Source organism: Acomys russatus, chromosome 26 (genome assembly GCF_903995435.1).
Source record: "Acomys russatus chromosome 26, mAcoRus1.1, whole genome shotgun sequence".
Lineage (NCBI taxonomy): Eukaryota > Metazoa > Chordata > Mammalia > Rodentia > Muridae > Acomys > Acomys russatus.
The window spans coordinates 42,062,238-42,173,001 of NC_067162.1; the positions used below are offsets into that span (position 1 = coordinate 42,062,238).

At 46.1% G+C, this 110,764-nt stretch overlaps 2 protein-coding genes across 2 annotated transcripts; one reads left to right on the top strand and one right to left on the bottom strand.

Annotated features, from left to right (window-relative positions):
• Positions 1 to 467: 467 nt before the first annotated feature.
• On the bottom strand, positions 468 to 2,532 carry Sdr42e1 (short chain dehydrogenase/reductase family 42E, member 1). The gene is made up of 2 exons (XM_051168866.1): positions 2,435 to 2,532; positions 468 to 1,581 (listed from the first exon to the last, which is right to left on the bottom strand). The coding sequence occupies exons 1-2, from the start codon at positions 2,500 to 2,502 to the stop codon at positions 468 to 470; spliced, it is 1,182 nt and encodes a 393-aa protein (XP_051024823.1). The 5' UTR covers positions 2,503 to 2,532.
• A 34,508-nt stretch (positions 2,533 to 37,040) lies between these two features.
• Positions 37,041 to 93,661, top strand: Hsd17b2 (hydroxysteroid 17-beta dehydrogenase 2). The gene is made up of 5 exons (XM_051168745.1): positions 37,041 to 37,506; positions 71,275 to 71,487; positions 76,574 to 76,759; positions 88,149 to 88,286; positions 93,122 to 93,661. Exons 1-5 carry the CDS (start codon positions 37,239 to 37,241, stop codon positions 93,460 to 93,462), a joined length of 1,146 nt encoding a protein of 381 aa, XP_051024702.1. The 5' UTR covers positions 37,041 to 37,238; the 3' UTR covers positions 93,463 to 93,661.
• The last annotated feature ends 17,103 nt before the right edge of the window (positions 93,662 to 110,764 follow it).

The window sequence follows — 110,764 nt, forward strand, 5'->3', positions numbered from 1 at the left end:
ATTCCTCTAACAGGCATGCCGCTATTGCGTCAGCCTTGCCTGGCGTTGGTAGTGCAGTTTTCAGGGTCTGCAGCTGGGTAAGACTATTCTCCATTAGCAGCCTGCATAGAGCCTTCTGGCACTATGAAATCTAGCAAGCATGGTGGAACTTCCAGTTCAGTCCCAGCTTGATTTCTTTGTGTGCTACAGTTAAAGTGTGTGGGACTTTCTGAGATAGGGTCTTACTTTCTCATTCTGTTGGGCAGCTAAGAGCATTGGCCAATATTGTTTTGGAGGCCTCAGGAGCTCCTTGACCAGCAACTCATAAGAAGGTAGCCCATCCTTGGCCATGGGGTTTAAAGACTCATCGTTAAGTGGTAATTTGAAGACCCATGAGTGGTACCAGATAACATGACACAGCTTTAAAAACCCACGTTCTTGAAAACCATGCCAGGTACCAGGCTCAGATCCTATATGTAGTTTTCTCTTCATTTGGACAGAACCGAGGAAGGAGGGAACCAAGCAAGAAGGGACAGTGCCAAGAGTATGACCAGAATTCCATCCCATAGAATGAACTGTGAGTCTTGACCTTCAGGTTTCCTGCCATGACCACGGGCCTTAAACCACTCTACCACCTCCTGTAGGTCACATGACTGAGGCTCATAGCCTAGCTCTTTCTTGGCTTTCTCTAAGCTGAAGTAATGTGTGACACCGGTTTTATAAACCTCGGTGCGGGTGAGGAAGGGCTGGAAGTTGTAGAATCTGCCCAGAAGGAAGTGGGTCATCTCTACAAGGAAAGCAAAGCAGTAGATGAGGGTGAGAGGCAGGCGGATGGATGGGAACCTGTAGTCTAGGCCCTCAACCAGTGGCCGAAGGAACTCAAAGTTGTTCACGGGTCTACCATCTGAAATGAAGTAGGGCTGCCCAGAGGCAACGTGGCTCTTATCAGCTTTCAGAGCCTCGGAGGCCAGAATGTGAGCCTTTGCCAGGTTATCCACGTGGACAAACTCAACCAGGCTCTCAGGATCCCCATACACAAATCTGAACAGGCCCTTCTCAATGTAACTCACGATCCTGGGAAGATGCCTTTGCTCTCCCACCCCATAGATGCCCGCGGGCCTTAGTGCGCAGGTTCTAAGGACACCATTGCCTTGCGTGAAGGCCAAGCCATTGGCTTCCAGCACCTTCTTCTCTGCGATGGATTTGGTCCGGGAGTAGTGATCTGGGTGCAGGTGAAGAGGTAGGTAAGGCAGGGACTCATCCCCATTTCTGATGACTTGACCTCCAAAGACGACATTGAATGTGCTGGTGTAAACTAACCTGGGCACTCCTCTAGCCAGGCAGACCTGGAGGATGTTGTCTGTGCCGCCCACATTGACCTCTTCAATCAGGGTTTTGTTCAGTTGCTCCCGCCCAGACATACCATAAGAGGCGATATGGAACACGCATGCAATGTCAGTGCCCTGGAAGGCCGACTCGACGTCAGAGAGGCAGCGGACATCGCCACGGATGAACGTGACTCCCGCTGGAAGGTTCTGGGAGGGTTGGCTGACGTCAAACAGAATCACGTGGACCCCTTTCTGGCTCAGAGCACAGCCGAGGCTGAGGTAAGAAAGATCAGAGTTAGATCTGGTTACCCCTTCAACTGTGCCTGGGGAAACTGTATGAAATAACTTGCCAATAAGGTATGGTTAACCCAAGTCACGTTAACTCATCCTGAGTCACTTCCCTCATGTATTCATCGGTACAGGTCCTGTTTAAATTTTGAAAAAACAGGAATCCTGTCCACAACGTGAATCAAACACCGTCTCTGTGACAGAATGCCTACTGTGGTTTAAAACTGAAGCCCCTCCCACGGGCTCAGGTCATTGAGGGCTTGCCTACCTTCCCCATGCCCCCACCCTCGCTAATGGTGCTGCTTTGGAAGTTTATAGAACCTGAATGACTGGAGCCTTGTGGGGGGCAGTGAGCTACCAGAGGTGGGCCCTGAGCTTTAGTAGACAGACCCAACTTCCTATTGGTTCTATACTTTCTGATTTCGGGTGCTGACACTGTGAGCAGCTGTCTCATATTTCTGCTACTATGTCCTTCCCTCAAGAGGATCTGTATCCCTTTAAACCTTGAGTCCTGGTACTTTCCTCCCTTAAATTGCTTCTTGTTTAAGTATTTGGTCACAGCAATGAGAAAAGAGACAAATAAAAAGCTATGTTTTAGAAAATTATCTTTGGTGATGTGAATAGTCACCAGATCCCGCTTTATAGGTTTTTTTTTTTGTTTGTTTGTTTTCATTTTTTTTCTTGAAGTGGGATAAATCTGTGCTTTTCAATTTTCAAGTCTGAGCAGAGAACACTGGTGTCCACTTTTGTTTTAGGACTATACAAACATATAAAAGACATGAGAATAGAAAACTATCCGGTAGAATAATTCCATGAGGGTATTTTGAAGATGAACTGACCGGAAGCCAAAGTATCCGCCGCCTCCTGTAATGAGGACGGTTTCCTCTGGGAACCTTGGGGAGTCCATGTGGGACAGCGAAGGGACAACTGGACCTGCAAGAGGATGGTGGCAACATTATAATGCTGTATAAACACGCTTCGTTTTCATAATGAGTGAAGAAGGAAAAGGTGGCTGGCCAGCTGCTCAGTGGTACTGTATGCACCCAATATGTGAATCTCTGGTTACGTGGCCAGCACCGAAAAGCCCAAACGTAGACATGTCTGTCTTCTTTGCACCGAAAAACCCAAACCAAACAGCAGACTAGGTTAGTGCAGGAGACACTTGCAGGTCCAGTCACAGCTCTGCTACCTTAGCCACATCCCCTAACTGCTTAGTTTCCAATTTTGTCCTAGACAAGTCTTCCTTGCCTACCTACAAAGCTAATATGAAGGTTAAATAAATAACTAAATGAACAGTGTGAGGTGCTTTCGAAACCATGCAGCACTTTTTGGATATAAGGCATTACTGTTGATTTGGGGGAACAGATCCGGGCCTTTGGGAAGAATTCCTTTAAAACAAGTCAAGAGAAGGGCTTCCTCCTGGATACCAGAAAATGTGCTTTGCTTGAGATTGTTTTATTAACTCCATACTTTAAAACAGACAGAAAGATTCCTTCCTGTAGCAAACCATGCCCTTCACCCTAGACACCTTTCAAGTGCTTCAAGGGGGAGTGCCTCTGGTGGGGGTGGGGTAGTTGTGGGGGATGGGTGGGGGTGTCTTGCTTCTGCCTCCCTCCTCATCTGTCTACTCTCCTGCAGATTCACCTTAAGGCCCCAGGACTATACTTTCTCTCATGAACATGACAAACAAAAAAACAGGCTAGAGAATTCATTCCACATAGCAGAGAAGTGGAGGCTACCTTTGCTGGTTTACAGCAGGGTATCCATGCTTCCTGATAAACAGTGGGCTTCTGCCAGGGAAGGGAGAGGCTTGGAGCAGAGTCCAGGCCAGAGTTGATGAGGGCCTCCATTGGAGGGTTGTTGGTGAGGGCTAAGGGCCAGCATACTCAGCTGAGCCCAAGGAGAGGGGGTGGAAAGACACTGAGGGAGCGCATAGGAGAAGTTGGAGGAAGGTGATGATTTTGCCGGAAGGATGCTGGAAATTACCCACCTTGGACAAAGAGCCATGACTCTGGGGGCTGGGGAGATGCTCAGTTGACAAAGTGCTGGCCTTGTAAGCATAAGGATCTGAGTTTATACCTAGATTTCATGTAAAAGAAAAATAGCTGGGCATCATATCATGTATGTACTTGCAATGTCAGGGCTGGGGAGGTGGAGAAAAACAGACCTAATGGGGGCTCTCTTGTCAGCCAGCCTAGCCTAACCATGAGCTCCAGATGCTGGTAAGAGAGCCTGCTTTAACAAACAATGTGAATGGTAATGGAAGAATGACACCCAATGACAGGCAGGCAGGCAGATGTGCATGTGACACACACAGACGCACGCACGCACGCACACTGGCTCAAAAGATGCCAGATAACAGTTCGAATTATTTTAAATATTCCCAACAGAATACCATGGTAAGGAACCCCAAGCATGGGTAAGACCTCTGAGCGCCTATTAAAAACGCGTGACAGAACTATTTGGAATTGTTCTTTGTTTTTAAAACCACATGCACATTCCAGTTCAGACAGAAGGCCAGGGGTCAGGAATGTCCTGTCACAAGTGAACTCAGAAACTTGCCAGGCCTATTGAAGTTACCCTTCGTTACCTTGCAGCTAGTTCCAGAGATAGGAGGCAAGAATCTGTCCAACTAACCTGTGGGAGGGCCAACAGAGAAAAGTTTAAAGACTCCATTATGCTGGGTGGTGGTGGCGCATGCCTTTAATTCCAGCACTCGAGAGGCAGAGGCAGAGGGATCACTGTGAGTTCGAGGCCAGCCTGGTCTACAAAGCAAGTCCAGGACAGCCAAATCTACACAGAGAAACCCTGTCTTGAAAAAACAAAACAAAACAAAACAACAACAACAAAAAGAATCCATTATGTAACAAGACAAACAGCAATGGAAGAAAAGCTTGTTGCCCGGGATTAGGAAGACTTCTCAGGTCAAGAGCCACAAAGGGGGCCCCTAGGGAGCAACAATAAGCATATTAAAAAAAAAAAAAAAAAAAAAAAAAAAAAAAAAAGAGGCTGGGAAGAAGGGATTTCTTATGCAAGATCTGAGTTCTAAGTTCAGATCTCCAGCTGCCACACAAAGGCCAGGCCAGGCAGAATGTGCCTTTAAGCCCAATCATGGGAAGCAAGAAACAGGCTGATCCTGGGTGCTCAATGGCCAGCCAGTCTAGCTGAAAAAGGGAACTCCACATTCAGTAAGAGGCTCTGCCTCAAATAAAAAGAGGGAGGAGAGTAGTGATTTGTGGACCCCTTCTGGATACACACCCATACCCACACAAGCACATATGGCAAAATCAGGTGTGCATATGCCACACATACATATATACCTCTTTCTTGTTGATCTTTTGTTTGTTTGGTTTTCCAGACAGAATTTCTCTATGTAGCATTGGTTGTCCTGGACTCGATTTGTTGGGCAGGCTGGCCTCGAACTCACAGACATCAGCCGGCCTCTGCCCCCACCTCCAGTGCTGGGATTAAAGGCATGCATTAATCATGCCTGGCTCATATACACTACACTACACTACACTACACTACACTACACTACACACACACACACACACACACACACACACACACACACACGGAGAGACAGAGAGAGAGACAGAGAGAGACACAGAGACAGAGACAGAAACAAAAGCAGAGAGTGACAGAGAGACAGAGACAGAGAAGAGTGACAGAGACACAGAGAGACAGGGAGGGTGAGGTGGATAGAGACAGAGAGAATCTTAGCAGAAACGGTCCACAGAACCCTTAGGAGGTCCTCTTGAGAGATAGCCAGGGGGAGGAAAAGGGTACAGCATCTCTCCATCCGCCCCATTTCCCAGTACTCAGGATTTCTGTTTGGTTACTTAGTGTCCATCTGACTCCTCCTGGGGCACACTGTATCGCTTGGAAGCTCTTCCAAAACGTATCTTTGCTCAGTAATTGCTTTTCTGTTGGGATGGGAGAGGCAGCATCTGACCCGAGCTGTCATTTTTTTCAGAAACAGGTTAAAGTCAAGCACATGATTAAGGAAAAAGGAATCTTAATTACAAAAAAGAAAGAAAGAATGAAGTTTCAAGTCTGCCTGACCTCTTGATAATGCTAAGATAAAATGAGGGCAACAGTTGACTTCTCACAGGGGAGTTCGAGGTGGAAAGTGATGAAATATGACCGGGAGTGGTCTAGATTTACAAAGACCTAATTAAATCTAAGGATCAGTAACAAAAACCGTAGATTATGCAAACGGTAGTTCAAAGCCACGATGCCGCTCGCCCTTTGGCATCACAGCTCAGTGAAGGCACCGGAGGCACAATTAGCATTTGGCCATCAGCATCTAAAACAGAAAGAGTTTAAGATGTCTTCATGCTAGATATATGGCCTTTTGTTTTGTAGTGCTGGGGCGGGGGTGGGGGGGACCCAGGGCCTGTATGCTAGGCAAGTACTCTACCACTGAGCTAAGGTGCCTTGCATGTGAAACAAAACAAAACAGCAGCAACAACAACAACAACAAAAAAAAAAACTGACTACAAAAGCAACTGGGCTGGAGAGGCAGCTCAGTAGATAGAGGATTACCTAGTAGGGAGCCCTGGGTTCCCTCTCCTAGCACTGCATAAACTGGGTTTAGCAGAGCAAGCCTGCAAATCTAGCTCTCAGGAGGTAGAGCCAGGAGATTCAGGCTAGAAAGTTCAAAATCAGCCTGTTAAAAAAACAAAAACAAACAAACAACCTCTCCCCCTTAAAACAAAAACAAACCAACAAACAAAAACCTCTGCTTTCATAGAGATAAAACATCTGCCTGTCATCCCAGCACTCCAGGGAGCCGGAGACAGGAGGATCATCACGACTGTCATCACTTTATATAGGCCAGGTGTTTTTGCCCAGCCATGCACTCACACGCAACTTGCCTACATATCTCACTTGTAATTCTTGCTGACGAAAAAAGAATGAAAAGGAAATTTTCTTTCTTCTTGTATTTATTTCAAATGGCACATACATGCCCTCTCCATTACTCTCCTGCCTCCTTCCATCTTGACGTAAGCACGCCGGCCACCCCATCCTACCACAGTGGTGTCTCCTGCCCCTTCATAAGCCCTTAACATGCCAGGCACCACTGGGCTACAACTTTTGTTTATAAATTATGTCACTGAGTGCTCATCACTGCCCTAAAGAGACAGTGCTAATTAGTGGGTCCCGTTTTGCGGGTGAATAAGCTGAGTCCCAGAGACAGAATGATTAAGTCCAAGTCCCATATGTTGTGAGAGGATGCAGGGTTCCATGTATTCCCTGGGCCAAGGGACATCTGACGCCATCACTCCTGTCCCAATCGCAGCAGCCCCACAGGGCTGGGCTGTCTGTGACCTGAAGCAATAGGTATGGAGGACATGCCGGTTTACACCGTGTATGATTTCACAACCAGCGCATTCTGCAATGGCTCGGGAGAGCCAAGGAGGAGCTGCCTCATCTACTCCCATGAGGCAGTGGGGCATGTGACACAGCATTAAAGTTCTTATGCTGGGAATCATGAAATAAGGGTCCTGGACTTAGATCTACCATTGACTACTGTGTGACCCTGAATAACGTTCCTCCTCCCAAAGTGCCAATCACAGTAACCATGGTTACGCTTGTTTATTACTGGCAGTGGGGGGTGGGGGTGGGATTTAGATGTATAACCACCAATGCTTAAGCACCATTCTGAGGTAGCAATATAGACTTACCCAGTTCTCAGAGATGAGGAAAACAGATTTGATACCTTGTTCACAGACCGTGCAGGCTGAGCTGGGTCAGAGCTTGAATCGGGTCTGAGTGATGCTTAACCTCAACGTATTAGGGACTAACATTGGTGTTGGGACCAGCCTTACTCAGTATATCATCTTAGTGGCTCCTTTTTAGTATGAATAACACACCTGGTCTAACATACACCCAATATATATACAATTAATAATAATAATAATAATAATAATAATAATAATAATAATAATAATAATAACAATAATAATAATAATTTGAATTGGAACCTCAGTTTGCCACTGGACCCAAAAAATCCAAATCATTTGTCATGAAGACAGGGTGTCACAAAGTCTGCCCTCCCCAAGGGATGTTAAAGAAAGCTTTGAATTGATTCTAGCTAGGTGCCCATGGGAAGCTCTGCATGGGGCGGGGGGCCTGCTCCCTGTAAACTTAAACTAAAAAGCCAAAGAAAAAGAGGAGAACTTGGTGATATTCTAGATGGCTCAGCTGAGCTAGCACCTTGGAAACAGAGAGGATGATGATCCTTGACATCCAGGTTGGTGCTAGTCACAACCATATCCCAGAGATGTCATTTGTTACTCTCAAGAGCCATGTGTCACCTTCACCAACTATCAGTCACCCTCAGTGCCACTTGTCACCACCAACCATCAGCTCTCATCATCAACCACTATTTGTCTCTCCTCACTCTCAAATCCCACTTGTCTCCCTCAGCTATCACCTTCACATTCTTTCACCTTCAGCCGGCTCCTGCCGCAAGCCCCGCCCGAAGCACATTTAGGACCGCCCTGCCATCCCAGAATAGGGTCCCCGTGAATGACGACAGCCCTTGCGACCCCGGTCCACTCACAGAGGCAGACGACAGCGCGGCTTGTAGCTGCAAGACGAGAGAGCCTCTGGTGTTGTACTGGCCCCACGGTTTTGCAAGAGTTGTCAGACTGGCTCCTGAAGCCACTTCCTGGTCTCTCTAGGAAGCCTGGAGGTCCCCGCATCTCTATGACAAGCAAGTGGTTTCTTTTCTTTTCTTTTCCTTTCTTTTCTTTCTTTCTTTCCTTTTCTTTTTCTTTTTTTCAGTTTTCACCTCTGCTATGCGGCTCACTCATTAAGCTCTCCCAATTTCCCAAAGAGTGTGTTCCAGAGTTTTTGTAGAGTGTCATCTAGACTCCTCATCCTACCTCCAGTTTCGGCTTCCAGGCTTCCACCTCTCTGTGCACCCCTAATGAGTGCAGAACCAGTCTGTTTCCTTGAATGGATGGGTGGGTGGATGAATGGAGAGATGGGAGGGCAGGGGAATAGTTAGATGTGTGGGTGGATAGGTGGGTGAAGGGTAGACAGATGGGTGGGTGAATGGGTATGTGGGCAGACAGAAAGGTGGGTATGAAAGATGGATGTGTAGATAACCAGATGCATGGATGAGGGGATGGCTTGGTGGAGAGGCAGGTGGGGGCATAGATGGATGAGTAAATGGATGGATGGGTGTGTGGGTGGATGGATCGATGGATACCTGGGTCTCCAGCCAATGGATGGGTGATAGGCGAATGTATGTAAGTAACTGAACATTTACTCTCCTGTGTACCACATACCTGCTTGGTGTCTGAGGAAGTCAAAAGAGGGTCTCAGATCTCCGAGAACTGGAGTTACAGGCAGTTGTAAGCCACCATGTAGGTGCTGGAAACTGAGCCTAGATCCTCCCCAAGAGTAATAGGTGCTAAGTAAGCCAGCTCTCCAGCCCCTCCACATACCCTTTAAAAGACTGCTTTATCTGAGTGTTGGTATCGATATGTGCATATGTTTTGCTGTGTCCATGATTTTATATTTTTCCAGCTGCACGCCCTATGGCCACCGACTCTGTACTGACCGAGGACCAACCTTTGTTGAAGGACGTGAAAGCCAGATGGACAGGAAGTCAGCTTTCTCCCTGCTGGGAACACCTTGTGCCCTCTCATTAGGGGTATGGGCTTATGGCCAGCAGCACAGTCTGTGTGCATATCCCACAGAGACAAGCGCCTTATATGGGACCCTGGACCAGAGGGTTTCATTGTCGTAAGTGGAAGAACTTCAGGTGCTTTCCTTGTCCATAGACCTGGCCCTGCGTTCAGACTCGGAAGGGGCTCATGCAGATTATGTCATCCACTGCTAGTTTTCCTTAGGAACACACATAAAGACACAGGGGGCAAACCCAAGACCCAGGACACAAAAAGGAATGGTGCACAGATGAAGAAAGGTGAGATGCTGGTGAGACTCTGGCTTTCCTGGCTGACCGCTCTTCAGCTGTGATCTGGCTCAGGAGAGGGAGATAGGGGTTGTACTCAGTGGTCTTTAGGGACAGCTTTTCTGTGGCTCCTTGGGATATTAAAAAAAAAAAAAAAATCAGAGAAGAAGAAGAAGATGGATGCTCAGCTGCTGGGAGCCCAGCTATACACTCTTGAGACCAGCAGGCATGGAAGAGACCCCCTCCCTGCCCCCCACCTCCCAAGAATGCAATACAGAAGATCGGTTTCCTGTGGGCGATCCCAGGATCCTCCAGGGGACGCCCACATTGCTTGTGTGGATAAACACGAAGAGTGCTATATTAAATGTTAATATTCTTTTGTCCCCGAGGACTCTTAAAGTGTAAACGTTTACATCTGAAAGGAAAATTACGGACTTTATAATTACTCTCCAAGTTCTCACTACTTGTTAGTAGGTTTTCTAAAAGCGTGAACAAAGAAATTTAAGGTGGAAATGGCCAGAGAAAGAAAAACGGGCCTTAGCATGAGCTTTACATGTCAGTACTTGTTTTGCTTCGTTGTCCCTGTTAATGCATCTAGATCATGAGATCATGGTGCATTTCAGGAAGATCCCATCTCTGGCAGGCTTCCTTGGAGCTTTGCGTCATTTTATATGTTGAGACTCGCGTTCACACCTATTAGCTCATCGAATTCTCTCGAGTCCTCACGGCAAAGTTCTAGGGTAATAAGTGGGAGAAGCTGCCCCCGGGAGCATCCTGGGTCTCCATAGGGAGAAGGCCACCCCCGGGAGCATCCTAGGTCTCCATAGGGAGAAGGCCACCCCTGGGAGCATCCTAGGTCTCAATGGGGGAGAAGCCACCCCCGGGAGCATCCTAGGTCTCCATAGGGAGAAGGCCCCCCCCGGGAGCATCCTAGGTCTCAATGGGGGAGAAGCCACCCCCGGGAGCATCCTAGGTCTCCATAGGGAGAAGCTACCCCCGGGAGCATCCTAGGTCTCCATAGGGAGAAGCCGCCCCCGGGAGCATCTTAGGTCTCCATGGGGAGAAAGTGCCCCCGGGAGCATCCTAGGTCTCAATAAGCCAAAGTTGAGGATTCCAGAAAGGGTTGATCAGCTGTATACGCTTCCAGCAAGTATTGCTAGTTTCTTCAAAATCCTCCAAACCCTAGTGGCTTAGTGTAATAAAAGCGCGCGCGCGCGCGTGTGTGTGTGTGTGTATTTCCTCCTGTCACCATCACATTCAGCCTGCAGGCATGAGAGACTGTTCTGTGTGCCACCTACTTTCTCAAGGACCCCGAGCTTTCTTCACCTGCCTCTCTATCCATTCCAACACATGACCTCCAGGTTCACCGTAGAAAAGCGTGGTTTCCCCACCCCGCCCCGGATAATGCTATTAAAAAAAAAAAAATCTCAAAAGTCTTCTTCAACTCCTACCCTGCTCTCGGCCCAGTTTTAGAATTTGTGTGAAATGAACAGACAAGTGTTATGTTTCTGGTTGTCACGGCTCACATCTCCACGAGGGTCAGATGTCCTTTTAGGGTCAGAAATACCTTCTGCTGTGACCTGCTGTGGCATGGTGGTGCTGGGCGAGGGGCCAGGATCAGTTTGTAACCCACCGCTGTCAACTGGGGCAGTTTCCAAAAAAAATCACTGTGAGGCCCGGAGAGCTGCACCGACAGGTAAAAGTACGTGGTGGGCAGGCCTGAGCACCTGGCTTTGATTCCCGGGAGAGAGAACAGGCTTCTGAAAGTTGTCTTTGAGCGGATATCCACACTTGCTTCACGATGCACGTGCACCTGCGCCCACATAACAACAACAACAAATCTTTAAAAATATAAAAGAGATCATTGTAGGCTTGATTGACACCCCAAAATCTCATTTCTCTAAGGTTTGGACTGATATTATCAGCATCCTGTAGAAGCTTGTTAGAAATGTTGGGCCTAGGCTGTGACCAACTCTGGACCTATTAGGCAAACATTTCCGCTCTTAGAAAAATCCCCCAGTAATTCCCAGACGCGATTTAAGTTAGAAAGCGCCATCCTGGAGGTGCTGTGACCCTAGTGCTACAACCGCTCTTGCAGCTGGTACTGAGGGCTGTATAATAGTCACACACACACACACACACACGGGTGGTGCAGATGGCTTAGTGGGTAAGATTGTTTCCTCTGCAAATATGAGTGTGAATGCTCAGCAGCCATGTAAAAGGCTGAGCGTGGTTGTGCGTGTTGTAACCCCAGCCTTGGGGGACAGAGACAGGTGTTCCCAGTCAAGACTCTGTTTCAAGTTAGCAAGGGCAAACATGCGTACACACGCGCGCGCGCGCACACACACACACACACACACACACACACACACACACACACACGAGGAAAAAGATAAACCTCTTTAAAAATAGTACTCCTCAAAAATAAAAAAAAAAAAAAAAAGAAAAGAAAAAAGAAAAAAAATAGTACTCCTCCCCCACACCCCTTGGAAATCAGTCAAGTTAAGTGATTTGTTCAGACCTGGAAATCATGAATGACAGGACTGGGACTGAACATCACAGTCTCAGGCTCCGTCCCTGTGCTTGTAGTCCTGTCCTCTCTGCTGCTCTGTCTCTTGGATAAATGTATTCCCACACACCAACAGGGAAAAAAATTAAAGGAGGGAAACAAATAGACAAAAGTCAAGCAACATTTACATGGTGGTTAACGATTTCAAGAATTAATTTGTTTTAGGAAAGGAAATAAGCATTTATTGCTTACAGCACGTTTGATAAAATGATTTCCCCACTACATATTAAAGAACTCTCCAAGTAACTTAATGAATGTTTATATTTCATTTATTCAGCAATTAAGCATCTTCACATTCTTTTATGAGCATTTATAGCACTTATTAAGACTTATCAAGCATCCTATTTGGGTCAATGGTTTTTCTTTTTCCCTTAAAAAAAAAAAAACTTTGCAATATCTTATTATGAGAACTATTGCCTTTCTTGGCACAAATTAAGTGACGTGTTTAAATAGTGCTGATTAAAACTTTGTGTTATAAGATTAGCTTAGCCCTCGGTACCCCACCATGGAAGTCTCTTTTGCAGTAGATGGTGTTTAATACAGTTATTCACAAATAGTCAAAGCACGGAGGAGAATAAGTACCTCTGTGGTGTTTGGCCCTAAACGGGGACATTTCTATCACCCTCCCCATGGCTCCGGGAACATCACATAAGGGGCGGGGTCAGAGGTCAGGTGTGGGGGTGGGGTGGAAGAGGTGGAATGGGGGCGGTAACTGCAGGAATACAGTGTCTTCTGACTGTGTTTCATGAACTCAATGTGGCTGTGTTAACTCGCAGAAGTCTCACAAAAGACCAGGGCCATCAGTGGTTCAGCACAGAAAGGGGAGGGGCTCATGAGGACTCACTGGTCCTGAAGGGACTAACTGATAGTTAATGGCAGCTAGGGGAAGAGATTGTCACTTTTGTCACTGGTAAATAATCACCATCTCATGCAAGCTACCCAGTGGCACACACATGCATGCACACAGTATGCACACACACACACACACACACACACATGCACACACACACGCACACACACACATGAGACTAGAAAGAGAGTGTGGTGAGAAAGTATTCACTGGGAGGAGGAGGCAGACAAAAGAGGATAATGGGGTGAGGAGGACTAAAATCCATTATATTCATGTATAAAATGTCAAAAAAAAAAAAAAAAAAAAAAAAAAGCAAACTTCATGTTATTCCAAGTTTCTTAGCCAAGAGATGCCTCATACCCTACTTGCTGTGATTGGTTGAAATTGTCACATGACTATCCAATCAGTATCTTCCCCTAGGAAATCAAGGCCACTCCAGCTTTTGGAATTTTCCGAGGACACTGCTAAAGGGCTTGCCTATTAAGCCACTCTTTGGTGCACTCAGGAATGAGGAGCAAGCGCAGACACCAGCTATGTGACTTAGTCATTTCTATGTGACAGTCATTACGAGCTCATCTTGTTACTGGCTAATCAAAGGAAGACATCGTAGACTCCTGTAACCTGAAAGTCAGAAGGTGGATTTAGCAGCCACTCAGCCCATCTTGCTAAGGTTTGGCTGGCCTCTTTACGGTGGCAAAAAATAAAATAAAATTGCTTGGCAGCCAAAAACCAGCAGTTTTCTTATTTCCTAGACTATTTAGAAGGAAAGCTTTCTGTTCTAGTAAAAGTCTAGTTAAAAAAAAAAAAAAAAAAAAAAGAGGGAAGATTCTGGTTGGATAGCCACGGGTCATGTGACTCATCTCTTAATATAGCTAGAAGGTGTCTTCTGATTACTTGGAACTGGATTATTATTACATGTGTCTGCTGTTACAAATTAGCATAAATGTGGTAGCTTAAAGCCATAACTCTACCCTTTTATAGCTCCAGAGGTATAATTGGGAGTTATTCTTGCCTGATTAAAATCAAGGTGATGGGGTGGTTATCCATGGAGGAGCTCAGGAGACTTTGCTTTCTTATCCCAGTTTTGAGAGCTGTGTTCTTTAAACTTCAAAAATTGTATTTAGCGAGTGTATGTGAGTATGTGGTGTGTGTGTGTGTGTGTGTGTGTGTGTGTGTGTATGTATGTGTGTGTGTTTAGATAAAGAGACAGCCTACAGGAGTTGCTTTCTCTTTCCACCATCACACAGGGCCTGCAGAAATAACTCAGATCGCCAGGTTTAGCGGCGAGCACCTGAGCTGTGTTGTCTTGTCAACCCTAGCGCTCATTCTTTGCATCTTCTGACTCATGCAGCGGCAAGGCTGAAATTCTTCTATTATCACATGGCATGGCCTTTTCTCCTTTCTGAGTTTAATCGCCTTTGTTTGCTCTCACATTAATATTTGTGAGTGCATTTAGTGACCATATTGACTACCTGCAGAAGTCGCTTGTTCAAAATCTAAAACTTAACCGTGTCTTCAAGACCCTCTTTGCCGTGTTAAGTTACATTCCTGGGTTCCAGGCACTAGGATATGGGTACTTCCGGGGTTATGATTCAGTCTGACACAGACAGAATTTGGCCCCACTCAATGTCAAGACAGAAAATTATTATAGAGCATGTCAGATATTATACCCAAAAGAAGGTGTTTTGGGCAGGCATCAAAAACACTGTCTCAACTAAGGTAACCATTTTTGTACTTTACAGAATATTGCTGGCTGTTGTTACCCAAAGTATGTCTTTCCTTTCTTCCATAGTGATAGTGTTTTACTGCCCTACATGGTCATTTATAATAAAAACTATACTTTTCAGTCTTCACTGTAGGTAAGCGTGCCCATGTGGCTAAGTACTTGCCAGTGGAGTATGATTGAAATGACAGTGTGTTCCATCACATCTGATGTTAAGAAGAGTTGATTGCTTTCCCTCGCCCTCGCCCTCTTTTCCTATGCATGGGCTGAAATTCAGAGGCCACTGTGCTGGTTAAAGTCTCTATTGTCAACTTGGCACTAGAGTCACTTGGGAAGAGAAACTACCTAGAACACAATAGCCTGTGTCCATGTTTGTGAGAGATGTCCTTAGTAATGACTGATGTGCGAGGGTCTGCCTCACCATGGGTGGTACCTAGGCAGGTGGGCCTGCCATGTATAAGAAAGATGGCTGGCCATTGCCCAGTGAGCAAGCTAGTAAGCAGCCTTCACTGTGGCTCCTGCCTCCAGTTTCTCTCTCTGTTTCCTGTCCTGTCTTCCCTCAGTGATGGACTATGACCTGGAATTGTAAAGTGGATTTCTCTTCAAAGTTACTTTGGTTGGTGCTTTATCACAGCAACAGAAAAGGAAACCAGAATCGTTGTCAACTTGACTTCAACTCTGTGTGTGAAGATACCAGTAAGACAGAAACCTAGACTTCGAATGGCTACACAGAGGAGCTTTGCCAACCCAGGTAGCCTGTTATGCATAAACAAACAAACAAACAAACAAACAAACATACATATATATGTATGTATGTATGTCTATATAATTTGGATTTATATGTTATTTGAATTTTTATTGAAATAATTATTAAGAAATAATACAAAGAGCTCTTGTATGTATTTCACTTAGTTTCCCTCAGCAGCAGCTCTTTATGAAACTATAGAATAGAATTACAACAGAATGTTAACATTAGTATAATCTACAGAGGTTAAAAACATATGCATGTGTGTTTCTGTGTGTCCAGAAGAAGAGTGTCAGCACCCTTGGGGCTACAGTTACAGGTGCTGGGAGCCTCTTGACATGGTTGCTGGGGGATGAACTTGAGTCCTCTGCGAGTGCAAAAAGCACTCTGGACCATGTTATCATCCCTCCAGCCCCACAAAGTGCAACTCTTACCTGGACATTCTCTTTAACTCCTATTCATTTTTCTGTGTGATTCTTCATAACAATTTTACCACAAGCGTAGGATTATTGAGCCAATATTTCCTTGTTTTTACCAGAAGTCTGACCCTTGGGCCAAGACAAGATAGTGAAACAGCAGGGTATGCCAAGGGAGAAAGAAGTGTTGGAGGCGGGAAAGTTCCTAAAATGTGTACTTTTCATTGTCCTGCAGACTGTCCCTATAAAACAGTAGCCTGTGCTGGGCACCCAGCATCATCATGAGAGCTGGGATGGCGCAGCTAGAAGGAAGACTGTTAGGGGTTGGTTTGGTGCTATGTATTCTAATGCTAATTACTGCCCCCCCCTTCCCCCAAGGTCTGGTCCCCACCTGGAGGACCCACCTGCCTTTGTTGTGTAAGCCTTGCTCTACCTAACTTAAAGTTGATTGGTCAATAACAACGCTGAAACCTGGGACTTAGGGAAGTGAGGTAGGTGGAGTTTAGGTTCCAGGGCTTGAGGTCAGGAGGCAGGGGGAGAATGTACCAGAAGGAACTGAAGATCTAGAAAGAGGACATGGCCTGATGAAGCAGATGCAGCCCAGAAAGGATGACTTATTGGCAAAGTAACTTGTGTTGTGTAGCTGTGGGACAGCTAAATAGCTGATAGGGTTGAAATCTGCCCAGCCCTAGTGCTTTAAGCTTGTAAAACAAACCATAGTCTCTCTGTGTCGGTTATTTTGGAAGCTAGCAGGGGTTAAAGAAAACTGCTGCTTTATTAATTAGTATCTTATGGAAGACAGTCCATTCTGAGTGACAGGGGTGGTGGTCTTACAGCACGGGTTCTATTGTCTACTGAAACTGCTGTGTAGCAATTCAATACAAATGATGCATCTACCTCTGGGAGCCAGCTGCTTCTGACTGGCTTGTATATGGGTACCTTCGCCCAATACACACACACACACACACACACACACACACACACACACACACACACGCATGCACACATACTCTTGAGAGGACATGTCTGCAGTGAGTTCTGGAGTGACTGGACCATGGCCATATCCCTTCCAAGCCCATGACCATGTCTGAGTTTTCATCTTTCCAGAACCAGACCTTGAGGTTAAGAGTTAGCACAAAAGGGCTGTGGTTTGGTTGTGAAATGTGCCCCATGGGCTCGTGAATCTGAAAAGCTGGTCTCAGTTGATGGTGCTGTTTTGCGAGGCTGTGGAACCTCAAGGAGGTGAGGTCTCTGTTCAGCCGTAGGCTACTGGGGTGGGCCTTTGAGGAATAGGTTCCACTTCTGGTTCTGGCTTGGCTTTCTCCCTGCTTTCTGATGGGTACCATGTGAGAGGTCAGTGCTATAAGCTCCCACCACCATGGACCCACACTACCCTTCATGTCTTCTCCACCGTTAGGAAATCTCAAATAAATTCTTTTATTTTTATTTTTATTTTAAAGATTTATTTATTATGTATACAGTATTCTGCCTGCATGTGTGCCTGCATGCCAGAAGAAGGCACAAGATCACATTATAGATGGTTGTGAGCCACCATGTGGTTGCTGGGAATTGAACTCAGGACATTTGGAAGAGCAGCCAGTGCTCTTAACCTCTGAGCCATCTCTCCAGCCCTCAAATGAACTCTTCCTTAAGTTGCCCCCTTCAGGTAGTCTGTCTCAGTGACAGAAAAGGCTGGCAAAACCCAAGAGTTTATATTACAGCTGATTCTAGTGGGAAATAAGACAAATAATCACCCCTAAGGCTAATGAGCTTGGTTCCTTGGGAGAGCTCTAGAGGCTGCAACCAATACCTTTCTCAGAGATATCCTACCTTACAGATATGACCGTTTCCTGAGCGTTCACCAGCATGCTCTGGTTGTTGCTGAGGGTGATCCTGAGGCATACTTATCATGTCATCTCCAGCATCCTGTAGAAAACAAAGCACATACATGGAGGTGCCTGACTTTGCATGTTGGGCATGCATGTGTAGGTGTGTTGAGTAGAGGCAAGGCAGTGGGACACCTGTGGCCTCTGCTATATGCAAGAATTCCATAATTCTGTGCCCTTTGAGGATATCCCTCCAGAATTGCTCTCCAGCGTCTCCCAAGTCTCCTGGTTTCTTTGGGCACAGATCCCCAAACTGTCACAGGGAAAGTGGCAGATGAGGTGAAATCCAGTTACAAGAGTTGGACTCTTCCCAAAGAGAAGGGAGATGGAGAAAGCTTGGTAGGAGCAAGAGACAAAGACACGTGTCAGAGTCTGGTTTGAGGAGGGGGTGAGGTGCCATGTTTGTGATGGAAAGAGAGAGGAAGCACTCTTTCAGGCTGTAAAAGCCATGGTGCATCTGAAGGGGAGGCCTTGTCCATGTGGTGGGGCTGTCCAGGAGGATGGAGGGAGCTGGAATCAGAGGAAGGAGAAACATAGTCCTGATTCCCACGTTCCACCCTTTCCCTCTTTCAGCTCTCTTCAGGTGACTGTGCCAATGACTAAAAACTAACAAACACAAACGTAAACAGTAAACGGAGATAGGCCCCGGTCAGAGAGCCAGCACAGCTTCCTGGCTTACAGCCAGCGTCTACGTGCTGGGTTTCACGCTGTGGGAACAGTGCTCGCAAGCCTCCTAGGCTCTGTGTCACCCAGAGGCCCTGCCTTTAATACCATATTTTGGGTGAGGATTTCGGTGTAGCGGTTCGGAAGGCAGCGTGAGTATTTAGCCCACAGTCTCTTCCTTGGAAGAAAGTATGATTGCTTCAGCACGTTCGTCAGAGCAACACCTGCCAACACTTTGCTGACAGAGTCAGAGAGGCCCCTTCCGCCTTTCCAAATGTTTTCTCCCCTGAGTTGTATGTTGTTTTCAAAAAGACTGGTATGATCAGGCATCACAACCAGTCTGACTTATACAGAGTAGCTCACTTGCATTAATAGGTGTGTGTGTGTGTGTGTGTGTGTGTGTGTGTGTGTGTGTGTGTGTGTGTGTGTGTGTGTGTGTGTGTGTGTGTGCATGTGGTGTTTACAAACACATGTGTATGCAGGTACATTACAACCTATGTACATGTGCACAGGGGCCATAGGAGGGCATCAAGTGCTCTGCTCTGTAATTCCCCACCTTATTCACTTGAGACAGCATCTTACACTGAGCTGAGAATTATGCTGGCAGCCAGCAATTCTCCTGACTCCCCCTCCTGCCCTTCATGCAGACGTGTGTGTGGCCCACCTGATCTTTTTTAGTTTTCTTTCAAGAAAGGGTTTCTCTGTGTATCCCTGGCTATCCTGGACTTGCTTTGTAGACCAGGCTGGCCTCAAACCTACAGAGATCCTCCTGCCTCTGCCTCTCCGAGTGCTGGCATTACAGGGGTGCACCATCATGCCCAGCTCCACATGGTCTTTTTACGTGGATGCTGAGGACCCGAGCTCATGTCTTCATCCTTGCACATAGCAGGCATTCCTAACCACTGAAACATCTGCTAACCTATGACTTCCTACATTGAACTTCTAAACATAGAAGAAATAAATTAAGATTTAGAAGTATAGGCTTTGTAGTCAGTGCTGAGGAGCCCTGCATCCTGGCTGAAATGAGACAGTGCCTGCCTCCCTACAGACACCCCATCCATTTAAACTTAGATGTGTAGAGCCAGGTACAGTGGCACAGGCCCATAATCCCAGCACTTGGGAAGCTGAGACAGGAGGATTATTGTGAGTTTGAGTCTAGATCCTGTCATGGAACAAAACAGAGGGTTATATGTCTAAAACTTCCACAGAAACATCTAGAACAGCATGAGTCTTTGCAGCTCCAGGATGTTTAACGACTGGTAAATGGATACATAAGTGTGTTGGGTCCAGCGTATGGGCTACAAAATACATTCCAGCCACAAAAGGTAACGAAATACCAGTACGTGCCACAGCATGGACAGACCGTAAAAACATGACAGCCGAGTCCTCATTAGCCAGCTTAAGAGGCCAGACACAAAAGACTACTGACTGCATGATTTCACCTGTAAATTTGCCAGAATAGACAAATCCACTGAGATTAAAAAGCACATTGGTACTGTCAAGGAGCCGAGGGGCTGGCGGGGCAGGGTTGAGGAGGGGGCGGGGCACGAACGACTGCTGAGGAGCGCAGTATTTCCTTCTGCGGTGATGCAATGTAATTCTGTTACATAACTTTGTGAATGCTACTCATTGAATTGAACCCGCTGGGTGGATAGATTGCACAACATGCGCATTATACATTAATAAAGCTTTCATAAAACTCTTTCACCAGTCTCATTCTCATTTCAAGGGTGATTGAGTGGAAGCAGGCAGGATGGCCTAACACCTTGACACGCCCACAGAAGTATGTCAAGGGTGTCTAAATCAGCCTGGGAAAGAAGGTAGGACTTGTCTTGTTCCACTGTCTTGAGGCCAGACCGCTGCCCCTGAGGCTTTTCCCGTTGCCCCTTCCTTCTCAGGGCAAGGAGAAAAAGCAGAGTAGGAAGCAGAAGCTGGAATGAGCTTTCAATAATAAGCGGCTTCTAACTGGCTGCACTGAAAGCCACAAGTTGGCTTGTTTGCATTTCCACAATCAAAAATGACTTCACTTTCGCCTCTCAGCTGACCACGGAATCATTTTAGGCTGCGATTACTTTAGCCGTTGTAGTTACACACGCATCAATATCTACCACGGATTTCCCTGACCCACAGCACAGCGAAAATGCTCTCCTTCCCTGGCATCCGTGGCCACAAAACACCGTGTTAACAGGCGGTGCAGCATCAGCAGGGCAGGCTTCTTTGGTTTCTGCATCCTTGTATGTGAGGAGTGTTTGCTCAGGTGGCGTTTCTTGGGAAATGGCATGGGTGCTACTTGGAGTCATCTGAAGGCGTCTCTGTGCTCATTCCCGGCTCAAGTGCAGCTTGGGCACAGATGTTTCATTAGGGATTCAGCTATGTCGGACACATTGAGACTCCCATGTATTGAGATTTCCATCTTGAGGAGGAAGAATCTTGTCTCAGTCTCCCTTCCCTCTTGAGTTTGGTTTTCTCTAATCCACACTCCTACTCACTCTCCGTTGTTGTCACCTTCTCGCTGTCTTGTCCTTAGAATTATTGTCTCCCTTCCCCTCCTTTTCCGTGTCCCTTCTTTGCCACTTCCTAGTGGGTTAAAACCCAAGACTCAGGCATCAACCTCCTCCTCGTCCTCGTCCTCTTTGTCCTCCTCCTCGTCCTCCTCGTCCTCCTCGTCCTCCTCCTCCTCGTCTTCCTTGTCCTCGTCCTCCTCGTCCTCGCCCTCGTCCTCCTCCTCCTCCAGCTCCATTATCTGCTTTCTCCTTGAGGACAGGTGCCTCTGATCGTCTTCTTTTCTCTTAACCGTGGCTCTAGGCTGATGACTCCCAATGCAGCCTAACGCTGACAAGTGTTTGTGGAAATGGTCCAGGCTATCCCAGTATCTGGATGAGGATTCTTTGCTGCCACACATCTCCACAACTTCTTGCGCCTTAACTCTCAGATGGTTTAGTCTTGTTTTGTTGTAGTCTCTTGGGCTCTTTTGAAAAAGATTTTACTTTTATTATTATTTTTTCATTAATGTGTTGTGTACACAGGTGTGTCTGTGTGAATGTATGCTGTGTGTGTGCAGGGGCCCCTCAGAGGCCAGAAGAGGGGGAGTTAGATCTGCTGGAGATGGAGTTACAGGTTGTGGTGAGCTGCCATGTGGATGTTGGGAGCTGAACTCCTATCCTCTGGAAGAGTAGCAAGCACTTTTAAGCACAGAGCCAAATCTCCATCCCTCACACTCTCTTTTACTCACCTTTATGTAGGTATGGGGACATATGCTGTCATCAGAAGATAACTTGTAGCGGTCAGCTCTGTCAGGCTTGGCAGCATGTGTCTTTTCTTACTAAGTCATGCCACAGGCCCTGTGTTCTCTATAACTTTTCTAGTTCCATGATGGCGTCCTAAATAGGGAGACACTTCAGAATCTCAGCAAGTTAGACTTGACAGAACAGAGGACTAGAGTCTTTTAGACAACCCATCTCTAGGCCAGACTCCAGCTCTGTCTTCTCATTCCTTCCTCTGCTCCCAGGTCCAGGTTACCACCCCTTGCTTTATTCCCCTCAACAATGAAATATGAGTCAGAAAATTGGATAGGAATAAGCCAAGAAATGGCGTGGTTCATGGGGACCAAGGGCAGGACACCATGGACAACGGATCCTGGGAAATGCTGAAGGAAAAGGAGAAGATGAGAAAGAATTTCCTGCCTATCAAGGAATGGTCCTATGGAGTAGAGGGCCTGGAGGTCAACAGGACCCTACAGCTGGTGCTGAGGCAGGGGAGGATGGGCAAAGGATTCTAGAATCTCTCTTCTGCTGATGCCAAGGCTTTGTATCTAGTGCCAATTCAGATTTGTTTTAAACTTGTTTAGTGTGTCTTTCTGTGCGTGCATGCGTGTATATACGTGCGTGTGTGCCTGTGTGTGTGTGTGCATACATGTGTATGCATGTGTACATTTGTATGTGTGGAGGTTAGATATTGATAGTGGTCATCTTCTTCTTTCACTGTTTTTATTTTTGAGACGGAGTCTCTCGTTGAACCTGAACTTGCCATTTCAGCCAGGTTGGTTGGCTAACAGCCCTCTGGATCTCTTATCTCCACCCTATAAGTGCTGGGGTTCCAGAGCTGACTGCCACGTGTGACTTTTATGTGTGTGCTGAGATCTGGACTTAGGTCTTCATGTTTGCATAGAAAACACTTTATCACCAGGCAGAGATTCTATAAATTGTTCTGGAGTCCATACAAATGTCCCACCCATTTACTGTCTCTTTGCTCTGATGAATTGAAGAAAGTGGTTACTTAAGGTATAACTTAGAATAAACACATAACTAGAGTTTAGAACCGCAACAGGTTATATGGGGCAGGAATTTGAACCTGTAGTTGTATACCAGAGATTCCAGGGACCGAAAGCTTGTGCTAACTAAAAAGGTCTCCTATATAGCTAGAGTGATTTATAACTTACAGCATCAGAGCTTCTTTATTTTATTTTGATTTTTGAAGACAGGGTTCCTCTGTGTAGTCTTGGCTGTCCTGGACTCGCTTTGTAGACAAGGCTGGCCTAAGACTCACAGCAATTCACCTGCTTCTGCCTCCCTGAGTGCTGGGGTTACAGGAGTGCACCACTTTGCCTGGCTTCAATCAGAGCTTCTTCTTCTTCTTTTTTTTTTTTAAAGTTCTTTATTTTATTTTATGTGCATTGGTATTTTGCCTGCATGTATGTCTGTGTGAGAGTGTTGGATCCTCTGGAACTGGATAGAGCTATAGACAGTTGTGAGCTGCCATGTGGGTGCTGGGAATTGAACCTGGGTCCTCTGGAAGAGCAGACAGAGCTCTTAACCACTGAGCCATCTTGCCAGCCCCAATGAGAGTTTCTTATAGCTTCAAGTACATAGGAATAAAACATTATTGAATGGATATAGACCAATTCCAACTGAGGACCGTGATTTGCCCCAATGTAGGAGGTAGTTACAATGAGAGTGTTAAAAAAAACAAATAAATAAAATGGGAGTGTTGGCATGCCTCTCTGCCCATGGGTGAGGACAGCACGCAATCCTCACTGGATAAGAATCTTTATGCAGTAGGTGGCAATTAATAGACTCAAAGTCAAGTGCAGAGGGCGAGTGTCTCTGAAATGTTACCAAAGAATAATATATATATATATATTCAAACTATGAGTATTGAAGAGCTCATATACTCAGCATGCATTTATTGAGTGCTTACTGTATTCCAGTAAGTGTTCTCACCGCCCATTGCCTGACCAATATATGCGGTGTCTTCAAGTTCTGGTGGGTAACCAAGAGCAATGGCGATAGTTTGTATTGTTTTTGGAGACCTCCAGGATGCCTCTGATCAACAATGTGAGGGGAGATATCCCACACCTGACATTAGGATGTTTTAGTGATAAAATACTCTGACCAAACAGCCACTTAGGAGAGAAAGGGTTAAAATTGGCTCACCTTCCATCACAGCAGGGATGTCACAGCCTTCAGGAGCTTGAAGCAGACAGTCTATAGCTACAGCCAAGAACAAAGAGAAACACAAGCATTTTAGTCTAAACCAAGGGGTTGGGGGCGGGGTCTTCACATGTCAATTAACATAGTCAAGGCAGGGCCCCAAAGACAAGCTGTCTAGCCAACCTGATCTCAGGGGCCCTCTTCCTGGCTGACAGGGTTGGGTCCAGTTGACAGGTGAAGCTGACCATCACAGGACTATAAGGAGGTAATGGTAGAATTGAGGAGTTGTGGGGAGTGGCAATTTAGGCAGGTGGTGGCTTGGGCCAGGGTGGGTGGAGGTGGGTGAACACTGTTGAAGGACTAGGTGTGTACCGAGTCACAGAGCAGAGTGAGGAGTGTCCAGAGCTGCTAGAGGGAGGCAGCTTCCCTTGCTGATTTGAGGAAGGCTGTGGGTCAAATAAATGGAGAGGCAGGTAGAGCGAGTTGTGAAATGGTGACTTCAGAATAGAGAGAGAAGGAGCTTAATCTGAGGGAGCCCAGAGACGCTCAGCGATGCATCTATGTGCTGACTGACATTCCACAGAGGGGATAGCAGAGACGGAGGACCTTGTAGGAAGGTGGAGCTGTCTTTTCTGGTATTAGTGCTAAAGTGATGTTGTGAGTTTCCAGGCATATTGTATTGCCACAAACCAGGTAGCCTGAGTATTCGGAGTGCATCCTCTTAAAGTCTGAAATCAACATGATGGCAGGGTCATGGACTCTCTGAATGTTCTAGAGGAAGCTGGTGCCCCTAGCCTTTCCCACACTTCTACTGGCTCCCGAAAAGAGACTGTGGTGTTGCATCTAACCTCGGCCTCTGCCTTTGCTCTGTGTCTATTTCTGGCTTCTCTTAATCACTGTTACCATCATCATATTTATCATCATCATTATCATTTATGTGGATAAGTGTTTTGCCTACATGTATGTATGTGTGTCATATGCATTGTCATATGCATGTGTCATTGAAAATTAGAAACCCTGAAACTGGAGTTAGAGATGCTTACGAGCCACCATGCAGGTGTTGGGAACCGAACCCCAGTCCTCTGCAAGAGCAATGGGTGTTCTTAACTGCCAAGCCATCTCTTGTGGTCCTCTTTAGACTCTTATGAAGGAACAACAACTGGCAGAGCTGTAAGAGGGCCCAGGCATCTTGGGACTTGAACCAGAAAGTCCTGGGATTGGGAATCTGAGCCAACCTTGAATCCCCCAAACAGAGGAGTTTCCCAGCTGGTAATCTGAGTTATAAAGATGTAAACCATGACCATACCGCATATTCTACTTGGTGATATGATTTCCTTGCTTTAAAGGCATTGTAAACACTTTCTCAAGTCATTAAATATTCTTCAGCAATGTGAATTTTAGTGGCCGCATAGCAGTCCATCAGATGAAAGTACTGCTGCTTAATATAACAAACTCTTTATGCCAATCCATTGGGGACGTTTCTGCATTATGCACATGACAAATACCACTGAAATGCACAACTTCTGTTATGAATTATCATGCACATCTTTGATTATTTTCAAATGGGCTCATTTTAAATAACCACGAACCATGAATTGCTGTTTTGTGATAGCAATTTCTGCTCCCTGTTTCCTTCATGAACGACAACTTCTCCTTCGGGCAGAAAAAAAATATGGATGAAAAGTTCTGGGAACATCTGGCTTATGGTTTGATACAGTTTTGGTATTCAGCTGTGCTCCCAAGTTTTAAAATGCCTTACCTCTAATCATTTCACACCAGGCTTCAGCTTCCTTCAGGAGACTCAGGCCTGGAGCCATGGCTACCAGAGAAAAACAGGATTAGAGTTTTGTTTTCCTCATTGTGGTATTATTTCTTCAGCGTTCAAGGTTCAAGAAAGAGGGAGGGAAAGTAGGGAGAAGGACGGATGGTGCAAGAGCTTTTGTTGAGATAGAAAGGACCCCTCAGACAAAAGATGCCTTTGAAAACCAAGCATCTTTTTACCTAGACTATCCTTGTGGGCAAGATAAGGCACGTGCTTATGTTGGTTGCTTTTTTTTTTTTTTTTAATCTCTGTGGGGAAAGAAAAACATCTGACAAAAGCGACTGAAGGAAGAAAGAGAGGAAGAAAGGAAGAGGCAAGGAACTGAAGGGAGGGAAGCGGGGAGGGAGGAGGGTTTATTCTGCCTCATTATTTGAGGATAAAGTCTGTTATGGTGGTGAAGCCATGGCTACGATTGCATCACACCCACAGCCAGAAGCGGAGAGAGGCCAATGTTGGTGCTCATGTCTCTTTCTCCATTTTTTATTCAGCCCTAGACTCCATCTTATGGATAATGTTGCCTACACTCAGGGTGGGTCTTCCATTCTCAGTTCACCCTTTTTGGAAACACCTTCAGAGATCCACCCAGATGTGTTTCCATGGGGATTAAAAAAAAAAAAAAAGTCAAGTTGACAGTAAAGACGAGCCAACCTGATGTTATTGTATGTCTCAATTGTTGTGGAGTAGGCTGGGGCTCATAGCGGGGAGTGAGACCTCACTGTTGAGTAAGTAGCAGACATGAAAGCTTAGCTGACTTGAACCATTGTACGTGCTGTTGAGAGCCTTGTATTTTTGAACAATGGTAACCTTTCAGACCACAGCTGAAGGAATCATGTAAGTATGCTGGCATTCAGTTTTGTCAAGTTAGGTTGTCAAAGTAGCAATGACCCTAAATAGTGATCTCCTATTCTTGTAATTCCATATAGTCAAAGGTATTTGGGGGTTGTAGAGATGGTTCAGTGGGAGATTTGTTGCTTTTCAACCACGAGGACCTTAATTCTAATCCTCAGCTCCCATGTGAAAATACAGACGTGACTACACCTGCACCTGTAACCCAAGCACTGTGGGAGGCAGGGACAGGAGGATCTGTGGGACTTGCTAGCTCCAGGTTCATGGAGAGACCCTGCCTCAAAGGAATAAGATAGAGAGTGGTAGAACAGAACCAGAGACCTAATGTCCTCTCTTAGCTACTGGGTATGCACACATATGTGCATATGCCACACTCAATGCACATGTTACACACATACACACAGAGTGAGTGAGAGAGAGAGAGAGAGAGAGAGAGAGAGAGAGAGAGAGAGTTTCATGTTAAAACAAAAAGGAAAGCTATACACTCAAAAGACAACATTGTAATAAAGTCACTTTGGTCTTATAGAAACCCAGTACAGTGCCCTCACTGATGGCCTTCATCTCCCCAGGGAAAAGTTAAAAGTGGAGTCGGCTTGTGCCCAGAGCTTCTCGGAGATGCCACAGCCCATTGCCATCCCTACCTGGACAAATGGCTGCACAAACATGCGTCTAACACAGAAGGCGCTGTGAATCTACTTCCCTGCCCCCATCACCGGAAGGAGCTAGCAAGATGTGCATCCATCTTCCCCTCTGGCCTGGGTAGAAGTCTAACTCTTTTGCCATGCTCTTGGAAGGAGGGACAGTGGCTATGAAATCCAAGAAACGTAAGGCGGAGACTCAGAAAAGAGAAACATCTGAACGTGTAGGCAGAACAATTTTTTTTTAAAAAAAATGGATGTTGCTGTCCTCCTTTACTCACGCAAAGTGGAGGTAGATAAGTGGGGGACCTTTGTTAGTCTCCACGTGGCTAAGTCAGAATAAAACTTGAGGTCTTCAAACTGGCTTTCCACTCACACTCCTGTTCTGACTCGTAACATTGGGGTAGCCTGGGTGGCGTACGCCAGTGTGCGTCTTGCTCTCTCACACACTTGAACAGGGAAGGACAGTGATTGATTGCACAAGCTTCAGCCTACCATGGGCCCTCAGTAACTGCGGATGGGAAAGACGGTGGATTTAAAGCCGACGATCTGGAGAGTGCATTGCTGTCTAGTGGCAGGGCTTGCTCCACTCCTCAGCCATTGCTTTATTTGCGGATTAACAAAGGTATTCAACTCACAGAGGTAAAAGTTCACATGCGTGGTTCCCACCGAAAGCGCAGTCAGCGGCCATCACCAAGGCAGAAAAAAATGTAAGCCAGGGTGATTTTTGCAGCTGATCTGGCTTTCGAGGTTTCTGAAGTTTCGAAGTTACCCACTGGGACCCTGTTCTAGCCTCTGTACTAAGTGTTTGACCAGCAATGAGCATAGGTGACAAACAAAGAAGAAATTATTCATATGCTCTCCAGCTAGCAGCCTAAGGACATGCTGAACATCTGGAATGGAGAGTACACTAATCGTCCACAGTCGTCTCTGGCCTGTCAGCCATGAGGAGGATTCTTGGAGATGGACCAAGTGGTGACTTACGGTCTCCATGTATGTGCCCATGTACACAAACATATGCATGCATGCATGCATACCAATACAAATAGAACCCCCATTATATGTCACACATTTCTACACCAAAACACACAGATGCCTACATACCTATGCACGTGTGCACATGCACAGATCTATATATCTACACACATATGTGCACATATGCCCACAAAAAGACATGTTTACTATTTGCTGTATCTTTCTACTCAACATAAACACCCAGAGACTCATATCCATACTTACACACATACATACATACTATGCTCACATACCCACCATACATGTGTGGATATGCATATGTACCTACCATTCTGCTCTGCACATATATATGAAGGCACACAAGCAATACTTTCCCTGCCACACATTCACACATGCTAAAATATGTATTTATTCCTCAAACAGACATGTGCACATATATAACTATATCCCCACAAATTATAGACAGACATGTACATATACATAAATACCTACACCTACACACACACACACACACACACACACTCACACACACACATCTCTATGTACCAATACTCATTGTCTCTGAGTGTAGTCATGAATTGAAACTTTTGGGTTCTTTGGTCACCTCACTCCAATGTGAGTTCAGCCTCAAGCAGGTGGCATCTGGACCCAAGCAGGTGTGTCCTGCAGTCCTCGGGGCCTGTTGTGGAGACTTGGGACTACCTCAGTAGGGAGGGAAAAGCCAGTATTTTGGTGGCCACACTTTTCACTCCAGTTTCTACCCAGACTCTTAGGCTTGCCTGCCCTCCAACCCATCCCCACTGAGAGAAAGCACCCAATGACTTTACAGATCAGGAACAGGCCCTAAGTGATAGGGTGGACAGGAACAGGCAGGCCGAGTGGTGCAATGAACATTATGGGGTGGTTGCTCGCTAGACTTTTCCTGTTCTGATGGTCCCCTCTCACGTCTACTTGCAGTAAGTACCTGTCCCCACAGCACCTTTATTCCACTGGGGTCACAAGCACTGTGGATCTAAGAAGTTTTACCATTAAGCTGAAGTCCAGTGTACTTAGTTAAAGTCCAGGGACATTATCACCTCTGATCAGGGCAAAGTTTTCCAGGAAGAATACATAGAAAGAGCAAAACAAAACAAAAACCAACCCAAGTCAAATCAAAACAAAAAAAGACCCCAAACCTAGACACTGGCAATATAAATTGTCACTGACTTTAAAGAAAGAACACACACACACACACACACACACACACACACACACACACACACGGAGGGAAAGAGAGGCTCAGAGAAAGAGGGAGGAAGAGTGGGAAGGGGGAGGGAGGGAAAAGGAGGGAGGGAGGGCAGGGTAGAGAGAGAGGTGGAGTGGAGGTCACCAGGAGTTGACACAATGATCCAATAAGCAGATAAGTCCTTTAGCTGGTTTCTGTGTTCTGACAGACTGACGAAAAGACACTGCTAACAGAATGGGTAAACTTAGCGACTATGCACTCTAGCCAGGGATTTGACAAAATCACCCGGCAAAGTAAAGTAAAGCCATATTCTATGATCAACACCAGCTTGCAAAAAAAAAAGCCTCCCATGCCAAGGCCGTGCTTGTTTATTAACTGATCAGTTTTCAACCTTTCTCCCTTCCTGCACCGTAAGCTTGCTGAGAGCAAGTATTATGTTTCTTTCTTTTTTTTTTTTTTTCGAGACAAGGTTTCTCTGTGTAGCCTTGGCTGTCCTAGACTCACTTTGTAGACCAGGCTGACCTCGAACTCACAGAGATCCACCTGCCTCAGCCTCCCGAGTGCTGGGATTAAAGGCGTGCGCCTATTCTCCTTGCATTCTTCATTCAGTACCTGGGGCTGGAGAGATGGCTCGGTGGCAGAGAGCCTAGCTCAAGGCCCGGGTCCTAACTCTTACAATCGAAAGGCATGTCATCGTTATCAGTGAATGTTGGCTGAAAGCACGTCCCACTTAAATGCTTAGAGAAGGCTATGAAAGGGGCCGAGGGTGTAGCTTGGTGGTAGAGCAACACACGTCTACAAAATGGAAACAAACACAGTCGTTGGGCGGTAAGGATCTTTGGGCTCCTCTAAAACATGGTGCTGCAAGGGAGATCCGGGACTAATCTTAGCAACGTACAACTTCAAGGGTTTCATTTTAATACAAGAAAAATACTTTACAAGAACAAGGACTGAATTTTACCACAAGGGGTTTTAGAAAGGCTTAGGAATGTTCTTTGTGGAAATGACAGACGAACTCATTGGGATCAAACCTCTTGTAGTTTGTGAAGCAAGGCCAGGGAGGTGATTTATCTCCAGCGTGTTGGCATGAATTCTCATTTGCTTTTGGTCACTGTGATAAACATCAGAACCGAAAGCAACTTGAGGAGGAAAGGATTTATGTGGCTTACAGTTTACAGGCCACAGTCCGAGGTAAGCCATGCCAGGAATTCAAGGCAGGAGCCTCGAGGCAGGAAACAAAGGAATGCCACTTACTGGCCTGCTTCCCCTGGCTTACTCAGCTCAGCTAGCTTTCTTATGTAGCCCAGGCTCACCTGCCCAGGGATAGCACTGCCCATAGTGGTCTGTGGAAAATGTCTCCACAGACAAGCCCACAGGGCAACTTGATAGAAGTGGATTCCTTATTGAGATAATCTCTTCCCAGGTATTAGCTGGGCTTGTGTCAAGTTGGCCAAAAAAAAAAAAAAAAAAAAAAAAAAAAAAAAAAAAAAAAAGAAAAGAAAAGAAAAGAAAAGAAAAAATATTCATGGCATAGTATAAGTCTGAGGACCTGAGTTTGGATTCCTAGGATCCACACAGAGCCCAGATGTAGTGGTGTACATCTGTAGCACTTGTTCTTCTACTGAGAGATGGCAAGTGTGAGAACACGCTGAAGTTCACGGGCCAGCTAGCCTGGCGTATACGGCAGATGGACAACAAATAGGCAGTGTCTCAAACAAGGTGGGAGGCAAGAACCAACAGTGGAGTTTGTCCTCTTATTTTTACTTTTAAGCTGTAGTTCACACCCATCTGCATTTAGACACATGCACACATGCGTGCACATACACACACATGCACAAACACATATATACACGTACACACATGCATACATGCACAAGTACACACCTGTGCACACACATACATATGCACGCACACACACACACACACACACACACTTTCAAAAGAGTTTGTGAAACAAAGCAAGTTTAAATATTTTCACATTTTCCTCAAAAGCATCAAAACTCAGAAAAAGGACAGTTGCCAACTGGGAATTCTATACCCAGTGAAAATATCCTTTAAAAGGAGAAGATGAGTTGACATTTTCCACAAGACAGAAACTGAGCAATCTCATCCCAAAGCCCTGACCTTCAGGAAACACGAAGGGAAAAGTGATTTTGGCAGTAAGCTTGGAGGCAACAAGAAGTAATAAGTTGATAGGAAAATCTAACAATTGTTGACTGTATAAAAAGAAACCCCCAAAAGGCAATCAGATTTGACGTGTCTGGATAATTAGAATTTATGATCCAGTGGCATGTTAGAGTGGCTCAGTGGCAGTGTGCCTGTCTTGAATCCCCTAGTGAGGGTCTAGGGGTGTGGCTCAGTGGAAGCACAAGCAAAGCTCTGGACTCCATCCCTAGAACAGAGCAAAAACAAAGAATGAATCTATTTTCTCTGACTGTTATGTCTTCATCAAATCTTCTTCATCATAGATATTTAAAACAAGAGAAGAAAAGGATTTTCCCGTGCGGTGCTGGGCGTGTAGACAAGAAGCGCTTGGTGTCTTCTGAGCCATGCTGTGCTGCTGGCCAGTGCCCTCACGGCCTCTGAGTATTCAAAGGTTCTGGCTTATCTGGAAATGGAACAAGCACACCAGGTCATGATGAACTTTCACAGACTTCTCCACAATCATTAAAAGAAATGCAAATACCTTAGAAATGTCAACATAATTGGAGGAGGGAGAGGAGTATAGAGCAATTAAAAAAAAAACCAACTCATCCAAGAGACTCATGCAAGAAAGTAGGAAAGTTATAGCGAATGTTCAAACAGTCAGATAATAGATTTGAATGAAAGAAACTGATATTTACATTAAGTGTAAATGAATCAAATGCCATTATTATTTTTAAAAAGATTCATTTTGTTTTCGTGTGTGTGTGTGTGTGTGTGTGTGTGTGTGTGTGTGTGTGTGCGCACACACGTGCATGCACGCGTGTATATGGGTGCCTGCAAAAAAAAAAAAAGGTGTTAGAGCCCCAGGATCTGGGGTTATAGATGGTTGTGAGTGCCTAATGTGGGTATTGGGAATTGAACTTGGATCCTTTATAAGAGCAGCAAGTGCTCTTAACCACTGAGCCATTTATTCAGCCCCTCAAATTGGATTTTACAAAAGTATTCTCTCTGCCTTCCTCTTGGGGGGAGGGGGGAGGGAGGGAGAGAGCGGAGGGAGGAGGGGGAAGGGAGGAGGAGGGGGGAGGAGGGAGTCACCATGGATGCATAATTATTTACCCACTTACATTTTGGACAACTTCATACGTATTATGGTTTAGAACAAAAGGTTAAAAATGATATGAAAATACCTATAACACCTGGAATTTCACTTAGTTTTTCCATGGGTAGTGGTGGGTGTAGTGTATGTGTGTATACATGTTTCTGTATGCGTGAGTCTGTGTGTGTATGCATACATACATACAGGTGCACACGCATATATGTATACATGAGTCTGGAGGCCGGAGATCTATAGCTGGGTCCTCTGCAATCGCTCTACACTATTTTCTATGGCGGTGTCTCCCACTGAATCTAGAGCACACTAACATGGCTGGGCTGGCTGACCAGTGAGCTGGAGGAATCCCCCGACTTTGCCTCTCTAGTGCTGGAATTACAAACACAAGCCTTCACGCCCAGGTTCTTACATCCGTTCTGGAGATCTGGCCTCAGGGCCTTACACTCGTGAGGCATCCACTTTCATTCCTCGCTGTGTGAAATAAAGAAGTACATAAAATGTAACATTTGTACAATTACAGTTGAATACATAAAATATGCACTATCCACTGGGTGCTCAAAAAGCCCATGTTCTCAATGATATTGCCCCCAAATCTCTGAGATTACATTATGTCTTGTACCAGCCTGCCCTTACGTTGACCTTTGGGTCAGGGTCACACTGATACACGAGCTGTCTGTGTTCTGTGACTCCCCGTGCGCCATTAACTATATCAAAATGGTACCCAGTGGGTGCAATGCCGTCCTTTCAGTGGTGTTGGGACTTTGCTCAACACCGGGTCACACATATTCTACCCATCTAAGGGACATTTGAGAGGACGAAGGGCTATCTGTTGGAACAGCTGCTGGGTTCAGACATCTGGAAGACATCTATTTGTGTGGGAGAGGAAAACAAGTGCACCAGATGTAGTGCGCCAGAGAGACCTGTCATGTCCAGAGCTACCCAAACCTGGACAGTGTCTTCAGGAGCCATGAAGGGGCTCAGAGGTGCCCTGGCAGTAATGAAGATGGCCACTTGGTGGGGCTGTTTCAGAGGGAATCCCCACTCTAGAAGGTGAGTCATTTCTACAGACTGCACTCTACGCTCCAGAGTCACGGATACCAACCAAGAGTATTATAGTTGTAGTTTCCACTTGAAGGTTCCTTTTTTTTTTTTTTTAATTAAATTTTATTTATTTATTTATGTATTTATTTATGTATTTTTATTTTTTTACACTTGAAGGTTCTTAACACTTCTGTTGTTGCCTAGTTTCAGAAATCTTCTCCTTTGGTAAATGTGATGGTTCAGTTCCAGTGTCTACTCTGACAGCTATAAAAACACAACCTCTGGGTGTGTTACTGAAGGTGTTTCCAGAAAGGTTTAGCTGAGGCGGGAGGGCCCATGGTGAATGTGGGCAGTGTCAGCCCAGGGATGGGGTCCCAGACTGAAGAAAAAGGAGAAACCGAGCTGAGCACCAGCATGCATCTCTCTCTGCTTCCCGACTGTGGATGCCATGTGACCAGCTGCCTCATGTTCCTGCCGCTGGTACCTTCCCCATCATAATGGACCCTCTGTCCCTCACACTCTGTGCCAGTACAGATCATTTGCTCCTTAAATTGCTTCTTGTCAGTTTCTTTTTCTATTTCTTTTCTTTTCTTTTTTGTCCCATGAATGAAAAAAGCAACCAATAGATTAAGTTGCCCTCTTTAGAAAGTGTCTTCAAAACGGCTTCTCCAGCCGCAGAAGGTCAAAGCACACCGACCCAGGACATCATTAGCAAGAAAGACTTGATCTAACCATCCATATCCTTCTCCTTGGGAAGCTGGGCAAAAGCTTGCCAGATATAGGATACTAACCATGCAAGGACAGCCTTGAGAGCCCACATGATAAGGGAAATGACTTTTCCTTATGACTGTGCACCAGTATCCGGCTGGCATGGTGTAAAAATTAGGTCCTTCACATTTCAAAATGTCCTAATGGAGGAGGACTAGTCCAGCCCCCATTTTATTTTATTTTATTTTATTTTATTTATTTTTTTGGTTTTTCAAGACAGGGTTTCACTGTGTAGCCTTGACTATCCTAGACTCACTTTGTAGACCAGGCTGGCCTCGAACTCACAGTGATCCACCTGCCTCTGCCTCCCAAGTGCTGGGATTAAAGGTGTGTGCCACCACCACCCGGCCACAACCCCCATTTTATTAAGTAAGAAACAGGGCCCAGAATGGCAGGCAGGCAGCTTGCCCAAAGCCTTAAATAGTGGGGCCATTGTACAGCACCCCCCTTTTAATCTTAAGTTGAGAAATACCTACGCTTGAATTTCTGTGTTGCACAGAGGCAGATTCCCCCTCCCCCCAGCAGAAGAAGGATCACCCAGTCTTACAGGAACATGAGCCTGTAGGAAAAAGCCCACAAACATGTTTGGGCCAGCTCCAGTACAGAAGCCACATGTACCAAGGTCCCCAGGAAAGAACCAAAGCTAGTCCTATATGTCCATGTGGAAAACCATTTATCAATGGTGGGAAACCATTGTCATCAAAAGTCTGTCTGCACAGTCAGTACCAGGATGGTATGAATGCCATCTGTGGAAGGATAGGAACTGATTGGGGCTAGTCAGGGAACTCTGCAGCCTTACTGCTCTAAACGTCCTGGTCTAGAGCCAGCAATGGCTCTCTACCTCAGGAGCCCATGAGGCTGGGAATGGAGGTAACTTGGCACCACCCCACACAGGTCTGTCATATTTGCTCTGTTGACTCTCGTCACGGTCCCACCCCCACAGTGTAGCTCACCGGTTCCCCCGCTCCTTAGCCTGTCCTCCTTGGGTCTTGAAGTAGCCTATGTCCAGGAAGGAGTGTCTTCTACCTCAGCCTCCTTTTACAGCTACACTGGCACCAGACAGACTCTCAAACCTTCCATCTGAGCTGGAAGCTGATTTCCCTGACTCCCCATCAGAGGCCCTCGTGTCTTCTTGCAGGCTACACCGATAGGTTCAGTCCTGAGCAAACCCTGTTTCTCTCTACAGCCACAGTGCCAGACTCCTCTCAGCACTCCTGACCCCCCCAGGACCTTAGCTCTAGAACCAAGTCTGGGACAAGTCTGTATTCTGTGGGGCACTGTGTTCTAGCATACCTTTTGACTTTTATTCTTTCTGTTTGAACATGCAATTCTGCAGCCTTTCTGAGGCCCTGTCTGGGGTTCCAGGTGGAGTACACTGCTATTTGACAGGTGAGGAGAAAAGAGGGGGAGGGAATGGAAGTCTCTCAGGCAAGGTTACCTCCTCCTTAACAACAATGGGCCCTGGAATTGGGATTAAATACGAGCCATGTGACCTCAAAGTAAGCTCACTTCTCTCCAGTTTTCCCAGTGTCTGGCCTTTACCAGAAGTGCAACTGGTGGTCTGCGTGTGTGTGTGTGTGTGTGTGTGTGTGTGTGTATGCTCACTCAAGCATGAGTGTGCAGGAGCACACACTCACGTGTGCATGTGTATGTGCACATGGTATATTGTACCTGGATACATATGTGTAGGGACTGAGGTATCTCCCCAGTCCTTACAGGATGGCTTGGGAGCTGGTGAGTCACAGGTGTGTGGAGTCAGACCCCCCCCCCCCCCCCCCCCCCCCGCCTTGGATAATTGCAGCCTCTCCCAGCCTGAGTTTTCTTGTTTACAAACTGAGTCTAACAGAGGATTGTATAAGTTGTGAGACAGGCGGGGGGGGGGGGGGGGGAGGAACTAGCCCTGGACAGGCTGTTTTCCTGTGTTTTACCTAAGGCAGACAGGGGGTGGGATCAGGGATCAGCTGCTTGACTCCTAAGCTCTCTAGTCTCGGATTTCCTCTCTCGTTATTGCTGCAGAAATAGAAACTTTGTAGGGGCACCATGTTTTCGGGGACTGAGTCCTCCCACCCAGGACAGAGCCCCGAACAGAGTAGGAAGAATCAGGACTGAGCCTAGCCCTAGTCACAAGGAAGTACTGGCAACTGTTCTTAGTTCTATTGTCATTGCTAGGGTCTCTCCCTGGCACAACTGCCCTCTGGCAAGACAGAGGCACCTCCCATCTACCCGCTAAGGAGTCTCTCCGTCTTGGTCCGTTGAGACCTTAGCCTGTCTCAGTTGGCAGGATTCCTCCACGGGCCAAATCAGGGATGCATTCTTTTTAGAATTCACCTTTCAAGCTTCATTGATTACCTGGATAACACAGGGACACACACATACACACACACACACACACACACACACACACACACACACACACACACAGGCACAACACAACACGGGGCACATCCTCCCAAAGGAGATCATCTTTTTATAACTCCAATCTGTCAATCATTACTTGTGTATTCATCCCTCAGGTGAGAAGATTGTTAAACCTGTGTGTTTACTTAGGAGCAAGTTGTGTGTGTGTGTGTGTGTGTGTGTGTGTGTGTGTGTGTGTGTGTGTGTGTGTGTGTGTGTGTGTGTACTGCATTAGGGGAATGAGCAGGTATTTATATCACACTGCACAGTTTAAATTACCTTTTGGGAGCAGTTTCCCTGTATCACTACCACCTTTAACATGCTCGTTCAAAGGGTGCGGGGGCTGTTGTTTCCCCCCTCCCCTCTCGCCTCTCCCTCCATATAAGCCGGGCTGCCTCCAGCTAGCTTTTGCACACACTCTACTTACTGGCCCAGAGCAAGTAAAGAAGACCAGTGGAGAGATGAGTCCGTTTTGCTCTGAGTCAGCATGGCTCTACTTGGCTGTTACTGCCGCGCTGGGGGGCATGCTTCTCTGGAGATCCCAGAGTCCAGGGCAGTGGAAGAGGCAGGCGGGGTGCCTTGCTGGCCTCTGGGGAGGTGCTTGCCTGCTCGGCCTGTCCCTCCTCTGCAGCCTGCTCCTCTTATCGTTATGCTGCTTGCTTCTCCTGTATGTGAGTTCATCCGACCAAGAATTGTTACCCGTGGATCAAAAGGCCGTGCTGGTGACAGGTTAGTGGTCGGTGTTGCTGGGGTTGTCATGGGAAGCAGGACGTGAGACTCTGTCTTGGCGGGATGTTGTCAGTTTTGGCTTGAATGTAAAATACTTAGAGTAAATGATAGACAGCACATATGCAAGGCTGCATTTTAAAATTTAATTTAATTTTTATTTTGTTTTATTTATTTATTTATTTATTTATTTATTTATTTATTTATTTTTGGTGTCCTTTTATTTGGAAATGCTTTTGGAAGGGGCTAGTGGGAAAACGCAAAGCGACAATTGGTCAGGAGCACCTGCCTATACAATGAGTTTGTTAATTTCCTAGGAATAAATATTAATAAGTAAACCGGCATCATGTCCTGTGTGTCGCTGTACCAGGAAACAGCCGGCGGGCTTTTTTCAGGCTTAGGTGTTCTGAGATGACTACTGATCTAGGTTCCAGGTCTGGTCACCCCACCCTGTGTATGTAAGGAAGGTGGCCAGGCCAGCTTTGGGGCAATACTATATGCCTAGGGACTGCAGTGCACTTGGAACCTCTGCAGTTGCCTGGCTGCTATCAGGAATCAGGAACCTCCTGTCCTGTTTGAACCTTTTCTCTACATGTCATTACTATCTTAGTGCTTCTTAATTACATAGAGTTGGCAGTGCATGCCCAAATCTTGCTGCTCATTAGCTGAACTGCCGGCCTCTCTCTCTCTTCTTTTGTGTGTGTTATCCCACAGTAAGTGTGAAGCCAAATTAGATTCCTCTGAGTTGTAAAACGGGTTTGTTTGGTGAGGCTGGGGCTTGGATAAAGCTATAATTAGAATTCTCCAAAGTTATCCTAACCCAGAAAGGCCTGGAAAGAAAAGGAAAGGCCATCAGTACAGTAATCTAGGGAGGAAGTTGTCACCCCTGCATGGGGAAGTCATGACCTCTGGCTGTGGCTCCTAGCTGCCGTGGGGAGCAAAGTCACAGGCTGATGATTCACTGAGAAACGGACTCTAAAGTTCTTGTCCCTTTTTCTATTTTTTGCCTTTTACCTTGAACCCAGTAACACAATTTTTTTCTTGACATGAGTACAGTTTGCTTCTTGCCGGGGTGTGGAAGTACGGGACATGAGCTTCCATGAGTTTAACAGTGAACAGTGGAGTCAGTCAGTGGGGTATTTCCTGTGTGGGTGCCTGGGGTCACCTGGAAGCCTGCATCTGGGGACCTCGGGTTCACCTGAATCCTTAGAGGGCCAGTGGCTGGGAAGAAGGCAGTCTCTGTACCTGAGCAAGCACCCCAGGATTCTGGAATCATCGGTCCAGGTCAAATGTAGCCGTTGCATTCCCCAGTTGGACTAAAGAAGACAGAACCGTCAAGTACCCTGGAGATGTGTCCAGCTCTCTGTCTCTCTGTCTTTATAACGATCAGAAATTAGAGGTTGATCCTGGGTGTCTGGCTGCCTGAGTCACCCTCCATCTTATCCTTCAAGGCAAGGTCTCTCACTGACTCTGGAGCTCAGCGACTGGTTAGACTGGCTTGAGAGTCAGCCCCAGAGATCCTCTTGGTTTTGGCTCCTCAGCTTTTCCTACTGCCCCTAGTTTTTTTTTTAAATGTGGGCGCTGGGATCTGAACTCAGGCAGACATGCGTAAAAAGTCCTTTACCCCCAGAGCTCTCCCCAGCCTCAGCAATCCTGGAAATACAATAGCTATGGCATCCTGCCAGTTGTAGAATCTCCCTGAGGGGCAGAGACTCCAGGAGATCATTTTAAGGTGCAACACTTCTCCAGTTGACCTTTGAGAGGGGCCGTTCCAGCAGCTCCCGAGACAGATGAGAAAACAGGACTTTACTCCTGCTTGTTTGTCTTGTCAGTGTCTAAGTTAAGACAACGGCACAAGCCCGGGGGACTAGCCCCTAAGGGAACTTCTTTGGAATGTTAGAGCATGCCTACAGATATTTGAGAGGCATTAAAATGCCATTTCCTGTCATTTGTACAATGCAAAAACAAGCTTGGCGTTGTCCCTGGGCGGGTTCAAGATCTCTGCTAAATGGAAAAATTTAGGATTTGGGTGGGAGGTCAAGGGTAGAGAACCTTGCCTTGCATGTGCTAAGGTGCAGGTTCAATCCCCAGCCCTGCAAACAAACAAACAAACCAAACCAAAACAAACAAGTTAAGGAACAGCAACAACAACAATGAAACAAAAACAAAAACAAAACAAAACAAAAAACCCCTAAACCAAAACACCTGCCAACCACACAAACTAACAAAACCCAAACCTCTAAATGAAATGGACAAAGTTACAATAAATTTGTGATATCTGAACTCATTAAAAGGATTTTTAAAAAGGATTTATTGTTATTTTTTATCTATGTATGCATGTGGGGGAGGAGTACATGCACTTGAGTGCTGTTGCCCTAAGGTCAGAAGGGGCATCAGAGCTCCTGGATCTGGACTTATAGGTGGTTGTGACTTGATGTTGCCATGGGAACTGAACTCGAGTCCTCTCAAACAGCAGGAAGTACTACTTTGAGCTGTCCTCTCCTGCCCTAAATTACATGTGTGTGTGCGCACTTGTGTCCGTGTGTCCGCGCGTGTGTGTATATGTCCATGTGTGTATGTGTGTCCGTGTGTGTATGTGTATGTGTGTGTGTCTGTGTGTATATGCGTGTGTGTATGTGTGTGTGTGTGTGTGTGTGTGTGTGTGTGTGTGTGTGTGTGTGTGTGTGTGTGTGTACCACAGTGCACATGTTGAGATCAGTGAGCAGCTTTGGGAGTCAGGTCTCTCCTTCCACCATGTACGTCCAGGGGCTTGAACTCAGCTTTTCAAGCTTCTTGGTGAGCACTTCACTTGCTGAACCATCTTATTGTCCCAGAACAAACTACAAAACACACACACACACACACACACACACACACACACACACACACACACACACCAAGAAATCTCCCTGGGTTTAAAAAGCACTGTTTCAGGCAGCCTTGACTTTTAGTGGCTATAGACTAGAGGAAGGAAAGTGACAGTGTGGGAAAAATCACAGGCATTGTTCCTTTACTTGAAAATGCTCTTCAAGACAGATGATGGTGGTGGCACACACCTTTAATCCCAGCACTTGGGAGGCAGAGGCAGAGGCAGAGGCAGAGGCAAAGGCAGAGACAGAGGCAGAGGCAGAGGCAGAGGCAGAGGCAGGTGGATTGCTGTGAGGTTGAGGCCAGCCTGGTCTACAAACTGAGTCTAGGACAGTCAAAGCTACACAGAGAAACCCTGTCTCAAACCCCCCCCCCCCCCTTCAAGAACTGATTGAAACAGGTGGTGGCTGCAATGATGGCTCAGTGGTTTACAACAAGAGTTCCTGCAGAGGACCTGGTTCTAATCCCAGCATCCATGTGGGCTGGCTCACGATGACCTGTAACTTTATCTTAGAGGATGTGACACCCTCTTCTGACCTCACATGTGTATGCCAACACACCTACACATAATTAAAAGTAATAAAAAGAAACTTTAGAAAGAAGTCACCCGGCAGGCAGGGGGATGCAGCTCCGAGGCTGCGGTGCTGGCCTAGCACCCAGAGGCCTTGAGCTCAGTCTCCCACAGCGCAAACCAACCAAACTAAAGCATAGACAGAAATCCAAACAATGTCAGCAGCACAATCTTACTTAAGATAGATACCTCTCCAGAGCAGCCACAATCCGTCATACCTCTTTTGAGTGTCGCAACGTACAGCCGTGAAAGGTGACAGCTGCAAGAGGTGACAGCTGCAGGGGAACACCAAGCAGCATGGAGAGAGCTGCAAAGGCTACCGGAAGACAAGTGAGCTGAGTGTCCAAACATGCTCCTCCCACTTCAGACCCCGATGGCGGCTGGTGGAAAAACTGGGGGGAAAGTATTTTGTAAAAGTAAATGAAAGAAGGAAAGAAGCTGTATAGAGTTTGTAAAGGGCTGGGGTAGAGAACACAGATTTTTTTTTTTTTTTTGGTGATGCCATGGAATTTTTCATGGCATAAAAATATTCAAGAGAGAATCAAGACACAGTGGCTGATGCCTGTAATCTCGGTATGGGAGCTCAAGGTCATCCTTGGATACAGAACATACATGAGGTCAGATACAGAAGACTCTTGTCTCAAACAAACAAAAATTTGAAAGAAGTTGAGTCTGGTGGTACAGGTTTGTAATCCCAACTATTCGGTCTGTGGAGGCAAGGGGATTACAAGCTAGTAAAATTTTATCTCAAACTAAAAAGGAAAAATAAGATCTGGGAATATGGCTGAGGCCCTAGCTTCCGTTCCTAGTGCTGAGAAAAGGAAAACAAAAGATGAACATGGGCTATTTAAAGAGAGATAACATTAAATGGATCTGCTCACTTTGGTTTCTATTTAATTACGGTCCTAAGTGAAGGACAATTACAAACTCAACTTTGCAACAATATCCTTTCCCTCTTTGAGTCCTTTGTTTCATTTCCTTGTGATATTCAAAGCTACTTTGCCTCTGAAACAATCTAATTATATTAAACATGCAGAGAATGTTTGAATATGTTTGTCTCCAAGGTATCCTGAAACTATAATGGTCATTTGAGTTTTTAAATGACTGTAAAATTGGTGAAGAGCGGATCAGTATGATTGAAAGAACAAAACAAAACACTCAAGCACCAAAAGATGGAAAAACATCTGAAGCCAGAAGCTCATGACTTGGGTCCAGTGCCTACCCCACTTGAGGGTTGGATTCTGATAGGAAGGCCCCAAGGCAAGGGTTAGAGAGGTTTTCTTTTTTCTTTTTCTTTTCTTTTCTTTCTTTAAAAAATGTTTTTTTTTTTCTTCAGGGATTTCCTTTCTTATTTTCCTTCCTTCCTTCCTTCCTTCTTCCTTCCTTCCTTCCTTCCTTTCTTTTTTTAGAGAGGTTTTCAAGGAGCAAGGTGGGCAGAGAAAGGGTGAGACCACGTGAAGAAGTCCTCTGAGGGTCACTTCAGCTTGGTCACCCTACACAGATGTGAGTCACCTCTCAGAGCTGCCCAGACTGGCTATCAGGAATCTGTGGTCTTTGTTATCACCACTCCTGTCAAACATTAGACAAGGGCAGTGCTGTTCTCTGCCACTTAGCTTCGGAGCACTTTGGCCTCCAGTGATCAGCAGTGGTGACTATAACACCCTGGGGACAGCCCTCAGACTTGGGGTGGTAGATGCTGGCTGCTGGAAGAAGAAGTGAACCATGAGCCCATGCGCACACACGAAAGGGCTCCAGGGACATTTATTTGTCACAAGCATGTTTTTTGAATCATGTGTCTTTGGGCCTCTGTTAGCAGATTTTCCTCTTCTGCTTTCCACGGTAGACTGGAAATATTACTTAGACACACACAGCATATTCTCACAGGCAGAGGTACAGAGGTATCGGGGTCAGGGACAGTGAGAGAACTGTGTGCTGGACTGGCGAGAAGAAGGTCTGAGGAGTGGTCAGGAAGAAAAAAAGTAGGAAAAAAACAAAGCAAAGGAAAAAATGACGTGTAAACAGAGAGAGGGACCAGTCTTTTATCTATTCAATGTGTGTGTGTGTGTACGTGTGTTCACATGTGTACAGGTGCATATGTATGGAGGTCAGAGGTCAGCTTTGGGCGTCATTCTTCAGGAGGAGCTATCTTTTAAAAAAGATTTACTTATTTGTGTGTGTGTGTGTGTGTGTGTGTGTGTATCTGTCTGTCTTTGTGCATGTGTTCAGGTTTCTGGCAGAGGGCAGAAGATGTTATCAGAGTCTCTGGAACTGCAGTTATAAATTCTTGTGAGCCTACTGACCTGGGTGCTGGGACTCAAACAGGGGTCCTCTGGAACAGCAGCCAGTGTTCTTAACTTCCGAGCCATTTCTCCAGTGCCTCAATAAATATGTACTGAGAATACGGTGTGGGCCATCATCTGTTTTCTAGGAGCAATGGGGCAGGAGATTTTGAAGGGCATGCAATGCAACCAGTCCTCCTCCTAACCCTTGACCTTAGACCCACTTGGGCTGGGCATCCCCGGCCCCCCTGCTCATGTGAGACTGTGTCTCTTGATCCTCAGATCCTTCTGGGCTTGGTGGCACAAGTGCAGGCAACTTTTGATTTCCACCTTCATGCTCTCACCAGTCAGACTTGTCTTTCTCAAGCACCTTGATTGTTCCCTACTGATTCTGTGTATCTGAGATGCTTTAAAATCCAGTCAACAGACATGGCTACACCTGACTGCAGCTATGAGATGAGCAAGTACCACCAGGGGAGTACCCATGGTGTTTTGCAGCCCACCATGGGCAGGTCTTGTGTGCATGTGCAGGGGCGGGAAGCTGGGGAAGGCTTGACAAAGGCAGAGCATCCTTAAGAATCCAAAGTAGCTTCTAGAGTATTCTAAAGTGCTTAGGTAAGTTGCTCCATGCATTCAGCTGGCTCTCTCCACAAAGTTTGCTTTATTAGATATTTTACAAATTGAAAATTTCAAAACTTGATACAACCTAAGATGGATCCAGGAAGAGAAATAGATTTATTTTAAGCAAAGATCTCTCTCTCTCTCTCTCTTTTTTTTCTTCTTCTTATTGTTCCAAACGAAGGATCCAAGTTATGGCGACATCTTCTAGGAGTTACAGTGGAGGTTCTATAAGTTGAATGCTCTTGGTGTCACCTTGGGATTTGGGCTCTTTTGAATTTAAAAATAGATTATTAAAAGGTAAAGAAATTGAGTAAAAGTAGAGAATAATGATCTATGATCAGAGCTTTCCAAGTTCTGGTGTGTATGTGTGTGTGTGTGTGCGCGCGCGCGTGCATGTGTATGTGTTGCTGGGAATTGAACCCAGGACTTCATGGTAGAGATGAACTCTACCCCTGAGCCATACCCCTAAATCTGAACAATTATTTTCCTAGGCACTATAGCTGAGGTTTTTTTCTTTTTCTTTTTCTTTTTCTTTTTCTATGAGAGCCTTATAGAACAAAATCTGTCAAACAGCATTGTAAGCTGCCTGAAGGCAGGACCCAGGTCTCTTCTATGTTTGTGCCACCTTTCTCAGAGAGGATCACATTAGACCCAATACAATGTCAGTGAGTGAATGAGTGTGAAGGAATGGCCCTGCACCAGTGAAACGCCCTCAACCCTTTGTGATAGATAGCATTACCCTGTCTGACCACTTGCTTAGTCTTGAACCACTTGGTTCTCCTTGCTGTGGCCACCTGTACAGAAAGGGCAGTGTGACATGGCCTTACTCGTGGAGGACCCATTGTTCTGTGGTGATTTAATTGTTGGTATGTTCCAGACAAGATTTTGTGTGGGCTTGGTTCTAAGCATGCTCTTACTTACTCAGGTTGTGACATGAATAGAAGCGCCTTTGTCCCCCACTGGGCTCTGAAGATGCTCTGCACCGTCTCTAGGGCTTTTCTAATTATCCGAGTTTGACTTCTGCTCCAGCTCTGTCAACCATAGTCTCCTTCCATGCGTGGCTGCCTCTGCCTACCAGGACTCCCTTGATTCTTTGAGGTTCTTTTGGGTTCTTCTGAAATAACCTCTGTGGCTTTGTCCTTTGTCCTCTGATTTTTCTGGATCCTCTACCACATGGCAAAGCCTCACCAGGCTGTGTCCTCGGTATGTGGTCTGGTCAAGCTGCAGTTCTGTGCACTTGATGCTCCTTCTTTGGAAGTCACATGACCTAATTTCACTCGTGTGATCACTTTCTAAACAGCTATGAACTTTCTAAACAGCTATGAACTTTCTATTTTAGCACCTAGTACAGATCAGACAATTCCTAAAACCATAGCATGCCCTACCCTTTTCCTAAGTTTCTGCCGACCAGGCAAGCCTTCGGCGAGGGAAGAGCTTGGCTGCGCCACTCATTAATGCTGCTTCCCTATTGGCTTTCTTCGTTGTTGCTCTGATCATTTATTTGCCTGCATTCTGGCCATTTCCTTGGCTGGGCAAGCTCCCTTTCTGTCGCTAGCTTGTTTTTTCAGGTCTTGACCCAATCTGGGCTTTTGCTTACAGATGCTTTTCTTATACATCCGGGGTTTAGATCCTTGCCTGTGTACTGCGACAGCTTTTGGCTGTTTTCTTTTAAGCCCTGTTTCATCTGAGAGCTCCTGAGTGACCAGGGCTATCATCAACCTCTGACATGGAGGGGAGAAGGAATGGGCTGAGCGGGGGCCTCTGGCTGCCAGGCACCAAGAGTACTCACTCACCAGAGAGACTTGCTTCAGTCAAGGACAGAAGAAGAAGCCTCACGGTAAAAACCAATGCTTCCTGTTGGTCCCAGACATCACTGGTGATGAGCTATTTGGAGAGTGAAGTGGAGTGTCCCAGATGTTTGGCACAGTCTACGGCCATACAACACCTGCTCAGAGAATATCACCATAGGAAGCCAGCTAAGACAAAGGATGGCAAGGTAGAGAGAGACAGAGAGGCAAACAGAGATACAGAGGCAGGGACAGGGAGAACAAAGCTACTAGCTGTTTTCTGGGCTGAGAAAGGTGTCCTCTTGCTCTGAACCATGCTTTTCCTGCCAACGCCCTGGTTTGCTCACTCACCACCTGTACCAACATTCTCAGAGTATTGGCTTTTCTTTCTCCTTCCCCTTGAACACCTTGTTGTGGACTCAGGGGAAAGTTTGGCTCCCAAGGGAATATTTGGTAACCTGCGGTTAGAACTGAGAAGCGTGGGGACATGCCACATCTAGTGGCAAGACTGGACCTCTGCCAGAACCTCCTACAGTGGCACAGAGTGGTCTCGGCACAAAGCACAGTGTGACCTCAGCTTTGAAGTACTTTGACCTACAATAAGAGCCCTATAGACCAGGGGCCACGGTATGCACATGGATCGATGGATCCCCAGGAGCCCCAGGGATAAAGCACTCCCATGATGGGCACCCAAACATAATAAAGAAAGTTGGAACCAGTTGACCTCAAAGAATAGGACAGATGCTGGGACAGCTGAGTACTCTTGGCCCAGGGCACTGGAGGGAATTTGGAAAGAAAGTTCACACATTGGGTGTGGTGGCTCATGCCCACAATCCCATTACACGGCAGGACGAAGCTGTGGGGCCTCACTAGAGATCGGCATTGCTACAAATACCAAAGTCTGAGAACGCAAGGAAGGACTGGGCTACAGAACACACAAGACTCTGAGCGGCTCATTGTTTTGACAGAATCCAGCCAAGAGCTGAAGCAAGAGACAGAACTTTAAGCAGTCACAAGACAGGAATGGCTCCTCTGTAATCTCTTTTAATGATGGGCCTCTCAGCCCACCATGGGCCACTGAGCATACTTTGATCACCTCGAGGCAGCTCGAACTTGCTGTCCATCAACCCTCACCATGTGTCAGGCCAGTGGTTCCCAACCTGTGGGTCACGACCCCTTTAGGGGTTTCATATGAGACATCCTGCGTATCACATATTTACAATATGATGCACAACAGTAGGAAAATGACAGTTAGGAAGTAGCAAGAAATGGTTTTATGGTTGGGGGCGGGAGGGGTCACCACCACATGAGGAACTGTCTTAAAGGGTCACAGCATTAGGAAAGTTGAGAACCACTGTGTTAGACTCACTGTGTGGGCAGTGGTGTTTAAGTGCGCTTGTGCTTGGATACCCATTCCTAGAACTCCAGATTTCCTGATCTCAGGCGTGGGCCTGGACATCATTGTTGAATCCCTGGTAGGAATTAAAGATGTCACTAGACCTGCACGGAGAATGCAGCAGTGCTCAAAGTTTTATACAAGCCATTTCTCTCCCTAATCCCATACATACCCAATTTCACTGGGTAGGTCCAGCTAGTCACAACTGAGGCTGAGATCCTGATGTGACGGGGCCTCCCTGTGGTGGCTAAGGGGGTTAACTGTCAACTTGACCCATCTAGAATTACCTGTGAGATGGGCTTCTGGGGATCACCTTGGGCTGTACAAAAAGTAGAACCCAGGCTCAGCACTACGGCACATCCATTACTTCCTGTCTCTTGCCTGGATGCTATGTGACCAGTGGCTTCTGCCTTGACATCATCATGGTAGACTGTGCCCTGGAACTCTGAGGCACAAACAACTCTTCCTCCTCCAGCTTGTTTTTACTGAGGTGTTTTGCCACAGTGCCATTTGTTGCTGTTGCTACGATAAAACACCGTGACCCAAAGCAGGTTCTAAAAGGAAGAGTTTATCTGGCCTTACAGTTCCACCATCCTGGTGGGGAGGCATAGCAGCAAGCGGCAGACATGGTGGCTGGAGTAAGGAGCTGAGAGCTCACACCTCATCTGTGAGCATGAAGCCGGGTGCTGACTAGAAGTAGAGTGAGGATTTAAAAGCTCTCAGAGCCTGCTGATAGTGACACACTTCCTCTGGTGAGGCTGCACCTCCTAAACCTCTCCAAATAGCACCACCAAACAGGAGCCAACTATCCAAGTACCTGAGCCAATGGGGGACATTGGAAATTAAAATGGCTATACCCAGCAACAGGGAAAGAAGCTAAGACACCCGCCCCCATGAAGCTTATGATTAGGGTTCCTAAGTGGGTCTTGCCACCCAGTTACCTTTGGTGCCTATTGGTTTACTCCTCTGTTGTACCCATTGTCCCAGAATGCATCTGGGATCGCCTTCTGCTTCCCACCTTCATTGCTTTTGGTCTAGTCAAACCTTCCCCAAGCTCCTCCTTGGTTGTTGGAATTCCATAGTTGTGTCTTTAATACAGTCTATGCAGAATACCTACAGTGTCCACTGTCATAAAGTGTCTAAGATCAGAAGGCTTCCTTATCAAGCATTTCCTCCTCATGCCTTTCATTTGGGTTTGCCATTGCCCAGGGCAACCTTGTTGGCTCAAGGCCCTGGCTCTAAAGCCAGTGTGTGCTGCTCCTTTCCTCATGCGAGGAACCCAGAATGTGACTTTCCTGCCTTCTTATCTTCTTCAAAATCAGGATTTCTCAACCTTGGCACTATGGCTATTCTGAGCTGGAAAATGCTTCACGTTTGCGTCTGCTCACGTCATCTATTACTTGGACTCAATGGAGACCAATAGCACTCTCCTTCCCCACTGGAGAGGATCAAAAAGTGTTCTGTGGACAATGTCTCCCAAATCATTGCTAGTGGAGACCTAATGGATTAAGTGTCTGCCTCTTGAGCAAGTACCCTTTGATCGCTAGGTGTCAGGCCTTTTTACTTTCCATATCCATACTGTTTGTTATGGTTGCAGGACTTCCCTCACATTGAAATATTATAACAGACAACTAGGAAGTGTCAATGCGCCATTCATGTGACTACCTCAAATACTTCATTCTGCTCCATACGGAAACTATTGAACACACGTCCTGTTCTAGTTTCATTTCTGTTGCTATGGTAGAATCTGGCCAAAAGCAACTTAGGTGAGGAAAGGGTTTATTTGGCTTAAACTTCCAGGTCACATCCAGTCCATCACTGAGGAAAGTCAGGGTAGGAATTTAAGACAGAAACTCAAAGCAGAAGCCATGGGAGAATACTGCTTGTTGGCTTGCTCTCTGGCTTACTAAGGCTTGTGCTCAGCTAGCTTCTTTACAGAGCCCAGGGCCACCTGCTTAGGGAATGCTGCTGCTGCTCGAAGTGGGCTGGGCACTGGTACATCCATTAACAGTTCAGGCAATCCCCAACAGACAGGACCACAGAACCACCTGCTAAGGACAGTTACTCAACAGGGATTTTGTGGGGGAAATCATTCTAGACTGTGTCAAAGTTGGGAGCTAATGCTAGTGGTGACACTTCCTGACACACACAGTAGGTACTGAGAACTGGGCACTGAATTAACACAGGCGTGCAGAAATGAACGCCCTGGCATACAGGAGCTATTTGAGTGGTCAGGTACATTTATCAGGTGATAATGATGATCTATTACAGCACCAAGGACATGTAGTTTGGAGTCAAGGAGTTCCAGTTTAACAGCTCTGCCACCTACACCAGGGGCGTGGCCGGGCACAATGTAAATAACAATCTGGAGCCTCCATTCATCTGCTACTTGGAGATGGTGCCTTGGAGAGTGCACCTAGCTAGTTAGTCTTCCTTGCTGGCTCCCAGACCCCAGGTGGTCTGGCTGGGTTTCCTTCTGCTCCTCATCAAGCCTTGCCAATGCCAGGGGCAGGCTCACAGTGTACCCTCAGCACCTTGGACACACAGTGCCAACTGTAAAACCAATACTTAGGAAATGCCCTTGGACCAGCATAATTAGGGCATCAAATTGTATTTGTGATTTAATGGCATCACCTTGGGCAGTTGTCTGTTGAGGCAGTGCCCATGGGGCAGGTCCTAGGAGACATGACCAGAATAAGTCCCCCTGTGACAAGAATGGGTCTGGAGAGAACATGTTACATTTCGGATTCTTGCGGAACCCCAGGAAGCCAGGGCGGGATCTTTTCGGCTCTGTTTTCTTCTTCTGTGTCAGCTTTTGCAAACGGTGGGTTTAGTGAAGCTGCTGCCTGTTCACCTCTTAGATGCAAGAAGTTGCATAGCAAGAACAACCTCCCACCCCAGGACAGTATGAGGAGAACTTCAAAAATCCAAAATTCTGGTGAGAGATCATAGTAAGAAGAGCGGCCAGTGGGTTCCAGCTCACTCACGGCATAATCCCCTTGGGAGAGCTCGTCACCCCTTTGAGTTCTTCTACCTGCTCAGAAACCCAGCTGAGGAACACAGTGCCTCAGACTATACCTTTCTGTTAGGTTGGCTCATCCAACTCCCATTGGGCCAGTAAGTGGCAAAGCTGGGGTCTGAATTGAGGTCCTAGTCACCTTTCTAATTCTTTTTTCTCCACCTCTCTAATTCTTATGCTCAAAGCTCATAACCGATCGAAACTCACTCCATTCTCTTAGCTTGCATGGGGTTTGTAGTCCACCCAGATCCCATGCAGTAGGGAAAGGTGAGGTCTGAATTCATTCCAGACAGTTGCTTCTGTAAGAAATTGCACACTGGGTGTCCCTTATAAAAAGGTGATTTCAGGATATTTGTATATATACAATGAGATATCTTTCAGGTGGGACCTAAGTTCAAATAAGAAATTCATTCATTTTTTTCATATGTTAGACACACAGCCTGAAGGCAGTTTTTATACAATGATGTACTGTGTGCCTGTCTGTGTCCCGGCTGCCATCTGTCACATAAAGCCATGAGTGACATTTTCCACTTGTGGCTTTATGTTGATATTTGAGAAGTTTTGGAGTTTGGAGTAACTTGGATCTCTGCCTTTGAGGCTGGAATTGCCTCACCTATACCCCAGATCGCTGGCTTAACATTACAGGTATTCTCCTCAGAGTCCCAGAGGCAGAAAACATGAAATTAAGTTATTGGCAGGACCACATGCCCTCTGAAAGCTACAGACAGAAGACCTTCCTTGCCAGCGCCAGTTTCTGCTAGCCCTCGTGACCCCTCACTTACAACTGCAGCTGTTCAGTCTCTACCTCCACTTCCCCCTTAGCTATCTTCCCCACAGGTCTGGGCACAACGTTCCATTCTCTCTGTCTCTCTCTCTGTCTCTCTGTCTCTCTCTTTGTCTCTCTCTGTCTCTCTGTCTGTCTGTCTGTCTCTCTCTCTCTCTCTCTCTCTCTCTCTCCTTCTCCCTCTTCTTTTGTGGAGACAACATGTCATGTAGACCAAGCTGGCCTTGAATTTGCTCTGTAGCCAAGAATGACCTTGAATTTTTGGTCCTCCTGTTTCTACCCCTCTGAGTGCTAGGATTGCAGGAGTGGAAACCAGGGCTTTGTGCACGATAGATAAATGGCCTACCAACTGATACACATCCTTAGACCCAATTCTTTTCTTTTCTTTTTCTTTTTTTTTTATACAGAGATACCAGACATATTAGCATAAGGACCCATTCAATTGCAGTAAGACTTTCCTCAGTGATAAACTGCGATCCAGGAGTGTAAGCCAAATAATCCCTTCCCTCCCTCAGTTATGTCCCTCCCTCAATTATGATAGCAACTACCGTGCTCCCTCATAAGGTCACATTCTGAAGCGTTGCAAGATACAGTTAAACTCACAACACCTCCTCCCAGGCCATAGCAGGGTTCTGTAACCAGAAGGAGGCTGTGTTTGTGCGTTGAGGGCTAGATTCTGGGCAGATGTGTTGTTGGCTATGGACACATCCATGCTGCATCCGTTTATACAATCTCTGCCGTTGTCTTCACCCTCCTTTCTATGTTTGAAGTTGGCCTCTGCCAACCGGAAACTTGGGGGAACGCTTGACTCTAGACTGCAAACAGGGAAGACCTCCCTTCCCTCCCTCCATCACCCTGTAGCAGTGGTTCTCAACCTGCCCGGTTGCGACCCCCAAAACACCGCGGTGAAACACCGAGATTTACATTATGATTTACAACAGTAGCAAAATTATGGTTATGAAGTAGCAACGAAAATGCTTTTATGGTTGTGGGGGGGAGGGGAGGGCATCACAACATGAGGAGCTATATTAAAGGGTCACGGCGTTAGGAAGGCCGAGAACTGCCATTATATGGTTTCTTCCCTGGAGGTGATATTGTAGTTTCTTTGGGCTCCTCCTGTTGCCTCTGCAGGATTTGGCAAAGAGAACCTGACTGCACGCACTCCCCCCAAAGTTTCTGCTGTCCTTTGACCTCTCCTGGCTTTGTTGTTGCTGTTGAGACAGGGTCTCCTGTTGCCAGGAACAGGCCTCAGATTTGCTGTGGTTGAGGGTAATTGAATTTCCGATTCGGCTCTGTAGCTGTGTACCAACACACCTGGTTACACGCTGCTGGGGCTCAAACCCAGGGCTTTTGTTTTGTTTTGTTTTCCCCACGGAAGGCTTGTGCTACATCCCCAACTCTTCCTGCATCTCGATGCCCCCTCCTTCTCCTCCTCCTCTTCTTCATCCTCCTTCCCTTCTCTTCTACCTTCCTCTCCCCCTCCTCCCCATCCTCCTCCTCCTGCATTTTTCATTAAACTTCCCTCAACTCATCCAATCTGACCTTATTTACAACAGAGTCTCTGACCAGCACAGCAGCCCACACAAGCATCAAGCATTGTCCTCTCTTCTTGCAAGGAAGGTTGACTGCTAGTATTCCTTGGCTGCCTAAATGTCTTGCTAATGCCAGGGCAGTGGAACATGGTCCTGACTTCTGGTTCTCACTGTTCCAGCAGTGCTGAACCAGGCTCCATTCGTTAATCTAACCTGCTTTCTAAGAAATTCCTCTCTTAGGAGCACAGGCCCTTGGCTCTGTGGAAGGTACTGAAGCTACTACGGACATAAGGAGGCCAAGATAAGAGGGACCTGCACTTCATGGGAAGGAGCCAGAACCTCAAATATTCCAGTCAGGAACGAGCTGGAGGAAGCTGGGTTCCCAACAGGTTATGGCTGACCTGCCTCTTGTATTGCATACAGAAGAGAGTATTGACTTATCACCACTTTTCGTCATCCTGAGTGAGAGATAACAAGAGATCAACAATGAAGACAAAGTGTATCACAGGAGTGGAGAAGGCACAGAGCCAGAGCTAGAGCCGGCAGGTCACACTGCACCCTGAATCACATCAAGGAAGGCAGGAAGTGGAGCCAGACTATAAAAATCTCAGAGCCCATCCCTAGGGAGCCATTTTCCTCCGTCAAGACCCTTCATCCTAAAACAGTGCCACCGTTCGGGAAGCAAGTGCTCCAAGGCATAAGGAAATGGGAGACATCTCATGCTCAAAGCACGACCCCAGGAGGGGTGGAGCACCCTTACGACCCCAGCACTAGGGAATTCCCTGTGGTAGCCTGAGACCCAGTTGTGTGACCCAGGAAGACAGAGCTCTGGGAAGGAGTTAACTTTAGACAAGATAATGGTGGGACCCTATGACAGTTTTAGTGCCCTTTTAAAAAAGACAGACACCACCAAGTGCTTGATTTTTCTCTATCTCCCTTTTCCACTTGAGGAGGTTGTCATCTCCAAGGTAAGAAGAGATCTCATGCATGCCAAAACTTAACCACACTCCACCCTCCACTCAGACTTCCATTCTCCGGAACCATGCAAGAGTAGATTTCTATTGTCCAATCCACGTGATGGTATTGTTTTTTATTGCAGGTGGAGTCAATGAACGCATGTAGAGGCCACTAGTTCACTCCCTGTATCTAACATGGTATCTGGCATACAGACCTCAACAGACACGGGTGAACAAATAACTCTAAGGAGAGGCCAAGAGATGCTAAGGTGTAGCAGTGACTATGCAGACACTGCCTCTTGCTTGGTCTTCTCCACTGAGAACTTCCTGGGGAATGAACCACGGAGCGCAGGGTCGCTCTTCCCTGAGGTTTAGAAATAAGGCTGAGTTCTTGAGTCTGAAGTGGGGATTGGCTCTGGGATAATCAAACAACAGAGTATATCAGTAGCCCTCAACCTCTAGCTCATGGTCCATTTAGGGGTTGAATGACCCTTTCACAGGGGTGACCTGAGACCATGGGAAAATGCAGATATTCACATTATGATTCATAAGAGCAGCAAAATTATAGTTATGAATTAGCAATGAAAATAACTTTTGGTTCGGGGGGGCCACCACAACACAAGGAACTGTATTAAAGGGTCTCAGCGTCAGGACGGGTGAGGACCACTGGGATACAGGGTGTGTCCTGGTGTACATTAGGCAGGATCCCCTGAGGGCTGGATTCTACAGCAAGCTCCTTACTCTCCTTGGGCTTGTATCAGGGGTTATGCAAAGATGCATAGGGTAACTTGAGTTACAATGGCAGGCAGTGGCAGGTGTAGTGACAAAACAGCTTCAAAACATCTTTTCCTTCTGTGTCTACACCCTGGTCTTGTAGAACTGGTTCAGCTAAGGGCTGTTGCATCCCTTTGATAATCCCATTATCCAGAAACATCCAGTATTGTGATGAGAACTGCCCACAAAACTGCTAAGAGAACACAGGTGGGGGCTGGGGAAAGCTCAAAGCAAGCTTCTAATGAGTAACACATCTGAGGGTTTGGTACTCTTTTGTGGGACCCCTGGCATCCTCATTCCCTCTTCTAGCTCACTTTGGGGGTTGCTGTGGAGAAGGTATGTGAGACTATATGGCTTGTGAGAGTGAGGGGGTCAGGAGAGAACACCCATTAGGCTTTTAACAGGTCCTAGGCTCAAGCTTTGTACCTGTCTAGGACCTTTGTCCCCATGGAGGTCCCTTTCTCAACTGTACAGTGGAGCCCTGATACGTACTGCTTCATTCAAGTGATCAAGATCAAATCAACCAAGCTTGAATTGAAGGGGCTAGGAGGACAGCTCAGTGGGTGGCGTGCTCGCTGCACGAATATGAAGGCCAGAGTTTAGGCCTCCAGCACATGCTTGGGCACAGTGCTAGTAGTCCAGAGTTTGGAGCTGAGGCAAACACATGTGAATCCTGGGAGATCACTAGCCAGCCAGTTTAACCAAAACAGCAAGACCTGTCTCAAAAAACAGGGTGGAGAATGACAAAGCCATCCAACATCTACTACCTCTGCCTCTCAGACATGCACACACAGGCAAACTCACATGTATACATGTGTGCGCGTACGTGAACACACTACACACATAAAAAAGATTAAGTCAGAAGTCACAGTCATGTTAATGCTATGATTTGTGGGTTCAGGTGTACATGTGTGCGGATGCACATACATATGCATACATGTGGACACCAGAAGACCTTTGGTGTTGTTCCTCGGGCACAATTCAACTTGACTTTTGAGAGAGGGCCTTTCAACAGCCTCTTCAGATTGCCTTTAGGGGATGCAGGCTGGCAGGGAGCCCCAGGGATTAGCCTGCCCTGCCCCCACATTGGGATTACACATGTGTACTACCATGCACAACTTTTTGACGTTAGCATTTTGCCTATGGGTTATCTTCCCTACTGTCTTATAATACAATCTGATGAAAAGAATATCTTACCATTGTCAGTTTTTTTTCCTTAAATCCCAAACCCAGAGCTCCACAAGAAAAAAAAAAAAAAATCAAATGGTTCTGATAAAAGAACATTTCACACACACACACACACAAAGAACATTTCACAGAAGACCAGGATAGCTGTCCTTCAGAGCATCAAGAACATAAAAGCCAAGGAAAAATCTGAGAAGTAGTCACAGCCAAGAAGCACCTAAGGGGTCACTATGACTCAGTGTGACATGCCCTGGGGTGCTGGAGCAGAGGAAGGGTGCTAGGTAAAAAGTAAGGAAACCTGAAACTGGAGAGACAGTGTAGTTCGTAAAGTGCTTGTTTTGTGTGTGTGTGAGGGTCCACGTTTGGATGCCCAGAACATGCGAGAAAAAGCCACATGCTGTGGTGCATACTTACAGTCTCTGTGCTGGGGAGGCAGAGGCAAGAGAGCCCAAGGGGTTTGTTGGCCAGTAGGCTAGTCAAATCAGTTAGCTCCAGGTTCAGAGAGAAACCCTGTCTTAGAAATCAAGGTGCGGAGTGACTGAGGAAGACACCTGACGTTGACCTCTGGTCTCCATGTGCACATCCTCCTCCACCCCCATGTTCACACACAGGGACACAGAGAGAGAGAAGAAAGAGAGGAGAGATAAATAGGTAGATAGAGAGAAAGATACATGGAGAGATAGAGAGAGACAGAGACACAGATATACAAACAGACACAGAGATAGACACAGAGACAGACACAGAGAGACAGACAGACAGAGACACAGAGAGACAGACACAGAGAGGAAAAAGAGAGTGGGGAGAGAGATGGAGGGGAGAGAGAGAGACAGAGAGAGATGGGGGGGGAGGGAAGGAGGGAGGGAGAGAGAGAGAGGGAGGAAGAGAGAGAGAAGGAGGGAGGGAGACAGAGAGAGACAGAGACAAACACAGAGAGGAAAGAGTGGGGAGAGAGATGGGGAGAGAGAGACAGAGACAGACAGACAGATAGACACACACACACACACACACACACACACACACACACACACACACACACACACACACACAGAGAGAGAGAGAGAGAGAACTTTGAGTGAGCTGAAGAATTTAATTACAACACTTTCCTCTTACTTGCCTCTTATTTCTTTTATGGCCAGAAAAAATTCCCTAGCAGTGTCCAGAGGTGTCCAGGGACAGACTGGCCACTGATCTGCATCTGCATTGTACGTGGGAAAATTCCCTTTAAGCAGGAGGCTCGAGGATGTCATCCTCTAAAAGAAACACAACCCCAGACACCTGGCAGAAGCTAACAGCCTGGTTTTCTTTTCTCATGGGGTGGCCTGAATCGCACAGTCCCTGCTGACTCCCTTTCCCACAACCCCTTTCCTTTCCAATACAATCTATTCTCTGGGCATTCATGCATAGTTTTGCTTTTAAAATGTCCATCATGACTGTGATTGATTGTTTTGTGGAAGGTTTCAACAAAACATTAGTGATAGGAGATTGTATGTGACATAGAAAGTTCCTCTTTACAGCCTTCTTAATCCTTCAATAAACCTGAAATTGTTCTAAGTAGTGAAATCTATTTTAAAAGACTTAAATTGTTTATAATTTATAATATAATATAAATTTATAATATAATGTGTGTGTGTGTGTGTGTGTGTGTGTGTGTGTGTGTGTGTGTTATAGTGCACATGCCTGCCATTCCTTCTACCACATGGGTCCCAGGGACAGAATTCAGGTCAAGTCATCAGGTCATTACTTGTTGAGTCATCTTGCCTGCCCTAAAATCTGTTTTGAAACTAAGACCTGCCTCACCCTGACAGCTCAGGCACGAAACAGCTCATATGACATTTTGGATGTGGTCGACTGAGTGGCCTCTGTTCCCCCACGGCTCACGATTACCATATAGCTGTGTTGCTCCACAGATATGCCCTAGGGACATTGCAAAGTGTCACCAGGTATTGAGATGACTATGTCATGGACTGACTTCAGACGGAAAATACTGGGAAGAGATTGGCTGTGGTTCACTCGGACTTTTTCTCTTGTGATTCTTTAGATGAAACATCGCATTGATAATTTACAAGGCACTTACATTTCTTGAATGTCATAGAGAGATGAGTTAAAATACACAAGAATGTGTGCCTGGGATGTGTGTAAGTGTCTAACATTTTCTATGACAGACTTGGGCAATCTGGGGACTTTTAGGTCCGTCAAAGACCAGGAGGCCCTTCCCTGTGAACAAGGAGTGTTGATCCTTACTCTGCAATAAGTGTTCTGGATATCCACAGTACTGAAATAAAATCAGTTTATTTTACAGCCTTGTAAAGTCAGAACTCAGCTCAGAGAAAACTCAAAAGCGGCCAGAGCATCAATTTGGCGTGAGGCAGTGCTTTTTATGTTGCAGTCGTGTTTCCCTTACCTTCACGTCCTCATTGGCTGAGTTATTCAGAAAGGTGCCGTCTTTGCAGCTTGTCTAGCACACACCCCAATTTCTTCATCCTCCTGGGGTTTAGGGTCTCCCTCTCTTTCTATTCTATGGCTTGTCAACCCTAAAATAAACCATGGAGTCTCAGGCTAAAAAGTACCATCTAACGCCCAGGGAAGACAAGGGGCTCTGTGCCCCCTGTGGTTTGTGCTTCATTGATGTGCTCTACAGACTCTGCACACTGAAAATGGGCCCTGGTGATTTGCTCTGTACCCTCAAACAGCTCTAATCCAAGATTTCCTTGTGAATATAAACTTGAGAAATAGCTGGCAGGAACATGTGAAAAAGTGAAGATGGCTATTAAAAAAAAAAGTTCTGGCTCTGTAAAGATGGCTTAGTTGGTAGAACGTTTGCCTAGTAAGCATCAGACCTGCCCTGTATGGTGGTACAAGATCGTAATACCAGTCTTAAGAAGGCAGAGACAGCCAGATTCTTGGGGCTCAAAGGCCATGTAACCTACCCTGCCTTGCCAGCCCTAGGCCAGAAAGAGAGCCTATCTCATGGTGATGGTCCATCTCCAATGGCATCTTGTCAGCATTTAGAATCACCATGGAGAAACATCTCTGAACTTGTCTGTGAGGGATTGTCCAGAATAGGCTAATTGAGGTGGAAGCACCCACCCTAGTCTATGGTCTGGAACAAGCTAAGCAGAAACATCCACCACCCTCTGCTTCCTGACTGTGGATAAGGAGGCAGCTGTGAGCCATTGGCCACATCTGGATGTGGGATGTGGGACTAATGCCCAGTTTATGCCCAGGGTGATTGCAGAGGGCAGTGGCGTTTTATATGCTTAGATTGGCTTAAGAGACATAAAGGGGAAGAGCCACATATTTATGAACAAGCAACATACACTTCCTGGATTACTCTGATGACACCCCAGAGGGTGCCATTTCCAGAGGGAAAATGGCTGGAAGTCCTGACTGGCTTCTACCTGCTGACAATAGGGAGTTCTATAGGATCCCCTCCCCCCTCAACTTTATCTCTCTCTAAAGACCTCTCATCTTGGCTGGCCATGTCTGGAATTAATTGTGCATGTCTTAGCTGGTCACACGAAGTGCCCCCACCTTCGTCAGTTTGAAGGACATCAGTAACAGGAGCCCACATGTAGTACTGCTTAGCTGATGTGATGTGGCACTCTGTGTACTTGTTCTATGTGGCGCATGGAAATATGGCCTTGTGATGCCATTTGCTGCTGCACCTGAGAACGTGCATGGCTGGCGCGTGGAGGTCTGGAGGCTGGTGGAATGGAGCTGAGCTGGCCTGCTCCACCCTCTAGGAATATGGAGACAAACACGAAAATCTCTGGATTGGAATGTGGGAGGTACTAAATGGCTGTGGGGACTTAGAGAAGATTCTGGGTGACCCATGGGTGTGCGACATTGCACAAGGAAAACAAGGAATTCCAGAGGGTGAAGCAACTGGGGAGGTAACCAGCCATTCATTGGTTGTAAGTGGGGAAGGGCAGGAAGATTTTACATTTCATGAGAGCTGCCAGGACTGGACTGGACTCTGTCCATCTATTTGTCTTCACCAAGTTTCTATTATTATGGTGAAACACTGAAGACAGTCAACTAGAGAGAGGACACAGCTCACAGTGCTGTAGGTTTTCAATCAGCAGACTGGTCCCACCACTTTGGGGGTGTGGTGTCACACTGAGAAGGAGGCACATGGTAAGAGCAAACCTTTAGTCCCACAGTAGGAGTAAGGAAGGGGGTGGTATCTTACACATCCCTTCCAGGGCATGACTCCCATGACTGAAGACCTCCCTCTAGGTTCAACCACCTCTGAACGGTGGATATCTAGCACTGCATGACCTACACAACGGGGAATATGCAGTGTCCACACAAAGGTGCCAATCACATGGATTGCTTAAGTCTGAAACTAAAGGGAGGGGAAAGTTCTTTCTCCATCCATTTCCCACAGACTGTCAACCATATAAACAACTCCCAGTAGATGACCTTAGCAAAGGGGACAATGCATTTCAGGGGCTTGGATTCCAAAGTGCCCCATGCACAGGGCAGGCCATGCAACAACAGAGATGTGCTGGTGCTCACTGCTGAGTCATGAGCTTTGTTCCTAGCGGAGGGGATGGAGAACCACGGGGATTTTTCAGGCCAGCTAAGAATTGGCCCTTCTGTGATGAACTGGGGGCACATCTTTGATATGTATCTCTCTCTCTCTCTCTCTCTCTCTCTCTCTCTCTCTCTCTCTCTCTCTCTCTCTCTCTCTCCCCATGTGTGTGTGTGTATGTATGTGAAATCTTCTGATCCAGAGTTTTTGAAACTTTTATAGACTATGAATCAAATGAAATGTATTCGAGCACAGCCTCTTGCCGACACACAGTAGGTCTTTAGTTTCTGTGTTTCCATGCCTTTACTAGATACAGAATTTCCTAGCATTAAGTGTCTTGGTGCCCCTGAAGCTGCTGCCCGTAGTCTGTGCTGGTTGAAGATGACATTGGTAACAAATGGGCTCATCAGAGGGACTTTAGGGACAGAACCAGGCCTGTCTGTTTCATCACTGTGGTTAGAATTTCTGTGACAATCTTGTACGTGTGTGTGCACGTGCGTGTGTGCATTTAGAGGCCAGAGGAGCCATCTATCTGCTTGGCTTTTGTTTTGTTTTTGTAAGGGTTTCTCACTGGCTGAAACTAGGCTAGGCCAACGTGCCAGCAAGCCTCGGGGATGTGCCTATTTCTCCCCTGCTAGTGCTAAGGTTGTAAGTGTGCACCACACGCCTGTTTGTTTGTTGAGATAGAGTCCTACTCTGAAGTGCAAGCTGGCCTGGAACTCGCTGTTTAACCCAAACTAGCTGCAAACCTCCCATGTACTGAGATTAGAGGTGTGAGTGGCCATGCTTGGCTGTAACGTCCAGATCTTCTATGTGGGTGCAGGGCATTGAACTCAGTTTCTCATACTTGCACAGCAACCATTTACCAACCATATTCCAGCTCACTGTGACAATCTGACAATCAAAATAGAAACCACTGTTGTTCCAGAATCTAGAATTAGCCAATGAAAGTCGACACTAGGACATTATATATTACATATATTATATATGTGTTAGAATGTTAATGTTATACTATATACGTTAGAATAACATATATATTACATATATATTAGAATGGGGCCCAACACATAACAATTGCTGACTATATGTGCGAAATTTTATATATATACATATGTATAATATATTATATATTAGATTTAAATTACTTACATACTATATTATATTAGCTACTTATTATATAATATAGGTAATATATAAGATATTGTATCATAACAATATATTATATTTTATAATTATTTATACTTATGTGTATATATATATACACACACACACACACACACACACAATTGCACAAAATATAGTCAGCAATTGTTATGTGTTGGGCCCATTCTAACAGCTTTAATGTATCAACCATTTAATTCCCTTTATGGCTCTCTGATCAGGCCCCAATATTGGTCCATCTTATAGATGGACAAGCTAAGACAGAGAGGTTAGGTGACTTGTATAGGTAACACAGCAGGTGCTTGGCATTGGAAGGATTCAAACCCAAGCATCCTGGCTCCAGACACTAGGCTCTCACCATTTTTCTCAGTTTCTAGAACCCTAGGAGTGGAGATGGAACCCAGGACTTCATAGACGCAGGGAAAGTGCTCTGCTACTGACCTCTAGGCCACATGTTAATTGTGAGAACTTTCTCAGCAATTATGGTTCTGAGGATGACGTTGGACTGGGTAGAACTGTTTGGTACAATGGTAATATAGAAAGTTGTTCCTAGCTCATGCTGTTCTACAGGGACACACAGTCAGGGCGAACAAGGAGAGGAAAGAATTACACTGGAAAGTCATGATACACCTGCCACTGTGCTCACTGTCACTCAGGAGGTCTTATTAGTGTTTTCAGGGTATGGGGCCGTTCACAGGCTTTCAAATTCTTCCCGTTTGGAAGCAGTTCCCAAAGGGCCCTAAAAGCACACATTTCACCCCACAGCTCCATACCCATAAGGGGTGTGCATTCCACTCAAACAGCTTGGCCCCAAGAACTCCCAAGCCAGTGCCATGTACCCTTTGGCTGAAGCAAACACTCCGGCTGGGGTATATATCTACTTACTGGCCCATACGGACATGGCAGTAACATAAGCACACTTTGAATTAGATAAATTCTTTTGTCCGTCTTAAAAAAAAAACAAAACAAAACACTACTTGAGAATTTCTTTGGTTCCTACTATATTTACATAATTTCTATCCCGCCCAACTCCTCTGTGTGCCCCGCCCCCACTTCTCTCAAATTTATGGCTAGGCAATGCTATTCTTCTTTAATTATTATTGTTACAGGCATATATGCATTCAGTTCTCAAAAATTAAATTAAAAAAAAAAAAAGCACAGATAAGACTCAAGGGACACAATCAGGGAGGAATGTAATGAATCAGACACTGAAAGAAAAGTTGTAGACAAAAAAGGTGTGAGGGTAGAGTAAAGTGTGGCCTGCCACAGAACAGAGCTCACACCCCATTTACTATTATATAAGGCTTTACTAACTTTTTTTTTTTTTTTTTTTTTTAACAATGTGACCTTGGGTACACAGTAAGATTGAAACTGTTCTGTTCTGCCATTTTATCACTTAAGTTACAGTTTAATCCATGAGATAACTAGAAAGGTCAAAATCCTAGCATGGGGAGGGCAAGTGGGGACAAAGGCCTACACTTAAATGAGAGGTTATTGGCAATTATAGATGCTAAAAGAGGGTGAGTCCGTTTTCTTTAAGGCTGTGGCTCAAGGTAGGTCAGCTACACTGCACTGGGTAGCCCCATGCCCAGCAGTGCATGGACAGCACAAATTGCACTTGATGGTTTTTTAAAAAAGAGGACAGAAAGTGGGGTGGGCAGGGAAGGGAAGAGTGTGTCTGGAAGGAATAGGGGGGCTGGAGAGATGCCTCAGCAGTTAAGAGCACTGGCTGTTCTTCCAGAGGACCTGGGTTCAATTCCCAGCACCTACATGGCAGCTCACAACCATCTGTAACCCTTGTTCCAGGGGATCTGACACCCTCACACATGCAGGCAAAACACCAATGTACATAAAATTTAACAATTAAATAAATCTTAAAAAAAAAAAAAAAGAAACAAGGAAGGAATGAACACGATCAAAATCATATAAAATTCAAAATAAATAAATAAATAAATCATATAAAATTCTCAAAGACCTAATAAAAATCTTACTTGGCCATTTTGTATTGGACAGATAATTAGGAGCTTATCCCTGGGAAGGGAGTGGGGCTTGGAAGGAGTAGGAGGGGACTTAAGAGGGGCTGGAGGGAGGAAGGGAAGAGAGGAAGTGATGTAATTGTATTTTAATTAAAATATTTTCCAAAAGTAATTTTAAAAGGTAAGTCAGAGCTAGAAAATATGCTACTTGGCAACATCCTTTAATTTGCAAATGATTTATAGAAAACCTTGGCTGGTGTGAACAAGCTAAGTACGTGTGCTACAGACAAAGATAGGGCTAAAACACTTCACCATTTTGACTTCAAATGACACCACGTCAAAGTGAGCTGACAGAATGTAAGACAAATAAGAAACACATGACAGTTATTTCAAACGCAAAGATAGAGGTTACACATCCATGTGTTTGTATGTGTGTATGGGGGTATGTATGTGTGATGTGTGTGTATGTGTGTGTTTGAGCATGTGTGAGCTTGTGTGTGAGCATGTGTCTATCTGTGTGAGTGTGTCTGTGTGTCAGTGTGGTGTGTGTATCTGCATGTGTGAGTGTGTGCGGTGTGTGTGTGTGTGTGTGTATGTGTGTGTGGGGTGTTTGTGTGTGTGTGTGTGTGTGTAGTGTGTGTGTGTGTAGTGTAGTGTGTGTGTGTGTGTGTGTGTTGCCAGTTCTGACTCTTACAAGCTTTTTGAAGAACAACGGGGTGATAAGGAAACGGCACATAGTGTCCCTCTGAGGTCGTTATTTTATGCCCATTATAACTTAGTTTATAATTAACACATTGTTTCAGGAGATCGTCAGTTGTCATAAACGAGAAACACATACAAGCTGCGATTTTATTTCAGTCACACCAATGAAGCTAAAGTAGAAGATATTTTCATTACTACAATATTTTCATTAATTCATTGAGGATTTCATGCACGCACACACAGTGTTTTGATCACGCAGGAAAGGTAAGTGAAACAGTTATGGTAAAAACAGCAAAGAACTTAAAAGCCTAAGAAAGAAAACACCCAAAGATTGAACAGGGCACATTTGGGACCCGTCCATCTTAGGTTTTGATTGACACTTTATGCTTGTAAAGATTTACACAAGTGTTTTTCTGTTTTTCTCTCTCTCTCCCTTCCTTCCTTCCTCCCCTCCTCCCTTCCTTCCTTTTTCTCTTTCTTCCTTCCTTTTCTCCTCTTCCTTTCTTCCTTTCCCTGTCCTGGGCATTGACTCTATCTATGGCCTTGGTTATGCTAGGCAAGTGGTCTACCATTGGAAACTGTCCTCAGCTTCCTCCTCTTCTCCTTTCCTCTTTCTTTATCTTCCCTCACTCCCTCCCTCTCTCCCTCCCCTTCCCACCCTCCCTCTGTCCTTCCTTCCATTGTTAGTCAGACTGGCATTGAGCTGGTTCTGCACCCCTGTAGGTCTTGCATTTTCAGTGTTCCTGTCCCAGTGTCCATAGTAGCTGGCGTACCAGGTCCATGTTACCAGACAGTTCTGCGACACCATACAACTCTTAACTCTTAAAGACTCCTAATAATTTATATGTTTACATCTGGCACACCAATTATTCCTTTCCTTTTCTTTCCTTTCCCTTTCCCCCTGCCTCTCTCCCTCCTCTTCTTTCTTCATCTCTCTCTCCCCTCTTTCTTTTCTTTTTCCTTTTCTTCCTTTAAGAGGAGGTCCTGTTAACTCATACTGGCTGGCCTGGAACTTGCTGAGATCCTCTGGTTTCTGCCTCCTGAGGGCTAGGATTATAGCTGTGCACCACCACAGCTACCTTTACAGCAATGGTTTTTCATCATGATTTTTACATTTAAAGGGTATATTGAATTTACTCTGCTCTTGCCCAAACAGGACTCCAGCACTCAGTGTTTGCTCTGAGGTGATGGATGTCTAAGTCACTTGCGACAGAAGTCTTGCAAAGGACATCACCGAGACCTCAGCATTTCCCGGCCCTGTGCTGAGGTGGCCACCTGATTCCACATGGTCTGTTGAGCTGCTGCTCTCTCATTATGAGTCAGGCATGGCCAGCAACAATGATAATGATTCCACTCTTCACAGTAGCTAAATTACAGAAACAATCTGGGTGGCCAAAGAGAGGAGTGGACAAGGAAGACATGGTGCGTATGTACAAAGGGGGCTTTTCAGCCATAAAGAATGACATTGTTTCATTAGCAGGAAAATGCCTATGGCTGAAGATGCTCACACTGAGCAAATGAAGTCAGATTCAGGAAGACTAATATTGGGGCTGCGGTGATGGCACAGTCGCACAAGCATGAGGACCTGAGTTGGATCCCCAGCACCCATGTACAAAAGCTGGGTGCAGCAGTCAGCACTGGGGAGATGAAGACAGGAGGACTCTTGGGGCTTGCTGGTCAGCGAGAGTGTCAAACTTGGTGAACTCCAGGTTTAGAGAGAGAGTCTGTCTCTGAAAGCAAGGACAGGAGTGATTGAAAAAGACACCAGTCATTGACCTCTGGCCTTTATGTACACACACACACACACAGAGTGATAGGGAGGGAGGGAGAGAGAGAAAGAGAAAGATCACATGCTTTCTCTCATTTGTTTGTTTGGTTTTTAGAGACAGGGTTTCTCTATATAACAGCCCTGGCTGTCGTAGACTCACTTTGTAGGCCAGGCTGGCCTTGAACTCAGGATCCATCTGCCTCTGCCTCCTGAGTGTTGGGATTAAAGGCGTGCACCACCACGAGGGCATTTATCTATAGGCGACATGAAAGTAGATAAGGAATTACCTTTGGAACCAAAGAGGCTACTGAGACTCTAGAAGGACAAGAAGAGGGCGGGTAAGAGGGAATGGGAGGGTTATAGTCAAAGTCCATCACATTATTACAGGAAAATGGCTTTATGTAATCCAGATTAATACATTTAAGAAGGCCCTCCTCCTTGCTACTCAGGCAACCCATATTCTAAAGCCCCCCAAATGCCCACTGCTTCCACACAGTCTGTGCTCAGACCTCTGCTGTGACCAATATGAGAATTTCATCCTCCAGGTTTTATGTCCAAAGTCCTGTCTGCATCTAGACTACCTCTGCCATTCCTAGCTTAGAGAGTGAGCTTTCCTTGCCTCAGTTTCCCCCTCTGTAACCTGGTGATAATAAGATTACCTGACCACCACCCCCCCCCCCCCCCGCCATCTAGGGTAACTGTCATGGAGGTAATGGTGCTGTAATCGAGCTTAGAGTGTTGTGAGCAGCTGGTCCATGATGCACAGCTCTGGGGAAAGCTTTGCCTTCCTGGCCTGGCTTGGTTCTGGGGCTCCAGGCGTCAGGTGCACATACAGAGGTTCCCTTATCTCGGCTCCCCAGCCTTCTGCCGTCCTAAGGTTGGCTGACCTCAGCATGGCCTCTGGGCCATCACACACACGAGAGCTAGCACTTCTGCACCACCGTGAGAGCTGGAGCCTGTTAGCCTCTGCCAGTCATGGCATGCTAGGACATCTGAGTGGCACTTGGCTCTCCCGACTGCTCAGGTGTCAGCCTAGGAGATGGGGCTGACTTTCCCCACGAGGAAGCTGAAGCGCCAAATGATTTGGCATGATTTCCATGAGGCTCATTTGTAGACAAAAGAGGCAAGCAAGGATCCTCACCCATGATGCTCAGTGGCCTGGGACTAGAGTGAAGTCTCCATTGACAAACCCTGCACATGAAGACTTGAAGACCCAAATGGGGACATGCTGTCACTTTTATTTTATTTATGGATCAAAATGCTTCTGTGTATTTATTTATTCTTCAGCTCATTCCTATTATTTGTATTTTTAAACCCTTTCCTACCTCTCTGAGATTGTAATATGTCTTTAGGGTTTCTGTTGCTGCAATGAAATAGCGTGACCAAAAAGCAAGTTGGGGAGGAAAGGGTTTGTTGAGCCTACATTTCCACATTGCTGTTCATCACCGAAGAAGTCAAGATAGGAACTCAAACAGGGCAGGAACCTAGAGGTAGGAGCTGATGCAAGTGGTCATGGAGGGGTGCTGCTTATTAGCTTGCTCCCCATGCCTTGCTCAGCCTGCTTTCTCATAAAACCCAGGTTCACCAGCTCAGGGATGGCCCCACCCATCATGAGCTAGGCCCTCCCCCAGTGATCACTAATTGAAAAAAATGCCTCACAGCTGGGTCTCTTGGAGGCATTTCCTCAACTGAGGCTCCTTCCTCTCTGATGACTCTAGCTTGTGTCAGAGTGACACACAAAACCAGCCAGTACATAATAAAATACAACATTTTCCTTTTCCTCCTCCCTCCACACCCTCCCATGTACCCACCCCCTTGATCTCTTTCAAGTTTATCACTCAGTTTGCTTTAATTGCTGGGGTGTGTGTATGTGTGTGTGTGTATGTACCTCCTCAGTTTGTAAATGCCACTTGTATGTATCTGCTTTCAGGGCTGAGCATTTGGTGTGCTCTTCTTGCGGGATGGTTATTTTCCTTGCTCTCAGTATCCTTTGGTTGTAGGTCTTTGTAATAGATTGACTTTGTTTTTGAGACAGGGCCTTTCTTTGTAGCTCAGGCCAGCCAAAGACTGGCCCAGAACTCATAGCAATCCTCCTGTCTCAGCTCAGGTCACAGGCTTGTGCCACCATGTCCAATTTTTTGTTCTTGCTTTTAGAGAAAGGGTTTCTCTGTGGAGCCCTGGCTGTGTTGGAACTCTCTCTGTAGACCAGGCTGGCCTCAAACTCCTAGTGATGCCTCTGCCTCCCAAGTGCTGGGACTAAAGGTGTGTGCCACCACTGCCCGGCTCAGTGCAACTTATTTTTAACACAGTCTTCCAGAGCTTACACTCAGCACAGGGCAAGCATATCACAGACATTAGCCTGTTAAGATACAAGCCCATTCTGCAGATCTGGATACTGCCACCGAGAAGTGTACACACCGGCAGGAGGAAGGGCAGGTGAGCACCTGGTCTCAGTGCCACACTCCTTCACAGGTGGCAATAGTGGTCTCTCACAAACTGTGGCTTTATTAGTTCACTGGCCAGTTGGGCCAGCAAGATGGCTCTGTGGATACAGATGCTTGTGGTGCTACTAAGGTAACCTGAGTTCAAACCCAGGAACCTGCGCAAAGATAGAAGGGAGAACTGACTTACAAAGTGGTCCTTTGACTTCCACATGCATGCTGTGGCACACATGACCACATACATAAGCTAAACTACACACACACACACACACACACACACACACACACACACACACACAGGGGGAGGGAGAGAGAGAGAGAGAGAGAGAGAGAGAGAGAGAGAGAGAGAGAGAGAGAGAGAGAGAGAGAAAATGATACATTAAAAAATTCAGTGGCAGCCGGGCGTGGTGGCGCACGCCTTTAATCCCAGCACTCGGGAGGCAGAGGCAGGCGGATCGCTGTGAGTTCGAGGCCAGCCTGGTCTACAAAGTGAGTCCAGAATGGCCAAGGCTACACAGAGAAACCCTGTCTCGAAAACCAAAAAAAAAAAAAAAAAAAAAAAAATTCAGTGGCAAATCCATAGAAGACTTTTAAACGAGGAGAGGCCATTCTACAGGGTTATTGCAGGGACACCCAGATTAGGCAGGGACAATTGCAGAAGGGAGAGTGCTCTGTTCGAATGCTTTGCCTGTTTCAAGGATGGGCCATGAGGGTGACCTAGTGGTTCAAATGGAGGCAACACCAGGACCCAAAGAAAGGGTAGAGAACCTTTACCAAGGTTGGGTATATTTTGCTGCAGTTTATTGGTGGGACAAGCAGGTCTGCTGATCAATAATGAGGCAAAGAACAGATCTGGGGCTCTGGGTTTGGCTTTCTATCATTCCAATGAGGAACGGGATTCCTTATTTTTTGAAGAGAGGATACTGGGTTGTCATAGCTGGACTTTTTTTTTTATATATATATACTGACAAAAGAAACTTGGGGAGGAAAGGGTTTACTTGGTTTACCCTTACAGGTCACAGTTCATCATAAAGGGAAGTCAGGGTGAGAACTCAAGGCAGGAACCAGGGGCAGGAACTGAAGCCAAGGAGTGATACTTATTGGCTTGCTCCCTATGGCTTGTTCAGCCTACATTTCTATCAAACCCAAGACCCTCTGGGCAGGGGTGACACTACGCAAAGTAGTCTGGACTCTCCACCATTAATCATTCATTAATGACAAAAATGCCCCACTTCCCAATAGATATTTGCAATTCCTAACCGCGCCACTTGCCAGGCAGGCACTCTACCATCAAACAGTCTCCTCAGCCCTCTTTTCAATATTTTATTTTGAGACAAGGTCTCACGAAGTTACTCAGGCAGGCCTTGAGTGTGCAATCCTCCCGTCTCAGTCTTCTCAGGAACTATAGTTAACAGGTGTGTGACACCATGCCCAGATGGAGGGAGGATCACAGCAGCGAGGCACTTCCTGGAACAAAAGAGGCGAGGATTTCTTCATCCTGCCTAGTTTCTGGGGTCCGGAGCCTTAGGCAGGTTGTTATTGGCTCTCCTCAATTTGAAACTCACCCCTTCTCAGTGCCAGAATCTCCCTGGGACCTTTCCTGGACTAGGTAGATGCCAAGCTTATGGTGCAAAGCCAATGAAGATGCATGCCTTCAAAGTCATTCTCTATCCTGAGAAAGTGTGGTTAAGGTCAACACCTCACATTCCTTTACCTGGTACCCGGGCACTCTGTCACCTAGCAACTGTTGTCAAGGTTCATCCATGCTGTTAGCTTGTAGCATTACCCCATTCCCGTTTTATGGATCAATACTATTCCTTAGTATGTACAGACCACCTCTGTTTACCCATATTCCTCAGGTGGTGGACATTTGGCCAATTTCTTTTTCTTAGCTACGATGAACTACAGCTGTGGACATTCATGTGTAGCCTATGGTTTCATTTTACTTTGGTTTACATCTGGGCATGAAGTTGTCCACCGTACCTGTAATACACTGTACTTGGGGATGTTGAGGCAGGTGGATTGCCATGAAATTTGAGACTAGCCATCCTGGCTAGCCTGAGCTACAATGTGAGGCCCTGTCTAAAAACAATTTTTTTTAAAGATAGAAAAGGACCAATAAATCAATAAATGTCTTTTTCATCTATCTCTGCTGTCCAGAGAGCAGCAGGTACCCTGGCAGGGTAAAGGCTAGTGCTGAACAGAGCCAGGCCATGCCTGACTCTCTGAATGGCAGAATGGTACTCTACCTAAAGAGTAAGCATACTGGTGGCCTAATATCAATGTGAGCTCTTGAGAGAAACCAAGGGCTTTAAGGTCCACATCCCCCAAAACATCCAGCTGTGCTAATGCTAGCATAAGTGTAAAGTGCTACAAAATTTTGTACTATAAAACAGGAGCCCCACCCCACCCCAACACCTGTTCTCACCCTCAGCCCATGGATGGTATGGGGAGGGGCCATGCTGTCCTGGCTTTCTCTGCAACCTGTCTTTAAGACAGTTATTCTCAGGGTAACTTAAGTCTGGGCTGGATACCTGACCATAGCCCCAAGCTACTGACAAGAGGCTACCTTCAAGGCTTGCAGGAAGGTTACATAGTACAGCTATAGAAAAAAAAAATGATTTTCACTGTCTCGACAGATAAGACATGTTAACTGCTAGCCATTTCCCTTGACATGGGCCAGAGGCTGATTTTATAATCACGATGTCTTCAACTTTAAAATTCCAGATATTTACGTCTCACACTGGTGGGTACAAGGCCACATCTTTTCAAGAGTCCATAAATATTTTTTCTAACTAAGTTGTATAAACTCCCGTGTGAAATTCTGAGAGAAGTAACATTTTACACATTGATATGAGAATGAGAGAGAAATGTATTCATGGGTTCCTGCGGGGTTTCGTCTGCTGTTTCCCAGGCAGTGTCTGCAGACACCAGGCATGCTGCCTTCTCCTTTCTGCACCCTTTCCCACAGGTGCTGAGCCAGTGGACCTCCATTCCAAGCAGCAAATCCTTTAGACAAAGAAACCCCACAAGCAAAGCAAGTAATTCCTTGTAGCAAAGATGGAAAACAGTACAAGACTGGCTTGGTGATGTGTCCCCATAATCTCAGCATCTGGGAGGCTGAGGCAGGTGGATTGCCATGAGCTCAAGGCCAACCTGAGCTACAGAGGGAGTTCAAGGCCAACTTGGGCTACAGTTCAAGACCCTGTATCATTCATACACACACACACACACACACACACACACACACACACACACACACACACACACACACACCCCTATTTCCTAACAGGCAACAAAGAAACTTCGCAGGCTCCCTCTCTTCAGGGAGCAGAGAGCATCACAAACATCCCGTGATGTTAACTCCATGAAGCATCAGTTTGAGCTCACCTTGTGCTGTCTTGACTCTTGCAGGTGCTGATTCCGGTTTCGGTCATGCTTTGGCCAAGCAACTGGACAAGCTGGGCTTCACAGTGTTCGCTGGAGTGCTGGATGGAGAGGGCCCAGGGGCAGAAGAGCTGAAGAAAACCTGCTCCGAGCGCCTCTCGGTGCTCCAGATGGATATCACCAAAGCAGAGCAGATAAGAGATGCTCACACCAAAGTCACAGAGAAGACACAAGACAAAGGTACCAAGTTCCTCGATTTCTCCAATGCCATCTCTTGTCACAGCCTCCAATGAGCATGGTTGCTGACCACCCCAGAGGACACTTGTACTGGGCCCCTGCCATGTGCCAGAGCCTGAAAGACCTAAAGATGATAGGAATGATTCAGATACAGGTCCCCTCTTCACAGAATTCATGTGTGTGAGCGTGTATGTGTGTGTGTGTGTGTGTGTGTGTGTGTGTCCAACCTTGTACCTCCCATCTTATCTTTTGAGACAGGGTCTCTCATTAGCCTGGAACTCACCAGTTAGGCAAAGTTGGCTGGCTAGCAGCCCCTGGGATCCACTGTCTCTGTCTACCTGGGGCTGGGGTCACAAGTGGGTGCCACCATGACAGGCTTTTAAAGACGTGGCTCTCTGGTGGGTTGAACTCAGGTCCTCAGGCTCGCTAGGCAAGCACTGAGCCATCACCCCACTCTCGTCTTGCAGTGTACTCTCTCACCTCCCATTTCATCTTGGTCACTCTCTAATCGCTCTCCTAGCCCCTCCTCATCTTCTTCTTCAGGCGATAGCAGCATGTGTTGGTCTTTCCCAGCTTAACAACCAGCCACAGGACAGTGTGGCTCCTTTAGGCTCTACCCTCCTCTCCTCCACCTGTGGCCAATTCTCCTTGATCAAGTCCCCATCTGTTTCCACTTCCTCTTGCCTGATTGCATGAATGTTGGTTCCCACCTTACCTGCTCTGGTCAAAGCTACCACTATTATCTTGAAGAACAAGACCTTTTCTCGTTACTGTTCTCAGAGGACACGTCCCTGCTTAGATTTTTGGGTTTCCCACCTCCCCTTTGCTCCCCAGCCCTCTGGTTGTTATCTCTGCCTCCTGGATGAGTCTCTTTCTCCCTCTCTCCATCAAATCTGAATCTTCAATTGGCTCCATCTGCAGCGTTCCAGTTCCACCTGCTGCGCCAGAGCGCTCTATGCTTAGGCCTAGGGCTCTCTGTCCCCTGCACATTGGCCGGGGGGTGGGGGGGTGGGGGGGAGGGGGGTATGGTCCTTGTGTTTTGGACTTGGAGCTATGGAGCTTGTTGTTTTGGCCAGTTGGGTTGACCAGCAAGCCCCCCTGGAATCCCTCTATCTTCTCTTCCCACACCCTTAGCACTGGCCTTACAGCACAGTGCTGTGGGGTTGCAGATCTAAATGCAGGTTCTAATGTTTATCCACTAAGCAGCTTACTTAACATGCTATCTCCCCACCCCATCAGCAGTTTTTTTTTTTTAAGCTCCCTAGGTGATGCTAATGTTTGGTTGGGGTTGAAAAACTAATTTACGCTAATACCTTCCAAAGCTATGCAGCCCACCTGCCTCTTTTTCCTTATATCTGGACCTAAACATACAAAATTGCCTTCCAAACATTTCCTCTCATATCCCAGAGGCTCCGTTCAACCTCACTGTGTACAGAGCTGACCTTGTTATCTTCCCCCTAGTGCCAGCCTGAAAATCGACTTGCTTGCCTGCATTTTGAATCATTTGAGCCAGTTGCCTGGGGGGCTCTGAGGAGGCAGAGTGTAAGAACCAGAGAGGACGGAGGACACCAAGGAAACAAGGCCCTTTAAATCAACATGACTGAAGCACATATGAACTCACAGAGACTGATTCAGCCAGCGCAGGGCCTGCACGAGCCTGCACCGGGTCCTTTCTGTATATATTATGGCTTCCAGTTTAGTGTTTTATGGGATTCCTGAGTGTCCATTTTTGTTTGTTTGTTTTTGTTTTTTACCTTCTCTTGGGCTCTCTTCCTTCTGTTTGCTTGTCTTGTCTAATTCCAATGTGTTAGTTTTCGTTTTATCTTATTATTTTATTATATTTTATTATTATCCCTTAGAAGTCTGTTTTCTAATGAGAGATAGAAAAGGAGTGAACTTGGATGGGAGGAGACGTGTGGAGGAGCTGGGCATGGAGAGGGAGAGGAAACTGTAATCAGAATACATTATACGGGGAAGAAATCTATTTCCAGTAAAGGGGAGGGGGTATTAGGGAAAACAAAACAAAGACGACCGATGACAACGAATGGCTACAGGCCGTAACAAGGGAGTATGCATCTGATTTCTTGTAAAAGTCAAATTCTTTGGGGAGACAGGATCTTGCTATGCACCCTAGGTTGGCCTCAAATCCACAATCCTCCTGCCTCCAGAGTGCTGGGATCACAGGCATGAGGCATGAGGTACCAAAAGCAGCATCCTTTACAGATGTTCCAGTGTGAAAAGCGACCTTTCAGCCCAGCACCAAGATGCTTGCTATTGAAACTGCAAGCCTCATTAAAAATTAAAGTCTGGGTCCGGAGAGAGACGGCTCTGTGCTTGAGAGCACTTGCTGCTCTTCCAGAAGACCTGGAAATGGTTTCCAGCAGCGCGCAGAGGCTCAAAGCCAGTTGTAGCTCCAGTTTCAGAGAGTCTGACATCCCACCTCTGGCCTCTGTATCATGTACAGGGAGCACAGAAACTCCCTCCCCCCGGCCTCCCTCCCTCCCTCTCTCCCTCCCTCCCTCCCTCCCTCCCCCTCCCTCCCTCTCTCCCTCCCTCCCTCTCTCTCTCTCCCCTTCCATTTCTCTTTGTGCTGAGGTCTTACGTATCACAGGCTAGCCTCAGACGCTCTGTATAGACACGGATGGGACTGAATCCCCGATTGTCCACCTTCCGGGTTTTGGGATTGTAACTGTGCACCTCCGTGTCTGGTTTATGCTGTGCTGAGGACTCTACTTGTGGAGGCATTATCTCTCGCCTCGAAATGCACATTTCTATCAAGTTCTCAGGTGCTGCTGCTGCTGGGGGTGGGGGGCGAACCCCGCTTTGAGAACTACTGCCTGCACCATGCTGGAGTCCAGGAACCTAGAGGGTCTGCTCAAGTCTGTCTAGCTTAACACCTACCCCCGCAAACCCCCACCCCCTCCATCCTGTCACCCCTGCTCCCCTCAGGGGTGTACTGCAGAACTTCACTCTTTAAGACAGACAGAAATCCCTTTGGGATTGTTACTAGGACTCTTGGCCTGTCGTCTAAAGAACTGAAAATAAAAGAGCAAATGGATTTTCAGAGTCAAAGTAACTTTATGGGAGCAAAATAACTCAGGTTATCTACCGTCAAGACTGACCGAGGGCCACATGAGTGACAGGAGCCCCAGGGTACAGCTTGGCATCTCTTTTTAAGAGGCCTAAAGGGAAGAAAGGGCTGGTCACTAAACTGCGAGGTTTGGGCCCTTCTCTATTCTGATTGGTTGGTTAGGTTATGTAACCACTTCAGTACTGCGCATGCCTGCCTCTTTCCACAATGCATTTGACTTTACTCATTAAACACACCCAATTGTGCTTAGGTGGAAGGTGGTAAATAGGGGCTTCTCCCTCGAATGTTATTAGAGGATTCAGTTTTGTCTTCCTGCGCGCGCGCGCGCACACACACACACACACACACACACACACACACACACACACACACTACTAGTTTGGGCTGAATCAGCCCCTTCTAGTCTTCAAACCTGGATATGTTGGGAATGTGCTTGAATAGAAACTAATTATGCTTGTTAGCGGGGCAGGGAAACTTACACTGCTGTTGGGATATGGGGGCAAGTGTGGCACTGTGCAGGTGGAGGGTTTCTGAAGTTGCTAGGTGCACTGTTTGGAGATGGGTGTGAGAGAAACTAAACTAGGCTGCCAAGAACATTGTTACAAGAAGGGTGTGTGTGTGTGTGTGTGTGAATAACCCGAGATCAATGGAAGGTTCCAGTTAAAATTATCTCCTGCCTTGCCTGCCTCAGAATTATTGTACACTCATCTTTTCTCACCCTTTCTTTAAGGAGCAGTTCTCTACTGTACTCTCGGCAGGGTTTAGATACTACTCCTGTTTGGGTCTCCTCTCTTTCCCACCCCATAGGATGATCTAATAGGCTGGGAGGTAGTTTGAGCCTGAAGAAACAGTATCTTAATGCACCAGGAGGGCTAACAGCACTGCTGAGGCCAGTGGCTCTCCAAGGGTGGTCCAGATCCCCAGCATCAGCATCCGTCGGGACTTAGCAGAAAGGCAGATGCTCAGGTCTCACCTCAGGACCAGTGGGGAATTTCTGGTGGTGGAGCCAGGACTATGTGTGAACCACCTGTGCTGGGATTCTGATGTTCATCGAGGGGACATGCTGTCTGAGGCAGGAAGTGGAGCTCATGGTGTTAGGGACATCACAGTCATCTTGCTCTTGGTACCTTCCTTCTTGTTGCCAGGCTTTTTGTTTAGAGATGAGGAAAGACTATAGGCATCTCATTCTGCAGTGTGGTAATGGCATCTTTACATACTCCTTTGCGGAGGAAACAGGTGTTGAAACTTTAAGGCTGTGGCTCTCAACCTTCCTAGTGCTATGACCCTTTACCACAGTCCCCCATGTTGTGGTGACCCACGACCATAAAATTATTTTGTTGCTACTTTATAACCCTAATTTTGCTATGGTTGTGACTCATAATGTAAATATTTGATGTGCAGGATATCTGATAGTGCAACCCCTGTGGGGCTCGAGACCCCCAGGTTGAGAAGTACTGCTTTAAGACCAGGCATGTTATGACACCGATTCTCTTCCTGCTACACCAGCCTTGCCGTATAAATGGTGAATACTCAGCATCTTGGCTATAAGGAAAGGGCTGCCAGGCAAAAGAAGCACTAGGCTGGCAGGACATCTCGGGGATTAAAGGTGCCTGCAGCCAAGCCTGACAATCCAAGGTCAGCCAATACCATCCACAGTGTGGAAGGAGAGAACCAAGTCTTTCAAGTCGTCCTCTGACCTGCACATGCACACGACAGCATGCATGCACCGCCCCCAGTAAATAAAGTTTAAAAGGATCTCCAAAACCGTTATTTACTATTACACACATTTGCTCTCCTCACAGTGCTCCGTCAAAGGGGACGGCGTGGGGGGTTAAATATATGGAAAGAGACCAAGGTTAGGGAGTTTGTGATCTGCCTGAAAGCAATCACAGAAGAGTTTGGTGTGATCCGAGAACTTGATGTGTGAACCCCCCCCCCCCCCCCCCCCGACGTGCTTCAGCCCCTCCCACCCTCACAGCTGTTTCTTTTTGTCCCCAGGACTTTGGGCCTTGGTTAACAACGCAGGAGTCTTGCACTTTCCAATAGACGGGGAACTCCTTCCCATGACCAGCTACAGAAAATGCATGGCCGTGAACTTCTTTGGAGCCGTAGAGGTCACCAAGGTGTTCCTGCCTCTCCTCAGAAAATCCAAGGGAAGGCTGGTGAATGTCAGCAGCATGGGGGGTGAGTCAGCCTGATGGCATGTGGTCATGGGATGCCTGTCACAAGACGTGCATTCTCTGTGGTCTACACAAGAGAGCAGGGCGAGCAAAAGCAGGCCTGGGTCACTGTGAGTCAGCGTATGCGTTCACGGCTGACCTTTTTCTCCTTTCAAATTCTCTCATGCGAAAGCACTCCTCTGTTCTCTGTTGATGACCGTGTTCGTCACTGGGGGGTTGACTGACGACATGTAAACTTCGTAGGATGGCAGGTGACTCTGGTGCTGCGGGAGCCTTCAGCCTTCCCTGAACACAGCACACTGCTATTTCCTGTGAGCAGAAAATGTGAAGAACTTGCCTCTGTGTGCATGTTCGGCACCCTGAGTCCATCCACTATAGTTGACCATGATGTTATCCTCACCTTCAGTGGGTGGGTCCAGGATGTGCCAGCAACCTGACCGTTGGCTACAGCCTCTGCAGGAGCCATCACACCTTGCCTTCTGCCATAGACGTCATCACACAGGCATTCCCCAGGCCTTGTTCAGCTTTGGCAGACCTTCCAGAGTTATTTCTCAGGTTTCTGCATGGATAAGAAGGAAGTCAAAGGGCTCTGGCCTCTGTAGCTCCCAGCTCCTTCCTTCTGAGGCAAACACCAGTCTCCCTGCTTGGAAAGTTTGTAAAAATATAGGTCCAACTAGGTTTTTGGTATTGGTGTGTATGTGTGTGTGTGTGTGTGTATGTGTGTGTGTGTGTGTATACACTCATTCGTATGTGTGTATACTTGCATACATGTGTGTTCACATGTATATGGAGGCTGGAGGTATTTTCTACCTTACTTTTTTTGGAGGGGGGGGGACAGGATCTGTCACTGAACCTGGAGCTCGCTGATTTAGCTCGACTGCCAGGCTAGCAAACTCTAAGTATCTTTTTGTCTTTACCTTCCTAGCACTGAGGGACGCGCCATCATCTCTCTTCTTTTTCTTTTTCAATTGTGGGGACTGGATTTGAACTCAGGTCCTCATGCTTTGCACAGTAAAGCCATTTTCCCAGCACCCAGCCAACATGCAATACTTTCCTTTTGTCTTTGTTCTGAACTTGGCCTTTATGCTTTCACACACTTTGGAAACTTACCTCTCCCACTTCCATGGTACCGCTTTGTGCTTTCTGGCAGAGCCGCCCACACTCCTCGCCTCACTCATTCAACAAATTGTTACTGAAGTGACTGACCGTTGCCTTTTCCTTGGCACATTGCCGAGGCTGTTTTTCTCTCTCCTGTCTTCGTTCTTACTTCAGGTAGTCCCTTTATTCATGAGTTTAAGTGGCCTCTAGCACAGAGCATGTGCTATAGACCTAATACCTAGAAGGAAGTAGAATCGGTAAATAAGTGAGCAAATGAGGTTGGGGTTTGTAGTACCCGCCTTCAAAAGCCTGGTACTAGGGAGGCTGAAAGTGGAGAATAATGAGTTCACATTGAACTTAATCCCCTCTGTAATTAGCTTGGGTACCATAATAGGTCAAAGCTTAGTCAGTAAGATGCTTGTCTTACAGTCGTGAAGACCCTGAGTTCAGTCCTCAGAACCCACATAAGAAACCCAGGTGTGGTGGCATTGCCCTTGTGACCCCAGCACCAGGGAAGTGGGGGCAGGTGGGTCCCTGGGGATTGCTGGCCAGCTAACATATTCTGCTTGATAAGTTTCAGGCCGGTGAGAAAGCTTGTCTCTCTTTCACACATACAGACAAAAATTATTCACTTGTGTCCTCTGGCCTCCATACACTCAAGTGCCCACATGTAATGTTATGCCCAGATTGAGAGACACCCTAACCCCTAAAGTCTTATATAAAAGCAAAGAGCCTTTATTCCAGCATGCTGGGGTTGACCCCTCAAACAAAATGGCCATGACCCAGCGGGGAACATGCAGGCCTTTTTTAAAGGTCAGAAAGGGGGAGCTTCTACTGTGGCTACATGACCTCAATTGAGTTTGGCCAGTGCCCAAAGGGCCATAGGATTCTAGTCAGAGTGCCCAAGGAGGCTATGTGACTCTGGTCAGGAGTTAGGGGCTTTTTCAAACTGGTAGCTAAGCAACCTTATCTTCCTCAGGCCAGGTGTCCTGTCTATCCCTGATTGTCTGCCTCCCCCCGTTTTTTGTTTTTGTTTTTTTTTTTAATTTTTTTTGTGGTATTTCCAGTAACCACTGAGCTCATTTCTGAGGAATGGAGGCTCCAGTCTGTGTCAAGCTACTGAAGAAACTGAAGCATGCTATGGAGTCAGCTAGACTTATTTAACCAGGCCTCCTCAGCACCTGCTGACACAAGAAAATGCACACATGTACACATGTGCACATACACACGAAGCAGAAAGAAAAAGCAATGCAAACTTGTGAATGAGTGAGATGAAGAATAGACGGGGCAACTTAGAGACTTATAATGAGGGCTGAAGAGATGGCTCAGTGCTTAAGAGCTTTTGCTGCTCTTGTAGAGGACGAGAGTACAGTTCTCAGCATCCACAGAAGGCAGCTCCCAATGAGCTGTAACTCTAGCTCCAAGGTATCTTACACTCTCTTCTGGCCTCCCCAGGTACCATACTCAGGCCCATGGACCCATGCATACGTCCATGATTGAAAATCTTTCAAAAGAAACAACTTACAGCCCATAGGCTGCTGTCCTGTATGCCTTCTTCTGCTTGCCTTGTGACACCCTGAGGGCCAGGAGTTTTTACAGTTTTCATAGCTTCCCAGAGTCTTAAAATGAACCACGTTGTCTCGCTCCTATTCTCAGCCTCCAGTTGTGTGGGATTTGCACCTAACCTTACCATTACAGAAGGATGGCTGAAGCAGGGTGGCTTAGGTAGCAAGCATTTCTTTTCTGGCAACTGGAAGTCCAAGATCAAGGGGTCAGTGGTGCTGGTTTCTCCTGAGGGCTCTCTTGTTGGTTTTCAAGGCCCCTTTGTGATGTACCATTTTGCATTTATTCCCATCTGAGTGGTTACATTTCCAGTGTCTCTTGTGAGGATGCCATCGCACCAAATTAGGGACCTATTTGATCCTAATGGTCTCTGTAAATGCCCATGACACTGAGAGTGAGGGGTCCATTCAGCTCACAAGGTTCCCAGAAATGGGCATAAAAATCCATTCATAATGTGTTGATGGGGAACAAGAGAATTCAGCAGAAGTCACAAAGAGGAATAATTTGGACTATCGCGGAGAATTTCATGATATAATAAAAAATGTTATTTAGAGGAAAAAAAGAACTGGCTTAGGGCAAGGGAAATAGCCTGGTCTGTAAAGTCTGTGTTTGGATCCTCAGACCCCGCGTGAGAAGCCATATGTGGCAGCATGTACCCATACTCCTAGCACAGGGAGGGATGGAGACCAGTGGCCCCTGAGGCTCCTTTGCTAGCCAGACTAGATGAATGGGTGAACTTCAGATTCAAGGAGACCTTGTTTAAAACAGTAAGGTGGAAAGAAAGTGAGGAAGATGCTTAGTGTGAGCCTCTGGCTTCCATGTGCACATGCACTTTTGTGTGTACATATCTCCACTCACATGTACAATTACCCAACTAACACATACATACAGAGTGTGCATGCAGATACACACATACACAGAGAGAGAGGAGAGAGAGAGAGAGAGAGAGAGAGAGAGAGGAGAGAGAGAGAGAGAGAGAGAGAGAGAGAGAGAGAGAGAGAGAGAGAGAGAGAGAGAGAGAGAGAGAGAGAGAACCAGCAAAGCTAAAGGACCTATAAAAGGGCAATCTGTGGGTGGACTGGGGGAGACAGCTCAGTAGTTACGGCATTTGCTGCTCTTGTTCGCGCCCCAGGATCCACATGGTGTGTCACAACTCCCTGTAACTCCAGCTCCAGGGGATCCGACACCCTCTTCTTACCTTTGCAGACTTCTGCATATTCCAGGTGCACAGAAATTCACACAGGCACACACATGTACAAATAAATAAAAGCTATGTATTTCTTAAAAGGTGAACCACAATCTACACATCCACAGGAACCACCCTTCGGTGTGCCACCAACTTGATGCAGCTCTTGGTGAAACCGATACAAAAGCATCACTGGCTACTGGTTTCCTGTCCTGAAGTAGGGATCATGAAGGGGGAATCAGGGAGCTAGTCACTAGTGTGTGCTCTCCAAAATGGATCCTGTCTATCTGGACCTATCAGGCTGTCTGGAGTTTAGAAGCTCTGCTACCTCTGTAGAACTCTCTACAGGCCAGGAAGCCTATGCACTTAGGTTGTGGCTGCAGGGCTGATAGCACCAAGGACACCAGTGCTGCAGTGAGGAGCCAGCTGGTCTGCTGGACAGAGTGAGAATTCACCCACAGACACTGTCTGAGTTGGTGGTGGTTTGTCACAGCAGCAACAGGAAACTAATACACCTGGTTTGACCTGGATAGCAGATAAAATGCCTCTAGACCTGTCACATTTCTTTACAAGAAAGATATGTCTACACTTCCTACTAAAATACCGGGCTGACTTCCCTTTCCAATACCCAACACCAGTTGTTAGTCATGGCTCACTGTGCGTCAAGCTGTCCAAACAGATGTCTTGATTGATATCTTCTGTTAGCTCTATCTCTCAGCTTGATAGATAACAGTCTTTTTGCAGTAACAAACATGTCTTATGGTCTTGGCTTAGCTTTCTCTGTGGGAAAACCTTTATTACCTGTGCCTTATGTTACATTCCATGCCAGTCCTAAACTTTTTTCTTTTCTCCAAATCCGAAGGCCCAGTCCTTCCACTTTTATACATGAAAAAATATTTTTATTCTTTAAGCCTATTGAATCTCCTCATGCTTATTTTAAATTGTATGTGTGTGTGTGTGTGTGTGTGTGTGTGTGTGTGTGTGTGTGTGTGTGATGATGAACTTGTGGTAAGACAACTTTGGGGAGTCAATTCTCTCAATCTACCCTGTGGGGACTGGCGAATGAACTCAGGTCCTCGAGCTTGGAGGAAATGCCTTTACCTGCTGCTGAGCCATCTCACCAGCCCTTGACTCAGTGGGTACACACATCTGAATTAATTACTAGTTCTTTAATCATCCCACAAAGTCGAAGCCCAGCTGCAGAAACCATGTTTTCCCAAACACTTAGTGGAAAGACAGAGGAGAGGATGAATCTCATAGACAAGCCTTCTTTAGTGCAAATCCCCTTCAGGCACGTCTCCACTTTTCCAAGTATTTTCCTGTGGCTGCCACCTCGCCTCTGCTCAGCTTCCTTCTGTCTTCTCTGGCTTCCAGATCTTGACTCTTCCCTTCTCTGCTTCCCATGTTCTCTTTGTCAGACTCTCCCAGCATGTTCCTTTCACTGACTCTTAGCTGTTCAACCACCTGAGACCCTCAGTAGGTTCTGCCTTTCTTAGGGTGCAAGAATAATTCGAGGAGGAGGAGGAGTGGTACACACTGTTGGCCATATTGATTTCCTGCCTGGAGCTCTTATAAACAGACTGAAGAGGCAGTCAGCTTCCCTAGCTGCCTCTCTCCTCTTTCTTCACTCACCCTCCTCCTCACCATGTCCTTCCCTAACTCCTTCCCCTCTCCTTGGGCGTCTCCTTCTGCCCTAGGACCTTGACCCACGAATGGCTCTCTAGCAAGGTATCACACATGTCAAAAGCTGGAAGTTAGAAAATTGGGGGCCTACTCCACTTCTTAGTTGGGTGATGCTCCTAGAATCCCCAAATCCAGGTCTACTCTTCTCCTGATAGCATAAAGGGAATGGAAGGACTTAGCACATACCCACCTGGGGACACTCTCCTGTAGCAGCGTATTTATCACCTCTCCCACACAAGTTTAGCTCCCCAACTCTAATCCCAGCAAGGCCGTTGGATAAATATTTAACCAAGTATTTAAAGAATTGGGAGATGTCCGTAATCATCAAAGAGTTATCTAAAAGCTTTTCATGGACAGTTTTCTTCTTAGGAAATCAAAGTAAATATTTGTACACAGCTACACAGTGTCCCCGAATGATGACAGTTGGAAACAACCCCTTCCAGGAAAACTCGGACTTCAGGGGTTTCCAGTCAGGCAGGAGCTGAGTTTTGATCCTTTGGTATCAGCTGGTGACAAGGGGCAGGCTGCTCACTTAGCTCTTTTTTTTTTTTTAAGTATGAGCTGTCATGTGGAGCTGATAAAGAACTTGCACCATCTCAAAGACACTAGGATGTGTAAGGAAACGATGCAACCCTGACCTCCTGACATTTGGGGCAGGAGGCTAACCTACACATTGTGAGAAGTTTGAAAACACCCATGCCCTTGATCCGCTAAAAGCTAGTGGTACCCACCTCCCCTTGGTAGCAAATGCTTGGGCTCCGCCACTTGTCCATATGGTGGCCTCTTTGTTCAGGGGGAAATTGTCTTTTGTTTTGTTTTGTTTTCTCTCTGTAGAATAGGGGAGATTTGCAAAGACCCAGGCCTCTGAGTCTTGCATTCCTCCTGAGGCAGGAACTGGGACGGCATTCTGGTCGACACATCACCAAAAGCAAGCAACACAGTAGGCATGCGGATCCCTTCCCACAGAACAAAGGACAGATGTGCTCGCTGAGTATAGAATACACAGTGCCCCATCACTGTGCTCAGAACAAAAGAGAAGAACATATGTTGGTGAGGATGTGGAAACTGAAACTGGGGGCAGCTGCTGTGGGAACCATTAGGCAGGAAGTAAAACACAGACCAACAGGAGGCCCAGCCATTCTATTCCTAGGCATATACCGAGAAGACCAGAAAACGGGGCTCAAACAGAAACTGGTACATCGCTGTAAACGCAGCATTACTCACAAAAGCAAAAGGTGGGAACAGCCCAAATATCCATGAGTGGATCACTCAACAAATGCGGCACAGGAGAGGCACAGGGTATCAACAAGGCATGGAGAGGTAGTGGAGTATCCATCCATGCCAAGGTATGGATGAGCCTTGAATACCTTGAACACTGTAGGTAGACCTTGAAAACACCAGCAGCTTGATTTCTAGACAGAAGCCAGACACGGAAGGTCAAGCAGCATAGGATTCTGTTTCTGTGAACTGTCTGCAATGGGGGACCTGTAGAGATGGAAAGGCGAACAGGTGGTTGACAGCGGAATGGTGGCTCAGTGGGTGCAAACTCTCCTGTTGGGGCTGGGAGAATGTTCTGACGGACAGAAGTGCTGGATGGAGGTGTTGACTGGGCTAAACGACGGAGACCCAGAGCCGAATGGAGGAAATGCTGCAGAGTCACATACCTTGAAGTATTCATCCCAGTCAACTTTGTGTTATGTAATGTTATATGCTTTTATCACAGTAACAGGTTTTCTGGCTCCCAACCCCATATTTCTGACTTGAGGGGTCTAGAGTGGGGCCTGAGAATTTACAGCTCTACTTCTGGCTTTTGCTCATTCTTGTTGGAACAAGGTTCCGGGCCTTGATTTTGTTGTGGCACCAAGCAGCTCATCACAGTCTCAGAGACTTTCAGATAACAAGGAGATCATCGAATACTGTTCGAAGTTTCTGCTAAGTTCCTCAGGGGTCTCAGCAAGCCTGACTCTCCCGAGCTCAGGTGAAAGGTTTGAAGTTCAGCTTAGGAGTGTGGACCAGAGGTGTGGCCTCTGTTTTCAGAGTCAACTTCAGTCCATCTTGGAAGAATAAGAAGACGCTGGCTGAGAGACCTTGTGGTGCTCTCCTGAGGTTAGGCCTGAGTAGCCCTGGCTAGGAGAGATACCGGAGAGTGAGTGAGATATTGTGGCCTTTCCTATGCAGTCTCTGGAAAAGGCTGCTGTGTTCTGCCCCCTGCTGTGCTGCCTGGAAATTTATTTGAAAAACTCCATCTCTCCCTTAATTCTCCCTTAATTTCCATATAATCACACCTTAGCTTCAATCTTAAAAAAAAAAAAAAAAAAACAAAAAAGCTGGGGTTTTAGAGAAGGTTCAGTAGTTAAAAACCCCTCTCCCTCTTGCTCTTGCAGAGGACCATATTGGCCAGCTCACAACTGCTTGTAACCCCAGCTTCAGTGTGATCATGTACTCATGTTCACCTGCCTGCTCACAGACACACAAGCATGATTAAAACTGGTAAAAAACAAATCTTAAAAAAAAAAAAACAAACAAACAAAAACCAAGGCTCTTTATGTGGGGTTGATCATTATGACTGTGACATGTCTGAGCCTTTACATATTCTTGACGACCATCTGGCAAGTAGGACCTTAGGACACACTTCTCACTTACCAAGGGCACCAGGCAAGAGCAGTTTCCAGCCCATTCTTAGGGAGGACAAGTTCACTCTCTTAATTTCCTTACTCACCAGGCAGGGGCCACAGGACAGGAGACAAGGTCACTGAGTAGGCCACAGAGGCAGGAGAGGTGGATCTGAGGAACTGGCTTAGCTGTAAGCATGGCTACCTGAGTATGGACCCCTGACACCCACATAAAAGCCAAATTGGTGGTGCGCAGTGACCCCAGTGCTGGGGTATTATTGGAACATGTGGGCCAGCCAGTTGGGCCAATCAGTGATCTCTGGATTCAGTGAGAGACCCTGTCTCAAAAAACAATGTGAAGGGTAATAGAGGGAGCCTCCAGACACTCATGCACGCATGTGCAAATGTACCTTCATGCACATGTGCACAAACACATACACATATGGGGGCCTGTGGGGGAGGGGAGGAGTTGTTGGGAAAGTATGCTAATAGTGTGTGCATAAATAAGTTGGCTATCATGGCCTAGGAGAGGTAGGAAGAGTATGTGGTTGGTTAAAATAGGTCATTTCTGTTGACAGAATGTGTTAGTTAACCTAATCTGTGGTCATGTAATACCATAGGCCAAGTGGCTTAAATAACAGAACTGTAGTTGTGGCTCTGGAGACTGGAAGTCCCCCATCAACATATCAGAGTGGCTGGTGAGCGTTCTCTTCCCAGTGTGAAGATGGTTACTCTCTCCATATGTCACCATATTGGGGGGGGGGGCAGAGAATATCTGGTATTAGGAGGTTATGTTCCTCTCCTCGTCATCTCATCTAACCTGAATTATTTCCTTAGAGGCCCCATCTCGAAATGCAGCCACCCTGGGGTTTATTGCTTCAGTGCAAATGTGGGAAAACACATTCATCTCATCATAAAGGGTGTTTTGTTTAGCCAACCTTTTTTTTTTTTTTTAAACTGTCCCAGTAATGTATGATGGGCATGTTCTATAAATCTGGTATCCAGCATAAATAGTATTACTAACAGTCTACATTTTAAAAGTGGCTAAGAAGGTGTTTAGCATTTGCCTGTCAACTTGACACCGCCTGGAGTTACCTGAGAGAGTCATTGCCTAGATCAGATTGTCCTGTGAGCATATCTGTGGGGGGAGGGGTTCTCTTGATTGTTAATTGATGTGGGAGGGTCTAGTCCACTCTGGGCAGCACCAATCCCTAAGCAGATGGTCCTGGGCTGTATAAGAAGATTAGCAAAGAATGAGCCAGCAAGCAGAATTTCTCTTTTCTGTTTCAAGTTCCTGTTTGAAAGTTTTTTCCTGGCTTCGATCAATGATAGACCGTCACCTGGAAGTATAAACCAAATGATCTATTTCCTCCCCTAGGTTGTTTTTGGTCAGAGTGTGTTATTATATCAACAGAAACAAACCAAAACTAGAACAGTGTTTTTATCATAATAATATTAAAATTTACAAGTCAAAGATCTAACAGGCCAGGTGAGAAAGGGGCATATGAGTTCAGACAGGAGAAAAGCTCTGAAACCTTGTGACTCTTGGCCTGTCAACCCCCGATGAGTTAATATGTTTTCTGTCACCAAGAAAAAATAGTTGACAATTTATCAGGAAGAACGGTTTATCTGGGCTCATGGCTTCAGAGATCCAGTTCACAGTCCCCGGCTCTGTTGATTCCAGGCCAATGCACATCCTGGCAGAAGAAGCCTGCGGAGGAAGGGCCTGTTCATTTCATGGGGGCCAAGAAGAAGACAGAAAGAGCCCAAGACAAGATACAGCCCTAAAGCTATACTCCCAGGGACCCACTTCCTCCAATCAATCCCCATGTCCCACAGGTCCATTGTCTTCCAATAGCCACTCAAGGTTTGAATCCAATAGGTGAAGTTATTCATTAGGTCAGAATCATCGTGAGCAAATCGTCTCTGAAAAAGTGTTCACATGTGTGTGCATTCACGCATATGAGCTTAACTAATTAATCTAGGCACTCTTCAATACAATCACGGTTAACTATCTTAGATGCCAATGTTTATTTCATCATAGAGCTTACTTACTAACGTGGACTATCCATGCAGGGTTGGATCTATGATGCTGTCCACAAAACATCACCACTTGTGTGTCCTACTAACATTCTTGCAGGGCTTGGCATGATATAACGGACACAAATGGCTAGCTTTTGTTATTGTTGGATTGTAGAGATGAGATATTGAATGTCCAGCTTTGCACATGCCAGGCAAGTATTCTGCTGCTGAGAGCCATATCCCCAGCTCTTTAAAAAAAAAAAAAAAAAAAAAAGTTTTTGGAAATGGAATCTCATCAAGTTGCTTAGGCTGGCCTTAAACTTCCTCTGTAGGATAGGCAGGTTTGAAACTTTTTTTTTTTTTTTAAATATTTTTATTTAATTTTTAAATTTATGCGCATTGGTGTAAGGGTGTCAGATCTTGGAGTTACAGACAGTTGTGAGATGCCATGTGGGTGCTAGGAATTGAACCCGGGACCTTTGGAAGAGCAGACGTTGCTCTTAACCACCGAGCCAACTCGCTAGCCCAGGTTTGAAACTTTTGATCCTCTGCTTCAGCATCTCAAGAAGCTGGGATGACAGCTGGGGCGACAAACACACCTACATGTTTGGTCCAGCACATGTTTTCGCTTTAGGTTGATAATGTGAGGTGCAGTTTCTCATTCATCCACATACTTCCTGTGTCATACTTACTGTCTCATTTCAGTCTGTGCTGATAGGGTAACAGAATGCCCGAGACTCGGTAATTTATAATCAATTGGACTTTATTGGCTTCAGAGGTTGAGAAGTCCAAGGTTAAAGGGCTGGCATTTGGCAGCAGTCTTCTTGCTGTGTCATATCCTGGTGGAAGGAGGGGAGAGGAACACATATGAGAACAAAAGAAAGAGAGGGATTTGCTGGACACCTTCATTAGCAACGAACTCATTCCCGAGACAATGACATTGGCCTCATGCTCTTTACAGAAACTCCTCATGGTCCACCATGATACATGTTGGCCCTCGTTGCAACTTGTCTTGAGCCTAATTTGTTGGACATTGCCATGATGGGATGAAGTGTGGGTCCCACCCAACCCTCCAAAATGACAAATTAAGGAGGGAACCTTCAGAAGGAAGGGTGCGTTGCCTGACCTGGTGACTATTGACAGCAGTTCCTGGTATACAGTTAAATATTTTAAATATTTATTGGCTGAATGAATGAAAATACCCTTTTCCTTTTCTATTGTTCCCACAGGCAAGGTTCCAATGGAAATGATAGCAGCTTACTGCCCAACAAAGGCAGCCGTGACCATGTTTTCATCAGTCCTCAGACTGGAGCTTTCCAAGTGGGGAGTCAAAGTTGCTACAGTCCAACCCGGAGGTTTCCAAACAAGTAGGTATCCAAGCCCAAGAACTCAGTAATGTTCACCTTCAGAGGGACCCTCGCATTCTTCTTGGTTGATTAAGATATATGCATTGAACCTTCCAGGGTTGTCAGAGGGGAACACAACCAGGCAGTGGTTGTGATGGCTCATTTTATTCAGTAGGAGCTAAGTTCTAAGCTTACTGTATAGACATGATTTGGGAGGCTGAACTATTCTATTTTGAATTTATTTTTATCTAGGTGTGTGAATGTGTGTCCAGAAGAGGATGGTGGATTCCCAGGAGCCTTGGAGGGTGTTCTTAAATGAACTGAGCAGATGTATTGGTGACATTAGCAACCCATTTCATCCCTACATAGTAACTTTCTTCCCCCACTTCTCTGTGTTTTGGAATCAGCAATTTCTATCCTCTCCTTTGGAGAACAGGACCACCCCCTTCCTTCATGGGAGATGCTGTCCTGTCCCATCCCCTCCTTGAATTTCTGAATTCTGGCTTGAGACAGAAGGCTCATCCTTATTTTCTTTTTCCCGGACCATAAAACATCTAATTGGTCATATTAGTGAGGGTGTGAGAAGGAAGCCTAATAAAGGCTCAAACCAGAAGCTATTGCTAGCCAAACGCACAAGGTAAAATGTATAAAGAAAAACTGAAGCTCTGTCTGAAAGCACTTGGCAGGCGGGAACCTCAGCAGGCTGTGGAGGAGGCTCAGAAGCCATTGGGAACATAAAGAAGAACGTTAAACACATAAACTGAGAAAGGTAACTGAAACTGGAGAGAAGATGGCATCTTTGGAAGGGAGGGGCCATCCTAGCCCAAACTCCCCAGCAAGGAGGAGACTGGAGGTTGATAGAGAAGAAGAGCAGATCAAAGCCAGACAGGAACAGGAGGCAAAGAAGGATGTTCTCAAAGCAGGGAGAGCAGCTGAGAGCTGGTGGACCAAGAAAATTCTCAGCTACACTTTTTTGTACATTTTTTATTTGTTTTGTATATGTGTGCATGTGTGTGTGTGTGTGTGTGTGTGTACATTGTGTGCGTGTGTGTGCATGCGTGTGTGCGTTTGTGTGTGTGTGTGTGTGTGTGTGTGTACTGTACAGTGACCCAGTTGATTAATTCAACATCGGTGAACTCAACCTCTCCATCTTCTTAAAATGTACTTGTTCTCTTGGGAGCCTCTTCTAAGTTCTTTGTTAAATATATCCAGGGTGGGCTTAGTTGACGTTCCCTATGTGAGGGCACCTAGGCAAGGTGGCTAATACATCCTGGTGCATGCTCCCGGCACAACACAATGAGGAATGTGAGGACAGACCTCCAGTGCCCTCCCCCGGTGCTCTGTCTTTCATACCAGGCTATCTCTTTTGCAGTTGTTACTTGATGAACTCCGTGAAGGCAGGGGGGCCAGAGAACAGGGGGCAGGGTGTAGAACGGTGCTTAAAAAGAACTTACAAAGCAACAGGGCACAGAGCTTCTGAAAATAGTCAAGGACACTGATCAGATTTCTGGTTTTGTTTTTTTTTTTCTAGTGTCCTACACTAAACATAGCTAAGGTGCTGCATGCCTAGCACATAGTAAACATGGCAGTTTCCTCCACTGTTTCACTCCGTTCTCAGCTATGAAGGAGGCAACCAAGTATTTTCATATTTTTCTTGTAGTGAGAAAAAAAAAATCAATGTTCAAGTTAAGGACTTTCTCGGCCACAGAGCTGACACAAAGCAAAAATGGGGTTTTGATTCAGGTTAGATTGACAGGGTGGTTGCTCCAAAGTGCCAGGGGATGGGTGAGCTATGTGTGCCCAAAGTAATAGGTGATGGTTGACAAAAGGCTGGTGGCTTTATTACTCCCAAGGGAAGCTTGGGCCCTCTAGACAGTGTATTCTCAAATGTGGCTAGTCCAGGAGTTGGTGGGAGAGATGAATTTATGGGCAAAGTCACATGATGCTAAGCCTGATGACCTAAGTTCAAACCCCAGGACACATATGGTGAAAAAAAAAAAAAAAAAGAGAACTGATTCTATAAGTTGTCCTCTGACTGCCACATAAGCGTCTTGTCACATGGGCCATCCCTATTCCCTGTACAATGTTTAGTAGAGTGGTAGATAGATAGATAGACAGACAGATAGATAGATAGATAGATAGATAGATAGACAGACAGAGATACAGACTGACATATGTAATTTTAAAGAGACAATGAAGGAGAGAGAGAGAGAGAGAGAGAGAGAGGGAGGGAGGGAGAGAGACAGAGAAACAGAGACAGAGACAGACAGACAGACAGACAGAGACAGAGAGAGAGAGAGGACTTCTGTAGCCTTTGAGATCAGGGGTTAGAGAGAAGTGACAGAAGGGACATGACATATAAGCAAGAGTGTTTCACAAGGTTTAACTTCCAGTTCAACTGTTGGGTAATGATTTTTCTACCTGTAATGCTGTGCCTTCATAAAGAGAAACAGGCCACTGGGTGCTCCCTTGCATTGTACCAATATCACCGGACTTTCAGGGGTTGAGCCCTTCATACGGGTTCGTCATACAGAAGCAAACGAAGGTGCATTCTACAGCCAGCCAACCAGCAGGACAGGGTGTGAGGGGCCGAGGTATTCTTAAGGGAGAATCTGGTAGTTGCTATTAAAATTTTTAAATGGTCATGCTTTTTAATCAGCTGTCTGCACTTTGGGGACCCTAGCCTGCAAAATTAAAGCCTATGTATAGTAGTGTACGTGTTGTGAGTCTGTGGACTTGAATGTTGACTTGGCAATACTGAGCAAGGGGTGACAGGCAGTGGGAAAGTGCCTCGCTGAAAGCTGTTCAATGGGCAGTCCGTCGCGTGCTTCAAATCACAGCTCAGATCTGGAGCCGTTGGCCAGGAAAATGCAGAATACAACCTTTTGTGTTCCTTCTTCATAAAAGAAAATGCAGGCTTCTGTATGCATAAGTATACGAACAAGGAGGAATTGTGTAGGGGCACACAAAACTGTTAGGTAAATCAAAGAAGACTGATTCTTAAAGACACATTTCCTTGTTACTACTTATAAAATAAGCAGGCATTGCTGCTATGTTTTAAAGTAATATATTTTATTTCATTTCATATAATAAGCAGGCATTGTATGTGTTAAAACATATTCCGACTTAATCATATCATTTACATAATAAAATTTAAACATGCATCAAAATTATATTAAGATATATTTAATGTTTAAAGTTACATGAGAATATATTTTAAGCGGCACAGTAAATTTTCAGTATGGGAGTAGGTACTCTTTGTATATTTAATAAGTTACATGTGTATGCTGTGTGTAGGATGTATTTACATGTTTATGCACATGGAATAGATCATATAGTAGATGTTACATTGTAGATGTTACGTTGTAGATGTTATGGCTTGCACATATAATTACCATGGAAAGACTGTGCTAGAATGCTTTGAGACAGCCATATCTGTAAGAGCTGCAAACAGAAAAACAACACAAAGTTCCATTGCAACATATTGGAGCCATAAGTGTTGGCAATATTTATGCAATGCCAAGCTATGAAGTAAAGAGAACGGGCATATCACACGTGGATGCAAAACACACACACACACACACACACACACACTGAGCAAAAAAGCTGGCACCAAAGAGCAAGTATTCAAAACAGGCAGAATGAGCCTGCCTTGTTAGCGAGGACAGCAGGCGCTTTAGAAGGCACTAAGAGGGGACCTCAAGGTGTGAGCACTGTTCAGTTTTTGGACTTGTTGCTCACTAGCTGGGCTATTCAGATTGTGAAACAACCACCCATCTTTATCATATTTAGGTTTAAAATATTTACTTTATTTTATGTGTATGTGTGTGTGCCTGTGTGTTTGCATGCACAGCCATGTAAGTAGGTGCCTGTAGAGGTCAGAAGAGGGTGTCGGATGCCCTGAAGATGGAGTTACAGATGAAGTCATCTGTGTGGATGCTGGGAACCAAACTAAGGTCATTGGCAGATGCAGGAAGTGCTCTTAACCCCTGGCTTGTCTCTCCATCCCTATGTGTAGGCTTGAAATTAGTGATGTTATGAAGCACACACCGGAAAAGGAATGTACAGAGCTTACTATTTGGCCTTAGATAGCTCATTGGTGTGTGCTTCCTGGAGAACACTCTTTCTCTCACTCTCAGCATTCCTTTGTTGGCTGTAGTTTTTTGTGTGGGGCTGGGTCCTTATGGGCTTTCCCCATCTACTCTGGCATGTCTAAATGGTCATCCCTGAAAAAATACATATGAGTAGCATTAAACAGACTCTGTAAAAAGAGGCTATAAAATTGAAATTCTTCAAGAAGAGGTATATGGGAGGACTTAGAGGGAGGGAAGGAAAGAGGGAAATGATGCAATTATAGTGTAATCTCACAAACTTGGCTTTTAAAAAAGGGATTCATGGGCTGGAGAGATGGCCCAGTTGTTAAGAGCACTGACTGCTCTTCCAGAGGACACGGGTTCAATTCTCAGCATCCATATGACAGCTCACAATTGCCTGTAACTCCAGTTCCATGGAACCCAACACCCTCACACAGACACCAATGCACATAAGAAATAATAAAATAAAGAGAAGTAAGTAAAACAATAAAAAAGGGGCTAGGTAGTGGTGGCGCACGCCTTTAGTCCCAGCACTCGGGAGGCAGAGGCAGGTGGTTTGCTGTGAGTTCAAGGCCAGCCTGGTTTACAAAGCAAGTCCAGGAAAGCCAAGAAATCCTGTCTCAACAAACAAACAAACAAACAAACAAATAAGGGATTCACAAATACCCATGTTTCCCAGCAGAGGCTGGCTCATGATTGCCTGCTTCCCCAGTTCAGCCTGGCCTCTCCTCATCTGAGTCTTCCTTTCTCTCTGTGTTCCAGACATCACAGGCTCACGTGACAGTTGGGATAAGATGGAGACAGAAATCCTGGACAGTTTTTCCAAAGAGCTGCAGGAGGACTATGGCCAGGACTATGTCCGCAAACAGAAGAACTTACTCCAGATGATGAGAGACAATTCCTGCCCGGACATCACCCCTGTGCTGCGGGATATCCAACATGCCATTTCTGCCAGGAACCCCTCTTCCTTTTATGCCCCAGGGCGAATGGCTAGTCTATGGATCTACTTTGAAGCCTATTCCCCAACCAGCGTATTGGACTATGTTTTGAAAAAATGTTTTGGTCCAAAACACATGCCGAGAGCCCTAAGGACAGCGAGTTAGAAGAATGGGGCCCCGCTCGGGTAGGAAATGTCACAGTCTTAGGATGAAGGGGAAACCTCTTATTAAACTTGTTTTCTACCTCAGATTCTTACTTTGAGATGTATTGGTTCCCCGTGACTTAGTGGCAAGAGGACTGGAATATGACAAGAGAGTGGTACTGAGACTTGGTGCCACCAGACACCTATCAGAGGCAGGCTTGCTCCCAGATGCAGCACAGATGCTGCCCCGATCAGTTCTAGACCACTGCAGGACAGGGACGACAATGACAAACCCAGTCCCAGGGAGTTTCCCCTTTCTCAGCACATATAAGTGTATTTATACCATATTGAACTATATTAAGTGTGCAGCAACAAATCAATGCTCTCTACCCAAGTAGATCATTCCTTCTTGCTCAAAGACGCTAACAGCTACCCCAGTCATTAGCACATATAATCTTTCTGGTACTGGCTAGTCTTGCCATATATCGATGGCTACTGGCCAGGGTGGTTGGGTTGCTATGGCAGTTTATTTGTATTTATTTTGACTTTGAGATGGGTCTCATGTAGCCCATGCTGGCCTCAAAAAAAAAAAAAAAAAAAATCGCTATGTAGCCAAGAAGCCATAGATGGCCTCAAACTCCTCATCTTTCTGCTTGTACCTTCCGCATGCAGCCACCAGGCTCAGGTGATCCCTCTTGCCTCAGAGTACTGAATAGTTGGAAAGCTGGGACTCTGGGCAGCAGCCATTGTGTCTTCTTCTACAATGTTATTTATTTAATGACAAATCCCATATAAAAATTACACCTTAATCCAGGGACTACAGGATGAATGGCATATTGGCATCAAAACTACTCAATCTCTGCATAGATGTACAGGCCTCAAAGGTGACTAGGCACAAGCCAAAGAACAGTGACATCTTGAAAAAAAATTTTTTTATTTGCCCTGAAACAAAAAGACAAAATAAATAAATAAATAAATAAATAAATAAATAAATAAATAAATAATGTTGATTCCCACAGTAGACCCCCAAATTTTAGCCAGTCACTCAAGGTCTGGGCTTTGAGATCAGAGCTGACTAGGACAACAGTAGAAACTGCACTGTGTATAATGTGCTTAGCTTTTCTTTCCTGGATCATAGGACAACTTTTTTTTTTTTTTTTTTAAACTATGTTGTAAAGAGTAGAGACAACTGAAGGAAGAATTTGAGCTACCATCTTGGGAGGACTGTCAAGCAGCTTATGGGTTTTGTGCTAAGTGACTTTTCTCTCTCCATCTGCGGGGGTGGGGTGGGGTGGGGGGTGGGTGCTCCTGTGTGGGTGCTCCAGCTGTAGGGAACTTCCCTGGGAGATTTACAGAGAAATGTTTCTTTAGCTACAGTCTTTGTTCTTTCTCTTCACTCAGTAACAGGTTGTGTCAGTGCTGGGTGTCACTAACACTCTCTTTGGCACTGCCCTGTGTTCTCTTCCCTGGTGGCCGGAGGCAAATGAGTTCCATACAGAGAAGATTCTAAGTTGAAACATGCCTTTTTTGCCCTGGATATGGGTTTTTTTTGGCTAATATTTAAATTCTTGGCCAAAAAAATTCATGGATTAACTTATGTTGCATACTTTGAATCTGGAATACCTGTACTAAAAAGAAAAATGGGCCTGACAAGGAAAAAAAAAAAAAAAAAAAAAAAAAAAGGCTTGGTGTAAAAGTAACTTTTATTCTCCTGGCTCAACAGTTGTCTGGGAGGCTTACTACCTCTGTCTGCTAATCTAGGCCTAGTCCTGGAAGCTTCTAGCCCTCTACAATCTAATCTAGGCCTAGAATGTTTTTCAGCCTCTGAGACTTACTGCTTAACAAGCTCACCCTTACTTGCTTACCTGTTCTTGAGCTCTGGGCTGGCTGGTTCAACTCAGCTGTTCTGGCTCAAACTCTTCTCCTAGCTGACTTATTCAATCTGGCTTCTGTCTCAGATCAGAGTTGCTCTGCTTGGCCTCAAACTAACTCAGTCATCTGCACTAATCTTCTGGCTTATTCTCATTTTCTGGCTCATTCCATCTTCATCAGAGTCTTCTCTCTGTAACCCATCTCTCCATTACTGTCCTGGTAAAATTGCCTCCTCTCTCTGAAAACTGCCTCTTGAGTAGCTTCCCTTTCCTCTCTCTTCTTGTGAGAGTTGGACATATCCTATTCTTTCAAATCTTCTCTGATTTATCACCTTTTCTGCCACTCAGACATCATTTTCAAACATGGGTGCTTCCTTCTACAAACTAACTTTACCTTTGTTTGGGATTAAAGGCATGGATCACCACGCCTGGACTTAAGCTTGCTCTATACCAGGCTGGCCTTGAATTCAGATCTGTTTGCCTCTGTCTCCTGGATTGAAGGCATGTTTGTATTCCAGCCAGATCACACAGACCTAGGAGATCTTTGGATGTGATCTCTTGCCACTTGGACCATATAGATATAAAAATTCTTTGGGTGAAATCTCTTGTCAGAACAGCCATGTTCTGAATTAACATTCCTCTACAGCTTGGCCAATAAATGCCACTGCATTGTTATGCTAGATGAACACATACACACAAGTAGAGGTAGAATATGGATGCCTAGAATCAACTTAACCTCCTTGTTTGTAGGACATGGCCTAGGTGTGAGATCTTGGTGGAAAACTGCCAATTTCACCAATTATAAAAGCTAGAAGGTCCTGATTCTGCCTGTCTCAGCTCACTAGCCTCTATGACTCAAGCATAGAAACAAACATATGCTCTTCCAGAGCTAGGAATGTTGACTGAGTGATAGGAGAAGTGAGGGTAATTTCCCTCAGGTTATGCTTCCTGTTTGGACCTGTGGAGACATGTGGCCCTGACGATTCAATTTTTCAAGTTGGTCCTCCAGGCTTGCCTTGATGATAGGTATAAAATAGACGTCCAAAGAAAGGATGAAGGGAAACCAAAACTAGGTTTTAGCCATTTGCAAGAACGGCAATAGTGATTCACTGCACAGAGAGCACAGCACTTCAGTTGGTATCACCACGGCCATCACTGCCACCATCATCTTTATTACTGCCACCAAATGCTACCACCACCATTACCATTACCTCCACCATCATCTTTCCTGATGCCCTCACCAACCACACCATCATCACCATCACCACAACCACAATATCGTTACCATCATCAGCAATATCATCACTATCATCATCACCATCACGATCATCATCACCATCATCATTACTACTATCTATATCACCATTGTTGCCTCCACCACCATCCTCATCCCTGTTACCATCATTACTACCACCACCATCATCATTATCACCACACAGCATTTTATGTGTGTGTGTGTGTATATATATATACATACTAGATTCTTCTCTTATACACTACCCCCATTCCTCCCAGCTCCCCTCACTTCTCCCCTTCACCAGATCTGCTCCCCCCCCGCCCCCATCACCCATCAGAAAAGAGCAGGCCTCAATACAACAAAACCAAAATCAATAAGGCAAGGCAAGAACCCTCACACTGAAGCTGGACAAGGCAATCTAACAAGACGAAAGGAGTTTCAGGAGCAGGAAAAATAGTCAGAGACACATTTGCTCCCACATTTAGGAGTCCCACAAAACCACCATGCTAACAGCCACAACATATAAGCAGAGGACCTGGTGCAGACCCAGGCAGACTCCATGCTTGCTCCTTCCATCTCTGTGAGACCATATGCACCCTGATTCAGTGGGCTGTGTTTTCCTGGTGTCCTCCACCCCCCTCTGAGTCCCCCTCTTCCACAGAGTTCACTGAGTTCTGAGGGAGGGACCCGATGGAGACCTCTGATTTAGACTCCTCACTGAAGGCAGAGTACTGCTTTCCACTACTCTGACGCTCACTGAGTTTTGTTGCTGTTAAGTGTTTTGGAGCCTGGTTGGTGCTGCTCCAAACAGGTCACATTGGTGACAAATAGACAGAACAGCATGGTGTGGCCAAGCTCTTCTGTTGCTGTTGATTGGCCATGATTGGCTAATATTCCTCTGCTGCTGCTCATTGGGTAATAGGTCTCCTCCCACAGTGCACTGGGACATGTCATGAATATGCCATAAAGCTCACCTCTGACCCCTGACAAGAGTCAACATTGCCTCATTGTTTTTCTTTGTGGACAAACTAGGAAGTTGACACTTGTCCTTCTGATGAAATCTCTTCAGTCTTTTGTCTGTTTTGTTTTAAAGGCAACAATTACTTCAGACTTCTTATGTACTAGAATCTCTCCCTCCCTCCTTCCCTCCCTCCCACCCTCCCTCCCTCCCTCCATATCTATCTATCTATCTGTCTATCTGTCTATCTATCTATCTATCTATCTATCTATCTATCGTTGCTTATTTTGAAGTTCTAGGGATTAAGCTTGGGGCTTGCATGTCCTTGATTAGCATCCTACCCCAGAGCAGCATCCTCATCCCAGTGCTAGGAATTCTGCCAAGCAATTCAATTCATTTAGGAGTTCTAGCCCTACAGCAGCCACTGAAGTAGTTGTCGTTATCAGCTCCACCTTTAGATAAGACGTAGCGTGTGGAAAGCTAATTTACCCAAAGCCAAATCAGCCCTGTGTAGGAGAGCTGGGTGTCTGTACTGTTTAGTCAGTGTGAGATTGTAAAGGGAATTACAGCGTGCTGTTCAGTTTCTCTGCGGAGCCAGCCTCCTGGGGCTGTCACCGTCCTGATGTGAATGACTTATGAGATCCAGAGGATGTTACTTGGTTTTTGTAGTGCTCAGCACTTATCTGTGAAGTGTGCACACACGCACACCACTCGAGATCATTAATAGTGCTTCCCTCGTGGCCCAGCCATACTGTTAAATAACTTAAAGCTATTTAATTACTTACAACTTACCTGATACAGCAGAATATGTCATCAAGTAGTAGTTAGTATATATCAAGCCCCTGACATAGTAGACTCATAACAACCGCTGGTTATTATCAGTCCATACAGATAATTATGGGAGGGATGTAAAAAGTTGCTGAGCCGTAGAGAAGAGTCTGGACATCTTTGGGCTGTGCTTGGGGTTGTGTGCCAACTCCTTGTGAGATGTTGGTGGGGTCGCGTATGGTCACTAAGCTTTCTCTGACTTTGAAAGACAACGTGATCACTCTTTCTAACTGCCGGACAACCTTGTACAGACACACAGCATGCACATATGGATGTGCTGTTGGACTCGCAGATCTAAGAGCCAGGGGGATGGTAGAATGGGCTCAGGGAGGACTGGAGCAATTGACATGCAAAATAGGATGCTCTCCAGTGAAAAGAATGCTAGAACTGGCCTGCTAAGGTACACACAAAGCTACAAAATTAGTCATGAGCCAGGAGAGCATCACCTATGATCTTTGGGGCTGTATTCTTTGTTTCTATTAGAAATCCCTTGTACCCACTGGGCAGAAAAACCAACGGTGCTCTCTCTGGTTTTTCCAAATTAATGTCTCCCTTGATGGAGCTGAGCTGCTTGTAGGTTGTAAAGGGAGTGAAGCCATGGTGCTTTTGTGGGTTTTAGACATTGTCAGCACACGCTAAAATACACAAATACTTTCTTTCTTCCTTCCTTCCTTCCTTCCTTCCTTCCTTTCTTTTTTTAGACAGGGCTTCTCTGTGTTAGTCTTGACTATCCTGGACTTGCTTTGTAGTCCAGGCTGGCCTCTGCCTCCCAAGTGCTGAGATTAAAGGCATGCGTCACCACTGCCTGGCCACAAATTCATTCATTCTTTCTTTCTTTTCTTTTCTTTCTTCTTTCTTTCTTTTTTTCCCCTTTTGTTTGTCCCATATTCTGGATGCTTGCTTTTGTAATGACCATCAAAGTTAGGGCTACTAAGCAACTGAGAAACTCTTCCACCAAGCCAGGATAGGATCCGAACTCCTCCTCACTATCCAGCTCCACACAGCTTCCTCTGCCTGGTGAGAACCTGTGCAGGAGTCATACCTAATCTGCCATCTAGCCCTTGGCAACAGCAGTGCGCTAGTTAGGAGCTCCAGGCCACTTCTCCCATGACTGGCTCATGACACAGTTCCGGTGATTCATTCAATGCTCCCTCCAGCTGAGTCCTGAGGGAATGCTGAGGCACCATGACTTCTCCATGAAGAAAGTGAGAGGTCCAAGGAAGTGGCCACATCCTTTCATCATGGATAGCTGTCCCTTGCTCTCCCAAGTCTGGATTTCAGACAGCAAGCTACTTAGGCCCAGAGTTCTTTACCTCACTGTGATGGGTTTTACACAAAGCATCTACAGACAGCTCCATGTTAAGTGGCTAAGGAGCTGGCAAGGGGATGGCGATGCCTTCTTAGCCACCTGCCAGTGACCTATGGAGACTGCAGTCTGTCACACAGTCAGTAGATAAGTTATGACCCAGAGAAATGGGAAAAAGTCAAAGTCAGGAGGAAAAGAATCCATCTTCCTTCGTCCCAAGCCAAGTGCTGACACACGCCACGTACCGGGTTTTGTTACAGTGTGTGGGCAGATGTCAGGACGTCTCTTTCCCAGAAGGCTTCCAGACACTACACAGAACATGTTTCTCAAGGCTGCCCCTTCCCATATAAGCAAGGCCATCTGCAGGAAGGGAGGGAGGAGCTGCCGTGGTGTGCCAACGCCCTCTGTTGAAATGTTCTTTCTCATAGTTATGCAGCGTTCAAGTTGTCAAAATTTGTCATTTGGAAATTATACTCGACATTTATAGTTCCTTGGAAGATTGGGGGAAAGATTGGGGCTCATTCATGTTTCCAATAATCAAAACGAACAGTACTTCTGTGCCACCATGAGCCTTTCATTCTTGTCCTCGATGAAATGATGAAAAGGGACATAACATTCCCCTTCATGGGACAGCTGTGAATAGAGAGTTGAAGAAAAGTGGGAGGAGACAGAGGCTGCAGGGGGGTGGGGTGCACAGCATTGTGATGGAGTGTGTGCAGGGAGTGTGTGCAGGGAGTCTAGCAGGAGCATCTTGACCCATCTCTTCCTGGGCAGTGTTTCCTTTCCATAATTGAGGATCTAATATCCAAGATGAGACACTCTCACTTAATCAGCTCATGAAGAGACAGCATGGAGTGAGAAGCTGTGGGAGGGGGCAGAGGAAGGGGGAGGAGGAGGGGAGAGGGGGAGAGGGACCAAAACAAAACACATAGGTTGACGCCCTCAGAACTAAGTCCACAGGACACAGAAAGAGACAGTCGGACCTCTTTTTCTGTGGGATCAGTCTCCTGTGAGTGAAAAATATCTAGAAAAAAATGGCTTCCGTGGTTGAACACGTAGACTTTTTTTCTTGCCACTGTTGCCTAGTGGCACAGCATGACCTCTGTGTTCGTAGCACGTCTGTTGCAGGAGGTATTCTAACTCAACTAGACGTGATGAGAAGTGGTCAGAGAATGTGCACAGGTAGCATGGAACAGCAAAAAAAAAAAAAAAAAAAAAAAAGAATAAGGTGCTTGAGCATTGCTATTAGCTATGGGAGATTAGAACCAACACTCCACAGGTGAAGAGGGGGGTGAAAAGCTGTGGGCGCTTAAGAATTAATAGCCACAAGACAGTGAAAATTGGAGACTACCCATAGGTGAAAATAGCTCAAGGTTGATGGTAAAGAGAGTTAAAAAAAAAAAAAAAAAGGATACATTGTATAAACATTGTATAAACACCAATTAAAAGAAAGCTGGAGCATGGTTCTGGTCTTGCTCTCCCCCACAGGCTCATGTGTTAAAGGCTTGTCAGCTTGGGCCTATTGAAGGGACACGCTATGAACTGCGCTCTAATAAATGGAACACACACATATCACACCTCCAAGGCTCAGGAAACATCATGGAAGAGGGGGTGGAAAGAGTGTAAGGTCCAGAGGTCTCCCGGGCGTGGCAGGACCACTGCATTTGTAGACTCACTGTAGCGGTGGTTGGCTGCACAAGACCTGCACAAGATCAAGCTTGTCGGCATCCCAACGCAGGATGGGGAGGGCCTTGTGAGCTCTCACCCTGAGCTGAAGCATTCTGACAGTTCCTGGCTACACAGAGAGAGAGAGAGAACCTGTTTTCTTTGCCATGCTGCAGTGGGTGGCCTCACACTCCTGCATATATGGGCAGGACAAATTGGTCTCGGTGGGTTATAAGAATAAAAAGACACATGAAGCCTGAGCTGCCCATCGGCTACGTCCTTGTATGGGGCCTAGGTCCAGTCCATGCCTGGTCCTTGGTTGGTGCTTCAGTCTCAGCAGGCCCCTCTGGGCCATCGTTAGTTGGTTCTGTTGATCTTCTTGTGGAGCTCCTGTCATCTCCAGATCCTTTTTTCCTCCCCACCCCTAACCCCTGCTTTTTCACAAGACTCTCTACACTTCACCCAATGTTTGGCTATGAGTCTCAGCATCTGTTTTGAAGAGCTGCTGGGTGGAGCCTCTCAGAGGACAACTCTGCTAGGCTCCTGTCTGCAAGCATGGCCGAGTATTGTTAATAGTGTCAGGGGTTGCCTCTCTCCCATGGGTGGGCCTGGCATTGGTTGGGCATTCCCTCAATCTCTGCTCTATCTTTATCACTGCACATCTTGTAGGCAGGGTAAATTTTTGGGCCAAAGTTTTTGATGTGCCCTTCCCTCTACTAGGAGACTAGTTTAGTTAGAGGGTGTCCTCTTCAGTCTCTATGATCCATGCTACTAGAGTCCCCCTCATATCCTCCTAGAAGCCTACCCTGACTTAGGTTTCCAGTTTGTCACAGAGATGCCCCGACCCACAATTTCTCTTTTATCTATAGTCCTTCTGTCTGCCTGGCCCTGCTCTACCCAAGTCTGATCTCCACCCTCATATCTCTCTGTGCTTCCTTTGGGTCCTACAGTAAGGGGAGTGGGCTGTCTCTGACATAGACTCTGTTGCCAACTTTTTGATCACTTTCCCCTGTCGAGACTGCCTTGCCTGTGCACAGAGGAAGACGATACACTTAATTCTGATGTGACTTGATGAGTTGGGGTGGATGGGAAGGGGGCTCCTGTTTTCTGAGGGATAGGGGAGGGGAGTGGGGGAGAGGGAGTGTGGGACCGGGAGGTGAGGCGGGATGGGGGCTATGACCAGGATATAAAGTGAATAAATAAATAAAATTGAATAAATAAATAAATAAGTAGAGTATGAGTCTGGGAAAAAATAATAAAAGGGCATAAAGTTGGGAGAGAGAGAAAGTTCTGGAAGGAGTTAGTGGGAAGTGTGGTGTGTGAATACGACCAAAATGCATTGCATGGATGTATGACCTCAGAGAACTAAAAAAAAAAAATCATATATATATATATATATATATATATATATATATATATATATATATATATATATATATATATATATATATATAGTAAGTCCCTGGCTAACAAGAATAGGCCCTTAAGGAAGGTGTGGGTGTGTGTGTGTGTGTGTGTGTGTGTGTGTGTGTGTGTGTGTGTGTGTACTGTAGGAGGCACAATCCCAAACTCTTTCTTACTTCTCAGTCTAAGGCTGGTGGTTTTGTCCTGACAGGCACCACACCACGTGATGTTTAGCACAGGCCCAAAGCAATAAGGAAAATTGATTATTGACCAGAGGTCCACAAACCCAAGCAAAACTTTCCTTTTGATAAGTTGATTGTCTCAGGCATTTGTCACAGTCCTGCAAAAGATGACTAATATGGTATAGGTATTGCTAGCATCAGGCATCGTCAGCTCTAAGACTGGAGACATTCCATAATTTCTTTATCCAGCTCATATATTTTATATCCCACATAACCTGATCACAACATAAACGTGCCTGCGCTTACATTTCAGTCTGACCAAGGCACACATGCCAAACCAGGACTTGGCTGTCTTGTTGCCCATTTGGCCTTGAAACAGAAAAGAACCACGTTTTAATCCCCTGAAGCTTTTTAAAAAATTTTCCTTTTATATCTCACCCCCTTGTACTGCCAGGTCCTTCTGCCACACAAGTGTTTAAGTCCAAGTCTTCCTATGTAACCCAGGCTGGCCTTGAACTTACTATCTCCTGCCTCAGCTTCCTGAGTGCTGGGATTCCAGTGTGAGCCCCGCTCAGATCAACAAGTTTCTGTCTGCCTCTTTTGTTCCGCCTAAGTTATTTTATTTTAATTTGTGCAAGTATGCATAGGTATGTGAGTGCAGATACCCACAATAGCCAGAAGAGGGCACCAGATTCCCTTGGAGCTTGAGTTGCAAGCTGTAGTGAGCAGCCAGGCACCAAAAGGTGCAAAAGCAGTCCCGGCTCTTAATTGCCGAGCTATTGACTTGTTTCCCAACAAGTTTTCCTTGAGCTTTTACCTTGTGTAGACTGAGAGCAGGAACTCTATGAGCCCAGGAACTAGGTGCTCCTCATTGTAGCTGTTTCAACCAGCAAGAGGGTAGGAGGACCAGCGCTCTGATATGTATATTCCACCCACCAACCAGGCCATCCCTGGTGCTTCTGATATGTACAGGAAACCCTTTGCACCCGGATGTGTAAGAGAGCTAGCAGGTCTTCCTAAATAACTGTGGTCTTTCAGGCTGCCTAGGAGGTTCTGACTCAGACATCCTCTGTGCCTAGTCATTCCGGAAGCACCTACAGCCTGAATCTGAGGGAGCAAGGCTCCATTCAGCCCCTGTAAGGTCAGCCCTAGGCTAGGATTTCAGCACCAGGTCTGAAGGCTCTAGACCACAAGGAGGAGGCAGCAAGCAGCAGGATCAAGTCCACAGGGCAATTGGTTTTGAAATACAGCTCCAAGGATGCCTGGCTTGGTAAGGAGTTTAGACTGGATTACAGGCTCTTTTTTTTTTTTACCTTAGCAAAGAAAGATTTTGTGTGTGTGTGTGTGTGTGTGTGTGTGTGTGTGTGTGAGACAGAGAGAGAGAGAGAGAGAGAGAGAGAGAGAGAGGGACAGGGGTGGGGTGAGGGAGCTGGGTTATAGAGCAAGGGAAATGAGGGGACCCAGCTGTCTCACACACACACACACACACACACACACACACACACACACACACGAGCACAGGAGCCACCTGAGTGCACCAGCAGAGGTTGTTGGATTTCCCAGAACTGGAGTTATAGGCTCCAGGATGAGTCATCCGCTGAGAATGCTGGGAACTGAACTCTGGTCTTCAGCAGCAGCAGCAGCAGCAAGCACTCAGGCACCTGCTGAGCCCTCTCTCTGGCCATTAGCACTGCGTCCTTTAAAGGGGGAGGCTGGATGGCACAGAACACTAAAGAGCTAGAATAAGTTGGCTGTAGAATGTTGATCACAAGAGTCAGCACATACAAAAAAAAAAAAAAAAAAGTAAGCGCATGAAGACCAGTTCTAGCCCATTAGCTGTCAGGGCAGTGAACGCGCATCTCCAGACATTATCGTTTCCCGCAACTAGTACGGCTAAAATAAATGAGGCAGACCATCCAAGTGTTATTGAGGGTACAGGGCAAGATGGCTGGCCTGACCTTGATGACAGCTTACTAGGATCTCCGCGTGTCTACAGAGCACCATAGGCTGAGGAGATAATAAAAGAGGATAAATATATCTGCTTGGGTTTGGAGGGTAGAAGACCAAGGTGAAGGAGTCAGCAAGGTTATTTTCTTCTAGGACCTTTCTCGATCACTTAAAAATAGCAACCACACGGTGGTTCACAACGATCTAAAATGAGATCTGGTGCCCTCTTCTGGCCTGCAAGTGTACACTGTATACATAAAAAATAAATAAATCTTAAAAAACTATTATTACATGTAGTGTGTGTGTGTGTGTGTGTGTGTGTGTGTGTGTGTGTGTGTGTGATAGGATGTGTATAGGATAGCTTTCAGGTGTCTGTTCCTTTTCCATAAACAGGTCCCAGGGATCAAATGCAGGGGGTCAGGTTTGGCAGCAAGCCCCTTTACCCATCAAGCCATCCTGCTGCCCCTCCTGTTTGTGTTTCCCTTCCTGGCGACTGACTCCAAGGCCTTGCCCAGCTAGGCAAGTGCTCTATCCCTTAGGCACTTCCCCAGCACATATCCCTGGTAGAGAGAGTAGATGCTTTTAGGTGGCTGTTTTCTACCCGTTCTCATATGACCTTTCCTCTGTGATCACGTGTCGTCTCTTAAAGAAAAACTGTTCGTGTTGGACTGGTGCCCACCCTATTAGCCTTAGTGACCTCTCCAAAGGCATTGCCATAAAAAGCAGTCACATTCAAGGAGTTGCTGGCTGGGCTTCCCCATATGGGGCACAAATGATCTCAGAGCCACCACCTTGAGAAACGATCAGAAGTGTCTACTAAATCCAACAAGGATCATGTTTTAAGTGGTACTTCTACTTTTAATCACACCTGTGGAAGCCTAGGATATTCTGTGATGGTCACAGTGACATGGACATGGCTCTGCCCTGACAACTCAAATGCCCAACAAGAAAGTGAGTAGAGAGACGCATACAGGCAGTGGGAAAACTACAAGAAGACAAAGGAGTCTCGGGCAGCACTGCAATGCAGAACGGACAAGAACTTCACAAGGCAGCTCTGAATCTAAGGACCCAGATCCCAAAAGGTGAAAACTATAAGAGAGGCGAGGTGCAGGTGCGGGTAACCACGGCTATATGAAGACCAACCAAGGGTGAAAAGCGAAAGAAGACGGGGAGCCATGTATGCAAAGCCTTGGGGGCTGCAACTGCGGAGTGGAATGTGGAATATGAAGAAGTAGATTGTAGCGGCCTGCATGACATAGGCAAGGGTCCGAGTGTTAAAGGCTTGAGTCATTTCAGGGAGTCAGACAACACAAGTGCTGTTTTCCTTGAGGTTTGAAGCCCGGACCTTGCATATGACATGCACGTGCTCTCTACGGAGCTGTGTCCTTGGCCCATCCAGGAAAAGGACAAATTCAAGAGACCCCAGAAGAAGCAAGAGTATTCAGCATCAGCTGTTGATAAAGAATCACTGCTCACTAACCATGAGGGATCTATCTGTCCTAGCACCCAGACTCTGTCAGCTAACGCCTGCAAATGCCATGTAACAAAACATCCCAGAGTGGAGCTGCTTACATTGTGAGAATTTTTTCCCCCCCCTGCCTTTGGAAACTGAGTCACCAAGACATTTCAGATGGGGAAAAATTTGTTATGTGAGCTGGGCACATTTGTGACCACTCCCTAATGGCATCGGCCTGGACCTCAGGCTCAGTAGGTGGGAGAGCGGAAGCAAACTGGAATAACAAGTACAGAGGGGTGTGTGTGGCCGTAGGTGGCTGGTCAGGGTTGAAATTCAGTTATCCCACCTCCCCAGAGCCTCCTGCAAATGGGACAAAGTCATTTCTATGGAACTGTCTGAGGACTGGAGAATTTCCATTTTTAACACGCGTCAGCTTGAAGGATTTCCACCACATTCTCTCCTCTTCTTTGTCATGGTCCCTTATGACCCCTTTAAAGGAATCCTCTGATACCGGTGGAGGACCTGGAGCCGAACTGCTCTGATCCTGGTTTGTGATGCCTAAAATGAAGCTTAAATTGCTGTGCTTAAGAAATCTAAAAAACAAAAATGCCTCCAACCTATGAGCCCCACTCGCCCAAGGACACATAACTTCTGCTGGGGCCGTGTGTTTTCACTTCTGTAAATGAGCTTGGTTGCCCCAACAACACAGGGTGTGCTTGATCGCACGTAGGCAGATGTATATGCTTGCCCCTGATTGAACAAAGGCTGGAAGCGTGCAGCCTTGTGGGGTTTGCCTTTAAAAGCCCCCGACTTGTGCAATTTGTGCGATACTCTGAGAATCCCAGGTACGGACCCAGCCAGTGTCCATCTTCCTGGGCAGTATTTAATAAAGCTTGCTTCAAACTTGGCTCAAAAGCTGTGGTGGCGGCGGTCTTATTCTCACCCAGTGGCATTAACAGTTTCTGATTAAGGGAGCCGATCGATGGAAAAATCAGGCAACAGAGTCCATGTCAAAGACAGCCCCTGCTCCCCTTACTAGGGACTCACATGAAGACTGAGCTGTCCATTGGCTACATCTGTGTAGGGCCTAGGTCTAGTCCAGGAATGGTCTTTGGTTGCTACTCCAGTCTCCACAAGCCTGTTGCTCTTCCCGTGGAGCTCCTGTCCCCTCTGGGTCTTTCTATCCTTGCCCCGACTCTTCCACAAGACTCCCTGCACTCCATCCAATGTTTGGCTGTGAGTCTCAGAATTTGTTGTTCTGATCGGCTGCTGGGCAGAGCCTCTTGGAAGAGCTATGCTGGGCTCTTGACAACAAGCGTAGCAGATTATTGTTAATAGCGGCAGGGGTTGGCCCTCTCCAGGCTGGGATGCCTTGCCAGGCCAGGGAAAGAGGATACATTCATTCAGTCCTGAACAAAACTTGATGTGCTGGGGTGTGTTGGTGGTGGTGGGGGAGGATGTTCCCCTTTTCTGAGGAGTAGGGGAGGGAAGATGGGGGAAGAGGGAGGGAGGGTGGGACTGGGAGGAGACGAAGGAGGGGGCTTCTTTCAGGATGTAAAGTGAATAAATAGGCCAGGTGAGGTAGGAGCCAGAAGCAACAGGATCTCTGTGACTTTGAGGCCAGCCAGGGCTACACAGAGAAACCCTGTCTTGAAAAAGAAAACAAAACAACAACAAAAAAAGTGAATAGATAGATAGATAGATAGATAAAAGAGAATTAGAAGATTTATATAGCAAACAGTAGAGTCAGGAGACTCTAGGGAACCCATCTAGAGACTCCATTAGGTTCAGGTATCACCCCAGTAAGAGTCTTTGGTCTTCTCTCTGGTCTTGGCTCATTCTAACAATGGTCTAGCATTTTCTCTACTATCCCTGATTGACTTATATAGAAGCAACATTCTTCTCCTAGGAAGACACGCATGCTTCCCCTTTTCAGCTGTCACTGGGTCCAGACCCCTGTGGTTTTGCCAGACCATGGCTGCCAGGGATTCTGGTTCCGTGGGGTGACTGCACTCTGCTGGGCCAGGCTGTTTCCCTTATGACAGTGGGAGCTTGGTTGCCGGGAGCAGGTCCAGCTTAGCATCTCTGCTTTAAACGATAGAATAGGCCAGTCCTGGCTCATTTTTGGGGGGATGAGGGCGGGGAGGCAGGCTGAAGGAACAGCCTGTCTGCCACAAGGCCCAGTTCCAAGCTAGAAGTGAGAGAGAGTGCTCCTCTCAGGACCAGGATGTGGATGCAGGGAGGCTGAAGAACAGGACGGAGAGTGCCATCTACCACGAGTGGTTCCAGAGGCCTGTGAAGAAAGAGCATTTCTGCTGACAGACTTGTGTTGAGAAGGAATCAAATGTAACCATTTCTCTTAGAAACTTAAAAACGGAATAATATTTTATACACTTTAGATATATGTATCTTAAGCATATATCTCAAACTTTTTTTTTTTTTTTTTGGCAGTGTCTCACCTACCCTGGGCTAGCCTCAAACTCACTGTAAAGTTAAGAATAGCCTTGAATTTCTCACCTTCCTGTCCCTACCTCCTGAATGCTGGGATTATAGGAATATATTACCACACCCAGCTGCTATTTTTTTTTTTTTTTAATATAACCTTAAGTGTTCACATTCAGTTTTCAACATGAGCACTTGGAAACTGAAGGAAGATCAGTGGCTCTAGATCATTCTGATGGCCTCAACAGCCAAAACAGCAAAATAAGAAAACTAGTAATTTTGAGTGTAGATTTCTTTTGTTGTTGTTTTTAAATAAATTACTTTTATTTTGTGTGCATTGGTGTTTTGCTTGCATGTATGCCTGTGTGAGGGTGTCAGATCTTGGAGTTATAGACAGTTGTGAGGTGCCATGTGGTTGCTAGAAATTGAACCTGGGTCCTCTGGAAGAGCAGTCAGTGTTCTTAACCACTGAGGCATCTCTCCAGCCCGTGAGTGTAGATTTCTCTGTAGCCAGGAACGGTGGTACACATGTCTAATTCTCTGCCTATGAAGGCAGAGGCATGAGAAAAACAAGTTCAAGACCAGCCTGGCCCCCACATCTCAAAACAATAGTAACTATAATAAAAACAAGTCTCCGAAATAAGACAGAGACTTCAGAACACGTCACCCTTTTCCACAACACTCCCTTCAGGTGACCTTTTTCCCACTCAAATTATAAGATCATTACACTATTTATAATTAATGCATATTTAGACTTTTCCAGTTTCTAATCAATGTGTATTTAGCTTTTCCAACTAACAGTGGGTAATTTCTGTGCTCACTGGTGTTCCTGGGTGGCACAGCTCGGTCCTGATTCTTCTGCGCCCACTTTTCGGGATTTCTCATAGGCAGGGCATGCATTCACAGTTCTTGGGTTTTGTGATTGGGAAAACACATTTCACCCTAGGGTTCTACATGTGAGTGACTGTCATCACAAGTGACTCGGCTTTTAAGCTGGGTGTGTTGGCAAATGCTTGTAGTCATAGGGTGCTGAGGCAGGGGGATCATGAGCTGAGGCCAACTTGATCTACATAGTGAGAATCTGTTAAAACACTACCCCCACCACCTCTTTGGACTAAACACAACAGCAACCAATCGACCAATCAACAGGGCAAAGAGTCAACAGAAACACCAATTTCATTTCTAAATTCAACTTCAAGTTCAGTTGCTAAGGAACCTATCTTTTCTAGGCTCCATCAGAAGCACTTGATTTTTACTTTCCACTGTAGCCAAGTCTTCCTGCTGGCCATAGGAACATTTTGTCTGCTGCTGTCAAATTTGCCCACATTTAGCCTTGGAGATAATGATGATGATATGATCAGTTCTCCACAGTGAGCAGACAAGGTCAGGGCGAGGAGCAGCCCCACTCAGGGAGAACATTCAGCAAGTGTGAGGCCCTAACAGGAGAGCTTTGGAGAGAAGCTCACAGGACTGCAGTGTGTGGAGGGAGCGAGCTCATGGGTGTGAATGCAAGGGCAGAGCCAGGCCATCTAGAGTTCACTGTCAATGCCACGGAAATCCATAGAAGCATATTCAGCAAAGAAAAGGCAGGGCGGATTCCCAGATTCATAAAGTGACTTGGCGGCTGCTACTGGCTTCCTTATTCTCTTTACTTCTCAGGCATCTTAGAGTCTTTATCTTACTTTCATATACATAGGCCCATTTCTGCAGCCTCTGGGCATTTGCATTTTGAAAATGATTCCCACAATACAAATAAAAGCTTCCACCATTAGCCTGAAAGACAACAAGAAAGCATGCCAGAGCCCCGGCTTTAACCCTGACTTATAAATCACATGATTCACAGCAAGCAAAAACAGAATTCGCATTAGGTTTGGCCAACGTCTGTTCAATTAGAACACACCAACTAATTATTCAAGGAACACATTTGCAAGTAAAAGAGACAAGAGTAGAGACCTATAGATGAACTGAGTTTTAAGAGAAACATTTGCAGGCACACGGAAGAGCTCTGACCTTAAGCTCTTAAGTGCC

What these genes read in the sequence shown, in the direction of transcription:
- Sdr42e1 (XM_051168866.1), bottom strand. Translation starts at nt 2,502, where the DNA reads ATGGACTCCCCAAGGTTCCCAGAGGAAACCGTCCTCATTACAGGAGGC. An exon ending in GGCGGATACTTTGGCTTCCG is followed by an intron (nt 1,582 to 2,434) that starts GTCAGTTCATCT and finishes TTCTTACCTCAG; the next exon opens with CCTCGGCTGTGCTCTGAGCC.
- Hsd17b2 (XM_051168745.1), top strand. Translation starts at nt 37,239, where the DNA reads ATGAGTCCGTTTTGCTCTGAGTCAGCATGGCTCTACTTGGCTGTTACT. An exon ending in AGAGAAGACACAAGACAAAG is followed by an intron (nt 71,488 to 76,573) that starts GTACCAAGTTCC and finishes TTTTGTCCCCAG; the next exon opens with GACTTTGGGCCTTGGTTAAC. An exon ending in ACCCGGAGGTTTCCAAACAA is followed by an intron (nt 88,287 to 93,121) that starts GTAGGTATCCAA and finishes TCTGTGTTCCAG; the next exon opens with ACATCACAGGCTCACGTGAC.